At 40.0% G+C, this 144,179-nt stretch overlaps 1 pseudogene; it reads right to left on the reverse strand.

The window, feature by feature from the left end:
- Positions 1 to 15,029: 15,029 nt before the first annotated feature.
- LOC131830109 (large ribosomal subunit protein eL31-like) lies at positions 15,030 to 110,363 on the reverse strand (annotated as a pseudogene).
- Between the last annotated feature and the right edge of the window lie 33,816 nt (positions 110,364 to 144,179).

Consider the following 144,179-nt stretch of genomic DNA (forward strand, 5'->3'; position numbering starts at 1 on the left):
AAGGCAACAAAAGCAAAAATAAACAAGTGAGACTGCATCAAACTAAAAAGTTTCTGCATAACAAAGGAAACCATCAACAAAATGAAAAGGTAGTCTACAGAATGGAAGAAAATATTTGCAAATCATATATTTGAAAAGGAGTTAAATTTCACTACCATTTAAAAGCCTTTCGTGATTTAAATTGCTCTAATCCTAGCAAAAGTATTTACTTTTACTTACTTTCAATATATGCTGCATTGTGAAAAGATTCAAAGGCATATATTTTTTCCAAAGGAAGCCTTCTACTCTCTCAAACTACATATCTGTCAAGTTATGGGATATGTTCGCAATGATTTTTCTTTTAGAAAGAGACGTTTCTACATACAATTTTGCACATAGGAAGCTGCCAACTACCAAACAAAGAGATTTTGCTATTGCTCACTTTTATACCATTTATTAATTATCTGATATTTGTAAAGAATATGTAAGACTCTCTGATGCCTTTGTTGACCTCTCAATGGTTATTCATGAACAGGGAGTAGTCAGGGGCAAAATAGTCTTAAGTTCAAGACACGAGCTGTTGTCAGGTCAATGAGGGAAGAGTAAAATTCTTCAAGGGCTACTGTAGGGTTACAGGGGTGTATTCCTTTAAGAAGATTAATGTATAAAAAAAGACTAATTTACATCATAAATTAGATTAATAGTTGCTCAAATAATCAAAATCCAGGTATGAGTGTGTTTCCTAAGACAGCTCAGGCTACCCTATTATTAGTATTAGTCAGCTCAGGCTACCCTAACAAAACACTATAGGCTAGGTAGCAAAAACAATAGAAATTATTTTCCAAAACCAGTATTATAGGTGTGCATGCATGTAGTAGAAATTGTCACATTCTCTTATCATTTACATTGGATTTAATAACATTTTTAAATGTTAGGCCCACATCAAGAACTGACCAATTCCAGTATGGAGTGTTGTAAGCCTCCAAAAGAGGCAACAACATTTGATTACTAAGGTGGTTTTTTGAAGTGGAAGTAAGAGTAAATTACTATCATAATTGAAATAATTTATTCATCAGAATCTAAAGAATTTAAGTTATGTGTAAGAAACTCTACATAGGGTAAAGATAGGGTGGTAGTGATATAGAGGTACATACTTGGGTCTTTCTCAAAAAAAAATTTTTTTTCTGCTAAACAATCTACACTCAGGAAGTCATAGATGGAGTCTATATCTAAAGTTGATATTCCTATAGAAACATTTTTTTTTTCAGGTCGGGAAACTAATAATGCCTTGACAGGGACGACTTTATCCCTGCCCTAATTCAATTCCAAGTCTAACTCAGAAGTGACTTAAACCCTATATTTGTAAAAAGTGTTTGGCTGTTGGGAGGGAGACAAACCATAAGTGACCCTTAATCTCACAAAACAAACTGAGGGTTGCTGGGGGGAGGGGGTTTGGGAGAAGGGGGTGGGATTATGGACATTGGGGAGGGTATGTGCTTTGGCGAGTGCTGTGAAGTGTGTAAACCTGGTGATTCACAGACCTGTACCCCTGGGGATAAAAATATATGTTTATAAAAAATAAAAAATTAAAAAAAAAAGTGTTTGGCTGTGTGTTTTCCCTTCTACACCAGAAGACTCTTACCTCTGAGATCACAAAATATTCTATGCATGTCCCCACCAAAGTACTTCTATTTATTTAACTGCCTGCCTGACACCTCCTGCCAGATAATGTCTTTGATGATAAAAACTGTATCTTATTGTTCTTTGTTATGGTGATAGGGGTCAAGATGTTGAGATAGTCCTTGGATTAGTCCCAACATATGTGATTTTCTGAAGTTATACAGTGGAGTTCAAAATTGGCATGCATTTGATGCCATGAGCACAAGGTTAAAGGAGATAGACATGCAAAGGACTGACTTCTTCATTGAGACAAGGGTTTAACACTAGCTAATTCAGCACCCTGGATAGTGCCATGGTGGCTTCTAATAATATTTGACATAAGCTTTCATCTGTAAAAAAACCCACAATGAATGATCTTCTGAAGTTCCATGATTGGCAAGCATATGTTTATAATGAACTTTTTTCTAATGGTTCTTTGTATCTGTCTTCACCACTCTCCCCACCATGTTACATTACCAGCTTTTAGTAATTATCTTAGTCAGAAACAAAGTTCACCTCTTATTGCCCACTCCATTAGGATAGCCACACCCTTGAAAGGATACAACTAATTGACTGAATGGTCTTTTACCTTTCATAGAACCTTTTTGCCCCCTTTATGAGCTTAGATATTGCTAATTTAGGAGTATAGACTTCATTCCTTAAAAGATATGAAATGGATAGGAAAAGACTATTTGACAGAATTTCCATAATGGAGTTAGTTCATGAATGATCCCTTCTATATGTTTCACAGAAATGATAGTAATTGTTATTTTAATCCTTTGTGCTGTTACACTTCTTTGGGGTTTCTGAATTTTTAAAATAAATAACCCCAGTTTTTTTTTTCTCACTTCAAAACATCTACTGTCTTTATAGATATTCCTCCCAGTTCCTTTCAGCTTTATACTACAGCTTTATTTCTGGTAAATCATAACTGAGACATAGTAAATACATCATTAGGTAAGCAACTTGAGCTGAAAATTGGCTATATTTGAAAAATGCTGATGTATGGGATTTGGAGGTCTTACCTTACCTGACAGATGGCAAAAGAAAATTAAAGAAAATAGTCACAGCAGATCCCTTCCTCCACACTTCAGTGCTTTGTTAAATAAGAATAAACCTATTTAATTAATATTGATTTAACACTGACTGTCCTTGAGATATATTACCCTTTGACACATTTTTACCTTCAAAACTGCCAAAATTGCAAAATGCATAATAACAAAATTCAAATCCATTTTTAAGCTCAGAGTTATTGTGGTTTGTTATCACCAATTCCCAGCTACTCCAGGAAGGAGCTACGTGTCTTAGCAAGTGGCAATGTCTTTATTTATGACCTCCAGTGATTAGTTAGGTTTGCCACACATTTCTCAGAACATGGCCTAGGTCACCCAGGAGTAGGACTCTAGGGCAGGATAAAAGGTTCTGGCAAATTTGGCTTATGATCTTGGCATTTGTTAGAACATGACAACCTCACTTTGATAGAAATATTAGGTAATTATTTCTTTCTAAGTAAATAATACAAAGGAGACATTTATCAGCTAGAAGAAGAGGAAACATTTATTACTCTTGACACCTTCTATCTGGTCATTTGAATAATGGGTAAATAACCAGAAACCCTTGTTTACCTATGGCTTTTTTACTTGAAAATTTGCTTACTCAATTCTCACTCTTTTATTTCATCCAAACTTCAGAATAGGCCTGAGTATGGTCCCTTCCAATAAAGCCCTATCTTCTGTGAGGGGAGATAGATACATCATTAGATTCGGAAGTTCCTCTGAGATTCCCACCCCACTTACAGTCTCAGAACAATAGGTCAATCATTCTACATATAAGTTATACTCAACTATCTTAAGTAACCGTGACCCTCCTTTGTGTCATGGTGCATATCACAATATTTTTCCTAATGCTGACTCACCCCCCCCCCCCCTATAAGTGAATGACAAGAAAGGAGGCCAAATATCCATTGAACTTTTCAAGTAGACACTGATTGGAAAAGGAGATTGACCATTTTTGCTCTCATCACCATGTAAGTCATTTCCCCTTGGAAGTCCTCTGTCCAGATATGAGGAAAAGCATTTGCAGTTTTCAGAACAGCATGATCAGAGTTTCTCTTCCTGGGGCAATGTGAAGCCAAAAGTTAGAGCCTTAGAAGTGAAAATCTCAGCTACCTTCTCTTTGAATTTTCTGCTACTTTTATCTCTGTAATAATGGAATGGATTTGTAAATAATGACAGAAAACAGAAAAGCCTGGGACTAGGGCAAGCCATCATTCCATCTAGCTTAAAGGAAAATGCGTGGTCACTCAGACTGGTGTGATATTCTTGGTAGGGTTGAGGCTAAATGGTTGGACATGAAAAGGGGTCAAGATAAAATCAGTTGACAGAACAAAATGATTCTGAGTTGAAGTACAAAAGTCAGGGCTGGTAAAAATGAAAAGGCCCTCTCTGGAGCAACTTGCACTAAAAGCATCAGGGATAATTCCACTAATTGTTACTGCTGTGAGAATGGGATTTTATAGAAACTGGTGCCTTATTTTCCTTTTTGGTAGTTTTGCTCCTCTTCTCTGTTTTGTTCATAGAGTGAGCCATAGGCCCTTTCTCTTGATCATAACCCTATTCTCCCTCTAGACTTAGCATGTGTGGCTACAACTTATTTCCACACTCCCATGAAGTATATTGTCACAGAGAATCAATGGTTTTGTTGTGTTGGGGGCAGAAAAATAATGTTAAATATGCCTCTTTCTGAAAAAACTGTAAATTACTCTAGCATCTGAAGAGTCATACTCCCATTTCATTCTCTATGATAGCTCACCTGTTTGGCACCCTCCTCTAGGAACACAGGGAGCCACACCTCAGAAAAGGCTTCTTCTAATGCAGAGATCACAACAAAGGTTTTAGTGGAGTCTCCCACATGTGCATTGTCATTGTCTTCAATCCTAAAAAAGGTAATTGTTATAATTCCATATGTGGGTATCTTTGAGGAGTCCCTTGGGCACATACACCATCCATTCTGAAACCTCTGACTCTCCCCAAATCTTTCCAATAAAAAAAATTATGTTTGGGGAAAAATAGAAATAATAAGTTATGACTGTTAACTATCATTATCAAGTAAATCACCTCAAGATATATGCGCTTCCTTTTTTCTAGAAGATGTTTGATATTATTTCTACAAATATAACATGTCACACTTGCAAAATTCACACTTGAAACATCTGCATAAAGGTGTGACAATACCTTAATACTTCTATAAAAGAACAGAAAGAAGGAGCTACACCTTGACTCTGCCTCAAGTGAATCTTGGAGTTTTGACTTTACATCATTGCTGCCAATCATTTCTGCTCTGGAGGAAACTATTAAAGGAGTTAGAAAAATCCCACTGTTAAAACTTTCCATGGTTATAGTCAAATTTTTCATTTGACTGCTCCTAAATGATAAATACTTGAAACAAAATAACCTTGCAAAATATAGGGAGAACTGAAACTGATGGGGGTTTTCAGAAATGGTAGTAATATTGGTTAGATTGGAAAATGCAAAGGCAATCATATGAATTCTTAACTAAACTCTAATCTCTTGCTCTCTTAAGACCACCTCTTTGGTCATTGCATACAAAGAAAAATTATACCAACACTAAAAATTGGAGCCATCCTGATTTTGGCAAATACCTAAAACAAGAAATCAGTTCTAAGCCTGAAAGAACCATGGGCTTGGCATTCTGGAACCCAAAGATGAACTTCACATTTCTCCACCTATTTGCCAATCTGCAAATATCTTAGCCTTCTGGTACTTTCTACATACACATTGTCATAATTTCCCCTTGTGTAACAAAAAAATAATGGTCCAGTAAGAGACACCTATATGTGAACAATGCTCAGATGAGCTCAAGCATCTCCTGAGCATTCTGTTAACCATCCCTGTATTCATATTGATTTATGGGCCTCGGGTCCATCATTTCCTCACCATTAGCCATCATTAGACCATTATGACTCCCCATAGTCCCTCAGCTTACTGCTTCCAGGGAGGTGGTGTAATCTTGCCCAGCTGTGTTGAGCTCATTTTCAATACCACTAATTTTCTGACAGAATCTATGAGTAATATTACATTTCATGCTGTTCCAATAAAAACGTTTGCTCCTTGACAGGGAGCTTGTTGGAGAAACTGTCGCAAGTCCCTAAGGGGGCAAAGGTGACTGAGGGACTTTGTCATGAGAAAAATTGAATACCTGCCTCGGCTGACACAGCAGATCAAAACAAAGAAAAAAGGAATGAGGTAATCAGGTCATGACCCAAAGACTTTTAGACATTTATTCATTTACCCAACAATATATTTTGAGCACCTACAATGTGCCAGACACTGTGCAAATAGAATTGTCATGTCTGTTGGATACAATCCCTTGGAGCCAGAAGGTCTGGGATCTGCTCCATGTTTCCACTTTACTGAGCTGTGCAACCTAATAAAAATTGCTTAACTTTGTGAGGTCCCTGGCTTCTAATCTTCTAATCTACCTAACAGACATTTGTTTCCTAATATCTCTTTGTAATAATTTATGCAATATAATCTACATAATAATCATGTAGGTCTTAATTTTTTTATAGAAATTCATGGAGAATGGCATTATAATTGGAGGCATTTGGAAAAATGTGTGTGTGTGTATATATATATGTATCCATATCTATAGAGAGAGAAGAAAAGGAATGGACTCTTAAGAGGAGGATATTTTCCTATGCACACACTCATCTATTCACTGTAGCAGAAAGGCAGGCCCTCACAGCATTCAGCTAACACATAAGTGTCACCTCCACATTGCCATACTCATAAACCAAACACAAAAGTCAGCTGGACACCAGGCAGAATAATGGAAGCACCCAGTTCTCTAGGGCATAATTTTAAGACTTATGCTCAGGTGATTGAGACATCAGGAAATGTGCCTGAAGTATTGCCTCCAGAGGAAGGCACTGTCAATCACAGAAATCTCAGACCATCCCATCAGTTTCTATTTACATCACTGAGAAAATCTGAATATGCTGATGCTTCACTGAAGTAACATTCCCCATCTCTGCATTAGCCTCCAATATGTTGTTATTGCTGCTCTGAGGCTTTGAACTCCATTTATATGAAAATTGCTGGAACCTTAGATAAAGTAACCATGGTGGTTACTTAGTATATTCCATACAGGTTGCCCTGCATTCCTTTTTAGACCCCATTAGCTGTGTCTCAAGGTAGAAATGGGATGTCTAGACCTCTAATTCCTCAATCCTCAAATGACCACCATGAGGGAATCTACTCTCAGTAACTACCTAGAATATGCACCATGAAATGCCCTCTGACCAGGGCTCTGTTTCCAAGTGCCCAATCTGTTCTCCCATCATGGTTCTAGAACTATATGGCCTTCACTGCCTCTAGTTCATGTCCTGGCCAAAAAGCTCTCCAAGGAGCTTGCTTAATGCTCCCTTTTCCCTGAACCCCACTCTGGTTATTTCTTGAAGTTGGTTGTGGGTTCCTCTTGAGAGGGAGGCATTTCCAGGCCCATTTCATAGGACCAAAGAATATCCTTGATAAAGAGTAAATCAAAAACATTTGCAGAATGAGTTGATCTAAAAATTAAGAGAGGAATAGTGGAGCCATCTTCCACCAAAGCCCCTCTGTGGACTTATGAACTCCATCCTGTTCCTGAGACCATGTTAGAACTCTCTTAAGAACGAAGGCTAAAAGATGGATGAAATACAATGAAGAATGAAAGGCAAAATGGGTGAAGGTGGTCAAATGTGTGAATTCCAGTTATAACATAAACAAGTCCTAGGAATATTAGTACGGTGTGGTGGCTACAGTTAACAATACTTCATTGTATATTGGAAAGTTGTTAAAAGAGTAGATCATCAAAGTTCTCATCATAAGAAAAAAATGTTTGTCACTATGTGTGGTGATGGATGTTAACTAAACTTATGAGGTAATCATTTTGCAATATAGAAATATATCAAATTACTATGTTGTATACAAAAAACATACAATGTCATATGTCAGCTATACCTCAGTTTGAAAAAAAAAAAACAACAAAAACAGAACAAAAATTGCAGGTGATGGTATTTTGAGTATCCGCTTAAAATTTCCTACTATTATCCATCTACCTGTGTCTCACCTCAGTCTCACACTCTTGCAAAGGAGCGGACTAATGAGCTAATGATCCTTTCTCGCCAGGGGATAATTAGAATTTAAAACTAAGACAATTCAGATTGCTTTGGAACACTCCTTGTAGGGCAGGAGGTCTGTGAGCAGTATTTTTGGTAACAGGCCCACCTGCTGGGCCATCACAGCTGGTATGGCTAGAGGGGCCCATCTCAATTGTTGAGGGCAAGTAAAGCCAAGGTAGAATTGCTTACATATTATCTTGTTCTGCCCAATACTCCTGCCACCCTGTTCTGTACTTCCAATACACACATCCCTGTTCTCCTGACAAGATTCACATGGTTTTAAAAATAATTTACAGAGAGGGGAGTCTGAATGGCTCAGTGGGTTAAAGCCTCTGCCTTCAGCTCAGGTCATGATCCCGGGGTCCTGGGATCCAGCCCCACATCAGGCTCTGCTCAGCAGGGAGCCTACTTCCCCATCTCTCTCTGCCCTCCTCTCTGCCTACTTGTGATCTCTGTCTGTCAAATAAATAAAAAAAAGAAAAAATCTACAAAGATTTTATGAAGTTCAGGAATGTTCCCTCTATCCCTATACTTTGAAGCGTTTTAATCAAGAACGGATGCTGGATTTTGTCAAATGCTTTTTTGCATCAATTTAGAGGGCCATGTGGTTCTTCTCTCTTCTCTTATTGATTTGTTCTGATTGATTTGTGAATGTTGAACCATCCTTGTAACCAGGGATGAATCCCACCTGGTCACAGTGGATAATCTTTTTAATGTGCTGTTGGATCCTGTTTGCTAGGATCTTGTTGAGAATCTTAGCATCCATATTCATCAGGGATATGGTCTGAAATTCTCTTTACTGGTGGGGTCTTTGCCTGGTTTGGGTATCAGGGTAATGCTGGCTTCATAAAAAGAGTTTGGAAGTTTTCCTTCTGCTTCAATTTTTTGAAACAGCTTCAGGAGAATAGGCGTTATTTCTTCTTTGAAAGTTTGGTAGAATTCCCCAGGGAATCTACCAGGTCCTGGGATCTTGTTTTTTGGGAGGTTTTTGATCACTGCTTCAATATTGTTACTAGATATCGGTCTATTCAGATTGTCAACTTCTTCCTAGTTCAATTTTGGGAGTTCATAGATTTCCAGGAATGCATCCGTTTCATCTAGGTTGCTTAACTTATTGGCATATAACTGTTGATAATAACTCCTGATGATTGTTTTTACTTCCTTGGTGTTAGTTGTGATCTCTCCCTTTTCATTCATAATTTTATTAATTTGAGCTTTCTCTCCTTTCTTTTGAATTAGTGTGGCCAATGGTTTATTGATCTTATTGATTCTTTCAAAAAACCAGCATCTAGTTTCATTGACACATTCTGCTGTATCTCTGGTTTCTACTTGATTGATCTCAGCTCTAATATTGATTATTTCCCTTCCTATGTGTGGAGTTGGTTTAATTTGTTGTAGATTCTCTAGTTCTTTAAGGTGTAGAGACAGCTGGTGTATTCTGGATTTTCCAATTTTTTTGAGGGAGGCTTGGATGGCTGTGTATTTCCCCCTTAGGACCGCCTTTGCTGTATCCCAGAGGTTTTGGACCAAAGTGTCTTCATTCTCATTGGTTTCCATGAATTGTTTAGGTTCTTCTTTGATCTCCTGGTTGATCCAAGCTTTCTTAAGCAAGGTGGTCTTTAGGTTCCAGGTGTTTGAGTTCCTTCAAAACTTTTCCTCGTGATTGAGCTCCAGTTTCAAAGCATTGTGATCTGAGAATATGCAGGGAATAATCTCAGCTTCAAAGTATAGGGATAGAGGGAACACTCCTGAACTTCATAAAATCTATCTATGAAAGACCCACATCAAATATCATCCTCAATGGGAAAGAGCTCACAGTCTTCCCATTGAAATCAGGAACACTACAAGGATGCCCATTCTCACCACTCTTGTTAGACATAGTATTAGAAGTCCTAGCAACAGCAATCAGACAACAAAGAGAAATAAAAGGTATCCAAATTGGCAATAAAGAAGTCAAACTCTCTCTCTTTGCAGATGACATGATACTGTATATGGAAAACCCAAAAGACTTCATCCCTAAACTCCAAGAACTCATACAGCAATTTAGTACGTGGCAGGATACAAAGTCAATGTACAGAAATCAGTGGCTTTCTTATACACTAACAATGAAAATACAGAAAGGGAAATTAGAGAATTGATTCCATTTACTATAGCACCAAGAACCATAAAATACCCAGGAATAAACCTAACCAAAGAGGTAAAGGATCTGTACTTGAGGAACTACAGAACACTCATGAAAGAAATTGAAGAAGACACAAAAAGATGGAAGACCATTCCATGCTCTTGGGTTGGAAGAATAAATATTGTTAAAATGTCTATACTGCCTAGAGCAATCTATACTTTTAATGCCATTCCGATCAAAATTCCACTGGTATTTTTCAAACAGCTGGAGCAAATTATCCTAAAATTTGTATGGAATCAGAAGAGACCCCAAATTGCTAAGGAAAGGTTGAAAAACAAAAATAAAACTGGCAGCATCATGTTACCTGATTTCAAGCTTTACTACAAAGCTGTGATCACCAAGACAGCATGGTACTGGCATAAAAACAGACACATAGACCAGTGGAACAGAGTAGAGAGCCCAGATATGGACCCTCAACTCTATAGTAAAATAATCTTCAACAAAGCAGGAAAAAACATACAGTGGAAAAAAGACAGTCTCTTCAATAAATGGTGCTGGGAAAACTGGACAGCTATATGTAAAAGAAAGAAGCTCAAGCATTCTCTTACACCATACACAAAGGTAAAATCAAAATGGATAAAAGACCTCAACGTGATACAGGAATCCATCAGAATCCTAGAGGAGAACATAGGCAGTAACCTCTTCGATATCAGCCACAGCAACTTCTTTCAAGATATGTCTCCAAAGGCAAAGGAAACAAAAGAGAAAATGAACTTTTGGGACTTCATCAAGATCAAAAGCTTCTGCACAGCAAAGGAAACAGTCAACGGAGCAAAGAGGCAACCCACGGAATGGGAGAAGATATTTGCAAATGACAGTACAGACAGAAGGTTGATATCCAGGATCTATAAAGAACTTCTCAAACTCAACACACACAAAACAGATCATCATATCAAAAAATGGGCAGAAGATATGAACAGACACTTCTCCAATGAAGACATACAAATGGCTATCAGACACATGAAAAAATGTTCATCCTCCTTAGCCATCAGGGAGATTCAAATTAAAACCACATCTGAGGGTTTTGAAGGGGCGGGGGGTGGGAGGTCGGGGTACCAGATGGTGGGTATTATAGAGGGCACGGATTGCATGGAGCACTGGGTGTGGTGAAAAAATAATGAATACTGTTATGCTGAAAATGAAAAAATAAAAAAAATTAAAAATTAAAAAAAAACATATTGAGATACCACCTTATGCCAATTAGAATGGCTAAAATTAGCAAGACAGGAAACAATGTGGAGAAAGGGGAACCCTCTTACATTGTTGGTGGGAATGCAAGTTGGTGTAGCCACTTTGGAGAACAGTATCGAGATTCCTCAAGAAATTAAAAATAGAGCTTCCCTATGACCCTGCAATTGCACTACTGGGTATTTAGATGTAGTGAAAAGAAGGGCCATCTATACCCCAATGTTTATAGCAGCAATGGTCATGGTCATCAAACTGTGGAAAGAACCAAGATGCCCTTCAACGGACGAATGGATAAGGAAGATGTAGTCCATATACACTATAGAGTGTTATGCTTTCATCAGAAAGGATGAATACCGAACTTTTGTAGCAACATGGACGGGACTGGAAGAGATTATGATGAGCGAAACAAGTCAAGCAGAGAGAGTCAATTATCATATGGTTTCACTTATTTGTGGAGCATAAGAAATAACATGGAGGACATTGGGAGATGGAGAGGAAAAGGGAGTTGAGGGAAAATGGAAGGGAGGTGAACCATGAGAGACTATGGACTCTGAAAAACAATCTGAGGGTTTTGAAGGGGCAGGGTTGTGGAAGGTTGGGGGAGCCAGGTGGTGGGTATTAAGGAGGGCATGTATTGCATGGAGCACTGGGTGTGGTACAAAAACAATGAATTCTGTTACGCTGAAAAGAAATTTTTAAAAAATCTACAAAGAAATAGTCTGAATTTGCTGAGTTCTTGCTTGATCATGTTTTGCCGTTATTAACTTCTTCCCATGATTAAGCACTGTACACTCACCTCTCAGCCCTCCAGCACTCCCACTAGCATCCCAGCACCCCCAGATCTACCAGTTCCTTCCATTTCTCCAGGCCTACAGTGACCTCAACAGCATATACAAGGTGTGCCAGTCTTTCCTGGGAACCAGTAATGATGTGGATTCTCAATTTCCTTGATTCCATGACCTCATGATGCCAGTCTGATGTTCTTCATGGCCATAATATTGACCGAGAGAGTGTTTATGAAAGAAATAATAAGTTTAAACCTCCATGTTATGTTCATTCTCCACATGTTGGTGAGGACAAAAGAATAAGCTAATTACAATCTTGTCAGGAATGGAACTCCATAGACAAAGAAAAAAGCTTTAGTTAGCCAATAGACTGCTTGCCATCATTGATTTATGGCAATGCCTCTCTAAATTTAGTTTGAATAAAAATTATCTGGGGAGGGGTACTGGGGTGGCTCAGTCGGTTGAATATCCAACTCTTAGTATCGGCTCAGGTCATGATCTCAGGGTCATCAGATCAAGCCCTGCATCCTAATTTGTGCTGGGCTTAGAACTTGCTTGGGATTCTCTCTTTCTCTCCTTCTTCCCCAACCCCATGCTAGCTCTCTCTTTCTCTCTGTCTCTCTCTATCTCAAAAAAAAAAAAAATTTAATCTGGGGATTTTCTTATAAATGATGAGTCTATACTCTCAGAACTTCTGAGCCTTGATGGTCCCCGAACAGGGGTATATCAGAAATTTCTGAAGGACACGCTCTGTGGACAACACTTTATAAAATATTGGATTACAGTTAGGGGGAAAGTTTGACTTTATGATTTTCCTATTCAACTGATACTGGTTTGGGGTTCTCTTCTTTTGTACTGCCTTTATGTGGTATTGGTATCAGGATAATATTACCTTCATAAAATATATGGGAAAGTATTCTCTCTTTTTCTATTTTATGGGATAGAGTATGTAGTATTGGTGTTAATGATCTTTTAAATATTTTCCAGTGAAGATATCTAGCACTACAGATTTCTTTTGGGGGAACTTAAAATTCAATTCCATTGGGGTGTCTGGGTGGCTCAGTCAGTTAAACATCAAATTCTTGGTTTCAGCTCAGGTCATGATATTGTGGTGGTGGGATCAAGCCCTGCATTAGGTGTCTGGGCTTGGTGATGATTGCAGAGTCTGCTTCAGCTTCTTTCTCCCTTCCCCTCTGTTTTTCCCACATCCCTGCTTATTTGTGCACTCTCTCCTGCTCAAATAAATAAATACTTCAAAAAAAATTCAATTCCCTTAATAGTCATAGGATTATTCAAATTATCTATTTCATATTGGGTGAAATGTGGACATTTGTGTTTTCCTAAGAATTGGTCTATTTCATTTTAAGTTAGCACATAATGCATGTAAGTTGTTCATGGTATGCCTGTATATGTTAGTTTTCTATGACTCTGTGGCAACTGACCACAAACTTGTTTGCTTGAAACAACAGAGATTGATTTTTTTCATACTTCTGGAGAAAATTAATTCAACACCAGTTTTACTTGACCAAAATAAATTCTCACCTGGCCCATGTTCTGACAGTTCTAGGGAACAATCCATTCCTTATCTTCTATCTTCTGATGACATTCCCTGACATGAAGCCGCATCACTCCCTCCCCACCTGTGGTCACATTGTCTACTCCTCTTCTATGTGTATCTAATCCCCCTCTGCTCCTCTCTTTAATAAAATACATGCAACAGCATTTAGAGCCCATCTGGATAATCCAAGATAATTCTCCTTCTCAGTCATTAATTTAATCACATCTGCAAAGAACTTTTCCACAAATAAGGTAATATTTACAGATCCTAAGGATGAGGACATGATATTTTTGAGGCTACCATTCATCCCACCACACCTTATTATCCTTTTGATACCTCCATGGTCTGTAATAATATCCCTCGTTTCCTCCTTGATATTGGTAATTTGTGTCCCTTTTCTCTCAATTGTTCAATCTGTCTCTGTCAGTCTTATACATGTTTGTCAATTGTATTCAGTTTTTCAAAGAACCAGCTCTGTTGTATCTACTATTTTCAGTTTCATTGATTTATCCCTCTACACTATTTTTCCTTCTTATTACTTGCTTTAGGTTTATTTTCCTACTCAAGAACTCTAGGTTCTTGAGATGAGAATTTCAATTATTAATTAGAGATTTCCTATTTTCTTATATGTGCATCCAGTGTTATAAAGTTCGCTCTCATTATTGCTTTATCTGTATTTTATAAGTTTTGTACTTTTGTTTTTATAGTTCAATATACTTTTTAATTTTCTTTGAGATGTCTTCTTTGATCCATTGAGTATTTAAAAGTTTATTTTTTAGTTTCCAAATACTTGGTAATGTTCCCTTTATCTTTCTGACATTGATTTCTAGTTTGATTCTATTGTAGTCAAGGAGCACACTCTGTATGATTTCAGTTCTTTTCAATTCGCTAAGGTTTGTTTGATGGCCAATGACAATTCTTTTTTTTTTTTTTTTAAAGATTTTATTTATTTATTTGTCAGGGATAGAGGGAGAGAGAGCGAGCGAGCACAGGCAGACAGAGAGGCAGGCTGAGGCAGAGGGAGAAGCAGGCTCCCTGCCAAGCAAGGAGCCTGATGTGGGACTCAATCCTAGGATGCTGGGATCATGACCTGAGCTGAAGGCAGCTGCTTAACCAACTGAGCCACCCAGGCGTCCCTGGCCAATGACAATTCTACCTCGTATGTATTCCAGGAACACTTGGAAGAATGTACAATCGGTTGTTGTTGGGTGTAGTGTTCAATGACTGTCAGTTAGATCTATTGTTAACAATGTCATTGAGTTCTTCCAAGCCCTTGCTGATATTCTGTTTTATCAATTGTTGAGAGAAGGAAACTGAAGTCTCCAACTGTAACTGTGGATTTGCTTGTTTCTACTTTCCGTTCTACCTTGCTTCATAGAATTTGCTATTCTATAGCTTGGTGTATAATATTTAAGACTATTATGTCTCTTGGTATATTGGCACATTATTTTATTTATTTTTTTCAGTTTTATACCTTTATTTGACAATCACCAATTAGTTCTGATCCATAGTAGCTGTCTGTAGATTTTTTAAAGTGGTGACAGAAACATAGGTAACCAATGTACAGGGCTTGTTTGGTGAATCCTCATCCTCAGTACCTTTCCTGGACAACTGCACACAGAGATGGTATGGAACTTTCCTTATTCCTTTGGCCCAGGCAGCTTTGTTCAGCCTGGCATCAATGCACCTATCTGAAGTTCCCATCTCCTTCATGACAAATTTCTAGATCTCTTTGAGAACTCAAGGGGCACACTTCTAGAAACTCACCCCATGCATGTACTTGCAAATATTAACAGTGTGTTCTCTTTTAACTACCTCATTGGTGGCAGAATGGCCCTTCTCACCATGCTTCTTTTTTTTAATTTATTTTTGGCATAACAGTATTCATTATTTTTGTACCACACCCAGTGCTCCTGCAATCCATGCCCTTTATAATACCCACCACCTGGTACCCCAACCTCCCACCCACCCATCAATTCAAACCCTTCAGATTGTTTTTTTTAGAGTCCATAGTCTCTCATGGTTCTTTATGGAAGCCATTCTGCCAGGCCCTGGTTGGAAAGAAAGAGGGCACATCATTTTAAAACACCCTTCGCAGTCTCTGGTAATATTTTTTTGCCTTGAACTGTACTTTATCTGGTATAATATAGCCACTTCTGCTTTCTTTCGATTTGTTTGTATGATATATCCTTTTCCATCCTCCTATTTTCAACCTGCCTATATCACAGTATTTGAAGTGAGCTTCTTGTAGACAGTATACGGTTGAGTCATGTTTTTAATCCACTGTACAAAATTATATTTTAATTGGTGTATTCAAATAATTTGCATTTAATGTAATTATTGCTTTATTGGGACTTAAGTCTACTATTTTATTTTTGTTTTATATTGTCTCTACTTTTTATGTCTGTTTTCTTCTGTGGTCACCTGAACATTTTTAGAGTTCTATTTTGATTTGTCTGTAGTGGGTTTGAGTGTATATTCTGTTCAGTTTCTTTTAGTGATATTCTAGGTAATACTAGTATTACTAATATTACTCTAGTACATATATATGTGGAGATATATACATATATGGGTGTATGTATATATACATAGATGTATATATATATATTTGGATGAGTGGCTATTGAACCCAAGTTCTAACTCCTCAGTCTCCTTCCTGGGTTGCCTTCCCTTCTTATGTGTTGGCTCAATGGATCTTGTCATTGGAGTGTTAGCTAAGCTGTGATAGTCCTCCCACGCATTCCCTCACACACACCATTGAACAACCATTCTTTACTGAGGATTGTACACATCTCTCCCTTAGATGTTCCACTTCTTTAAAAGTACAATTTGAAGCATTTTTTAAAAATTTATTTCTTTATTTGAGAGAGAGAGAGAGGAAGAAGCAGGCTCCCTGTTGAGCAGGGAGCCAATGTGGGGCTTGATCCCAGGAGCCTAGAATCATGACCTGAGCCAAAGGCAGATCCTTAACCAATTAAGCCACCCAGGCACCCCCAATTTGAAGCATTTTAATTTTAGTTCCTTCATGAATCTGATTCTATCAGATTTGACATTTTCATAGGAACCAGTCTCACTCCTCAGTGAAAGGAAAGTCTCCTTATTTTGAGGTTGCAGTAAACTTGCTGTCTCCTTAGGAGTCCTCTCAGCTCTTTGCTTCTGCATTTGCCTCTGACTTACCAAACTGAAAAGAACTACAAGTAAGCCACAATTGCATACATATTAACTTGGTTAACCTTGAAGTAAAAATAGAACCAAAATGCATGACTAATTCTGGTGAGTCAATAAATGGAAAGCCAGGTAGGAAGTAGAGTGGGAGAATATGAGAGCTGGTGGTTTAGAGGGAAAAGAGGTTTCAGGTGACATATGAATTCTAGAAATGCAACTCAGTGTACAGAGGGATTGCTTCAAATCATGTTAGAGGTCATTTCATTTCTAAACCAATACCTTTTCACAATTTGACTATTCATCTTGACTTGAGCATAGACAATATTTGGAAAGGCAAATTTCAGAGCAATGTGATTTAATTGTTCGTCAGATTAGGCCAGTCTCCAAAATGTCATTTGCTGCTTTCTCCTGCCAACTAGAGCTAGATACATACTCAGAGGACTTTAACGTCAGGGCCCAGGAAGATTGGCACCTCCCAAGATCTGAAGTGGCTCAAAGGGGATTTTCTCCTGGACACATAAACTTCATTAGGTAACCTGCCTCTCAGTAGTCTCAAATACAGATACCATGTGGGGTGTTTGCCTTTCTGCTTCTTTTCACCTTGGCCTCAATGAAAATCAAAGCTATAAATAAATAAAGGTTTGCGTCGAATTTCAACAGCATTTCTAGAGAAATCTTTGAGAGTTTATTTGACACTGGCTGTATTTATAAAATAGGCTGTTTGGGTTTTCATTTTTTTCTTCTTCTTCTCCTGGTTAGTTTCCAGGTAATCTTAGATTTAAGCGTTGGTCTAGGGACCTAACACCACCTCTGCTCTTCATGTATAAATCGCAGCCATAGGATCCCTCACCCTTCTGTTCCTCCTGCCTTGTAATGAGCTAAGAATGGGAAACAGATGTAATTTTGAGACTCTTTCATGCTGTGACACTTCAGCTGAAAATGACATCCAGAAAAAGGTTGTGTTCTGATCATAATAAATGTGTTACAAAAGGAAGATGAAGCTACAGTCTCATGTATTGTCTGTTAAGTATATGACATAACTTTTCTCTACAATTATTTGCCTTCATTTTAATGTTTCTCTTTCATTAGCTCTCCTGGGCAAAGAAAGCTGGAACACTTAAAGCCAAGTTAATGCAAAATGTTTAAGCAATGTTGCTAGGAGCCAGTGTCCTGAGGATATTGATGGAGTCATTACCACCGAGTATTCCTCTGGCTCTGATGCAGCAGATTTGACTTTGAGCATTTATAAGAAGCAAGTTTTGGATATGACCCCTTCCACCTGATAGGCTAGAGGCCAAGAGTTATAGTACCAGCCTTGTAATAAAGTAAACTAGAGTAAATGTAAACATGTTAACATATGAATAAAAGAGGAAGAGAGATGATAGATAGATAGACAGACAGGCTGAAGTTAGATCCAATATATTCAAGTAGCAAGTATCTTGTCAGTAGGCTCAAATCTTGCAGAGTATGCAAAATACAGGGCCATAGTGATAAATAAATAATGAAAGATTGAGCTAAATTTGCAGACCTAAAAACAGGTAAGTTTTCATGCTTATCTCGACCAGTTTAGCAAGAACCCATAGAAGAAATTGTTTCAGGATTTGCTTGCAAGCATTGTAATAACAGGGAGGATGTGTTTGGGATAAGCTGCCAAGTCCGAGGAACATTACATAAATTCATTTATGAGATGTCAAAGGGTTGGGTTGAATTGTGGTTTAAGAGACATGCGGGATTAGGTAAAGATCAAACTATGGATTGTGAAGGTACAGGACTCAATAGTTATCCAAACAATATGGTTAAAAATTTTGAAAAACAAACAAACAAAGAGGTTACTTTATGTCAGAAGATGCTTTTGAGACAGAGCTTATCTAGCTCATGCCAATTAGTATGACTAAGTCTGGCTATGTCCAGAGCCCATCCTTCACGGAATGAAGGCACAGAAAGCCTAGACTCTGGTTTACTGAGTTATTTGTGTTCTGACAAGCCTAGCTGGACTTGTTTAGAAGACCAGGATCAGAATCAAGGACTCCCCAAATGCAGGAAATAAGCATTTGTGTATCATTCAAGTCATTCATGGCCAGTTCGGAATCTTTTAGAAGCACAATGGTGAAGACAAAGGACTTTGGGTCCAAAGTCTAGATTCTAATCTCATTTCTGTGATTATCAGATGTGTGCCCTTGGAAAAATCATTCCATATGTATGTCTCAATATCTGAACCTAGGAAATGTTGAGTTTGTTCTATATTAGGATTTCATACAGTCTTCCAAAACCCATTTGTTCAGTGGCCCATGATAGATCACACTCAAAGATAGCCACAATTTCTTCCTCCATTCCATGTGCCCTTTTGTGGTGTGAGTGTCTGTTCTCCCATCAAGTGTGGACATTAATTCATGTGTCCCTTGAATATTGCCTGGTTTTGTGACTTGCTTTGTTTAATATGATACATCAGAAGTAATGTTGTTTGACTCAAAGTCTAGGCCTTTAGAAGCCTTGTAGTTTCTGTTGTTTGTTCTATTAGAACACTTCCCTGAGTCCACTTTGTAGGGAAGACTTGAGGGGGATAAAAAACCATATGGAGGGCCAGGCCATCTTGTACCTGCCAACACAGAAATCCACAGAACTGTGAAAGATAATCCATCATTTTATTTTATTTTAAAGATTTTATTTATTTATTTGACAGAAAGAGATCACAAGTAGGCAGAGAGGCAGGCAGAGAGAAAGGAGGAAACAGGCTCCCTGCTGAGCAGAGAGCCCGACGTGGGCCTTGATCCTAGGACACTGAGATCATGACCTGAGCAGAAGGCAGAGGCTTTAACCCACTGAGCCACCTAGGCACCCCTAATCCATCATTTTAATGAAGCCGCTAAATTTTGGGGGGACTCACGATGCAGCAGTAGATAACTGAAGTGGTATTCAACAGAAATGTGATTTTTACTATCAAATAAATTTGGGTGAAGAGCAACTTAACAATGTCAATAGGTTTCTCAAACTGGAATGTCAGAGCTTTGACTATGCTAACATTGATTTAAAATGCCAAATTGTGAAAGAGATTTGTATGCTGTGTCTTCCAGACTTATTTAATCACAGAATATTGTTTTTCCTAGAAAACTGTTTAATCACTTGTGAATCAGTTTGAGAAACGCTGATGTAGTTGAATTCCAAAGGCCGTGCCAGCTGTAGCATTCAAAAAATCTGCAAATGAAGCAAGGAGTGTTTTGGTCACTATTTCTTCTTGATTATCTTGATGACAAGAAAACTCATTCTCTAGTTGGTTGCTACCAAATTTCATTATTCACTTCCACTGAAACCATTTTTTAATCAATTAACAGAAGAAAGCAGTATCGGAATTATTAATGAGCAATTAAATAGAGATTAAAGAGCTATTAACCTGCAGCTCAGTGGTGGAGACTCGGCTGTCAGGTGGTGTGGGAGCCTGATGGATGTAGACCCATGAGAGACTGTCACAATGATGAAACAAGCAAAGAACAGGCTAATAGATTTATCTATTTCTTCTTGGCAGATTGTAATAGGATATGAAATTGTCCTGCTGATCTACGGATCTATAGAAAGCCCTTCATAAAAAGAATGTGAATAGAACAAGATGAAGTATACTCTCTATACTCCATGTGCTCACAGACTAGTCACATGATCAAAGTGTGTGCACGGGATGCTTGTGTGACATCCGAGATTTGTGTGACAGCGGGTATGGGTGAGTGTGTTTGAAAGGACTGTCTTTCATGCTGATTATATGTGGCCTGTCTGTGTATATTTATGTTGATCAGAGTGTTCCTGACTTAGTCTATACATATTTGTGTGGATATTTTTCTATGTATTTTCTTGCATATTCATGTGGTTTTATCTGTGGAGGCAAACATACATGCACACACAAATGATAGGACAGGATGTGATTGATAATGATCCACTGTTCTCTGTGTAACTAAAGGACATAATCCAAGGTGATGGAGATAAATCAGAGGGCAGGAAAGGGGGCCATCATGGTACAGCGATTTATTAAGGCTAGTATACTGCTTAAGTGGCTCCACTGAAGGGAAGCTTTGCCTTTGTCTGGAGGCGAGTGAACTGGCTCCCTGTCTTGGCCAGTTCATCCCCTGTCACGGTGAGGAAGATCACATACAACAGATAGAAATGGACCAATAAGAAAACACAAGCCTAGGAATCAAATCAGCAAATTCAATCAATTCCTGGCCCTGACTGTTCCAATATCTCCTTTGAAATAGAAAGCTGAGAAGTATAAATAAAGCTTTTTAAAAATGGCTTAAATGGGAAAGGGAAATTCCTCAATTTTCTCCATACTTAGTATTTGCCCCACGCAAATTATCACTCATTTGTGGTTTCTTGTTTTATTTTGTTTTTGATAAATCAACCCAATCCAAACTCATTTGGGATCCTATCACTCAGTAATTTCTAAACTCTGGAATTGATAGTATGGCAAGGAGGCTCTCACTCTTAAGTAGTTTGTGGCATTTATTGAGTAATGTCAAGCCCTCCGTTTGCATTTTACATGCATTGCCTCATTTAATCTTCATAACAGCTGAATTAGTAGTGTTATTATGCCCACTACACAGAGGAAATACATAGGGTATAGTGAAGTTTAGAACCTGGGCCATGCAGCCACATATCCAAGCAGATTTCAACTCACAGCTATTGTGTATTGACCCCAAAACCCATGTTTGTGATAACTGTACCATATTGGTTCCTTTAAAGGGAAAATTGCCCAAGCTCTTTATCTACCATCTCTGACCTATTGGGCTTGGAACATGAGCATGGAAGAACCTTAGTTTGGTTGATGTAGCTGATGAAAAATCTCCAGGCTTCCTTCCATTATTCCTGTTCGCCAAGAACAATTTTGCCCAAGACACACACGTGGACACAAGGAGAGGTGGTCTTCCTGGCTTGAATGGTTCCCTGAACTCTGTTTCAAGGCCCTCTACCAGAGAAGGAGGATACATTTTGCTTTGGGAACAATGACTGGATAGGTCTGGGAAAGAGCACCTGGGAGCAGGTCTAGGTTCTACCCCAAAACAAAAGTGTGAGTCCTCTGGTAGTTAGGAAAGTCAGTCACAACAATGACAATGATTGCATTTTAACAATAACAACAACAAAAAAATCCCAGAATATATTCCTTATGGATCAACAATGTCCATGTCTTCCAGTGTGGGAAAAGATCAGCTGCTATGATCTGAGGAACTTGGAACAAGTATTACCATGTTTACCTGAGAACTTTTACCTTGTCAAGTAGACAGGTAAATAGGTTAGGAAAGCTCCAAGAACACCATGGGATTATTAAAAATTCATTTCTGCAGAAAGTTTAGAATTAATCCTTGACTGCCCTCTTCCTTTTGATTACAAATAGTGATGCGGGGTGCTGGCTGGCTCTCTTGATAGAACATGTGACTCTTGTTCTCAGGATCATGAGATTAAGCACCACATGTGGCATAGAGTTGACTTCAAATAAAATTTAGAAGTTTTTTTTTAAAGTGATTATATAATAAAATTTTCATGATTTTGTGGTCCTGAGTTCTCAAATTTCCTTCACATGAAACTGACAGTCTGTAGCCAAATGGTGGAAGTACACTACTGAGCTAACTTTCAAGAGAAGAAAGAAAGGTGACAGCATGTTATCAAACACCTATTTCATGCCAATTACTATGATGCCATCTCTGCACATGTTACCTTACTTAATGCTCATAAAAGACCTAGGTGGTAGATATGAACATGTCTATTTTTTTTTTTCAGTAGGCTCCACACCCAGCATGAAGCCCAATGCAGGACTTGAACTCACAACCCTAAGATCAAGACCTGAGCTGAGATCAAGAGTCTGATGCTTAACTGAGCCACCTAGGCACCCCTGATCTTCTCTATTTTATAATTGAAGTTGCAAGATATTAAGAAAACTTCCTAATGTCTTGTGGTTGCTAAGAGGCAAAACCTGACACCAACATCAGTGTATTCCTCCTTTTCCTCAGTCTACATTTGCCTAAACTAGGTCATTGTTATTATTTAAATAAATGTTTTATAAAGAGGAGATTTCCCCCAAACATGTACATGTCCACTACCTCACTACCAAGGGGAAGCTTTGAAACTGATAGAAGAAAACATGACATGCTCAGGAACATAGAGTTAGTCTATGTTCAGTGGGGTAGGAATTTTTGTGGGATAAGTGAAGTATCCAAAACAGAACCAGACTGCAGAAAATCCTCCCTTCATTGTAAGGATAGGTCTTGTCTTCTGCATCTAGCTAGTAAGATGAGATTCATGACTACCTTCAGCTGTTGTCTTCGTATAAACAAGAGGGGAGGCAGGAAGGAGCTTCAGAGAAAGTCTGAAGTCTATGCAGCAAGACTCTGAAGCATGCCTTCAACTGTGGATCTTGGACTGAGACAACAGCTACCTCCTGTTTGACCACATGATGGCTGATCAGGTCATGAAAGTAGAAGCCATGGGGTACTGGGAATTAGAGCTCCTGCTGGAAATCAAGACTGTTTCTGACATTTTCCCATACATACATCCTGCACCCATGGTGGGGAAGAGTCAGGACAGTGATCAAGTATTCAGACATCTAGAATGTATAAAGAAGATGTGGTATATATATATACAATGGAATACCATACAGCCATCAAAAAACCACAAAGTCTTGCCATTTGCAATGACATGGATGGAACTAGAGGGTTTAATGCTGAGTGAAACAAGTCAATCAGAGAAAGACAATTATTGTATGATCTCTCTGATATGAGGAATTTGAGAGGCAGGGTGGGGTGTCATGGGGAGAAGGGAGAGAAAAAAAAGAAACAAGATAGGATCAGGAGGGAGACAAACAATAAGAGACTCTTAATCTCAGGAAACAAACTGAGGATTGCTAGAAGGGGAGGAGGACCTGAGGGATAGGGTGTCTGGGTGATGGACATTGGGAAGGGTGTGTGTTACAAGGAGTGCTATGAATTATGTAAGACTGATGCATCACAGACCTGTACCACTGAAGCAAATAATACATTAAATGTTAATAAAAAGTTTTTTTAAAGTATTCAGACATCTAGATTCTGGCATTCTTTCTCACTACAGATTTATAATCTTGCTTTATATGGGAGGAAATTGAGGGTTCTGAGAGATAAGTCACATGAAACCAGGAAGTGATTGCACCAGCATTGCACCCAGTCTGAAGCTAAAGTCCATTATCTTTCTTTGTACCCCCTCCATTTCAGTCTAGGAAGCTATTTGAGAAGGGTCAGGCACTAGGTTACCATTACTATTCCAGGACATGAATTGAGTTGTTATGTTCTGGGCTGACACTGTGTTTGCATGGCAGGATACAAAATTAAGTCTTGTCCCTGCCCTCCAGTAGCTCCTGATCTAGTGGGAAAGACTTACTAGAGTAAAAAGCAAACCACAAGAAGAGGTATAACAAAGGCTATTATAGCAGAGATTCACAAGCATGAAAAACATTGAGTTTATATTCTCCTGGGAAGCTTAAAAGAACACTTTATTGTGAAAGCTGTTCTCTGAAGGAAGGGCCATTTCAAGAAACAGCACTGTGTAGGACCTTTCAAGCAGTGAGAATAATATGAACAATGACAAGGGTCTGGAAGCCTCGAGGACATACTCAGGAATAAGCAAGCTTTGTTGGGGTGGGAAGGTCACTGTAGCAGAGGGGAGCTGAAGCAAAAAATATCACTGAATTTGAAATCCATATTAACTGATAATAGACATGCTTACATTCCAAGTAGTCCTGCAGTACATACCTTTCTTAGGACTATACTATTTGCATAATAGGGAGACCCAGAAATTCCCTGAAAAAGGACCTATAGGAACCTCTCTGGTAGCCACATAAACAGTAAAGAGAGCAGGTGGAGACCCAGAGCCTGGGAGTTCAGGCAGAAGTGTTCACTTCCGTGAGGGTGAGAATGATGGGTCTGCTGCTCATTATCTTGCTCTGATCTTTGTTTTTCTGCCACTTTGTGAGACACAGGCCCCAAGTCCCCGTGTGTGCCTTTCACAGGCAATGGTCCACAGCTGGGAGGTAGTGATTTTGCTAAACATCCAGATTAAATATTTAGGGCAGGATTACCAGAGAATGTGTCAGAGTTTAAAATATAGAGTTGCACAAAGATATCTCTATGTACTCCAAGTCACAGTGAGGAATCAAAGAGAGCTGCCAAGATAATAGCTGTGACAAAGCAGAGGGGGATGATTCTCCCCTCCCTCTGAATCTAAAGAGAGAATCCAGATCACAGAATTCATTTTGCAGAAAGGAAAACCAACCATTGGGACAGTGGCCAACTAGGGACATAACCTGGAAAGAGTTCACATAAGTTCAGGTACTGGCATTCCTACTAGGAATGGATCTTCTTTGGATCCCAGCAGACAGGCGGTCTTCAAATCAGACACCCCAAGTGTCTCCCAGTCTTGTCTGTGCCTATGTATTGGCTGAGTCTGGACTCCTGCCATGAACATTTGTCCAAATCCCCTTGTCCTGTTGGTGCTCACTCTTCTCACCATCCCTCCACCCCACAGGAAGGGCAGGTCTGGGTCCATCTGCCCCTGACAGAGGCAGATTTAGTGGAGGCATGTCTCTACAACTTCTTACCTATTACCCCATACTCCAGGGTCCTGATATTTTGCCATACCTACCAGGTTAGACTCCTCGCTCACCCTACAACTTACGCCAGCCCAGCGGATTCTAAGTTTTAAAACATAATGTATGTTAGCCTATAGTCTTTCTTACTACATTTTGATATACCTTAGGATTTCATCCTACTCCTGACCCCACTTGACTTTGTATCATCCCACCCTACCCTTCTTCAACCTGAAGTCATTTGGAGGCAGTGTGATCTTGGGTAAGTTAACAAACTGTTCTCTGTCCCAGTTTCTTATCTGTAAGTGTGGATAAATGATGACTCCTTCAGAGCACTGTCAGGACAATAATATCAAGCCTATGAAAGGGCTGGGTACAATGGCTGACCTAACACGGACCATCATCAGATAATGGGGAGTACCATGGAGAACAGCGCTTCTGGGGGAGGGGATCAGAATGTTTGGATGAGAGTGGAAAATACGGGGGCTTTTTTTTTTTTTTTTTTTTTTTTCAGGATTGATCTCCCTGCAAAATACTTAGCTTCAAAACTCTGGGGCATCACCCACTTCAGAGACTGTATAGCCCAAGGTGGCCCAAGCCAGCTTTGAAGCTCACCCAACTCTGGATGGAGGGTGATGGTCTCTTCTCCAGTTGCCTTTCACCCTTCTTGATGCTACCTAATTCTGGAGTGGAAAAATGCTAAAAGGAAGGATAGGAACTGTGCTCCCAAACACAAGTATCTTAATAATTTAGGCTGTCATGTGTTAAGTGTCACCTGCCCCTTCTATCAGGATGCCCTGCACTTGCTTCCTCATGGGATTTTCTTTTTTTTTTTTTTTTTTAAGATTTTATTTATTTATTTGACAGAGAGAGATATACAAAAAGAGAGGAAACACAAGTAGGGAGAGTGGGAGGGGGAGAAGCAGGCTTCCCGTGGAGCAGGGAACCTGATGCGGGGCTCAATCCCAGGACCCGGGATCATGACCTGAGCCAAAGGCAGACGCTTAACAACTGAGCCACCCAGTCATCCTATCCTCATGGGATTTTCACTGCTGCAATATTTTCTGCATCCCTGCAGCACTATGATCTCCAGACAAGCCGGGTGCCTGTTGTTTTCCTCTCTCGCACCATATGGGAGAAAGTCTGGCACAAAGTAGGGCTCCCTGATCCCTTGCAGATATGAATGCATGACTGAATTAAAGCAAATGGTCCAAGGGACTCCAGAGGCAGGAGACTCAAAAAAGATGTAAGGCAGAATAACTACAAAGGCAGTCTATACTTCCTGCTATCTTACCTCCAAGTTTCCAGAGAGCTGGTTAAGATTTAGAGTAGACAAGTTTTTTTCAGTATTTCCACAAGAAAACTCCAAGATCTTATTCTTGCCCTTCCACAGTACCTGGGGAGCAACTCTGGTCTTGCCCAAATATCTCAGCTCTCCGTCTGACCATTCCTCTGCTCTGTGTGAGTCTTAGCAAGATAATTTAACCTCAGCCTCATTCCTATGAAATGCAGCTAAGAGCACTCCTGTGAGTGGCCCTATAGCCCTTGGGGGGTGAAATTACATGAGGCGTACTCTGCAGATGATGATAGGGACAGATAACAAGGAATACTAAGAGGACAGCACACACTGTATTATTCTCCATCTGCCTGAATTAATTTTTAATAAGGCAAACAATGAATGTTTGAGTTTCCTCCTAAAATATTTTGACTAGCAATTCCATGAGTGGGAAGGTTTTAACCAGGCTGTCTCCAAAATAGTAAGTAAAGAAAACAAAGTGAAACATTCTAATTTTTGAGAAAATTAAATCACAACATGGCTGATATCAAGCAATGTTAAAAAATAACATGTAAGAAGAGAGGTAAATTTGATTCCCACCCTTGTACTGTGAGGATCCTACTCTACAACCCTAGGATTTGGCCCCATTTGACAATCTGGGGTGCCTTGTACCCTGTTAGAGGAAGCAATATCTTCCATCAATATCTTCCCATAGCAAGACCAAGTATCTAAAACCAGAAGGTTCTGAATACATTGGGTCTTAGCCTGACTTTCTCCCTCACCAGCTGACCTGCACTGAAGTTCTTCATTCCAAAAAAGTCCTCAAATTCATCAACAGTCCTGTTTCTTCTTCTCTGCTCATTCCTGTCTTTTCCTTTTGCTTCACTGCATAAGGTATAAGACATAGCCTTTTCTTTACCTCAAGCCTAGGGCTTAGAGAATCTGAGGACCCCTGAGGGTTCTGATGACTGGACGGAACACACTGCTTTTGATGGTCATGTTTCCTTTCCTGTAGCTTGAAGGGCCTTGCTTGTGCTACATGGGGCTCAATGCATTCCATGCTCTTCCTAAGCAAAGCAGGATATTGTCCTTTAAAGTTCTTTTGTTCTATGTTTGAAGGTTTCAGTTCACATATCTATATAGAGGCAAAGAGGCTGATCTTACAGTTAATCTTTTGTCCTCAACTATTCTATGAGAATTAAAATATTAAAATGCCAACTCTTAGGGCAGTCTGTATAAAAACACCACATAAAAATATATGTTTATAAAAAATAAAAAATTAAAACAAAAACAAAAACAAAAAAACACCACATAACTGTAAGCTTCTGCTCCCCCAACAAATTTTGTGTTTCCATGTGCAATCTGGGAACCCTGACACTGCCAAGTAGACAGTCCCAGTCCAGCATGCTGAAAAACAACAGATATGTGACCCAATGGTCCCCACACTCACCCAATAAACAGCTAACCACCGGAAATGAGCATGAGAGCATCCTAGACCAGCCAATCTTCTGCAATCTAAGCAAACCCAATAAACATCTGGGAAGCCCAACGGAGACCAACAGAAGTGTTCATTCATAGATCTGTGATCAGTAAAAACATGTTGTTTGAAGCCACTAAGTGCTTGGGTTGCAGGGTTGTTATGCAGTAACAGGTAACCAATGCACTAAAATCTGTGATCATGTCATTTCCTCTCCTGCATCTTTGCCTCGGTTAATGAGAGAATTTGTGAGTACGTTAACTCCAGCCCAGTAGAGTCTGGGAGAGTGGATCAGCAAGTTCAGAGAGAACAGCTTTGCAGCACAGATAGTACTATCACACAGATTTGTTTTTGTTTTTTGTTTTTTTGGTCACTATCTCTGCCTCCAATACTTTTTGAGGTTGTTATGAATACAACACAATCTTTTTTTTTTCCATTTTCTGAATAAACATGATTGTTTATATATTTTTTCTCAACTATAATTTCAGCATCAGGAAATATAATAGCCAGGCTGCACAAGAATAATCACAAAGGCTACTTGGAGGATATAGAGAAGTACCTAAGTTCTGAAAATGGGTTAGACATAGATATTGAAAGGAAATTTCCTGTCCAGGGAAGGAAGAATTGGGGAGGAAAAGGTATTGATTGATTCACCCAACATGATTGATCACTGCCCAGGGTCAAGTCCTATTCTAAGATGAATATAGATAAATCAGTGAACAAAACAGACAAAAGTCCTACAGCCAGGGAGGTAGGGAGTAAATAAGTAAAAAATTGTCAGATGGTGATAGGAGCTGAAGTAAAAGAAAAAGAGGGATTTCTAGGGTTTGGAGATTGGGTCACAATTTTAAATAGGCTGGTTAGAGAAGGTCCCACTCAGATGACATTTGATTTATGTTCTAAAGGAGACAAGATTATAAGTTTTGCAGATATACAGGGAAATAGTATCCCAGCCAGAGGAAAGAGCAAGTGCACAGGTCCTGAGGGATAAGCACATCTAAGGTTTTCAGGGGAAAATAAGGAAGTGAGTGCAGCTCAGAGAGGCTGATCAGGGTTAGCAGGGTAGAAGGCTGCTAGTTGCAACCCCGATACGGATAATCATACAGTCCTTGCTTTCCAGGAGCTCTGATTCAAGTTCCCAGACCTGCAGCCCAGGTCCCTCAGGGCATCCTGCTTTTCCTTACCTTTCCTTGTCCATTAGTCCCCCTCAGAGGATAAACTGTTGGCCGATTCATGGGCCAACATCCTTGGAACTTCGACAAGATAGTATGGTCCTGGGTCCAATGACACTACCAGATCTTCTTCTCTTCCTGTCATGATTAGAGCTCCTGGTAATAAGGTTGGTAGTTTTCTAGACCCTCTGCACACACTATTTCCTCTAGCAAGCACGATACTAAGACTCCCTCTGCATGCAAGAGGACATGGCTAGACATCTGGGGAATCTAAACCCCTGGATGAGCCCTGTACCCATGACAAAGGGACTTGGCACACATACATGCCACCTTCCTTGCTTTGTGCATAGGACAGGTTAGAGGCACATTCTACACTGTCCCCAGCAGTCCCAGCAAGACTGAGCCCCAACTGCCAACAGTGGTAACCTACTTACGAACATACCCTCCACTGACTTCCTGCTCTTCCTTATCTCATTTTTTACTCCCTTCCTGGTGTGTCCTGGCACAAATATTCACACTCAAGACCTTGTCCCAAGCATCACACACTCCCCTTCACTGAGTGACGGAGCAAGAGTGCTATTAGGATGAGTACCAACATTTGCAGGCCCCTCAGCAGGGGCTGGATCCTTAAGCATGCAGGGACTCTGTGACAAACAAGCTGATTTTTGCCCTTTCCAAGCCTGGATTTATTGACAAATGCCTAAAACTCTGCTTGAAACAAAATGTTTTTTAACTCGGTTGTAAACAAACTAATCCTCAAACAAAGCATTCCCTCTGTTTCCTCTCTCCTCAACCCCCAGCACAATTTGTTCAGGATCCTTGGTTGACCTTTTAATTGTATTTCAGTGGTGGATGGAGGGGAAAATAAATAAATAAATAAAACCCCTCCCATCTGCATTCATACAAGCAAATGGTTACAGCTTAGGACAGCGTCTGTGATCAAGACAGGGACAGGGCTCTACCAGCTGCCTAGATAAGCCAGTGACCTTTCCAACCCAGCAGATGCCCAACCTCTGCTCCCCAAGCACAGAGCTTTTAGGGAATCCCTTTGGCTGGCTTAATTGGGGGGTTACTCGCATCTGTTCATCCGGCTTAAGAAAGAGAAAGAAACAGGAGAAAGACAGCTTAGACAAGCAATGGACTCAGCATAGTCCCTGTCCTGATTTCCGGAACCTTGGGAGTGGCTCCCTATAGAATCACATTTCTTCTTCATCCTTGTCTCTCTGTACTCTTTCCCTGGTGTTAATGCTGAATTTCTCCTTATATTGTAGCACGTACAGTCAAAATAAAGGTAGATCATAATGACTGTGCTGGCAAAGAATGTGTGTCCTGTTTTCTAATGTGTCCTGGGTGCCTTGCACGAGATCTGCACACAGTAGGCATTTAAACACTAAGTACAGAATAACTAAACAAGCAAACACATAGTCTCAGGGAAGGAGTTTCAGTACAAAAAATGTATACATTTGTAGTGCCAAAACAAATTGTGGTTATAATGTCTTCTGTTATTAGAGTTAAACGAACAGCAGACACACGTGCACATGGCATGCACACACACACACCAGTTCCTGGTGCATGAAACACATAGCGATGTTCCAGATTCTGAAAGAAGGTATAGGCAGTATGTCACAGGGATATTGTGGCTCAGCCTCCTTTTTCAGCTGATTCTCCAAAGCTGTAAACAAGTTCCTAGCACTTAAAACCTATGTTAAAATCATTTTTCCTTTTTGCTAACTTGTTAAGCCCCATTTGTCTCCGATTTGCCGACTCAGTGATTGCTCCAGCCCTCTCTCACACAGTTTTCTCACCTATAAAAGTAGTTATAATACCCGCCTGAAGAGGTTCTTCTAAGACGATTAAGTGAATTATTTCAGGAAAAATACAGAGAACAGTATGTGGTGCATGGTAAACTCTAAAAACCGTTAGCGACTGAGTTTATCTGACTCCCGAACAATGGTAGCGTGAACGAGATGACAGGAACCTTTGTCCATTCTAAATCCCATCAAATTCTTTACACCTTCCCAAAAATGTCATTTCTCAGTCGTAGGTGTGAGTAAAACTGGTGACAACTTTACCACATTTCAGAGAAACCAAACTAATAAGCATCTCTCCTCCTCTCTCTGGCCTATCCTCATGTTACCAGCACCACCTTGGCAGTTCCTGGCTCAGAAATAAACTCTCCAAGAGTAAGACAGAAGGAAAAGCAGGCCCTGGCAGCAGCCTCCTTTGCTGTCCCTTGTGGGTCTGACAGACCCCCGCCCTCATGCCTGTAGCAGAAAGCTGCTCCGAGGGCCAGCCCCTCAGACTTACCCTTGGGCGTCAGAGGTCCTCAGAGGGCAGGCTCCAACCTCCAAACCTTGGGCTGGGAGGGCAGATCTCTGTGAAGGAAGAGAGCTATAGGTGAATAGACGTAAGGAAGGAGGCCCAAGTGCCAGGACTCCCGCATCCCCATTCTTGAGGGTGCCTCTCCTTCAGGTTCAACACGAACCAAAAGAGCCCACTCAGCCCCTCCCAGGAGATATGAATACTTTAGTCCTGGCTTTGGGGAAACAGGTAGATGGATGGGAAATGGAGAGACGGAATGAAGAGTGTTTTAACTCTGGAACTCCCCTTTTGTGACCTGATTATCTGATGGGCTATGCTCTAACCGAAGCTTCACTCACAACCCATACCAGGAGAGTGTGGTTAAAAGCAGTCTTTTCTCTGCCATGATCTGCTGTGACTTTCTGTGACAGTTCCCCTAGAGAGAGTTGGAGAGAGAGGAAAAATGTCAGGGAGAAAGACGGATAGACAGAGACACATAGAGAAAGACAGAGAAAGAGAAACATAATCAGACATGTTAGCAAGGCAGTTTGCCAAATTAAACATAGAATTAGCTACTTTGGAATTCATGAATTTAAGATTTAAATATAAACAAAATCCAAACAGAACAAAATTTGATTAAAACCAATTCCAGAGGGCAGTCTTGGCATTAGCCTCTTGGACTGATAATTAGGAGGACTAGAGAGTGTAGCGGCCCATGATACAGTTTGGTAGAAAACTGTGATGGACAAATCCTCACTAATGTCTGTGTATCCATTTCCCTGGGCTGCCGAAACCACGCCATGAACTGGGAGACTTCATCAACAGAAGGGCATTGTCAAAGTTCTGAAGGCTGGAAATCATAGATCAAAGTATCAACAGAGCTGATTCCTTCGAAGGACTGTGACGGAAAACCTGTTGCCTGCCTCTCTTCCTGCTTCTGGGGCTTTGCTGGCAAGTGTTGGTATTCCTTGGCTCCTGGGGCATCACCACGACCTCTGCCTCCACCTTCACGTTCATTTCCCCCATGTGCATGTCCATGTCTGTGTCCAAATTCCCCTTCTAATGAGGATACCAGTGATACTGGATTAGAACCTGCCTTCATGACCTCATTTTTTTTTTAAGATTTTTTTTTTAATTTGTTTATTTGACAGAGATCACAGGTAGGCAGAGAGGCAGGCAAAAAGAGAGGAGGAAGCAGGCTCCCAGGGAGCCCGATGTGGGGCTCGATCCCAGGACCCTGGGATCATGACCCGAGCTGAAGGCAGAGGCTTTAACCCACTGAGCCACCCAGGTGCTCCTTCATGACCTCATTTTAGCCTGACCATCTGCAATGACCCTATTTCCAAATATGGTCCCATTCACAGGCCCTGAGACTTAGGACTTCAGCATCTTTTTGGTGGTCACAATTCAACCCATAAGAAGCTGAAGGCCTTCCATTCCTATCTTTCAAGACAAACAACTTCCTCAAGTGTGTAGAACTTTGGTTCCTGTAGTTTTTGTCTCCTTTAAGTCAGGCACAATTAGTGCTGACAGTAATTTATTTTATGATGGAGTATTGCAAATCGAGCAAAATTTTGGGATGATTTTTTTGCAGAACAGAGTGCTCCAGTCTGGGTCAACTTGGAAACTTAATAAACTTTTCTGGTATCATTGATACTAGCTTCCTATGGCCACTGTAACAAATTACCATGAATTTGGTGGCTTAAAACAACATAAACCTATTCTCTTACAGTTCAGAAGACCAGAGTTGTGAAAGGGGTTTCACTGGGCTGAAATCAGAGTGCTGGCAGGGCCATGTTCCCTCTAGACCATCTAGGGGAGAATCTGCTTCCTCGCCTTCCATAGCTTCTGTTGGTCGCCCATATTCTTTGGCTAACCTTCCTCCATCTGCAAATTTCTTTGCTCCAGACCCTGCTCCCATCATCACATTGCCTCCTCTTCTGTAGTAAGTAATTACATATCCACTTTTGCCTCCCTTTCCTAAGGACACTTAGAATTACATTTAGGACACACCCAGATAATCCAGGACAACTTCCCATTTTAAAAGCCTTAATTTAATCACAGCTCTAAAGTCCTTTTGCCAAATGAGATAACATCCACAGGTTCCTGGGATAAGGATCTAAATATATATGGGGAATACTCTTTAGTTTACCACACCAATCATCCTAGAACAACTCATCCTAGCCCACCTCGTTTCCACAACCATAAACCTTTCCCATAAAAGAACATTAGTTTTCCTGGGAATTTCCTCAAACTTCAGTTTTCTTCTTAGATGCAGTTCCCTCTATTCAACACCATATCAAAGCAGAGTCTTATTTCCAGCACAGGGGCGCCCCACTGATCAGAGCATGGAGAGATCTGAACTGTAAGAATATTTGTAACTGTTATTAACCTTCAATTCTGCAGACACACTGTAATTTCTCATGCATTATCTTTTTTATGAAATCTGCACTACAAGTTTTCTGTAGGATGCTAAGAAAGCAGCAGAATCTTTTTGGCAAATCAAATAATTTCAAGTATTGTAAATTAGGGATGTTTAGTACCTCTTCTTTTAAATTTACTCAATAATTTTAAGCGATTTTTTTACATGAACTCGGAGTATCCTCTGTCAAAGTGAATATAAGGATAAATGTGTCACATCTGCCACTTGTAGAGATAAGATTATTGTTCAGCAAATATTCTCTCTTACATCCCCTATTCCAGCTTCTGTGGGGAAAGTCTACTTTCTACCACTGATGTAAGACTTAACCATGTTGTCTATTTCCAGTAAAGATATGGGCAGAAATGACAGAGTATCCATTCTGAGTTTAACTCTTTAAATGCTTGTTGCAAATTCCCCAGGATGTGGTGGCACAGCATTTTATAGCAGTATTGGGCAAACATGGCCACTGTTTCTTTTAATCACTATAAACAAACAGAAGCTTTCAAAAGCAATTGACCCAGGAATGCCTTGGTGGCTCAGTAGGTTAATCCCAGGGTCCGCATGGAGGCCAGCATTGCATCTGGGCTCCTTGCTCAGCAAGAAGCCTGATTCTCTCTCTGCCTGCCACTCCCCAGGCTTGTGCTCTCTTATTCTTTCTGACAAACAAATAAAATCTTAACAAATAAAAAAAGCAATTGACCCTGGTAGTTAACCTTTAATTAATGTATGGGTAAGAAATATAATATCAAAACATCTACTTTAATTTCAATCAGCATATTTATTATTTCTCAAATTATGTTTATTTTTATTAATATGAGTTATTCTTAAGCTATCAAAGAAACAGCAGTATGTGAAATTATACATACAATGTGATCTCAATTATGTAAAAAAAATCCATAGAAAAAATAATAGTGAATTATTTGGGGTAAAGTTTATTATCTGAGTACTCTGTTATTCATCAGATATGATTTATACTACAGAGCTTGTATAGTTATTATGTATTACTTGATATCATGTTTGTGATGTAGCTGAAATAACATGAACAATTCTTGTGCTTGAGAAAAAGAATCCAGATATTCATTTAGGAAACTGAACCACGGATAAAATTGTGAAGTTATGATAAGGATTATGATGAGGAGCAAAGAGATATGTGACCATGAAGGATATTAATTTTGAATGAGTATTTGAGGTTAAGTTTTTCATGTCTTTCTCTGCAAAATGTTAGTTAAGTAGGAACATTGTGGTTTTATTTTTTTTAATCAAGTGTTATATTTTTTCCTTTTCAGCTGAAAGATGATGGTGTGTGATATGTTTTCAAATAATAGAAATAAGAGCTTCAGACATATTGTCCTCACAAAATGTACTATGACTTGGCTCATATTTTTAAATAACTGAGTTTTTTTTAACATTTATTATGTTACACCTACAGAAAGTAAAAGAGCTGATTTTTCAATTGTGATTAATTACATGAGTTTTACCTTTTCCTACTTAAAAGCAAGGAGAGAAATATTCCCACTTATTCATACAGAGAAGATCAAGGCTCTGAAGTGGTCATGGCATGTATTTTTCAAATTCAGAAAAGAGGGTTTATATTTTCTAAATCTTTAGGAGCAGGGGACCATTAAGAGAGTAGGGAGATAAATTGTGTCAAGGTACAACTTCCTAAAATTATCTTGGAATATGATAATTTTCATTTATTAAGGCATCTAGGTACTCATTCAGCAAGACTGAGTTATACCACACATTGTTTTAAATAGGGAAGTCCAATAGATTAAGAAGATGTGGTATGTGTATAGATTTTTCCTTGTTACATTGATAGGGTCATTTCAGCAGGACATTGGAAGTGGGAGAGAGAAAAAGTGTGAGCTGTGGTCATACTATTGACCATCATCTTAGAGAATCAATGAAATGAACATTCAATCAAAGAAGCCAAAAAATGTAAAGCCTTAAAAGTGAAACAAAGGGTATAGGAGGAAACATTGCAGTTGATACATAATATTGGTTTTTAATTTGACAAGACCAACAAAATACATGAAGGCAAACAAGTCTGATCAAGGAAAAATAAAAGGAAATAGAAGTATGTATTTTTGGAATAATAAAATAGGTATTTTCTCAGATATGGAGAAAAGATTAATTCCATGCTATTTAAAATATTTAATAACATTTTTAAAAATTGGAAAACATTTCCATTTATTAAACTAGCATAACCCTGATAACAAAATTTGTCAAATAAAGCACTTAGAAATTATCTACAGACCAATCATTCCATTAAATTTACAGACACATAAAATGATTAAAATTGTAGGCTTGGGAGATAAATAGATGTATAGGCAAATACTTGCTGTATTTTAAAGAAATATTTTGTGACTTGGATACTTAACTATTCTATACCCTTTCTGTAAAGTAGGATTACAACACCTATCTTAAGAATAACTGTGAGGTTTGTACAATTTAACTATTTTAGAATTTTATTTGCCAATTACATCCCCAATAAAGCTGAAAAAAATCAAAGAAAAGAGTAACCATTAGGATTAAGAAGTGATGTAAATAAGTTAAAAAATACAGTATACATTCAGTTTATGGCTGATAATACATGCTAATGCATGGTGATGATAATGATAGTTGTGGTGGTGGTAGAGTTGCTGAGACTCTAAAATAGAGGAAACTGAATCCTGGCATGTGTTATAAAATAAATAAAAAAACATACATGGTTTATTCTGGGAATGTAAAAGGAGTTCAAAATTAGAAATATATTTATTTAATTCACCATATTATAGGTAAAAGCAGAAAAAACTGCATGAACATTTCAATAAATGTTAGAAAACATTAGATATATTTCAGCATTCCCTTATAATTTTTAAATCTAAAAAAAAATTCAGAATAGAAAGCTACTTATTTAGTATGATATAAAAATAGCTATCTGAAGTCAAGAGAAAATATTGCCTATATCTTGAAACATATTCATTAAAATCAGAAAAAAAGGAAGAAACCTAGCATCACCGTAATTATTTTGTATTTTCTAAAACTTCTACTTAACATCACAAAGAAAAATAATCTACTAGTAAAATGAAAGGGTCAAAATCATCATGGTTTTCAAATATGATGGCTTGTCTAGAAGAAACTAAAAATAGCAGATTGAGAGGTATTGGAATAAATAAGGATATTACATTAGTACATATTTAGATATATGCACAAAGATATATGTTCAAGAGACTCATTGTAAAATTTAACAAGTAGCAAAATTAGATATTCAACCTAAAAGCTTATTAATAAAGGACTGGCTAAATAAAACACAGCCATACCATACCATTAAGGTTAGCATGCCCTAAAAATAATGGTGCAGAACTAATATTGCCAAAATGACTTGCTTTTTCAGAATTTCTAGATGATTTTCCAAAAGGATGTATATATTACTTTTAGAATCATAAAATCAAAACTTAGCTATTTATTTTTTACTAATTTTGGCTAAAACAAAGGAAAGCATATCGTCTCATTAAAGGGTAAATTTATTAAATCATTCTGAGGGCAGCTTCGTCTACATTTACTAAAAGTCTTTAAAATGTCCACACTTAAAAAGATAATTGAATCTCTAAGAAATTTTCTTAAGAAAACAATAAGAGATATCTAAAAATGCACTTCAGAGATGTTGAGTATCTACTGAGTGAAAATTTCAAAGTCCTGAGACTAGCTCACGTTCACCGAGCTCTTACTCCTAGGGGGCGCTGTGCCAGACACAGCTGGGCAGGGTCTCATCGCTTGGGGCGCCTGATAGGTAGAAGTAGAGGCCTTGGGGGATCATGAGGGTTCTTGTCCGCCAAACAGACTCTTGTTCACACTGGTAGATTTCAGGGCAGGAGAGCTAATGAGGGGGCAGTCTCAGACTCAGTGAGTCACTACTAGAAAGATGATTTGTGGGTGTGTTGCCTTATACCATCTATCCCTTATCCTCACTTTACAACAATGCAGAAGAAAAGTGGTCCCTGAGGCTACTCTGCAGAGTGGGCCGGAAATGCCAGGACAATCAGATGGCCCCTCCTCCTTGTTAGACTCACCCAGTTTGGAGGCAGGAGCATTTAATTTACAAGTACATATACAGATTGTCTTTCTTTTACTTAGACTGGGAATACTGGAACTTTAATTTGCAAGCATTTGCTGTCTTTGTTTTGTGGTTCCTTGGTGAGCAAGGCTATCTATCACTCTGACGTGGGAGGGGTCACGGTGGAATGACAGCCAAGACACTTGATGAGGGTGGAGGGCAGGATGGAGGGTAGGCATATGATTATGACTTGAAATATTATCCTGCGGCACAACCATCATTTTATCTTCACAAAAACCCTAGAGAGACAGTAGATGGTTTTCTTTTCTTAAAAACAGTATTTAGATAGGGCAGACTTCATTTCCGTTTTGTAGACCGGGAAAATGAAGCTTAAAGAAGTCAAGACCCTTGTCTGGAGTCACACAGTAAGTAATAGACCCAGGATTTCAAACTCAGACTGACAAATCTCAAGGATTTTTTTTTTTTAAGATTTTATTTACGTATTTATGTATTTATTTAGAAAGCATGTACACAAGTCGGGGGAGGGACAGAGGAGAAGGAGAGAACCCTAAGCAGACTCCAGGTGGCAGAGGCCCGCTCGATCTCACCACCTGGAGATAAGCACTCCATGTGACCTGGAGATCACCACCCAAGCCAGACTCAAGAGTGGGTTGCTCAACCAACCAAGCCCCCCAGATGCTGCTCAAAACCCACGAATTTTTTTTTTATAAACATATATTTTTATCCCCAGGGGTACAGGACTGTGAATCACCAGGTTTACACACTTCACAGCACTCACCAAAGCACATACCCTCCCCAATGTCCATAATCCCACCCTCTTCTCCCAAACCCCCTCCCCCCAGCTGGTGCAGCCACTCTGGAAAACAGCATGGAGGTTCCTCAAAATGTTGAAAATACAACTGCCCTAAAACCCACGAATTTAACCGCTAATCCATACTGAAAGAACATAAAGGTCAAAAAATAGTTTGTTTTGTGAGATTAAGAGTCACTTATGGTTTGTCTCCCTCCCAATCCCATCTTGTTTCATTTATTCTTCTCGTACCCACTTAAGCCTCCATGTTGCATCACCACTTCCTCATATCAGGGAGATCATATGATAGTTGTCTTTCTCTGCTTGACTTATTTTGCTAAGCATGATACGCTCTAGTTCCATCCATGTTGTCGCAAATGGCAAGATTTCATTTCTTTTGATGGCTGCATAGTATTCCATTGTGTATATATACCACATCTTCTTGATCCATTCATCTGTTGATGGACATCTAGGTTCTTTCCATAGTTTGGCTATTGTGGACATTGCTGCTATAAACATTCGGGTGCACGTGCCCCTTTGGATCACTATGTTTGTATCTTTAGGGTAAATACCCAATAGTGCAATTGCTGGGTCACAGAATGGGAGAAGATATTTGCAAACGACATATCAGATAAAGGACTAGTGTCCAGAATCTATAAAGAACTTAGCAAACTCAACACCCAAAGAACAAATAATCCAATCAAGAAATGGGCAGAGGACATGAACAGACATTTCTGCAAAGAAGACATCCAGATGGCCAACAGACACATGAAAAAGTGCTCCATATCACTCGGCATCAGGGAAATACAAATCAAAACCACAATGCGATATCACCTCACACCAGTCAGAATGGCTAAAATCAACAAGTCAGGAAATGACAGATGCTGGCGAGGATGCGGAGAAAGGGGAACCCTCCTACACTGTTGGTGGGAATGCAAGCTGGTGCAGCCACTCTGGAAAACAGCATGGAGGTTCCTCAAAATGTTGAAAATAGAACTGCCCTAAAACCCACGAATTTAACCGCTAATCCATACTGAAAGAACATAAAGGTCAAAAAATAGGTAGTTGGACATATACTTTATAATAAATTTATTTAGATGATTAAATCTCACCTAGCCATCACAGATAACTGCTTGGAAGATAATTTAATTGCATAGGGATATGTCATAATGAATAAAATTAAAAATTAGATCAATATTTTTAAAAAATAAATTGCAACATATAAACACTGAAAAATATTGGAAACACACTGTGAAATTTAATACTAGTGGGATTATAGGTGATTTTTATTTTTTCTACTATATTTATTAAATTTCTACAATACACATTAATATTTGTATAACTGGAAGACAATAACAAAAGAACTACCCACATTACTTCTGTGCTAGCCACTATAAAAATGTCAGTTCGAGGCAGAGTAAAGAATTCGACCTTTCACTTCAGAGCATGCATCTTCAAATGCTAAATAACAGAGCTGCAGAAATAGTATCAGAATGACTGTAAGTGAGATCCTAAAGAAACTTTAGAGACCACTGCATTCAGCCTCTTCACTGTGCAGATGAGGACACACAGGTAAGTGTGGAAGAAAGTCAGCATCGTCATTCCAATAAATCACCGTCTTAAAAAATTAAGAATAGACATTAATTCCTTAAAAGGTTTTCTATATCTCACCCTCTGAAAAAAATCAATGCCTTATAAAAACGTTATCTTTAGACTCTGCCCTGAGTGCAAAATTTAACTATCACAGAAGAAATGGGTGTTTTGCAGCATTCACTTTCCCTTTAAAAGCTACAGAGATTAAAAACAAAAACAAAATTATCTCACAGCCCCTCTGTCAATGCTGTGCTGTTCTTGCTTGCACAAGTGGAGAAGAAAAAGACTCCTCAGAGGACATTTTCCTTCTTTCATGCATGTGTGTGCATGTTGTTTCTGATTATGAAAACATTAGTTATCCATTATAGAAAACATGGAAAATGCTGAAAATTATACAGAAAATCCTAGTCATGTATTTTGTATTGCCTCTCCAAAACAACATAGTTCCAGATTTCTCTCTTCTCTTTCCCCTTTTCTCTTTCTCTTCTCTTTTCTCTTTCAATAGTCTGGTTTTTGTTTTGGTGTTGGTTTTTACTCAGTTGTTAGCCTGCTGAAAAAGAAACCAGTCTCTGAACATGTGCCCAAGTCTGACAGCTCTGGTTAGCATCCTACTCATCCAGACAGGATTTCATAGGAGCAGAGGTGATACCACTTGTTCAGAAACATTCACTCCCTCACCCCAACCACAACCACTAGAGGAGTAAGAACTTCCAGTCCCTGATATGCAGCTGAGCACGTGACTGGCTTTGACCAATGAGGTGTTAGTAGAGGTGATGCAAACAGAAACTAGAAAGGTGCCCTCTGTGGATAGGCTTGTCCTCTCCCACAAAGGACAGAGACGCAGAATTGCCCCCAACAGAAACACACCTGAGAGAGTCAAGGATGGTTGCTTTAAGCCACTAAACACTGGTATTCAGGAACCACACACAGAAAAGCACCTCAAGGCAGAGTGCCTGCTCCAGATGCTAACCAATGTCCCTAATGGTGGACAACTTCCTGTCAGGAAGAAAATGTTCCTCTCTTAGAGTCACCATGACTTCTCTTGAATGGGTGGTACTCATCTCAATAAACAAAACACCCCCTGCCAGAGTGGACTAAGAGCTATCTTCTTTCACCAGTCATATTCCTCTTTACCCTGGGGCACCATGGTGGGTCTAAGAAAGTTTAGTTCTTCATAGAGATATCTTTTTTCAATCTGACTTTCCTTGGGTCATTTATCCCTTTTACTGAGACAGTTCATAATGCATCTTCAGCTGTTTACTCTGCTTTGATATATAACTGTCTCGTGTGTCCACTTAAAGAAGTGCACCTGAATTCCAACAAGCAAAACTGGTGTGAAGGAAAAGTTGGAGCAGTGCCTGCGGGCCCTGAAGGAAAAGGAGTCTGGTGAATGGACATGGAGGAGAGGACAGCAGGCTGAGCCCCTAGTGCCCTTGGGAAGGAAGGGACAGCCCAATGGACACAACCTTAGCAGTGGGTGTTACCTCAGAGGGTCCAGGCTCTGGTGGACTCTCAGCCTCTATGAGCCTGTGCATGGACATTTGGTGTTCATTTGTTTTAAACTTTCCAGACTGTCTACCCATTTCTTTTGGTTAATGCACCCCAATCTCTCTTAGGAAATGATCCGCCTGCCCTATTGCATTTAATCTTGGTGGGATTGAACAAAGTCTGACCAAGTGTTGAGCCAGTGATCCCAACTCGGACAGTTGGCCATTCCTGCTTAAGATGTCGAATCTTGTCCACAGTGACCCCAAGAAAGATAACTCTAAGACATGATTCATCTTGAATTACTGGGACATTGTTCATTAATTCCCATTTCCTAGACTTTGGTAGCTATGTATGCCATTATCCTTCCAAAAGGCTAAGGTAGAGCTTTTTCTCCTTCAACTCAGAATATTCTAATCAATTCCCTGTTTTTTGTCATTAGTCCTCCAGTTTCTGGTGTTTCCCATCAAAGACATTTAACCAACATAGCACAGATTTGCAAAAGGCCCAGGCTGATACCTGCATTGGAATGACCCCATTGCATTTTGCTTTTTTTTTTTTTTTTTTCCAATTTCCATCATGGAAAAAAAAATTATCCTGTGTTTTTATGATCATATATTCTTGTCATAAACATTGTGAATAATTCACAAGAGGTAAAAATAAGAATGTAATCTTTGGAAAATCCCCCTTGACATCATGAGTACCACTAACAGGGCTTTGGCCGCCTCTTCACATGTCTCTTTATGCAGCTCTGTGTAAGTGACCGTGAATGGGACCATGTTGTATGTGCTGTTTCTATGGTGAAAAACATCTGAAAGCAGTCTTTTTGTTTGTTTTTGCTTATCTCTCCTTTTTCTCTCATCTACCACTGCCAATATAACCCAGCTGATATCTTTTATAGCTTTCCCTCTATTTAGATAATCATGTCCATATATATTATATGGACCACCACATACAGATAGGTTTTCTGTTGTTTTAGAAAATAGGATCACATTACTGCATTCTGCTTTTCTCACTTCACCCTTCAGAGTTGAAATCTCTCCAAGTTAAGTTATTTCCACAGTCAGTGAACATTCAATTTTGTGAACCAGCCAACATTTATTCAACCATTCCCATACTGATAGGCATTATTTTTTTGTAGTTTTTGTTTGGTTACTAGATTAATGAAGCAATATACATTGCTTTGAAAATTAGGAGAAAAGGGTGAAAGAAATTATTTTTCATCATTTATAAAATCATTTTAATAGTAGAAGAAAAGGATAAAAATTGTGTCTGCTGATATCACGATTATATGCTTGGAAAATTCAGAAGACTTCAGCAAAAAGAAAAGGAAAAAAAAGAAATTACTAAGGGTAATTAATCAGGTGACTAAGTATAAGCCTGATATACAGTCAATAGTGTCTTTCTATGTTAGGCATATATGAAGGAAAGTAATTCAAAATAGTCATCAAATGAAATAGGTTTCTTAGGAAAAATTTGACAATAAAAAGCATTTTATCTATAATACAAAAACTATTAGATCATAAAGGACATAAAGTACTATAGGAATAAATGAAAATTTATATTTTGGATGTAAGACCTAATATGATTTAAAACATGGTTTATCCCTTAATTAACATAAAATATATAATAACTGTATTTGGTTCAATTCCAATTTTTGTTGTTGCTCTTTTGAAACATGATAAAATGATATTTGAGATAACATGGGGAGAAAAGCCTAATACTATTTAAGAAATGCGTAAAGAGGACTAATGAGAGGGACTCTGCTTTGAAGATGTCAGAAGGCATTATAAAGTTGATGTACACAAGGCAAGACACTGACATATGTTCCTAATCCTCTTGCTAAGCATAGCTGAAAATTGTGGACATTATATACAAAACAAACACAAGATGACTCTGAAAGTTGGGGAAAAGAAGCCAGATGGATTAGGGATCTCAGGATCCAATGAGTAATGGAGTGGAGTTCTCTACATTCCCTTTTTGTTTCACATACTTCAGACTTCAAGTTGAAGGAACCAGCAACCTCAAAATTCCTAGAAGTCCCAAAAGGCACAGACAATCCCCACCAAGCCTGCATTTTCTAGCCAAAGGATCAGGAAAGGGGAAGTCAGGCAAAGGAAGAAGGTATCAGATAACTACTGCTCAACTCCCACCAAACGGTAAAGAAAAAAAAAAACAAAAAAACCTAGCCCTCACCAAGGAAGGTAGAGAGTCTAGATTTCCACACTTGCCAGATTATACAGGAGATGCCCTTAGCCCCCATGACCACCACCACCACCACAGTTATTAGAAAAGGCTAAGTAGAAAGCTAGCAGCAATCCCCCAAATCCCACCTGTGGTGTCAGTGGAGATCTTGTGGGTAGCCTGGACTTGGACCCCTCAACTGGCAATAAAGAAAAATCATTTTCACTTCCAGGGTAGGCCAAGTGGAGGGTCAAGACTCTTACCACTTTTGCCTGTGATGTCTGTGAAGGACATGTAGGGAACATTCAGGAGGCATGCCTATCCTTGCAGCCAGGATGAAATGATCCAAGGCTAGTGAGAAACCAGAACCTAAGCCTCACATGGCAGTCATGCAGCATCCCACCACCCCCACCTTGGGTGCTGAAAAAGGCTGAGTGGAAAACTTGGACTTCCACCTCAACCTGGCAGCAACTATGCAACACACTCCCTTCCACTACTGGAGCAAAGTCAGACAAACCCAACCTAAAGCAGTTAGTTCAACTAAGATGAAGGGTCTCAACATAATACTCAGTATGTCCAGGTTTCATCTGAAAATCATGTGTCATATCAAGAACCAGAACATTCCAAAGTGAATGAAAAAAGACAATCAATACCAAGAGGGCAGAGGTATTAAAATTATACAAAGATAGTGAAACAGCCATCATAAAATGCTTCAGAGAGAGGTGCCTGAGTGTCTTAGACAGCTGAGCATCTGACTCTTGATTTTGGCACAGGGCATGATCTCGGGGTCATGGGACTGAGCCCCATGTCTGGCTCTGCTCTCAGTGTAGAGTCTGCTTAAGATTCTTTCTCTTGTTCTGCCTCTTTCCCCACTCATGCTCACTCTCACTCTCTCTCTCTCTCAGATAAACAAATATCTCTCAGATAAATAAATATTTAAAAAAAATAAAATGCTTCAGTGAGCAATTATGAACAAGCTTCAGAGAAAATGAAGGAAACAAAAAGTCTTAGAGAAGAAATAGAAGATATAAAGAATCACTAACTAGAAATATGGAACAGAAAAATACAGTCACTGAAATTAAAAACTCAACAATGGGCTCAACAGAATAGAGCGATCAGGGACAACAATTGGTGAACTGCAATGGAAGATAGAACAGTAAAGCTTACCCAGTCTGAACAAAGAGAGAAAATGACTGAAATTTAAAAAACAAGCAGAACCACAGGGACCTGTGGGACTATTAAAAAAAAAAAAATCTAACATTCCTGTTATCTTAATCCCTGAAGGAAAGAGGAGGGCAGTCCTGAAAAAAATACTAGAAAAAATAATGGCTGAAAAACTCCTAAATTTGGTAAAAGACATAGAACTACAGATTCTGGAACCTGAGAAAACCCCAAATAGAATAAACTTAAAAATCCACAGCAAGACACATCATAGTCAAATGCCTGAAAACTGAAGATGAAGAAAACAACTTGAAAGCAGCAAGAGATACAACACCTTACCTATAGGGACACATCAACTCCAGTGACAGTGGATTTATCAACAGAAACTCTGGAGGCTACAGAAAGTGGCACACTTATTCAAGTGCAGAGATAAAGGAAGAATCACAAGCTCCTATACCCACTGAAAATATCTTTCTGGAATGCAGAGAAAATCATGATATTCACCAATGAAGGAAAATTAGGAGAATTTGTTACCAGCAGACCTAATAAGAGAATGGCTAAAGGAATTCTCTGAACGGAAACGAAACGATAAAATAAGGAATATTGATGACAAAGAAAAAATAGGACATGGTAAGCAAAAAATGCAGATAAATTCATGATGCTTGACCATCGAAGCAAAAATTATTACACTCTCTGACATGGCTCTAAATGTGAATAGAAAAAATGTTTAAAGACAATTTACATTATAAAGAAGGGAAGAATAAAAAGTCATAAAAAAGATAAAGTGTTTCAATTTTATTCCAATTGGTAAAATGATGAAACAAGTAAATTACAATGGATAGATAGATAGATAGATAGATAGATATAACTAGAGCAACCACGGAAGGAGATATACAAAGACATATACTCAGAATTTCTATAAATGAAAATAGAATGCTAAAATCTATTAATGAAATCCACAAGAAGTCAAACACATGAGAGGTTGTCCAACATTGTCAGCCATTAGAGAAATGCAAATTAAACTCATGGTATGTCATTAGACACTAACAGAAGGACTAAAATAGAGGGAGAGGCAAGATGGTGGAGAAATAGACATTAGATCCCAGAAGTTCAGATAGATAGGTATCAAACCATTCCAAACTCAACAGGAGATACAAACTCAACAGGAGCTAAAAAAGAAGAAGAGCAGCAATTCTAGGAGCAGAAAATTGACCACTTTCTGGGAGGTAGGACATGTGGAGAAGTGAATCCAAAGTGACAGGAAGACAGACCATGGGGGGAGGGGCCAGCTCCCAGCAAGTGGCAGAGCAGTCTGGCAAAAAAATTACAATGTTTAGAAGTCTGCTCCACTGAGGGACATTGCTCCAGAAGCTAAGCAGGGGTGGAACCCTCACGGGGACAGTGTGGTCTTGGGTCCTGTGGGGTCACAGAAACATTGGGGGTGTCTGAGTGTGGCAGGGCTACCAGGTATCAGAGCAGGGAAGCCGAATACTGACACAGAGCCAAAGAGTGAGCTTTCAGATCTGGGTTACCTTAAACCATGATCCAAGGCACAGTCACACCACTGCTGTCCACTGCAGGGACCCCACAAATGGCAGATCCAGGGAGATTCACCTTCCTCCTGTGGGTCGAGTGGCACAGCAAGAATCTGCTGGGTTTGGAGATTCCAAAGGGGGCCATGTGCCATAGAAACACTCGGTCCCAGGATGGGTGAGCACGGAGTGTGGCCGGAGACTAGGGAGACAGGAGCTATTGACTGCTTATCTGTGAGGGCAGACTGAGGAGTGGGTCCCTGAACTCTTGGATCCTCCAGTCCAGAGATTAGGAAGCCACCATTTTCATTTCTGTCCTCCAAAGCAGAACAGAAAGCATTCAGGGAACAAAAGCTCCAAGAGCAAACCTGACGAGATTACTTAGTCCGGTCCCTGGTAAGGATGGTGCAATTCCTCCTTAGGCAAAAACATTTGAAAATTAAGGCAACAGGCCTCTCCTGCAGAAGAGCAGCAAGAACATCCAGCCAAGACCAGGCTCACTGATAAAGGAGAACAGCAGAATTCCAGAGATAGGGGAAAGCAACACATAAACTTCATAGCTTTTCCCCCATGATTCTTAAGTCTTGCAAAGTTAATTTTTTTATTGTATTTTTTTTCTTATTCTATTTTTAAAATTTTTCCTTTCCTCTTTTAAAGTTTTAACTAGTTTATCTTAATACCTTTCTAAAAAAACTTTTTAAACCTTCATTGTTATAGTCATATTTTATCCCTTCATTGTATTTAATCTTATTTTTTGTATACATACAGTTTTTTTTTTCTAAAAAATTTTGGGATACAATTTCTTCTAATAGATCAAAATATATCCTAATCTAGCACATGGCTTTATTCTAGTCTCCAGCCTGAGCACATTCCCTACTCTTTTTTTGTGTGTTTTGTTTTTCTAACCAACTTATCTTATCAATTCCTTTTTTAGATTTTTTAAAAAAGATTTTCTTTACAGTCATATTCCATCCCTTCATTGTGTTTACTCTTACTTTTGTATATATCTAAGATTTTCATTCTTTAAAATTTTGGGAGGTAGTTTCTTCTAAGAGACCAAAATATACCCCAAATCAAGTGGGTGGCTCTGTTCTATTCACCAGTATATATAGATATATATAATTATATATAATTTTTTTTTACTTATTTTTCCCCCATTTTTCTCCCTTCAGTTTTGGATCTCTTCTGATTTGGTTTGTGTACATTTTTCTGGGGTCTTTGCCACCCTTTTAGTATTTTATTCTCTCATTCATATATTCTTATCTGGATAAAATGACAAGGCAGATAAACTCACCACAAAAAAAAAAAAAAAAAAAAGAACAAGAGGCAGTACTGACAGCTAGGGACCTAATCAATGCAGACACTGGTAATATGTCAGAACTAGAGCTCAGAATAACAACTCTCAAGGTGTTAGCTAGGCTCAAAAAAGGCATGGAATATAGAGAAATCCTTTCTGGAGAAATAAAAGAACTAAAATCTAACCAAGCTGAAATTTAAAAAAGTTATTAATTATGTGCAATAAAAAATGGAGACTCTTACTGCCAGGATTAATGAGGCAGAAGAGAAAATTAGTGATATAGAAGACCAAATGATGGAGAATAAAGAAGCTGAGGAAAAGAGAGACAAATAACTACTGGACCACGAGGGGAGTGTTCAAGAGATAAGGGATACCATAAGATGAAAAAGTATTAGAATAGTGATTCCAGAAGAAGAAGAAAGAGAGAGAGAGGGGCAGAAGATATATGGGAATGAATTATAATAGGGAATTTCCTTAATATTGCAAAAGGAACAAGCATCAAAATCCAGGAGGCACAGAGAATCCCCCTCAAGATCAATAAAAATAGGTCCACACCACATCATCTGATAGTAAAACCTACAAGTCTCAGTGACAAACTGAGATACCTGAAAGCAGCTTGGGATAAGAAGTCTGTAACATATAATGATAGAAATATTAGATTGCATCAGACTTATCACAGAGACCCGGCAGCCCAGAAAGAACTGGCATGATATATTCAGAGTACTAAATGAGAAAAATATTTAGCCAAGAATGCTATATCCAGTTAGGCTATCATTGAAAATAGTAGGAGAGGTAATAAGTTTCCAGGACAAACAGAAATTAAAAGAATTTGCAAACACCAAACCTGCCCTACAGAAAATATTGAAAGGGGTCCTCTAAGCAAAGAGAGAGCCTAAAAGTGGTAGACCAGAAAGGAACAGAGACAATATACAGTAACAGTCACCTTACAGGCAATACAAAGGCACTAAATTCATATCTTTCAATAGTTACCCTGAATGTAAATGGGCTTAATGCCCCAATCAAAAGGCACAGGGTATCAGAATGGATTAAAAAAAATCATTACGCTTAGTGAAATAAGTCAATCAGAGAAAGACAATTATCATATGATCTCCCTGATATGAGGAAGTTGAGAGGCAACGTGGGGGTTTCGGGGCTAGGAAAAGAATAAATGAAACAAGATGGGATAGGGAGGGAGACAAACCAAAAGAGACTCTTAATCTCACAAAACAAACTGAGGGTTGCTTGGGGAGGGGTCTAGGGAGAGGGTGGCGAGGTTATGGACACTGGGGAAGGTATGTGCTATGATGAGGGCTGTGAAGTGTATAAACCTGGTGATTCACAGACATGTACCCCTGGGGCTAATAATATATTATATGTTAATTTAAAAAAAATGAAAAACAAAAAACCAAAACCCATTGATATGCTGTCTACAAGAAACTCATTTTAGACCCCCAAAGACCTCCAAATTTAAAGTGAGGGGGCGGAAAACAATTTAACATGCCAATGGACATCAAAAGAAAGCTGGGGTGGGAATCCTTATATCAGATAAATTAGATTTTAAGCCAAAGACTATAAGACAAGAGGAAGGACAGAATATCATACTTAAAGGGTCTGTCCAACAAGAAGATCTAACAATTTTAAATGTCTATGCCCCTAATATGGGAACAGCCAATATTATAAACTGATTAATAACAAAATCAAAGAAACACATCAACAATAATAAATAATAGCAGGGGATTTAATACCCATCTCACTGAAATGGACAGATCATCCAAACAAAAGATCATCAAGGATAAAAAGGCCTTAAATGACACACTGGACCAGATGGACATCACAGATATATTCAGAACATTCCATCCCAAAGCAACAAAATACACATTCTTCTCTAATGCACATGGAACATTCTTCAGAATAAATCACATCCTGGGTCACAAATCAGGTCTCAACTGGTACCAAAAGATTGGGATTGGTCCTTGCATATTTTCAGACCACAATGCTTTGAAGCTAGAACTCAACCACAAGAGGAAATTTGGAAAGAACCCCAATACATGGAGGCTAAAGAGCATCCTACTAAAGAATGAATGGGTCAACCAGGGAATTAAAGAAGAATTGAAAAAATTCATGGAAACAAATGATAATGAAAACACAACTGTTCAAAATCACTGGGACACAGCAAAGGCAGTCCTGAGAAGAAAGTATATAGTGATACAAGTTTTTCTCAAGAAACAAGAGAGGTCTCAAGTACACAACCTAATCCTACCCCTAAAGAAGCTGGAGAAAGAACATCAAAGAATGCCTAAACCCATCAGGAGAAGAGAAATCTTAAAAAGCAGAGCAGACATCAATGAAACAGAAGCCAAAAGAAGAGTAAAACAGATCAATGAAACTAGGAGATGATTCTCTGAAAGAATTAACAAAGTTGATATACCTCTGGCCAGACTTATCAAAATAAAAGAGAAAGAACCCAAATAAATAAAATCATGAATGAAAGAGGAGAGATCACAACCAACACCAAAGAAATACAAACAATTATAAGAACATATTATGAGCAACTATATGCCAACAAATTTGATGATCTGGAAGAAATGGATGCATTCCTAGAGACTTATAAATTACCAAAACTGAACCAGGAAGAAATAGAAAACCTGAACAGACCAATAACCAGTAAGGAGATTGAAGCAGTCATCAAAAATCTCCCAACAAACAAGAGCCCAGTACCACATGGCTTCCCAGGGGTATTCTACCAAACATTTAAAGAAGAATTAATACCTATTCTCCTGAAAGTGTTCCAAAAAATAGAAATGGAAGGAAAATTTTCAAGTTCATTTTATGAGGCCAGCATTACCTTGATCCCCAAACCAGACAAAGAACGCATCAAAAAGGAGAATTACAGACCAATATCCTAGATGAACACAGATATGAAAATTCTCACCAAAATACTAGGCAAATGATCCAACAGTACATAGAAAGGATTATTCACCACAACCAAGTGGGATTTATTCCTAGGCTGCAAGGTTAGTTCAACATCCACAAAACAATCAATATGATAGAATACGTTAATAAAAGAAAGAACAAGACCATATGACACTCTCAATAGATGCTGAAAAAACATTTGACAAAGTACAGCATCCTTTCCTGATCAAAACTCTTCAAAGTTTAGGGATAAAAGATACATACCTCATTATCATCAAAGCCATCTATGAAAAACCCACAGTGAATATCATTCTCAATGGGGAAAAACTGAGAGCTTTCCCCCTAAGATCAGGAACAAGGCAGGGATGTCCACAATGAGCACTGCTATTCAACATAGTACTGGACCTTCTAGCCTCAGCATCAGACAACAAAAAGAAATTAAAGGCATCCAACTCAGCAAAGGAGAAGTCAAAATCTCACTCTTTGCAAATGATATGATACTTTCTGTGGAAAACCCAAAAGACTCCACTCCAAATCTCCTAGAACTTGTACAGGAATTCAGTAAAGTGTCAGGATATAAAATCAATGCACAGAAATCAGTTGCATTTCTATACACCAACAGCAAGACAAAAGAAAGAGAAATTAAGGAGTCAATCCCATTTACAATTACACCCTAAACCATAAGATACCTAGGAATCAACCTAACCAAAGACGCAAAGAATCTGTACTCAGAAAACTGTAAAGTACTCATGAAAGAAATTGAGGAACACACAAAGAAATGGAAAAAAGTTCCATGCTCATGGTTTGGAAGAACAAATATTGTGAAAATGTCTATGCTACCTAAAGCAATCCTCATATTTAATGCAATCCCTATCAAAATACTATCAATTTTTTTTCAAAGAAATGGAACAAATAATCCTAAAATTATTATGGAACCAGAAAAGACCCCAAATAGCCAGACGAATGTTGAGAAAGAAAGCCAAAGTTGGTGGCATCACAATTCCAGATTTCAAGCTCTATTACAAAGCTGTCATCATCAAAACAGTATCATACTGGCACAAAAACAGACACATAGATCAATGGAACAGAATAGAGAGCCCAGAAATAGACCCTCAACTCTATGGTCAACTAATCTTCGACAAAGCAGGAAAGAATGTCCAATGGAAAAAAGACAGCCTCTTCAACAAATGGTGCTGGGAAAATTGGACAGCCACATGCAGAAGAATGAAACTGGACCATTTCTTTATACCACACACAAAAATAGACTCAAAATGGATGAAAGACCTCAATGTGAGACAAGAATCCATCAAAATTCTTGAGGAGAACACAGGCAGCAACCTCTTTGACTTCAGCCACAGCAACTTCTTCCTAGAAATATTGCCAAAGACAAGGGAAACGAGGGCTAAAATAAACTATTGGGATTTCATCAAGATCAAAAGCTTTTTCACAGCACAGGAAACAGTCAACAAAATGAAAATACCCCTGCAGAATGGGAGAAGATATTTGCAAATGACATATCAGATAAAGGGCTACTATCCAAAACCTATAAAGAACCTATCAAACTCAACACCCAAAGAACATATAATCCAATCAAGAAATGGGCAGAAGACATGAACAGACCTTTCTCCAAAGAAGACATCCAGATGGCCAACAGACACATGAAAAAGTTCTCCACATCACTTGCCATCAGGGAAATACAAATCAAAACCACAATGAGATACCACCTCACACCAATCAGAATGGCTAAAATTAACAAGTCAGGAAATGACAGATGTTGGAGAGGGTGCAACCTCCTACACTGTTGGTGGGAATGCAAGCTGGTTCATCCACTCTTTAAAACAGTATGGAGGTTCCTCAAAAAGTTGAAAATAGTGCTACCCTATGACCCAGCAATCATACTACTGAGTATTTACCCTAAAGATACAAATGTAGTGATCCAAAGGGGCATGTGCACCTGAATGTTTATAGCAGCAATGTCTACAATAGCCAAACTATGTAAAGAACCTAGATGTCCGTCAACAGATGAATGGATAAAAAAGATGTGATACACACACACACACACACACACACACACACACACAATGGAATACTATGCAGCCATTAAAAGAAATGAAGTCTTGCCATTTGAAACAATGTGGAGGGAACTAGAGGGTATTACACTGAGTGAAATAAGTCAATCAGAGAAAGTCAATTATCATATGATCTCCCTAATATGAGGAATTTCAGAAGCAAGTGGGGGATTTGGGGGGTACGGAAGGAAAAAAATGAAACAAGATGGGACTGGGGAGACAAACCATAAGAAACTCTTAATCTCAAGAAACATACTGAGGGTTGCTGTGGGGAGGGGAGGTGTGGAGAGGGTGGTTGGGTTATGGACATTGGGGAGGGTACGTGATATGGTGAGTGCTGTGAACTGTGTAAGCCTCATGATTCACAAACCTGTACTCCTGAGGCAAATTATACAATATATATTAATAAAAATAATTAATTTTAAAAACGGGCTAAAATTAAAAAAAAAAAATTTGACAACACCAAATGCTGATGAGGATATGAAAAAACCGTACAACTCATGTAAGAATGTTAAAAATGGTACACACACTCAGGAATACAGTTTGGGAGTTTAAAAAATAAAGACGCAGCTACTGTACAACTTGGCAATCATGCTTTTGGGCATTTATCCCAAAGAAAATGAAAACCCAAAGAAAACAAAGCCTATGCAAGAATGTTTATGGCAGGGGCGCCTGGGTGGCTCAGTGGGTTAAAGCACCTGCTTTTGGCTCAGGTCATGATTCCGGGATTGTGAGATCGAGCCCCACATCAGGCTCTCTGCTCAGCAGGGAGCCTGCTTCCCTTCCTCTCTCTCTGCCTACCTTTCTGCCTACTTGTGATCTCTGTTGAATGGATAAATAAAATATTTAAAAAACAAAAACAAACAAACAAACAAACAAAAACAAAGAATGTTTATGGCAGCTTTATTTGTTAGAGCCCCAGTCTGAAACCACTCTAGTCCCTCAAAGGGTGAACTGTTAAACTATAGTACATCCATACCACCAATGCTACACAGCAACAAAAATGAATAAACTCCTCTTAGGCAAGAACCTGGATAAGTCTCCAGGGAAGTATGCTGAATTAAAAAACAATCCCCAAAGGTTCAATACTGCATGATTCCACCCATGAAACAATCTTGAAATAACACAGTTAAACAAATGGAGAACAGATTAGTGGTGGCCATGGGTTAAAGAAGAGGTTGGATTGAGAAGAAGGGGGTGTGGTTATAAAAGAACCACAGTGGGGCACCTGGGTGGTCCCCTTGGTTGAACATCTGACTCTTGGTTAGGACTCAGAGTCCTGAGATCAGTCCTTGTCCTGCTTCACAGACAGGGTGGCGTCTGCTTGAGATTTTCTTTCTCCCTCTACCCCTCCCACTCATGTGCTCTCCCTCTCTCAAAGAAATAAATAAATCTAAGAAAGAAAAAAAACCTAAAAGGCCATATGGTTTTATGGTCTTCCCCTATGAATTTACCTGTTCTCTAGGATTGACAAGGCCCTATGAAAATATGATGATCCCAGGGGCTTGAATGCAGAGGAGGGCAATTTCCCAAACAAAGTGAGTACAGGATAGATAATAAAACAAATCTCTTCCCTTTTACTAATAACCTTTGCTCTAAAAAATATATATTTTTGGATATCTTTTATTTCTCTTTGTTGTCTGATTGCTGTTGCTAGGACTTCTAATACTATGTTGAACAAGAGTGGTGAAAGTGGGCATCCTTGTCTTGTTCCTGATCTCAACAGGAAGGCTGCAAGCTTTTTCCCATTGAGGATGATATTTGCTGTGGGTCTTTTATATATAGATTTGATGAAGTTCAGGAAGAAGTCAAACTCTCTCTCTTTGCAGATGACATGATTCTTTATATAGAAAACCCAAAAGACTCCACCTCCAAACTACTAGAACTCATACAGCAATTCAGCAACGTAGCAGGATAGAAAGTCAATGTACAGAAATCAGTGGCTTTCTTATACACTAACAATGAAAATACAGAAAGGGAAATTAGAGCATTGATTCCTTTTACTATAGCACCAAGAACCATAAGATACCTGGGAATAAACCTAACCAAAGAGGTAAAGGATCTGTACTTGAGGAACTACAGAACACTCATGAAAGAAATTGAAGAAGACACAAAAAGATGGAAGACCATTCCATGCTCTTGGATCAGAAGAATAAACATTGTTAAAATGTCTATAATGTCTAGAGCAATCTATACTTTTAATGCCATTCTGATCAAAATTCCACCGGTATTCTTCAAAGAGCTGGAGCAAATAATCCAAAGATTTGTATGGAATCAGAAGAGACCCCGAATTGCTAAGGAAATGTTGAAAAAACAAAAATAAAACTAGGGGCATCACGTTACCTGATTTCAAGCTTTATTACAAAGCTGTGATCACCAAGACAGCATGGTACTGGCATAAAAACAGACACATAGACCTGTGGAACAGAGTAGAGAGCCCAGATATGGACCTTCAACTCTATGGTCAAATAATCTTCGACAAAACAGGAAAAAATATATTGTTGAAATAAGACACTCTCTTCAATAAATGGTGCTGGGAAAACTGGACAGCTATATGTAGAAGAATGAAACTCGACCATTCTCTTACACCATACACAAAGATAAATTCAAAATGGATAAAAGACCTCAACATGAGACAGGAATCCATCAGAATCCTAGAGGAGAACATAGGCAGTAACCTCTTCGATATCAGCCACAACAACTTCTTTCAAGATATGTCTCCAAAGGCAAAAGAAACAAAAGCGAAAATAAACTTTTGGGACTTCATCAAAATCAAAGGTTTCTGCACAGCAAAGGAAACAGTCAAGAAAACAAAGAGGCAACCCACGGAATGGGAGAAGATATTTGCAAATGACAGTACAGACAAAAGGTTGATATCCAGGATCTACAATGAACTCCTCAAACTCAACACACACAAAACAAACAATCATATCAAAAAATGGGCAGAAGATATGAACAGACACTTCTCCAATCAAGACATACAAATGGCTATCAGACACATGAAAAAATGTTCATCATCAATAGCCATCAGGGAGATTCAAATTAAAACCACATTGAGATATCACCTTACAGCAGTTAGAATGGCCAAAATTAACAAGACAGGAAACAACATGTGTTGGAGGGGATGTGGAGAAAGGGGAACTCTCTTCCACTGTTGGTGGGAATGCAAGTTGGTGCAGCCTCTTTGGAGAACAGTGTGGAGATTCCTCAAGAAATTAAAAATAGAACTTCCCTATGGCCCTGCAATTGCACTACTAGGTATTTACCCCAAAGATACAGATGTCGTGAAAAGAAGGGCCATCTGTACCCCAATGTTTATAGCAGCAATGGCCATGGTCGCCAAACTGTGGAAAGAGCCAAGATGCCCTTCAATGGACGAAAGGATAAGGAAGATGTGGTCCATATACACTATGGAGTATTATGCCTCCATCAGAAAGGATGAATACCCAACTTTTGTAGCAACATGGACTGGACTGGAAGAGATTATGCTGAATGAAATAAGTAAAGCAAAGAGAGTCAATTATCACATGGTTTCAATTATTTGTGGAGCATAACAAATAGCATGGAGGACATGGGGAGTTAGAGAGGAGAAGGGAGTTGGGGGAAATTGGAAGGGTAGGTAAACCATGAGAGACTATGGACTCTGAAAAACAATCTGAGGGGTTTGAAGTGGTAGGGGGGTAGGAAGTTGGGGTACCAGGTGGTGGGTATTATAGAGGGCATTGATTGCATGGATCACTGGGTGTGGTGAAAAAATAATGAATTCTGTTATGCTGAAAATTAAAAAAAAAAAAAAAATATATATATATATATATTGTATTATTACCATATAATGTATTATTTGTTTCAAGGGTACATGTCTGTGGCTCATCAGTCTTACACAATACACAGCACTTCACTAACACCCTTTTCCTCTTACTTTCCTCATCACTGGGTACAGTCTGATCTTTTGGGGTTTGTTTTTAATACTATCCATGTGATCAGAAATCTAAGGTACTACACTGTTGTTATAATTCACATTTTCCTGATTACTAGTAAAGTTGGTTTTTTTCTTTTTCAAATGTTTATCAGCCATTTGTAGTTCTTTTGCCTGAATAAGTTCATCTTTTACCTTTTATTCTGTCAAGGTCTACTTTTTACTGATTTATAAGAACTCATTATATATAAGAAATATTAATCCTATGCACAATATTGGTATGGCAAGCATTTTCCTTAAAATAATTAACTTTGTTTTCAGTAATTTTTGTTGTTCAACTAATCTCAATTAGATGTAGTCAAATATGTAGATATTTATCCTTGCAGCTTTTGGTAAGTACCAAAAAAGGGTTTAGACCAAAAAAGCCTTGCTACCACCAAATCATTAAGATATTTTATAGGTTTTGTTTATTCTGTGTAGATTTTTATTCAGTCCTTTTATTCTTTATACATATAATTAAATAACCTCTGAGGCTGGGATACAACTTTATTTGGCCTTCAAAAAATGGTCTAATCTCATTTATTTTAGAATAGTCCATCATTATTCACTAATTAAAATGCCATGATCTTCCAAAACCAATATCTCATATATCTAAGAGTCTCTTTTATATTGTCAGTTTATCTTTCTGTTCCTAGGCCAGTACTCTTTAAGTCTTAGAGCTTTAGGGGTCATTATAATTTGGACAACAGCCAAGCACATTCTGTATTTAATGTCTTCCAGGCATTTACTCCTGCTTTTTCATTTCCCTGTACTGTTAAAACCTGTATTTCCAAGTCCTATCCATCTTTAATGTGCAAATCAAATGCTGCCTTCCTGAGAAAACAGTTTCAGAGCCCAGGGTCAGTGGAAGATACTTGCTTCCTGAGTGAATTAAGCAACTCACTTTACCTCCTTTTTTTTTTGTTGTTGTTGTTGTTTATTTGTCATTTTGTTTTTATTTTACCTTCATGAAATAGGAAACATAAAAGCAACTACATTAAACACACTGGTTGCAAAAATCAATTAAGAGAATATATTTAAATTGTTTTGCACAATGCAGGGCACATGATAAGTACTCAACAAATACTGACTCCTCATAATATTACTGCTACTATTTCTCATAGCAGTATTATTTCTTTAGTTATGGTTAATCTCTGTACTTCTGTACCCATAATACTTAGTGCTTCTGTTTGCACACTAATTATATTCTGCCTTAAGCTATTTTCCTTTTTGAAATTGTCTTCCTCTCACACTAGACTTTAAGCCTTGTCTTTGCCTGAAGACAGATTAAGTTCTTTATCACCTCGCACAGGTTTTAATATAAACAGTAGCTTAATAAATGGTAAAGTAAACTACACTGATGATATGGTTAGGTAATGACTATTTTATTCATCTTGGGAAAATATGCTTAACGATCATAATAAATATAATTCATTTCCTCGCTAGGCCACTGCTCTGAACACAACCCTGTCTTCTAGGTTCCTGAGCTGAAAGTCAGACTGCAATTGAGGGAGGGTGGGGTAGCTCTGTGGGAAGAAGGTTTAGGGAGATGGATGGAATTGAAATTTTGTTCTCTGAGGTAGGCTCCAACTCTTCATAGAAGAAATGCCTTCTTCTGAGGAAAAGGATGTGAGGGCCATCCAGTATCCTTATTGTCCCCAAACTTTGTGACAGCAAAAGGGCATGCTGCCTGCAAAAGGGGCCTGGAGTCTTTGAGAGACAAAACAGGAGCTGGGCTCAATTCTAGGGTGGTCCCAAAGCTGGCCTGATCTCAGATCATTCCTGAATCCAGGGCTCATGGAGCTTCAGCTCAAGGACAGAAATAGACACAGCAGGAAGAAAAGGAGATGACGCAAGGAGGAGAAGGAAAGGAAGCAAGGGTGAAATGGAATGACAAGCAGAGTGAGGACGATGATCAGACCAGGAAGGAAGTGGAGTCAAACCCTCAGATCCTCTCAGCTCAGACCTCCCAATTAGCCCAAGGACTCACTCTCTGTATGCTGCCAGGCTAAGTAGCAATTGTGATGAGCACAGGATGTTACACACAAGTAATGAATCATAGAACACTACATCAAAAACTAATGATGTATTATACATTGGCTAATTGAACATAATAATAAAAAATTAAAAATAAAATAAAGAGGGCACCTGGGTGGCTCAGTGGGTTAAGCCTCTCCCTTCCCCTCAGGTCATGATTTCAGGGTCCTGGGATCGAGTCCTGCATCTGGCTCTCTGCTTGGCAGGGAGCCTGTTTCCTCTTCTCTCTCTTCCTGCCTCTCTGCCTACTTGTGATCTCTGTCTGCCAAATAAATAAAAAAAACTCTTTAAAAGATAAAATAAAATAAAATAATAGCACATCATCAATGGCACCAAAAAAAAAGAAGAAAGAAAGAAAGAAACAAAGAAAGAAAGAGGTGACACACATGATGCCTGCTATCTCCCTCTGAATCATGCCTACTCTTGGGGCTTTTCCCTTTGATTCCAGCTGCTATCAAAAGCCTAGGCATAAGCAAAAAATAATTGCATCCCAGTTATGATACTGATTGGCTGAAATGAGCATCTTTTAGTTATCCTTTTTTTTTTTTTTTTTTTTTTTTTAAATTTTCACTAGCATTTAGTGAGCAGCAACTTGGACCTGATGTGGGACTAGGGTCAGGGAGGATTGCAAGCTGATACAAAAACCCGTTGGTGTCTCCCAGATTGAACAACACATGGGTGGCCAGGGGGTATTAGGGATAACTTGTAAGAACCCAAAAGTTATTTTAAAACATGGATATATTTGGGCGCCTGGGTGGCTCAGTGGGTTAAGCCGCTGCCTTCGGCTCAGGTCATGATCTCAGGGTCCTGGGATCGAGTTCCACATTGGGCTCTCTGCTCAGCAGGGGGCCTGCTTCTCTTCCTCTCTATCTGCCTGCCTCTGTCTACTTGTGTTCTCTGTCTGTCAAATAAATAAATAAAATTTAAAAAAAAAACATGGATATATTTAATTAGTATATACTTAATAGAAAATTATGATCATTATAGTCAATAGACAAAAGACAGATTGGGAAACTACTTATAACACAGATATGTGATAAAGGGTTAATACCTATAAAATGATAAAACTTAACTGGAATTTACAATAGGAGACAAATATCCAATAGAAACATAAATACAAAATAAAATGGGATGCCTTGGTGGCTCAGTCAGTTAAGCACGCAACTCTTGGTTTCGGCTCAGGTCATGATCTCATGGGTTGTGGGATCAAGTCCACCATCAGGCTCCCTGCTCAGAGCGGGAGTCTACTTGTCCCCTTTCTCCCTCTGGCCCTCCTCCCCACTTATGCATTCTCTCTGTCTAAAATAAATAGATCTTAAAAAACAAAAAGACATGAAGAACAAATTTGCAGAAGAGAAAATGTGGACAATCAATAACCATGTCAGGATATGCCACTGCTCTAGGAATAAAGGAAAGACAAGCTAAAGTAACGATCTCTCCCCATGTTCATCTGGGCTTGAGCAATCACAGGCCAAGTGCAGAGGAACTTGGGTTTATGTTGTCAGGAGAGCTCTTTTCAAGGCCCTGGACTTCTGTCCTATTTGCTCCCGCCTTAGTGAAAGATCTGGTCAAGTCTTAGCTTTCAACTGAGATGGGCAGATTGGGCAGGGAGTGGAGATTGGCCTCTGGGAACTAGATGTAGGTCTTTGCCCATCCCTCCCCACTGCAGAATTCAGGGGCCACCTCACTCTCTGCCTCAGTGAGTCTGAGGTACAGGCTAGCAAGGGGAGGTCCCTCATACCCGATTCCTGTAAAGCAGTGTGCTGTGGGTTGCCTTGACGGTTCCAGGCAGAGAATGTGGAACTACAGCCAGTGGGACACGATCTGGCTGGAGCTGCATTTTCTTTTTCTTTTCTTTTTTTTTTTTAAGATTTTATTTATTTTTTAATTTTATTCATTTATTCATTCATTTATTTATTTATTTATTCATTCATTCATTTTATTCATTCATTATTTATTTATTTGTTTGTTTATTTGACAGACAGAGATCACAAGTAGGCAGAGAGGCAGACAGAGAAAGAAGAGGAAACAGGCTCCCTGCTGAGCAGAGAGCCCAATGTGGGGCTTGATCCCAGGACCCTTTGATCATGACCTGAGCCGAAGGCAGAGGCTTTGACCCACTGAGCCACCCAGGCGCCCCTGGAGCTGCATTTTCATGCAGTGTGGAAGAGGCAGTCAGGGTCATCACACACCCTAACATTATCCTCTTTCCCACATCCTACTTCCTCTAACTATCTGAGCTTAGGGACAAGATTTTCCAACACTGAAAGGTGGCAGGTCATTTTACTCCCAGCCCATTTGGGTTGCAGGTTTCAGACAGAGTCTCTCTCAGTCCTCCCTACCTGAGGTCTCTCTCTTTCTCCTCAGGCCACAATCACAGCAGGTGCCTCATTTTATTGGAGGGTCTTGTGGTAGCTGGTCTCCAAATAGGCCTATCAAATAATCCATATGGCTAGGTCTTGTTACCCTTATGGGGTCCTCTCCCTTAGAACCTGGGCTGTCTGTTTGGTTCTCTCTTAACAGTCTATGGTGCAAGTGACTCTTCAAGACTTCCAAGGCTTCATTATAAGCAGTCTTTCAAGTTACACCCGGGTCTCTTTGAATGTTCAGAATATTATCTCTTTAAAGTGAGCAGTCATGCTTTGAGAAGCTCAAGCCACATGAAGAAATCATATGAAGGCACTCTGGTCAACGGCCAAGCTGAGTTTGCAGAAAGCAACCAGCATTTGTCTTCAGCCCCATAAGTGAGCTATCTGCACGTTTGACCCAACAAACCTTCAGATGACTTCAGACCCTCAGCCTGCAGCTTGACAGAGCCTAAGCAAGAACCACTAGGCTGAGTCCAGATGACCCACAGAACCATGGCGGATCATAATAAATATGTGTTTTAAGCCACTGAACTTTGGAATGGCATGTGACATACAGTAGACAACCAGAACAAACCTTACTAAATCCCACAAAAAGTGGGAAAATTAAATTCAAGTTCCCTAATGCTACAACTGTGAAAAGATGAGGGCTCTGAATCACAACAAAAACATGACAATTCAACCAGTTAACTCAGGACTGCACAACAAGATGTGCCTGTACCACTTCCTGAAATAGAGGGCTTCCCCTTCATGACCCTTCTTAATCCATCAAGTTGGTCAACTCCATGTCAGCACGAACATTTGCAAGTCCTCTTTCTTGGTACCAAAAACGTGTTTGGTCCTTCCAGTTGAGAGGAAAAGACTCATTACAAAATAGTTTATGCAATAGAGAAACTTACTGGTTCCCATCAACCTAAAAGGGGAAGACTTGGATATTTCTGGCTCCAGGAAGAATGTGATACTGGACTCACAAGATAGCCCCTCTGCTTCCTCTGCATCCATTTCCTCTTCAGTCTCTAGACTGAGCTCTCAGTGGCTTCAGACTTACCCTCATGTCTCAGCAGTTGTTAAGTGTCACATAATAACAAATATTATGCCAAGATTTAGATTCTGGCCTCTCCATTTACTAACTGTGTGGTCTTCAGCAAGATCAAAGAAACTCTGGCTTTAATGTCCTTTCTATAAAATGGGGACAATAAGGGCTGCTATCCCACAGGACTGTTGTAAGTATCAAACAAGCAACTCTACATAAAGAACTTAGAGCTATGTCCTAAGTGAGGCCCTTACAAGTGTTTGTGGTGGTGATGCTAAGATTAGTGGTATAGTAGCAGCAGTGGCAGCAGCCATACTCTCTCCTACTATCCAAGTACAGTAGAGAAAAGAGAATCTATTCTCTAGCATTCCATGAGGTTCCTTGGCTCCCTTTGGGTTTCCTGAATGTGTGAGAGGTCCCGCAAGTGGGATACACTGATTGATTCAGTGCACTCAGAGCCACACCTGAAGCCAGGAGGAAGTGAGTCCTACAAGTTTGAGAAATAAGAGCTCTGCCAGGAAGGAAAAGAAGGTGATGGATTCAGAGAGGCCACAGACATCTCCTAGTTAGGGAAGCTCTCAGTACTCGGGCCTCACTGTCATATTGCTGAGCCCACCTTGGGAATGCCTCACCATCTTCCCCCAAAAGGCCATTCATGAAAAGGCTGAGCTGAATCTATCTGATTTGGCACAACAGACACTTCTTGGCATCTCACTGTGTATAGACTATGCTCTTAGCAGAGATGAGACATGGATGCAGTGGCAGGGAAAACTATCCCTCTGCTTTCCTCTCACTGACTCCTCCCTACACCCAAACTTTGCCATACCCATGTAGACTGTGGGACAGGACCCTGCCTTCTGAGGTTTCTGCTAGGACCACACACATCCCCTGTGTAGGACCTTCTTCCTGGGGTGTGAAAGGAGCATGTCTAAATCCTAAATTCTTCAAGTGCCAGACTTCAGGTCCTTCCATCTACAGAATCCATTCTCCTAGTGTATTTGTCCAGGTGGATTTGTATTTTTTAGAGCAAAACCGGTTCAAGCAATCTGTAGTCCATAAATCCCCTCCCTACAGTCTAAGAAGAAAACACCACAGTACAAATGATACATGTTGTTTCTTGGTCTCAATAAAACATTTGTCTCTCTTGTGTGTAATTAATTGTTAATTGAAAGTATGATGAATTATAGCGGCCTATAATTAATTTAGTAAGAGACTTTGGTGAAATATGACTCTGAGCCTTTCTCCAGACCTATTTTCATTTTAGAAAGCAGAGGCAGAATTGGATTCTGTATGAATTCTTCTGTGGCCTGCTGTGTTTTAAACATGACGGATTGGTAGTGTGGGTTGGGTGGGGGGGGGGGAGGCATAGATGGTAGCATAAGAAAAGGATGGTCTCACTGGAGACAGCATCTGGTGTTTGGGTTATCCGTCTCTCCGCACAAGGGTGAGTGGCTTCTCAGTTCTGAAGGATGAAGTCATCCATTTGGGAAGCCACATAGGCCCTGGGAAGGAGCTGGGAACTCCCCTCAAGCCTCAAGCTGTGGGCAGAAACCTTCAGCTGGATTATCTTTAGGTTAGAGAGAGAAGTGTTCCATGAGGGCAAGGGCAATCTGATCTTTTCTGGATATAATCTTGGGCAAGAAGGTAGTCTGGTCCAGAGTGTGGTATCTGAAGGGGCTCTACTTTGGTCCAAATGGTTTGCAGAGGGCAGAAGAAACACCCCTGAGGACAAAGACCCTACTGTCTGGGACTGACCCCTGAGGCCCTCTGACTTGATTTTATAACATCTCACAGAGGCCCTGCAGAGGGATGATCACTCAGGATTCCTACAACATCCTGGCTAGTAGCAGCTTACCTCTGCCTGGACTACCTCTGGTGACCCTGAGCAACCTACCATCACCCCCTTGCAGCCTACTTTACCCTCAGAACTTCCAGACAGGGAGCTGTGCCAAGGACCAGGGAGAAAATGGACTATTTTTCACCACAGTTTATCAATAGCAGTGTAATTAAAATGTCCTTTGATTTTTTGAGCTATCAATATCTTTTGTTTCTCCCCATGTTGCCTGCATGTTAATTAGGTCCTTAATTTATGGAGTTTCTGGTCTGGTCAGTTCCATTGTCCCTGGCTCACTGTCCATTCTCATGCAGGCCCTTCTCTATCTGAGACCCTTTCCAGGCCTCACACTCATCCCCTCCAACATCAACACATTTGCAGCCAGCACTCTTGCCTCTTCTTCCTCATCCTCTTCTCTTCTGCCCTATCCTCACTTCCCTGCCTCACAGCCTCTTACCCCGCTCCACTCCCCATCCTTATACTTATAAAGTATACTTATGCCTCATACCCTTCTTCATCCTTACATCTGCTTTCTATGGAAAACTCACCCCCCACTCAGATTCCATCATATCACTGCACCTGGAGAGATTTTACTCCTTCTCTGTCTAAATATAGATCCTTTACAACCTGTCCCACCCAGAGCGTTCTCTACCTAAATGTCTAAAACCTGGAGACTGATTCCTGCCCTTTCATCAGGGGACCATGCAAAGAAACAAGGAGCATGGATACCTCTGGGGCTGGGGAAAGCCGGAATGATTCCTGGACTCCTAGGTCCATTTTTCCAGCTGACTCTTGGGATATTCAGGAGCCACAGAAGGATACATATGTCATCCTTTGGTATCATTACAGTCCCCAGAACAGCCCTGGATGATGAAGAATGAACTAGATGATCCATGTTGCTAGAGAACAAGCCTGAGGATTCTTTGTTTTGTCTTATTTTGAAGAGAAACGCACTCTGTGCCTTTACTGTCTTCCTAAGCAGAGAATCATTCCAAACATCAATAATCACAGTTCACATAAAGCACAAAAAGTCTATTTCCACCAAGCAAACGTCAGACATGAGAGGAGAGTATGAGTGAGAAAAATTTGAGCCAGGTGGCTTGAAATAAGGAGACATTATGAGCAGCCTTGAAGAATTCTGGCTTAAAATGATGGCTGGGAGCAGCTCCCAGCACAGCCTCCTCCAACCTCTCTCTAAAATACAGATCAGAACACAGAGAAAACATGAAAACACAACATGGCAAACGAGGCTGTGCAGACCAGTGCGAGACTGAAGAGAATGAACTATAATGTTGCTGGAGATAAAGCGGGCCTGGGAAAATCCTACTAAGATGTGCATCAAAGGAAAACCCCACTTTTATGTTATAAAAGAAAGGCCACCTTCAAAACTGTAGCAAGAAAATGAGCGCCTTCTCTCCTGTTTGTTGTCTGATTCAGAGACCTGAGTACATCCAGAAAACTGGGAAACAAACCAAGTCTTTCCACAGAAAATGGTGCTCTGTAAAGTAGGCTGAGCACCAATCCAATTTCCCTTCACCCCGACAGGTATTTTTAACATAGAGGTAAAAAAAAAAAAATTCAAATTGCAAGAAAATATTGAAGCAAAACTGTAGCAACAGGAAACTGATGTTGCCAGGGTATTCTGGGAAACATGGTACCCACAAGTGAAGTGTTGTTAATACAAACTGGGATGCAAAAGACACTAGAGTCAAAGCCTGCTAAAATCCGAGTCCTCATTGCCTTGTCATGTCTCGTCCTGGGGGTTTGAGAAAGGAATCCCTTTGGCAGAAAAAAAAGAAAGATTACGTAAAACTATTGACATCAGCACCTCAACCTCATTCTAGCTGTAGAAGTAAGATGGGGATGGAGGGCCCTGCTCCACTACCAAGTGCAAGCCACTTGCCCAGCCAGTTAGACACCTCTGTTCTACAAAGATTGCTACCATGAAATGTCATGTGAAAGATACTCAGAAGATAAAGGAATTATAAGGGAATGTTATAATTCTTGGGATTCACTCTCGCCTCTCTCTCTGGCAGACTCTGCTCCTGGGAATGCGGTACTTATGACTTGTGCTGGCCACCCCCCCAGCATGAATGCACCTCGAGCCAATCCTCTCCTCATTCCTGGTATGGCGGAATGTGTGGAATTTGTCTCTGACCTGCCCCAGCTATGAGATGTGGGTTGTTGGGCAAACCAAGGGGAATGACACTGTATGAACCAGCGAGGAGAAAAGGTGTGAGGATGAAAATGTGAGCCCAAGCATGGTGGCTGAGCCCGTATGTAAGTTGCAGAGTCGGATGGCTGCTCTGGCCTTAACCTCAATACAACTTAGGTGGAATTGTCCAGGCAATAAGCAAGAAAGGTTAAAACAGCCTGAAATAAGACAATAAATGAAACAGTTGTAATATAAGGGCTATCATTTTTTAAAGGGCCTCACTACTGAGATCCTAACTAATTCTGTAACCCTGTTCCTGCAGCAGCCCTAAGGGAGATCATGCAAGATCAGCAATGATCTCATTAGCAAGTCATGGTACAGAGCCCAAACCCTCCCAAGTCTGGGGGCAGGCATTAGCCCCTACAGCCAGGACAAGAACACATGGCCCCAAAGGAGGAATGGTGTGGCGGGCAGCAGGGATAAAGGGGCTCAGATCCTGGAGAGACTACACGGCTCTTGAGTAGAGTGTCTTTCTGCCTGGAAGCCAACAGGAGGGCTGAGAGGAAAAGAAGCAAGGAGCTTGGAATATTATCTTTACTGCGGTATTTAGAGTTAGCCTATGCTGTCACACTTCCTCCCCAAATAGTAGGCCCACAGGAGTCTGAACTGCAGTGAGATGAGTTCTTTCTTCTACAGATGAATGAGAGGAGCTTCAGCACCCAGGATCCTTGGAGGTAGAAATCCATTTTGATCCTTTGGTCCAGAATCATAAAACCCCATCTCCATCTCATTGGACACATAAGAAAGTAGGGGTGCAAGAAAGCAAAAGAGCCTCACTTCGAGATAGCTGTGCATGAGACCCCAGCCTCCGTCACCTCTGCTGCCACATCCCTGGGCTTGAGTGCCCTCTGTTTTAAGGCCTGGTCACAGGGATTTTTAAAACTGTCCCCAGTATCATGGAGGTTAATCTGATGCAATAGTTTTCAACCCTGATTAAATGCCAGAATCACCTGGAGAGCTGGTTAAAAAAAAAGAAATTCCCAATCCAACTAAATTAGGGTCTCTGTGGTAGGGACCCAGGTATCCGTGTTTTCATAAAGCTCTGTATATGCAGCTGGCCTTGAGAGAGAGTCCCCTGGAGCTATCCTTTCCTACTCTGCCCTTGAGGTCTTCTAGACTGTGCCCTACAGACCTTTCTTAAGGCCACTCTTACCTAAGAAAATGTTCTCAAGAGGAAGATTTTGCATTTGGGGATCTAAGCACTAGTTAACCTGTAGTCCCTTATGTTTCATGATTACTTCATGATATTGTCCCACATTCTTGTTCCATGCTCTTTTTTCTAGGTTAACACGATCCATTCTATCATCCTATGCCATTACAAATTTTGCCAAAAAGTAGAGCCTGAATGAAACATACATGCACACACACTACATAGCCATTTACTCTATTTTGCCTCAATTTTCTTGGGAGAGCAACCAAGAGCTGCTAGGGAAATGTGGAAGTAAAGAAGCTTAGGCAATCTGAGGAAATTGGAGATATGACAAAATAAACTAGGAATGTGTAGGTTGTAATTTACCAAACTGTCAAAAAGTCCTTAAAGAACAATTTAAACTGTAGTTAACAGGACCTACAACTACATACTAGAAAGTCTAGGTGGGTTTGTTTTGTTTTGTTTTGTTTCTGTCTTTTAAATAACTTCATCTGTTTAATGCTACAGTTTCCCTTGCAGTGTTCCTGGCCCCCGCTTCAGGAGCATTTGAGTCACTTACAGGGAGGCCAATAAATCTCAGATTAATTTCAGTTTGCTCTTCCTGCCTGTCCAGGTCTGTCCAGAGATGTGGTTGGCAGAATCAACACCCTGAAGCCATCCACATCCTAATTCCTGGAACCTGTGAATATGTCCCCTTAAATGACAAAGGGACTTTGTAATTGAGATGAAGGTAAGGATCTTGAGATGGGAAGATTATCCTGGATTATCTGGGCAGGCTGACTCTAATGTCATGAGTCCTTAAAAGTGGCGGAGGAAGGAGAGAAGAGGGAAGTCAGTTGCAATGTGAGAAAGACGTGATGAATTCTGAGAAGGAGGAATCGGGCCACAAGCCAAAGAATGCAGTGGCCTCTCGAAGCTGAGAATGGTCCACCATTTACAGCTAGCAAGAAAACAGGGCCTGAGGCCTACAACAGCAAGACACATATTCAATTCTGCCAAAAACCTGGGTAAGAAAGAAAATGGATCCTTCTCCAACACCTCCAGAAACTAACTCCTTCCTGTCAACACATTTACTCAAGCCCAAGGAGAACTGTGCTAGGCTTCTAATGTTGGGAACTGTAAGGCACTAACTGCATCGTTAAGCAGCTAAACTGGGGGCAGTGTGTTACAGCAGCAGTAGAAAACTAACCCAAAAGGGAAAGCTAGGCGGGGTTGTAGTGTGGCAGACGCACAGACTGGAATGTCAGCAAAGTTAAGGTCAAATTCAAGAAAGTCACTTTTTACATTTACAACTCACATTGCCATTTCTTCTCCCACCTTCTCCATTTCTTACCTTTAAGGAGGTAGAATGTTTTTGTTGGTTAAAAAAATAAATTGCTTAGACTTTTACCAAAGCCAAGTCGAAGAAGTTATCATCAACTAATAATGTTGATTGGGTGAGAAAACATCCCAATCTTTACCTTCAGTCTTATTTCTCTTCCCTGAAAATACTAATAAGGGCAAATGGGCAGGTCTGGGCTTAGGCAGTGGCCCAGTCACTTGGGGGAGAGAGTTTGTGCCAACATACCTATGGGAACTGCACAGGGAATTCTTTGGAATTTGGAGTAGATTATCAGTAAGCCCACCCTTAAAACTGAAGGAAGAGGAAAAGACCAATGTTTGCTTATCAATTACCACACTTGTTCTGCAAAGGTCCAGGGACTATGTTAAGTGTCTTATGTATGTCATCTTATTTAATTTTATAGTAATAAAAACTGAGAAACTGAGGCTCAGGAATATCCAGCAACTTTCAAAAGCCACACATAAGATTTGCATCTTTCCAAAGTGGGTCAAGGGGAAATTAACCAAGTATTAGATTAAAGTCAAACAACAAACCAACCTTCTACCTGATGAGTATCCAGAAACCTCTATTCTGAATTTATGTACACAAACACCTATCTGGGGTATAATTTTACCTGGCTGAGCAGACAATCAGCCACTGGCATCTCTTCAAGTTCATCATTACCGCTAAATGAGTAATACTCTTCAGTGGCACCTACCACAGTAGGTCAAGGGGAGGCTAGGTAACTTACCTCTATTATTCCTCATTCTTGCAATAATTGCATTAGGTAGGTAATGTCTCCATATTCCAGAAGAGGAGACTGAATTTAAGAAAGGAAAGGTAGTAGGGGTGCCTGGGTGGCTTGGGGGGGTTAAAGCTTCTGTCTTCATCTCAGTTCATGATCCCAGGGTCCTGGGATCGAGCCCCACATTGGACTCTGCTCAGCAGGGAGCCTGCTTCCCCCTCTCTCTCTGCCTGCCTCTCTGCCTACTTGTGATCTGTGTCTGTCAAATAAATAAGCAAAATCTTAAAAAAAGAAAAAAAAAAAAAAAGGAAAGGTAGTTTCCTGAAGTCAACAAGCCAATAAATAGCAAGGCAGAGTTTTGAACTTTGTCAGTCTGAGCCAAGATCACCTTATCTTCAGCCTTCCACAAGACCAGGCCCCTGTGAATTGGACCAGTGAGAACTTCCTTTTCTGAACCTCTCAGTTGTGGGAGTACTGACAGAGTCAACAGCTTCTGCCTACATTTGCCCTCTGCCTTGAGGACACCCACCAAGGTTCAGCCATCATGTGAAGGCCCACTTGAAATTATCAGGCAATCACCATTTCCTACATCTCCGCTTCCACCAGATAGAAACAAAAGTTATGTCCTTGAAATTTCTACAGAGAGCTATGGAGAAAAAAGCAAAAGGACCAATCCATTAGGTGATGATAGCAGTCCTTGTGTCAACCAAGCTTCACTGATGGAAGCTACAGATTTAGTTGATGCAAACTTTAGCATCATAATCTCAGCCTTCCTCGGATGTGCTGCAGGTGTTTGCCTTCTTTGACTACAAGGGAAATGTTATATGCCTGCATAAAACATGCAGCATTCTGTTTCCAGAACCAAGAGTTCTCTGCCAAATACTAAGATCCCGCTAATTGATACACTGTGGTTTTTGGCCAGCCAGTGTCTTATTTCCATAATGTCAGTTGGTGGTTTAGTACATTTTATTTTTTTTTATGGTTTGCTTGCCCTGTTCACTCTGGGTGTAGAGCCAAGTCAGTCACCAGAGGATTCAGTGTGAATTGTTGGCCACCGAGCAGTGGCCTGCAGCTTCTGTGTCGATTTCAGATGGAGAGAGGTCAATTATTTTATGGTATTAATTTGCATTATATTTGCCTTTACTGTTTCAAAAGAGAGAGGGAAAAGCAATCTATAAAAACACAGTTGTATCCAACCTGTGAGAAAACTTCTAAGCAGCAACACTTTAGTGGAAGAACAGGAGAAGAAGATGCCTTGTAAGAGAATGGAGTCCTCTAGAAAGTCAGGTGGCTCAGTGGCCAGTTACCAGTGACAGTAATATGTTATGCTGGGTTCTAGAAAATTGGGATATTCTTGGTAGATTCATTTGTTCATCTTATATAATATCTCTTAGTAATATTTCTAAGAAGTTCATTGTCCATGGACAGGCATAATGTGAACCTAAGACACTGCACATTGATGACCTCATAGGTCTGGGGATCTTTGTTCAAGTTACCTAAGTGAGATACTCAAGGTCAGTCCTTTCTGAAGGACACAGGGTCACCAAATATCAGAACCATTACCCATGTTGAGTTAACATGTATCAAATGTTATCCTGAATATGATAAGATCAAGGGAATTCATGAAAGTTCCAGTCCTCTCAAAAATTAGTGCTTATCAGCAAGGCAATCAACATGATGATCTAAGCTCTGAGTGTACAAATATATCTATATTATCAACATGATTCAGCAGGGAAAGCCATAGCCAATGAAATTGCCACTTTTGGTTAAATTGAGCATATTTTGCAGTGTGTTAGTTTTTTTGTATGATAACCTTGGCTTGTCCTAACAGTTTAGAAAATAAATCTTCATTATACTTTCTGAAGATCAGACACCCATCTGTCAGTTCATTACAGTGGTTGTAGAGAAACATTTGGAAGGGACGATTTAACAAAATGTAATTCTTGGCTAGAGGGAACTCCCCAACTGCAGAAAAACAGAATGCATTGCATCTTGGAAAACACAGAAGTTGGAAGGAACTCAGAACATTGCTAGAAAGGAAACCAACCTGGAAAATCCTCCTTACACTCAGAATAGCATTGGTAAGTCATTATATACTGAAGAATAGTGGACAGCTGCCAAACATAGAGGGACAATAGCTAGAGATGTAGGACGTTCAGAAGTGTGTTGACAGTGATCTTCAATTCATATGGGGCAGTTGAGAAAAGATAAATTATACTGGGTATTGGAAAATAACAGCCAGAGTTAGAGAGAGAATGGAAGGTCTGTCCTTTCCCAGAACCCAAATTGTTGAGGACAGGCAAGGACTTGGGCTCAGGGGCTCCTGTACCCAGAAAAGTGAAAATCATTTTACTAGACATATACTGCTTTTGCCTCTCCAATACCCATTCTCTCTGCTTCTGAAAAGAGTGCCCCATGTTTTCTTTTATAAAATCATCCTTTCCCTTGCCTTTGCATTATATATTGGGTTGTGATGATCTCATTTAAGGTCCAAGGATGAGCATGGCATCCTTATAGTTATGATATCAAAGTCAGAGGTGAAGGAGTATGGTAAACCATGGTCAGGCGTGATCATGGAAAGACCCTAAGTATATGAATAGAAACTAGACTCTGCCAAAGGAAAAAGAAGGCTGCTGGAAGTGCTAATATAGCAAGCATTTGAAGGTCTTGATACTATAGTGATACTTGGTATCACTTGATACTATAATGATACTTGGATCATTGCTTGGTAAGTAACATAATTCTTGCCTTGGATCACAGTAGAAGTTGCTTCTGGGTCCTGAAGTGTCTGGGTGAGTAAAAAGCATGTGGTCCTCTGACCTAGTGGACACCTCCTCCCTAGAAGTTGCTAAGACTTTGGGCCTGACTATGAGTAAAACAGGAACCTCACCCACAGACTCACATCCTCCTCTTACTTATATGTGTGATTTTTGTTCATCTTACTTGATGCTTTGGAGGCAAAGCAAAGTAAAGCATACTTGAACTGAGTCCAAATCAACATTTCTGCCAGTCCTTGAACCCAAGCCAAATATTGTGGCTGAACCTAGCACCATCCAACCATGACATGTTAGAATCAATCAGAGTTGACCCATGTCTGCATCTACATGGATGTCGATAACAACAACTTGGCCTACCTGGAAGACTGCTACAGCTTTGTAGAAATCTTAAATGAGTACCTCCACAGTGTGAGTGCTGGTGTTCAACTTCTGCAAGGTTTACATAGTTGTAGATGAGATGACCACAGCTGGTGAGATCTGAAAGGCCAGCCAGATGCTGGTGGTGATGCAGCTGCTGAGGCTTCCATCTCTGTAGTGAGGACATGTGAGCCTCTCCTGGCCCCCAGCCCACCCCAGATTCCCCTGCTTCCTTCCTCTTTCCAGGCTTGGGACCCACCACCAAAAGCCCGCTCCCACAGCTGCCCAAGAGGCAGGGATCCAGCTGGGCACAGGCCACAAGACAGAAGCCTGCACCAAACCACCTCTGGGTCACTGTTGTGGGCAGAGACCACCTTATGTGTACTGAGTAACCAAACCCTTGTGCTGTGATTCTATCCGCAGAGCCCTCAGGAAACCTGTGGTCCCCACAAAAAAAAAAAAAAAAAAAAAAAAAAAAAAAAAAAAAAAAAGATGAGTTTTGGATGTTGAGTTAAGTGAAAGAGAGAGGAAGATCCCTATTTCTGTCATTCTTACAACTGCAACGAGACCACGCTAAACCTGCTGGGAGAAACTTTGCCACCATAATATGAGATCCTGACAAAGAATGAGAAAGTAAAGAATGTCAGATGGTGAGAAATCAGATCCTGATGACATTGTTTGATCCTTTACCTAAACCCCTCACTTAGATTAACATTTACTTTTTGCTTAAGTTAGTTTGGGTTTAGATTATTTTGATTTTCAACCCCCCCCAAAAAAAACCCCTAATTTATTGTGATATGTGGGCAATATTTTGAAGTATTTTCTTGACAACATCAGAGATTAAGTTTCCCAACAACATCAGTTAGGTAGGTACCTACTCTTTCTCATCTCTAAGTCTGTTCCTCATCCCTTCTGTGAGTCTAAAGCTGGGAGCCTAAAACTACACTTCCCAGGATCCCTTGCCTGTGGTCTTCCTTGTAGCTTTGACTAATGGGAGGCAGGGATAGGAGACTAGAAAAGAGATGGAGGGAAGAAGGGATTCTTCCTGCTCTAGTCGCTATCAGTGGTGCCTTCAGCAGCTGAGCTGCTCCCTCTTGATCGTTGGAGCCCTGGAGAAGAGTAACTCACCATAAGTTTGCACACCAGCAGCATGGCAACCCCCTGCACAGCTCAAGTACCAGTCTCACAGGGACCCCTCTCCAAGCTACTAGGACAGTTCTGGTGTTCTCACTACTTCTATTTTGTTTCCCTAGGCCTAAACTTCTGAGATAAAAGTATGCTTTCATATCACCAGATATTAGTAGGGGAGCATGGTGGACAGTATTACTGTGGTTATACATAATTGTTACAACCTCATAACCAATTTAAACCTTCTTTATAAAATGTAGTTTTCTGTTTTTCCCTTTCAGACACTGACTAATACATCAATTATCTCTGCCAAAGTAAGAGATACAGGGAACACTTTGAAGATCTCCAATAAAACCATGAATGTTAATAGGTACCTGGTTATTCTAGGGAGAGGCCAGTTGGCCAGCTCCTGTCCTGGGAATTAGTCCCCAGCATGGTAATTCCCTGGAGATATTCCCCCTAAGGAATATGGCTGCCTCTGAGTGAAAGCATGCTTATCCATAATTAAAGCATATATTTATTCCACCCCAACTCCAAGTGACTGGAAATACTTTGCTTTGCCTTATTCTCCCAAACATAGAAAAAGAATTGTGCAGCATACAGCTGGTGATGTTGTGCAAATTCCAACTTAACCTACTATTCTGGTCATCTACTGCCATAACAACCTACTCTAAAATTTAGTGGCATAAGACAATGACTATTTTACTATGCTCTCAGAGTCTGTGGGTAAGATATTTGGATCAGAAAGAACAGTCTCTGCTCCATAATGTCTGGGGTCCTGCTGGGAAGGCATGAATGGGTGGAATTGATTCAGAGGTCTGGAAGGTTGGCTCAAAGTACCAACCTGTGACCTCTCTATCACAGCAGCCTATGAGTATTTGAAATCATTACATGGTAACTTCGGGCTTCAAGAGTGAATGATCTAGAAAATGAGGCAGAAGCTTCATGGCCATCATGACCTAGCCTCAGAAGTAACTCAGAATATCTTCTGCCAGACTTTCTTGGTTGAAGCATCCAGAAGACCATCCAGATTCTAGGCAAGGGTTGTATATACCCATCTCTCAAAGAACACACAGCCCAGTCTTTAAACCACCCACCATGCTCTTGGAAAACAGTATGCAAAGTTATTCCTTCTTTCTTAAATGTCATGTTTTATTGTATCATCAGCATTGTGCAGGCTTTGCACTACCTGTGGCTCCTGGGTTCACTGGGATAACCTAAGGAAGATAAAGAACTATTTGCCTCATAAAGTCTTGGGTAGTTTCACTGATCAGGCAGGACACTCTGTAAATATAGCTGTAGGCAGTGTGACATTTCAACCCTATGTGTAAAACTATTTTTACAAATGGTGATACTTAAGCTGTGTTTCCATGTTGCATCATCTTTTAAAATATCTTCCAAGGTTAGCTCCCAACAACCCCCAAATGATGCACATCCCACAGTACAGAGCAGGGTCATCAGTAGATGAGGTAGGTGGAATGACCCAAGAAAAGCAACCCCCATCATTGATTAAAAGGCTTCGGTCCAAGGGAGTCCTGTGACATCATAATAACCTACAGGGGACTCCTTGTAACCTACAGAAGACTCCTTGTAACCAACAGTTTTAGAAAAATAAAATCCACAGACAGATTCCCAGTGTATCCGGGAATTCCTTCTGAGGGCATCCCTCAGATTCAATTATGTCCTTCACAATGTCCAGCAGCCACACATTAGAGATTCAAATAAACATAAGCTTCTATGAACCCACACATTAAATAAAGGGTCAGGAAAGAATCCTAGGACTAACTATCTAGCTCTGTTTGCATCACAAATGGAGCCTCTAAGAGTGCTCTAAAATAAAAGAGGCTGTGGATTATCACTATGTGGAACCGCCAATAGATAACAAAATGTGGGCTGTTCAAAGACTGTCCGCCAGGAAAACGGGGTGAGTATAAAGGCCAAAGCAGTTTGGAATATCTGCTGACTTTGGATTTGTTCTTATTAAAGAATGCTCTTAATGCTATTACTGATCCCAGGTTTAATTTAATATCTTCTCTTTAAGCCCTTCTGACATGGCCATTATGAAATTTTGATTGATTACCTTCTGATCTTACCTTTATTTCTAAAATCTGGTTATCTTCAGATCACAATCACGGCCACTGCCTAAATACAGTGATCAAAATTCAAACTTCCTCAAGGTTATGTAGCATATATGGAATTACAAGTTGACACCAAACTATTAAAATTTTCAAGAGCACAACAAACAGTTCATCTGACTTAACCCACTGCCCCCCATTTCCTTAATCTGTTGCAATGAATGCCCTTAATCTTTTTCTTTTCTTCCCACCTTCCCTAACTCTCCCCTCTCAGAACCCCTCTACACCACGTCTGGAGGAGGCTAGACAGCACCAGAACCAGATGGAGAACACCTGGAGTCCAAGAGATCTCAGCCAGAGATGCTCAGCAAGCACTTGGAGGTGAGTTGGCAGAGCCAGACATGGTGGAGAAGGAAAAAATAAAAATAAAAACTAAAACAGAATAGCTCTGTGCTAAGATAATGTTTTGTTTATCATGTTTTTCCTCCAAGGAGTACAAATACCTTGCCCACAAGAACATACTGCCATTCCTGATAAATTGCCAGAAATACTCTCTGCAAGACTCAGAAAGCAAGGTCTCTATTTGTTTCTACGGAAACCTCAGCTTGACACGAGGTACCTCATTGTACAGCAATCTACAGACACTAACAAGACCTGACTCATGAATTAGGAGTGGGAAAAAAGAGAAAGGCTTGTTAGAACTACAAAGAGAAATTAGAAATATAACTCTCTATTCCTAGGCCCTAAAAAGGCACATTGCCTGGCACATGGCGAGTATGGAGTTCTCGGTCATGGACTGAATAATTTCTCTTCCTCACCTCAGTACCAACACATCCATCATGTCTGCGGAAGCACTCACTCTTCTGGGCTAGAATCCAGGCTTCTCCCTCCGTCCTTCCACAGAGAGACATCCCACCTCCGACACCTAGCAGGCCACACCCACCTCCAGCAGAACACCAACCAGAAAGCAAGAGGCTTGGTGAATGCTCCTTGTGATAGTCTTCTGCAGAGTCGACCAGAGCCAGTCTTGCCTATTCATAGGTGCTGCTGCTCTGTGTGCAGGTACCTTCCCCATCGCTTTTTTTTTTTCAATTAAGTTTATTTATTTTCAGCATAACAGTATTCATTATTCTTTCACCACACCCAGTGCTCCATGCAATCCGTGCCCTCTATAATACCCACCACCTGGTATCCCAACCTCCCACCCCCCACCACTTCAAACCCCTCAGATTGTTTTTCAGAGTCAATAGTCTCTCATGGTTCACCTCCCCTTCCAATTTCCCCCAACTCCCTTCTCCTCTCTAACTCCCCATGTCCTCCATGCTATTTGTTATGCTCCACAAATAAGTGGAGCATATATGATATGATATATGATAATTGACTATCTCTCCTTGACTTATTTCACTCAGCATAATCTCCATCGCTTTTACCTCTTCAGCTACTGTCTCTCTCTTCCTGTGACAGCCACCTCTGCTCAAGGTCCTTGTTGCCTTCCTTGAGGTTCCATCATCAAGAATGGTCTTCATCACACCCCTCTGCCCTGGGTCACTCTGCTCCAGGAGCCCAGACACTTCTAGCACTAGAAACATTACTTCTCCCCATCCAAGTGGACTGCAGCTACCTGCTTCACACCCAGCCTCACAATGATCCTGAGTGTGCACTCACCCACTATCCTTAAGCAAGAGAATTTGTTCCAACACAAGTTGGACCATTTTCCTTCCTTACCTCTCTGAGGCTGCTTTAACTTCTGCCCCCATGCCTAGACTAATTCCCTACATCCCGCATTAAAGACTAATTCCTTATTTACACTCCAAACACCTGTCAGTATAGTGAAAAGGCATCAGAGTTAACCTAAAATGAGAAGAACCCTCTTTGCAAAGAAACACAATGATGGAGCCTCCAGGGCAAGGGCTCAGTGAACAAACTCAGGATAACTAAGGAGGTTTGAACCCTGGATTTGACCATGCTGGGTAGGGAAGGTTGGTGAAAAGAGATTTTGGTGCAAAATTTGAATGCCAGCCTCTATCTTTATTGTAAAGGCCTCAATACATCAAAATCAGCTTTTTTAGGACTTAAAACAGTGCTTCTGGAGGTTTAATGTGCATCAGAATTACCTGAAGAGCTTGTTAAAACACAGGTTTTTGGGTCCCACCTCCAGGGTTTCTGATTGAATTTATACAGGGTAGGGGCTGAGAATTTCATCTCTAAGAAGTTTCCACAGGATTATACTCTGAGCACCACCCAGAAGAGAGTCTTGGCTTTGGAGAAAGAGGTCTTGCTCTTTGGATAAAGGGGAATCTGTAGGTTAGGAGGAGGAAAGAGAATGTAGAGCCCACCAGAAAAGAAGGCAAGGTACACTCAAACTCTTCTGGGGGAAAAAAAGACATCCGTCTTTCACAGCCTCTTCCATGGGTGAAAAGGAATGGGGTAGAGGAGTTGGCATGAATGCTCCCTCACTCTTCTCATCCCAGAGAGCATCCTAGAAGTCCTGGGAACCTAGCCATTGGAGCAAAGTCCTTGGCTATCCTCAGGGCCCAAAGCAGATACCATGGCTTAATAGCTTCTCATGGAAGGCATGGTGCCCCCAGCCCAGTGAAATGCATACCTTATGTTGGTTCCAAGCACTGTTGAGTTGAGGCTCAGATGCTGTGTTTTGTGTGAGTCACTTTCTCACAACACAAAGCATTCTCCTTAATGCTAGGATTCCATTAGGCTGCTCCTCTTCTTCTTCTAAGGGGAGAGGTGTCTCTTGGATGATCAGGAACTTTAAAATGCAGCCCTTGGGGCTCCTGGGTAGCTCAATGGGAAAAGCCTCTGCCTTTAGCTCAGGTCATGATTTCAGGGTCCTGGGATCGAGCCCCGCATCGGGCTCTCTGCTCAGTGGGGAACCTGCTTCCCACCCTCTCTCTGCCTGCCTCTCTGCCAACTTGTGATCTCTGTCAAATAAATAATAAAATCTTTTTTTAAAAAAATGCAGCCCTAAATATGGCCTGTCCCCAAGTCCTCTTGTGCTGTTAAGGACACCGAATCTGACAACAGGGGTATGGGTCTGTGGTGTGGTAGCCATGATAATGGACTCCGATACTCAGGGAAATATTAGGTGTAGTGAAAACAATGCTGTTGGTATTACAGAATTTGAGTTGTACTGCTAAGGGGATAATGGTACAAATGCATAAACTACAAAATGCAGGAGAACAGTGAAAGTCTGTGTTCAATGAAGTAAAAATCAACTAATAAAAATGGAAACACCACCTTCTATTACCCGTTCTCAAAGTTTTAGGAGCTCAGATTACTCTCATTTGTTTTCTTTAATTATTTGAAAGAAAACATGAGATGAGTCCAGTTTCCTTTGGTGCTTTTTCACTAAGCATCTGCAAGATACTGTGCCAGATGCTAAGGATCTGCAGAGGGAAGCAGCTGGTTCCTGCCCTCAAGCTGCTCACTGTCTGCTACCTAGACAGGACTGTGCCTCTAGCCTCAGGACTGCTAGGGAGGAATGCTGTGCTACCACCAAGCACATGCGCAGTGGAATCAGAAACACCAGGTGTTAACTCTGAATCTATAAGCTCACTGGCTACGTGACTCTGAATGATTTGATCAATGTCACTGAATCTCAATTTCCCCACCTTTAAAATAGGGATAATAATTCCTTCCTAACAGGTTGTTAAAGAATCGATCAGAAAATGCTTGTGCAGCACCAAACACCAGACATGACACAGAGCAAGTGAATAAGAGGCATTTTCTTTCTTGGCTCCTGTCCTCGAGGCTGCCTGCCTGAGACTGACATCAAAAAGAAGGAAGCTGGCAGATGCAAGCCCCAGTCCCCATCTACCGGTATCCTGAAAGCTTAATTGGGTGGAAAAGTAAGAGGGCTTTAGGGTTTCACTACCAAGTCATGCTGGATGTCGACACGATTCTAATCTGCACCTGTTTAGAGACTTGTGTCCCCGTTGGTTCCTTGTTCAGCTAAGTCCCTGTCTTATCCCAGTCTCCTCCTTATGTCTGAGATCCCATCTCAGTTTTCTACTTGGTCACCTGTGGTGTGCAAAAGTACTGACATGGCTGGTTCTTTTGTTTTTCTCTCTCTTTTTTTTTTACGATTTTATTTATTTATGTGACACAGAGAGACACAGCGAGAGAGGGAACACAAGCAGGGGGAGAGGAAGAAGGGAGAAACAGGGTTCCCATTGAGCAGGGAACCCAATGCGGGATCGGTCCCAGAATCCTGGGATTATGACCTGAGCTGAAGGCAGAAGTTTAACAACTGAGCCACCCAGGTGCCCCTTCTCTTCTTTTTTTTCCACATGAGTGCTGCCTCTGTGGCCCCAGTAAATGAGTTTTGATTCGCTGACTCACATGTGACTTATCAATTAATTTGCCCTCTAATCTAAATGGACATATTCCCAGACATTGGGAACCACCTGTTCTAGCTCAGCCTTAAAATTAAACAAGACTGGAGACCTCTTGGCTCTGGATCAGATGAAGAAGTTCAGGTGATGGGGCATGTGGATGAGCTGTAGGTAGACCAGAGCCCCTTGTGTAAGAATTAAATGAGTTCCTTTGGGTTTTGGTCCTAATCCCGACTCCAGAGAGCCTGATGTTTTCACTAGGAACCTGCCTTCTCTAGTGTAACTGGTCTATGCTGTGAAGGGTATCCTGAAGTTAAAAACAGAGATATCTTGTATACTGTATGCTTTAGGTTTCGATGGTAGACTTTGATAGCACCAAAGTGTCCAGACTCCCCCAAAACGTGCGCCATTCCTAGAATGTGAACTTAATGAGAAAGATTTAGTTTAAGTTGAGGTCAATTGCTTGTAAAAGTAGCAGGAATCATCCCTGTCTGGGCATGAGGGCTCGGTTTAAATCTCTCGCACAGAGCCAGGAGGTCCAGGTCCAAAGAAGAGTGGAGGTGGCCCTGGAAAAGTCTTCTCAAAAACATGAACCACTGAAAATGAGATTTCTTTTTTTTTTTTTAATTCTATGAAGAGACCTATCATCTCTTTGGAGATTCAAATGTCAAGGAGCAAGGTAGAGGTGAGGAAATCCATCAGAAGACCATTGCAAAACTCCAGAAAAAAGAAGATGATAGATCAGTCTATGAGGCACAAGCAGAGGTAAGGTAAAGCCACAGGAAATGTAGCTGCACTGATGACATAGTCAACAAAACTTGCTGTTGAGTTGGCTTTATTAGCAAGGAGAGGATTCAGTGAGATCAAGGATTTGGTCTGAGGGCTTTAAAGAAAGTGACTGCTTTTTTAATTGATATGAGAAAGTTTGAGGGAGAAGCATCTTCATTGATAACAGGAGCTAAGGTTTGAAAATACTAATTAGGAGTTACATGTTAAGTATCCAAACAGAGATGTACAAAAGGCAGCTGGATACAATGATCAAATCTGGAGTCTGGAAGAGAGGTCAGAATTGGAGACACAGATGCCTGAGCTGTCAGGCTGCAAAGATCATTTAAAGGCATTGGATTGGACGAGATTATAGTACATGAGTCTGAAGAGAAGTAACAGGGTCTCAAAGAACATGTCTCTATTCACACCACTTCTGACACTAAATATGTTGGTTTTCCACACAAAGCAGTTCTCTAACTCTCTGTACACACCCCCTGGCTGTCCTACAATTTAATTCACTTCTGACCCTGACCACCTGGAGTTCATGCAAACTTCACAGATTAAGGGTTCAGTGCCACAAACCTGTCTCCCACTCCCTAGGATACTCACACATATTGGGCACTAACACTTCTGTCCAAGTTGGTTATTAACTGAAGGTTCTCAGAATGCCCTCCTCAGATTTAATAATTTGCTATAATAGCACACAAAACCCAGGACAACACTTCACTTACCTGTGCCAGTTTGTTACAAAGAATACAAATGAATAGACCAATGAAGAGGTATATATAGGGTGTGATCTAGAAGGGCCACCAGCACAGGGGATTTTGTCCCCATGAAGTTGGATATGCCACTCTCCCAGCACATGGAGGCATTCACCAAGTCAGAAGCTCTCCAAGCTCGAGTTTAGGATTTTTTATGGAGGCATGACGACCTCCTTATTAACCCAATCTCCAGCCCACCCCCCCAGCTGGAGGTTGGAGGTGGGTTAAAAAGTTTTAAGCTTCTAATAATGGCTTGATGTTTCTGGTAACGAGCTCCCATTCTGAAGCTATGAAGAGCCCACCCAGAGTTGCCTTATTGGAATAAAGATGCTCCTGTCACCCAGGAAACTCCAAAAGATTTAGAAGCTTTGTGTAAGATCCTCCTAAAATATTTATTGCTCAAGAAATTACAAGGGTTTTAGATGCTCTGGATCAACTTTTAGGAGCTCTGTATTCCTTGGGCAGAGGCAAAAAATATATAAATATACACATACGTTTACATACACACACACACACACACACACACACACACGGTATGTCTGTGTGTGTATGTGTCCGTAGTGTATATGTATATACACTATGTCACAGGGTAAAATGACTGAGCTAAAGAGTATGCCAATATTTTGAGGCCTGAAAAAATGGAGCCCTTATGTGCTAAAATTGGTACAAAGGGCTGAGTATGAAGGACAGATTAGGTATTAGAGCTCCTTGAATCACAGCACAGACATGCCTCTGGATAATCAGACATGAGAATCCTACTGATGAAGTACAAGACCAGATAATCTAGCAAGAGTGTTTGTTTAGAGATGTCTAAGGCCACAAAGTCATGTCTAGTTATTACTAGTGGTAAGAGTCTACAGAATCGGGGCGCCTGGGTGGCTCAGTGGATTAAGCCGCTGCCTTCGGCTCAGGTCATGATCTCAGGGTCCTGGGATCGAGTGCCGCATCGGGCTCTCTGCTCAGCGGGGAGCCTGCTTCCCTCTCTCTCTCTCTGGCTGCCTCTCTGTCTACTTGTGATTTCTCTCTGTCAAATAAATAAATCTTAAAAAAAAAAAAAAAAGAGTCTACAGAATCACAAGGCTCTAAACCAAGGGTTCTTAAGCTCCTTGGTCTCAGGACCCCATTGAATTCTTCACATTTATTGTGGTTTTGATGAGTAGAGTCCCAGCTATCATTGTTTAATGTGTTAGAAATTAAAAATAAAAACATGAGCAAAAACTAAAAACGTAAGTATCAGAACAACAGATGTTATCACTTACCATGTAATGTCTAGAAAATACTATATGCCTGTGAAAGAATAAATGTGAAAAAGGAAAGTAACATCTTAGTGTTGTTCTAAAAATATGAAAATGTCTGTGACCCTGTGGACTCCAAAAAAGGCCTTAGAAAGCCTTGGGGATCCCCACGTTGCAAACCATGCATCTCAAATAGCAGAAATTGGGTGAGAGATATTTAAGAAACAGGCCAGAAATAATGTGGCTGATGACCTGTGAGGCTGGTAAGGGTAAGTCAGGGGTCTCACATGACACCCTGGTTGGGTCTGGAGACTATCTGTAAATGTTGTCTGTCACTGAGACAGGGCAGTGGTTTCCAAATGTGTACTGTGACGTTCTTAGAAGGCAGATAATTCAATCAAATAAGTGGCAGCCAGCACTTGTTAAATGAAATAGACTGAGTATAAAATGTCATTAATTATCTTATATACATGCATACATATGTATATGAATGCTAAGTTGTGAAACATTGCCCTTAATGTGAATGAAGTTTGAGAATTCTTGAGATAGGGAATACTGGAAGAAACAGCCTCCTGACTGGGGTCCTTGCCTCTAGACTTGCCCTCTATTCCATAATGACTTTTCAAACTGCCAATCTAGACATGACAATCCTTTATATGAAGTTTTCCCAATCCCCTTCTCCCACACTTAAGACAAAATCCAAACAGCCTAGTATTGTCCCACAAATGCCTTATTCTCAAGTCAAAACAAAACAAAACAAAATAAATCTTTCCAAATCTTTGGTGACTTTGGCCATTGCCACTATGAACGTACCCTCCATAATACCTGCCACCAGGCTCACCCAGCCTCCCACCCCCACCCCTTCAAAACCCTCAGACTGTTTTTCAGAGTCCACAGTCTCTCATGATGCCATTCAATGGACGAATGGATAAGGAAGATGTGGTCCATATATACTATGGAGTATTATGCCTCCATCAAAAAGGATGAATACTCAACTTTTGTATCAACATGGATGGGACTGGAAGAGATTATGCTGAGTGAAATGAGTCAAGCAGAGAGAGTCAATTATCATATGGTTTCACTCATTTGTGGAGCATAACAAATAACATGGAGGACATGGGGAGATGGAGAGATGGGAGTGGAGGGAAATTGGAAGGGGAGATGAACCATGAGAGACTATGGACTCTGAAAAACAACCTGAGGGTTCTGAAGGGGTGGGGGGTGGGAGGTTGGGGGAGCCAGGTGGTGGGTATTATGTAGGGCACGCATTGCATGGAGCACTGGGTGTGGTATAAAAAACAATGAATTTTGTTACACTGGAAAAAAATAAAACAAACAAACAAAAAAACCCAAATCTTTCAAATCCCAAAATATATCTTGATTTCTCTGGGGTCCATACTGAACTAAATCCTATTATGTCATCTCCTCTGCCTAGAATTTTAAACATTTAGACCCAACTTGTGTTCCAGGATCCAGCTCTCTCAGGCATGGTGAAACATGGCCAAATCCTCATCAACTGTTCCTCTTCCCAGGCACACAGGAAAATATTTCCAGGCTCTTTGGGATCTAGGTAGAGCATGTGATCAACTCTGGCCACCAGAGCATAGGTAGAAATCTATGTATGTCACTTCTAAGCCAAGTGCCCAAACTATTCTGTGCCATCCTCCATGTTTCCTCTCTTCCTTCTTCAAACCACAGATGGAGAGAACCTCTGGACCTTAGCAGATGCCATAACTGGTATAATGAGAACATCCCTAATCCCTAGATTTTATATGAGTCCAAAATAAAGTTTTATAGTTTTAAAATACTAAGATTGAGGGCTATGTGTTTTAACTACCCTGACTCATATACTGGTTTGACCCTTTAACAGTTACCAAATTTTCTTGTAATTTCCCAGGAATTAAATGGGGAAATAGATACCCCTCATTGTCTTAAATTCTGGTTACAGTCTATACTGTTTCCAGTCTCTCTGAACCTGTTCGTAGTCACCAATAGCCCCAGAAAACTGGAAATGGAGCAACGGAAGCTTCTGTTCCACCAGGGCTGGAGATGACAATGGAGCAAACTGCTCATTGTTGTATCATGCAGGGCATTCATCCTAGTTCACAGACTCATAGGAAACAAACATAGCTCATGGCAGGCCTTGTAACTCATGTCAAGAACTTGGAATTTGACACTGAATGAAATGGGGAGCCATTTAGGATTTTCAGCACCAAAATGGCATTATATGACTTAACATTTTAAAGATGTACCCAGGCTGCTGTGTTGAGAATAGAGTGTGTAGTGTGGGAAGAGTAAAGCAGGGAGGCCAGTATGGAAGGCATTGGGTAACTCACAATGAGATTTTAATGGGGATTTGGTCCAGAGAGTTACCAGTGCAGATGGTAAGAAGTGTCTGGATTCTGGAACTGTTTGGAAGGCGAAGCCAAATTTAATTTCTGTCGTGACTCACCTAAATGTCAAATCTTACTTCCTCTCTTCATCTATCCCCCCTGCCCAAATATAATAGCCTCAGAGCATTCCCCAAACACTCTATCTGAAATAGCCCTCTCATGCCTCCATCTTGAGTACCTGAGATCCCATTTGTAATGTATTTTGTTGATCTATTAATTGTTCATCTCTCCAAATAAAATGTTATTTTCTTTAGGACATGGACTTGTCTGCATCCTCATGTATACCCAAGAGTGCTAACCCAGAGCTGATACTCAAATATTTGTCAAATGTGTAAGTAAACTCATTCAATCAGTCTTGTTGGAGCTACAGCTCTTGCTCCTAACATATCAAGCAATAAATACAGGGGCCTCTTCTATAGAAAATTTGCTGTGATGCAGATCCTTCTCAGTGGTAAAAGAAAGGGATGACCTGGCCTAAAGCCTGGCCCCAATTTGCTCTATATGCCTATAGCCAGAATCTCACCAACAGACTCAGTCTCTCCCTATTTCTCATATATTTTCTTTTCCTCGTTCATCTGGCTCAAAACATCGAACAGATTTCCAGTTTTGATATATGACCTAGAAATTTTAGGACTGGAAACCATATTGTAGTACTATTACGTAAATCTTTTCATCATCAGCCAAGCATCTTAGAAATATTTGCCACTATCATCAATGGTATGAAAAATTAGCAAAAGCCTTTTACTCTAACCAAACACACCCCAGAATTCTGGATACTGTGGCTTTCATGGCAGAGAATTCCTGATTTATGAATGAATGATATGTTCTGGTACTCAACAGGACCACGGCTGTTGGCCTCACTGGCAACAGTTTCACTGAGAGTTGCAAGGGACACCCTGAGAAGTAAGAGACATATGGATCCACTCACAACTGGGAGTCCAATAGAGGAGTCTCCTTTATCTGTCATTCTTGTTCATTGTGTGTCACCACATCAGTCTCAACAAAAATCATCCTTTTCTGAGAATTATTGATGTTGAATGGACTGCTGAGCTGAGAGCCACAGAGATGACATCAGAGAGGAGCTAGGGAAGAAATGACTGCTTTTGTAAGTCTCATTTCACAGCTGGTGACTGAGGCAGTTTGAGCCACGAAGACCCTTGAAATGAATAATGCAGGTCATTAACAACCAACCTGGCCCTAAGGATCTGTCTGCCCCCCACCCAATTTCCTGCTTTCTGTCCTGCTCCTACAGACATAACCTCTTACAGACTACTTACATCAGAAGCAGGAGTATTTCTTGAGGACTTACTAAATGCCAGGTACTGATGTCATTTCTCTTATGCTTTTTAGTCCTATAAAACTCTTAGACTAACTATGAGAGAAAGACAATAATCATATGATCTCACTGATATGAGGAATTTGAGAAACAAGACAGAGGATCATAGGGGAGGGGAGGGGAAAAATGAAACAAGACAAAACCAAAGAGGGACAAAACTGTAAGAGACTCTTAATTTCAGGAAACAAACTGAGGGTTGCTAGAAAGGGAGGAGGGTTGGAGGGATGGGGCGGCTGGGTGATGGACATTGGAAGGGTATGTGCTATGATGAGTGCTGTGAATTGTGTAAGATTGATGAATCACAGACCTGTACCCCTGAAACAAATAACACATTATATGTTAATCTTAAAAAGTAATAAAAAATATTTTTAAAAAACTCATATACTAAGACTTTATTATCCCAATTCCATACATAAGGAAAGAAAGTTGCCCAGCCATAGAGGTAAGTAATAGAGCAGTACTGGATTGTTACTATCTAAAAGACCAGGATTTCAACAACTGTTCTAACTTACCTTCACCTTAATTATTCTTATAAACTAGTCCTCCAATTTCATTCTGGCACATTCTGTCTTCATTCTGGCACAGTGTCCCCTCTCAAAGCCAGGCCAAATTCCCAGCATTCCAATCATCTCACTGCCCTCCTCTTCCTTAGGAAGAAACATTCAGACTTTTTATCCTATACCTCTAATAACAGCGGGTTCCCAAGGCCCTTAAGAAATTTGTAATGAAAAACAAAGCCTCTCCCCTCTTCAGAATCATTTTTAAGTGTATAATCCAGGATTGATGGCTTCAGATACTATGTTATACAGCAGATTTCCAGAACTTATTCACTCTGGACAACTGAAACTTTATGCCTGTTGGACAACGACTCCCCATGTCCCACTTCTCATTCTTACCTACAATAATGTAAAGAGAGTGTGGGAGGAATGGGAGGAGGGCAGGAGAAGACTTCTGGAGGTGACAGGTATGTTTATTATCTCGACTGTAGTGATGTTTTCACAGGTTTATGCACCTATCTGAATTCCTCCAATCATACACGTTAAAAATGGAGAGTTTTGCTACAAAACTTTTGTAGCAACATGGATGGGACTGGAAGAGATTATGCTGAGTGAAATAAGTCAAGCAGAGAGAGTCAATTATCATATGGTTTCACTTATTTGTGGAGCATAACAAAAAGCATGGAGGACATGGGGAGTTAGAAGGGGGTTGGGGTAAATTGGCAGGGGAGGTGAATCATGAGAGACTATGGACTCTGAAACACAATCTGAGGGGTTTGAAGTGGCGGAGGATGAGAGGTCGGGGTACCAAGTGGTGGGTATTATAGAGGGCACGGATTGTATGGAGCACTGGGTGTGGTGAAAAAATAATGATACTGTTATGCTGAAAATAAATAAATTTTTAAAAATTATATAAAAAAATAAAAATGCAAAAAAAAAGGGAAAAAATTGAGAGTTCTGTACATCATTTATACTTAAATAAATCTGGTTTGTTTGTTTTTTTTGAAAAGACATTATAACTGTTTTTTTTTTTTTTTTTTTTCAAAAAGGAGAAAAACAAAGAATCTCACTTTGACTGACAGGGAGGAGATCTGGCCAGAGGGATCATCGGCCTGCCTCCGCACCAAAAGGACTGACGGAAGTGAGGGAAGGACAGAAGCTTCCAGGATTCAGGAAAGCAGGAGTTCCCACTACTGCTGCTGCTGCAGCTGCCAGCGCCTAGCTTGTCATGTGCATCCCCCTGAGGTTCCCCAAATGGCCTCATTCCAGGTGTACTTGATTTTGCACACCAGAGCAGATAAAGCCAAAGGCAATGTTTAAACAGAATTAGTTTTGTTACGGTATTGCTTTATTTTTTTAATTAAAAAAGGCAATCTAAGATGAAAGAAAATGCTCGCAAGCCACCTGCAATCCAACCCACTCTAACAAAACTATTTTCCTCTACCCTCCTTCAGACATATTTTGCATGGTTGGGATTGCAGTGAACTCAGGATGTTCAGTCTTTATTTTACTGTTGATCCCATCATAAACTTGTTTTTCAGTTTCAGAGTCCTCAAAATACCATCTTTGTGGTTTTATAAAATGGCATTAAGTCAGGGCAATATAATTTTTAAACAATTTTCCTGATGTGGGGTACTTAAGTTGATTCTCTTTAAAAATTTTTTTCTATAAAACTTTTTTTCTATAATTATGGTTTATACAGCAGAATGCTAGCAACATGCTGGACATTTTCCAAGTGTTCCAATTTGTTAATTCATTTGATCCTCACAACAACCTACAATTTAGTCTACAATACTTACTGCCCACAAAAAGACATGGAGGCACAGGGAAGTCGCATTACTTGCCCAAGGTCACTAGGTAGTTGAGTGGGGAAAGCTCACTCATGAGTCCAAGGGCTTCCCATTCCTCAGTGTAAGCACCAAACTGCCACCCACCTGTCTTTGCTGCAATGAATCTATCTGTGCAAATATAGAGGCTTTTCCTGGCAAATATTTCCTTAAAATAAATTCATAGGGTCAAGAAATATGAATACATTTATGGCTTTTACTAAATAGTTCCTCAATGCTATTCAAAAGAGTTCTTTCCACTTCAAACTCCACCAGCAATGAATGATCATGCCAGTAGGACCATACACTGGACAATTTCAAATTCTATTATAAATTTCATTTTGCTTCTTTAATAGCTGCATAATGATTTCTATAGGTATTTTACTTTAGCAATTCTTTGAATACTAAGAATGCTAGGCACTTTCCAATCACTTCTGTCCCAATTGTATATGTACTTTTGTTTGTTCATATCTCTTTCCTATTAAACCATTATCTTCTTCAGAATACTTGTGCATTTGAAAAAGAAGCTCTTAAACCCTTTATCTTTTTTCCTTAACCTGTCATATTTGATATAAACATTTTCTAAGTAGATAGTCCTTTTTCTCTCAATTTTATTGTGTTCCATTATACAGGGGTATTTTAAAAAAGAATCTATGTGTATATTAGATTCTGTTGCTCTATTAATTCTGAGATGAGATAACATGGCAACTCAGCAGCAAAGTGGCTTTTGATAGTCAAGATTCTTATTACAAAATAGAGATAATGTTGTATATTCCATAAGATAGCAAACAGGAAAAAAATGAAATGAAATTCTTGAAAACACCAGTATAAATCCATCTTATTTTCTATTACTGTGAAAAGATTTGAGAGGAGGGGTAGGTTTCACATCTTATTGATGGTGGTTGGAGGAAAAAGAATTCTCTTGAGTTTCATCTACTTTTTATTATGCCACTCTTTTTTTTTTCAATATAATAATAATAATAGTTGTTGATTGCTTTAGATTTTCTAGGTACTCATGTCACCAGCAAATCATCAGTTTAGCTTAGTTTATTTCCACATTTATGTCTCATTTCTTTTTCATGTCTTATTACAATACTTTCAAAATTTTCTGTCCTTTGTGGAAGGGTCGTGGAATGGTATTTTGAGATCTTGCCTTCCAACAGCTGTTTCCACTCCCTGTACTTCCCACCCCTTCAGCTGGCAGCAGCAATGCTTTGTTGAGGAAACTATCATAACATAAAAACAGTTAAGAGCTATCTGGGTTTCAAAAGCCTGAGTTTTGAGGATCTCAGTCCAATGTTTACATCGTAAAGAAAATATTTGGAACATTGATAGAGTCTCACCATTAAACTAGATTGATTCTCCAATCAGGAGAAAGGAAAGAAACACATCTGGCCCTTAAAAGGTGGTGATCCTTGAAGAGGGGAGTGACAGAAACTCAAAATTGGATGGCAAAATCCAAGAGCAAATTACTGAGTAGAGACAAGGGTACCCACATAAGCCTTAAATTTATCTGACTGGAGCCAACTGTTCTTTCTCCCAAACTCAGCACAGCCTGATTCCTGTTTGATGTTGGTCTACGTGCTTCCAAGCTACCCTTCTGCAGCCTCAGGTACTGTGGAAAGAAACTTCTCCTCAATATCAGGACTTTGACATTGGGCAAATTCAGGGACAGAAGAATAAGAAACACAAACATTAAGGTCTTCAGTCGTTTAAGTCAGAAGTGTGAGGGGCTGAGTTCTCCTGACTCAGGGTTAGTGAAAGAAGTCATCAGTCCAAGGGTGAGGTCACTCATCAGCTCTGTGCTCCTTTTCCCAGATCCTTGACTTATAACCATCTGAAGAAAAATTCTATATTCCCCAAAGAGGATTTTTATAGAGCATTTTTAGATCCTTTGGAATTTACAAACTCATCTCAAGTGATTTTCTAAAACATTCACTAGAATTATAATTGTATTTATTTTTTAAAAACTCCAGTCATGTGCTGGAACAGGGTTAGGTTCTAGGAGGAGGTGAAGAAGAACATGCACTTTGGTGCTCTGTCACACCCAGGCAATGTTTGGTTGTTACCCGCTACACCAACAGCCAAGCTATTAGGGCCATACACCCTACTCTCATGGGTACAAAGAAGTAGTGCCTATAGGAGGGAATGGGACCTCAGGTACAGATTGAGGCGCATGGCTTCATTGGAATTCCTCCCACAATAGTCCCCAAACAAGCTCCCTTTACTGCCTGAGATATTCAGGAGCTGTGGGTGGTGTAGGATTAAACAGTGAATAACTTTATTTACTATTCCTTGCCCATCGCCCTCACAGAGGGTTGGAATGGCTCCTCAGCTCACGGGGCCTCAGAGGTGCCTGTGGGTCTGAACTATGGGCTAGCCTGTGGTTTGGGGTTTGTTCTGCTTTCATTGTGAGCCGAACTTCCAACAATTCTTGTGCCCCGGGTGGTTACTATTGATTTATGCTGGCTTCAAAACTACAGACTGAGGCAGCAGAATGAATGCAAGCATAGTAGCATACTAATGTCAGGGCTGGGATACTTCCATCTTGAGGAATTGTGTTTTATGAGTGCAGACCTGGCAGGCTCCCAATTAAGTATTTGATGACAATTAGAAGATTCACTTGTAAGATTTCAGAGGTTTCTGGGTCCTTTCCATCACTTGGTTTCCCTTTGTTGTGGTCAAGTGGTAATTACTGAGCTCTGTTTCGATGCCCTGCCGGGCAGCCCTCTCCCCTCAGTCTGGGCTCTCTTCTGTCTTCCAGGGTCGTCCTTCCATTTTGCAACTGCAAAAATTGTGTATTTCCTTCACTGTCTGTATAACTTTTCCCCCAAAATATACCCATGAAGAGAAGGAAAGTCCCAATGTCCTCTTACTTCCTCCATGCCACAGCCTCTCATTTCTCTGAGCTTTTCACGGTGCTCTCCCCTCAACCTGTATGTACTCCACATCCTGCCCATCTGAGCATTCCCAGATGGCCTGGGTCATTCACCTGCTTGTGAGATCACCACTGGTGCTGTCCAGATAACTTGTTCTGAGAACCTCCTGTAACGCCTGTAAATCCCTTCCTCACAACCATTACAACACGCAAGTGCCATTGTTTTAAATGTACAAACACCTTCAGCACTAGGAGTCACCAGGAAGACATAATAAGAATTATTGATCCTAGATTGTTCTTACATGGTAAGCAGAAGAAGTCCTTGTCAGTCAAAACATTGTCATATGTCGGGGCACCTGGGTAGCTCAGTCAGTTTACTGGCTGCCTTCAGTTCAGGTCATGATTCCCTGCATCCTGGCATCAAGTCCTGCAACAGGATCCCTGCTCAGTGGGGAGTCTGCTTCTCCCTCTACCTCAGCTGATCCCCCTGCTTCAGCTCTCTTGTTCATGCTCTCTCTCTTTCAAACAAATAAATAAAATATTTTTAAAATAAATATGAATATGAAATTTCAGAACCAGAATTCAAATTCAAAATATGTGAAAAATATCTGATATTCAAAATATGAATTTCAGAACCAGAAAGACCTGACATTGGCCAGGTACCTAACTCTCTCCATCCACACTGTGTCATAGACCCTCCAATTCTGAAATTCATATATTCTGGAGTAATTATCCTAATTGCCCAACATTTAAAATATCTAGAACTAAAGATACTGTCAAACTAAGACCTGGTATCTAAATAACAAAATGGCAGGACATGCAAAATGATGCCGGAAGTGCAGCCAAGAAGTGATGTATCCTCTTCCTGAGGATTAATGCCTTTTAAACAGAATGGAAGAACTATTTTTAAAATCTTTTTTACAATAGAAAGCTTCATGCAGAACCTACTTAGATACTACAAAAAAATATTACAAGAAGAACATCTAGAAAAATATTTTTCCAAACTTTTTTTTATGATAGCTATGACATTACTTTCATAAAGCTATGACCCCCATGACCTTATCACTCATGTACTCTATTCCTTCTAGTACATTCTATTCTCCTCTATTTAATTCTTTAGGGGAATATTGGTTTTGAGTCCAGCCAAATGAAGTCTATACATAAGTTGTGCCAATATCAGTTTCCTGATTTTGATGATGTACTATGGTAATAGAAGAAGTTACCTTTGGGAGAAGCTGGGTGAAGGGTACGTGAGAAACTTTTGTAGCACTTTTGCAATGTATTGTTTGTCTTAAGTGAGTTTTAAAGAAGACTGAAAAATACATGGGTTGTGAGCATAGAATTGGCTTTTTAACCTGTTAACGAGTTCTATAATGAGCATAACCATTGGTCCTCCAAGGTAGTTTATACAAAATAAATCTATGTGTTCCTCATATTCAGGACTAACCAGTTTCATGAAATTGCATAAACAATAAAAATAAATTATAAATACCTTAGGATGAGAAATGTGGAAAATTACATGGGAAAAACAAATTTTCAAAAGTTCTCAAGACAGGGAAGTTTAGTATATACTAAATAACTTTTAATTGTTTGGTTAATGCAAGGACTTAATTTTGTTCTTACCATAAAACCCACCAGTTTTGAGGGGAACTTGATGAAATGATCCCAAAGTTCACCAAGGCAAATAAAGTAAAGATGAAGCCTAATGAAGTTCTCTAAAAAGAGTAGTGAATCAGAAGAGGCAGTGATGTGTTAAAGCTACATGTATCAGCTTGCAAGAGCATATTGTTAAATTTTCAAAAATTTTGTGATCTGACTGAGGTCATATTGGTAGCTTGGTCTCAATGGGAAAGTTAAATCCTTATGGGTGGCCATTTAGAAAGAAAATTATTGAAAACTTCCTGTCACCAAATACAACAAAAAATTTGGAGGAACAAAAAAGTAACTTACTAAATGTCACAATTACTTTAAAATGTATAGTAAAATTTAACATAATCAATTTTAATCAAATATTTGCCTCTGGGAGAATGTTCTGGATTTCAAATTAATGAAAAAAATAACAAAGGATAAAACATAGATATGCTGTTTAAAAACTTAGAAGCTCTGGTCAACTACATTGTAAAATAAAAAATAAAATAGAAAATAAATCAAATAAATATAAATAAGCAAATAAACTTGCAAGTTCTGGGTTTGACCTAAATTTACATATTAATAACTCATTTACAAATGCACAATTAAAAAGTAAATTTAGAAAAAACATTTGTAACAAATAACACAGCAAAGCTTAATAATCCTAATGTATAAATTACTTACACAGTAATAGATTAAGTAGAAGCACTAAAACTTCAATAGATAAATGGGGAAAAGCCATTAACAGAGAAGTCACAAGAGGCTAATGCAATGTCAATAACAAGCATGAACCCAGGGAGTCTGGTTAATCTTTAAAATGTACAAATTCTACACCTTTAAAATGTACCACTTGGAAAGGTACAGACAGAAATAATGAGGCTCAGCTCTCCGGCTGCACCACTATCTCTTCTTTTTCATCATCATCTCCTGACATTCGGTCATTCCCTATGGTTCCCCACAGCCACCTACTCCTTCTGCTCCTTCTCCGGCTCAGCTACTAACATCTATCATTCTCAAGTCTCCACAAAGATGTTCTACTCATTGAACATTATGGCTTTTTTGCTTCCTCAACCTCCTTATTTCTTCAAAACACTCTGCACATACCATTTCAGTCCACAACATTCCTAAATACACTCTGGTTTTCCTATAACAATGCCTCCTCTGAGGCCTCAAATGAAAAGGCCACAATCTCCGCTATGCTCACTCAACAGTTCCTCAGAGCCCCTGTGCCTTGCTTCCATCATGACATTCAACCCACTGACCCTCCACCTTCTCTCAATCCTCTGTCCCCATCTCCCTCTACTTCAACTTAGATTCCATAGCCCATCATTCTTTCTTAAACCCTCTAAACTCCCAAGCTCCTACTTTCTGCCATCAAGCTTCCAGGCAAACCCACAGGCATTAATGAGACTATCACTTTCTTCATGCCCATACAAAACTATGCTTGATTAGCAAAATCACACTGTAGGCAAGTAAACATTACTATAAACACATGATCACCACTACAACTCCCCAGTGACCCAATTATGTTTTTATGACCAGCTTTTAAAATATTTTAATTATACTTCACAAATATCCAACTTGTCTGTCTGCCTCACTCAACCAATGACTTTGCCTCTATCTTCTCTGAGATTATTTAAGTCAGCACACGATGACTCCTTCAAATTTCCAACATGAATTTCACAAAGTTATCTGCATGTAGACCTGTCCTCTCCTCCTACCCTCCTATTTTAAGAAAGTGCCCTTCCTCTTTTTTAAGACCAATTGCTAGATCAGCACCTGGACCCACTCCTACCTTGCCTCCTACCTTTGCCAAATCTTGCTTCATCAGCTACCTCCTTTTCTTTTTTTAATCAGACAAAATAGGTTTTATTTTTTTTTCTAATTTCAAGTTTTTATTTAAATTCTAGCTAGTTAACACACAATGTAATATTAATTTTAGGAGTAGAATTTAGTGATTCATCACTTCCATACAACACCCGGTGCTCATCACAAGTGCCCTCCCTAACCCCTATAACATCTCTGGCCCATACCCCTCCAGCATCTCTCAGTGTGTTTTCTATAGTGAAGAGTTTGTTTACGGTTTGTCTTTTCCCCCATGTTTCCTTTCTTAAATCCCCCATAAGAATGAAATCATATGGTATTTGTCTCTCTCTGACTTATTTTGCTTAGCATAATACACTCTAGTTCCACCCATGTTGTTGCAAATGACAAGATTTTATCTCTTTTTTATTGCTGAGTAATATTCCATCATATATATACATCTCACTTTCTTCTTGCCCCCCCCACACACTTACATACACACACAAACACACACACACACAATGTATTTATATATATATCACATATATATAATTTCATCTTCATCCATTCATCAGTTCATCAGTCAATGGACATTTGGGCTCTTTCCATGGTTTGGTATTGTTGATAAACATCAAGGTGCAATGTGCCCCTTTGAATCAGTATTTTTGTATTCTTTGGGTAAATACCTAGTAGTACAATTATTGGGTCATAGGGTAGTCCTATTTTTAACTGTTTGAGGAACCTCCATACTGTTTTCCAGAATGGCTGCACCAGTTTGCATTCCCACCAACAGTGTAAGAGGGTTTCCATTTCTCCACATTCTCACCGATATCTGTTGTTTCCCGTGTTGTTGATTTTACCAATTCAAACACATGTGAGGTAATATCTCACTGTGGCTTTGATTTTATTTCCCTGATGATAAGTGATGTTGAGCATCTTTTCATGTGTCTGTTAGCCATCTGGATCTCTTCTTTGGAAAAATGTCTATTCATATCTTCTGCCCATTTCTTAACTGGATTATTTGTTTTGGGGTGCCAGGTTTGATAAGTTCTTTATAGATTTTGTATACTAACCTTTCATCTGATACATCATTTGCAAATATCTTCTCCCATTCTCTAGGCTGTCTTCTAGTTTTATTGATTGTTTCCTTCCCTGTGCAGGATTTCTTGATGAATTCCTAATAGTTCATTTTTGTAAGTAAGAACCTTGTTACGACCAAAGTCAAAGAGGTTACTGCTTCATCAGTTACCTTTTACATCTCTGGCTATTATGTCTCCACCCTTTTCTAGCTTCTCCTATGCTATCTAATAATGAAACTTTGTAACACATTAGGGCTTTATTCCAGGCTCCTTTTTCATCTCATTCTACATTTTTCCTAAGCAATCTCATCAATTTCCATGATATGAAATACCATCTACACACTAATACATATCCCTACCACTCATGTACTAATGACTGCTAAGTTTATTCCACCCCAGACTTCTAATCTGGATTCCAGACACATATACACTCAGCTGACTCCATAACTTTTCTCTTTGGCATTCTCAGACCAAATTCAGCACCTTCAGAGCTGAAGTCAAATCTTTTCCCTCAACTTTGCTTTCCCCACTGCATTCCCCCTCATCACAACCATCTAATCCACTGCCCATACCAGTAATTTGAAAATAATATTCAATTTATGCTTCTTTTTTCTTTCACTCTCCAGAGATAATCAATCACCCACTCTACCTCCTAAATATTACATATATATATTATATATAAATATATAAGTGATATATATACACATATGTGTGTTTGTGTGTGTGTGTGTGTGTGTGTGTGTATCACTTCTGTCTGTATCTACAGCCACTTTAGCTCAACCTATCATTATCCCTGTCTTGACACACTTCAAAGAGTCTTCTCTCTCTGCTGTCTCCAAACCATTCGGTACACATTATAACTAGATTGTTCTCTTTAAAACACTAATGTGATAATGTTACTTCCATGCTAAAAATCAAGCCACCAGGTTCCCATAATTCTTAAGACAAGGCCCTGGTTCTCACGACTTCTTCAGCCCACTCTTGTCCTCATCTCCCTCCCTGCCTCACAGCACCCCCATCACAATGTCATTTTCCTGATATGTCTCAGCAAGACATTCTCCCCTTTCTTTCCAAGGGTTTGTCCATCTCTTTCCCTCCACCTGGAATGCCCTTCTGTGCAACTGCCCTTTGCCAGGTTATCCTTACTCATCTTTACATATCAGATGAAGTATAACTCTCTTAGGGAAGTCTTTTTGATTCCTCAAGACTAAGTCAGTTTGCCTTCTGAATCTCTCAGAGCGGCATCTGCTTCTCCTTTACATCATTCTCTATATACACAGTTAAGTGACTGTTTGACTCACCACTTGTTTCCTATTCATAGATTATAAGATCCATGAGAAGAAGAATTGGATCTATCATGTCCCCACTTGAACTCAGTGTCTAGGACAGTGGTTAGCCACCATGGTTTCCTTAAAATATGTGTTGTTTGAATTGGCATGTCCTTGCCTATAAAACTCAGGAATAATCTTACTAGGAATTCCAAATGCTGTCAAGGGCATTGAAATATTTTCTATCGTACACTGCTCTCAGGAATATAATTTGTCACAACCCTTTTAGAAAATAATTTTTAATGATGTATTCCAAGTGTTACTTTTGAACTAGCAATTCCACTCCAAAGAAATAAGCCAAAGCACAGGCACAAAAGCTTACACACAGATGTTTCTTGTCTCATTGTTTGTAATACTGAAAAATTATGAACAGCATAAATATCCAACAATAGTTAAGTAAATTAAGATTCAGCATCTAAGTAGCATTTTATTTCACTATTTTTAATTATGCATATAAAGAGTTTGCAGTAATTTGGGGCAATGCTTATTTTTTAAAACTTTAAGAAAACCAGTAGATAAAGTTATGTAGACAGCATGTATTCAACTGTGTAAAAAAAAAAAAAAAAGGCATAAACAGAAAAAAAGAGTAAAACTATAAAAAAATAATAAGAGCCATTGTTAGGACAATGATAATAATGTTAGCATCACTGTATCACCTTCCACTGTCTATTATCAGAAGTCCCTAGCACTTAGTGAGCACTCGCTGTTGCCAAGCTGTTGCCAAGCAATGCTGTGTTTTACACACACTGATTCATTGATGTTCACAACAACCTTATTACCTCAGTTAGGTTATAATTATCCCCATTTTTAAGATGAGGAAACTAAATCTCAGAAAGATTGAGAGACCTGCCTAGAATCACCCACAATGTCCAATGACCGAGTCTGAACATTTTAAAATAATGAAAAGAGTCCCCCATAGTAATCATCCCATTTCCTGGTGATAAGATTATAAGTGATATTTTCTGTGTTTTCCTACTTTCTGAATTGAATATGAATAACTTTAATAAACAAAAAGAAAAGTCTCATCTGAAAAGAATATGTTGTATATAATTTAAGTTGACCAAATTCTTAACAACTTTAGGATTAAGAAGAACCTGACCATATTCTTATTAACTATAGGATTGTCCTATATTTAGGACAATCTTCATGCTAAAACAATCTTGGAACCAGAAGTATAAACTATTTCAGAAGCCCACTGTATCACCTTCCACTGTCTATTATCAGAAGTCCCAAGACCACCTGGTTGTTTTAGAAAATTAACCCATGAGCATGACATGTAATCCAAAGTACAACCTGCCCCCATTCTGTTATGTACCCATCTTTACCAATGAACTGATCAGGTAAGATAGAGATCACATATTTTTTATCAAGTCATTCTCATGGAAGTATAGGACAATACAGGATCTGGAGCAATGACACTTATTCATCAATCCATGTGTTTTATTAACATATTAATAGATTTAAAATTCCTCCTCTTGCCAGCATTCCATGTTAGCAGGAAAATGAAGATCCATTCAAAGGATCTATGATAGCTGAGTCAATTTAAGGTACAGGAGTGTGGCCTTCTTTGCTTAAAGAGAGACTGTCCTTCCAGCTGATCTCTTTCTAACAGGTTTCCAGTGAATTTTTAATAGCTTGAGAATAAAACCCATCTGTATTGACAACCATATATATTGGCCATCTCTCCAAGAAAATTCTTCTACAGTTTTACCTTTACCTCAATGTCACCTTAATGAAATCATACAATATAAAGCCTTTTCAGATTGGCTCCTTGCACTTACCAAAAAGCATTTACGATCCACCCATCGAAGCTTGTGCATGGCTTGATAGTCCATTCCTTTTTAAGGCTGAATAGTATTCCACTGTATGGCTACTCTACTATCAGTCAGTCCTGAACTAGGCCAACACTGTATTCCCATCCCTGCCCTCACCACTAGCACTAAAACATTTGAAACTTTTTGTTTTGTTCATTCCAGAGGATCCTAATGCTATGGAAACCTGATTGTCTTCTGGCCACACTTTGTCACCACTTCTGGGCACAGATACAGCAATAGGAGAAGGGATCCTGAGCACCAGTGATCCAAGGTCATGACAGAGCTGTGCATTCCTATGCTTTATTGCTCAGAAACAATGTCCCTAATGCCCACTTGAGGAATATGATGATGGTTAAAGTTGGAGAAATTTTCCACCTGACTTTTATAACAGAAATGTTTTTTAAGCTTCTCCTCCTGTCTATGATACAATTCAAAATTCTACAGCATTAAGAGTATCAGGCATTAAGAAATATGATCAGGATCCAATATCCCCAGTGGCTTCCCACTTCAACAGGCAAATCTGAATGCAACTCAGGTAAGTACAGCTAGACCTGCAGCATAGCCTGCAAAGTCATGTGGTTGCCCTCTGTTCTCTTCCTCTTGAACATCTCTGCTCCTTCAAGCAGCCCTCCTGCATGTGTGTCTGTCTGTATTTCCAAGGCTCCAACTCTAGCACCAACTATACCTGACCTTACAGCTATGGTACCAATTACTATCTGACCCCCATAGGCTGTCTCAATTCCCAATGTCTGTGTATAGTAGAAACCATCTGAACTGTCTGTCCGGAGTTTGAACATGGACTGTGAACTACAAACCAGGGCATCAGCACCCATGTTTAGAATCCAGTCATGGCTGATTAGGACAAGGGAAGGCCCCAGACCCCAAGAGAACTAAACATGTTCTCTTTCTTGAGGATTTTGGAATGTAAATTAAGATCAAGGATTAGAAGGTGACACTGAATGATATCAAATGAAGCACTTTAGAGTAGGAGTGTTTTTCACATTGTATAACACAATATTTTTCATTAGATCATGAAAAAAATTAGTGAGTGATGACTACCACTTTTGACAAAAAAAACTAAATAGAATACAATATATTATATAAGAAAATATTATAGTGCATTGCACATAGTAAGGATACATATTATTTTGTGAAACATTTGTTTTAATTTTATATGTGCACATTCTAGGGCAAACATAAAATGTAGTTCTTCCTGTGGGGGTCATGGTTAAAAAGAGTAAAAAAGACCCTGATCTATAGGAAATGACCATAAACTCTAGATGCTACTTTCTCAAATCCTTGTAGTAAAACAGTTCTTTAGTGTAAGGCTAAAAGTTAATCTAGCTTGCTTTGGTTCTATTATAGACAAAAGTAACCTTAGCTAATACATCTGAAGCAAGATTCTGTTTGGCTGAGCTCCACTCCAGGGTCCACCCCTTACCCAAGCACCTCTGATGCTATAATGAAATTACATGATCTGTAGGGCTGCCCATTCCAGGTCATGAGTTAAGAAAGTTTCTCCAAGGAGGCATATGCATATACAGGAAGTGCCAGTGGTCTCATTGAACTATTCTCTAACCAAAAAGAGTAATCATTTGATGATGTGGAAGTGAGCAAAGGTTAGAGGAAAAGAACCAGCTTCTCCTAGAATATGTACATCTTAGGACATGCCTCACAAGATCTTTCTAGATTCCCCCTAAGGACCTGGCCTTAACTTCTGTTTTATATTTGAATTCCCTCTACATGGAGTAAATTGATATAAGAATGGGAATGCCTAGTGAAGTTATGGAATTGATAATAAATGGATTATTACTTAAGTCGAAAATCTCCCATCTCTGAAAATGACTTATAAATATATGTTTAGACCCCTGGGTTTATATCTGTGCCAGATATATGATCCTGTTTCCTTGGTCATAATACAGTGGTTCAGGGGTGAGCCACTGGTCATTAGTCCTTTTCTTTCCAAATTCTCAAACTGGAACTGAGAGATGCAGGTCACCAAGACAATGGCAGGAGATTGGGTGTTGTAAGCAACTGAGTTTCTCATGATTTGGACAGATCCAGTTTCTAATAGGAGAGAATAAATAAAGACATTCAGGGACAGACAGAGAGAGGACCCTAGCAACAAACAAGACTCGGGTTCTTGTTGACTTAGGGACTCGCTGTACTTCTGCTCTACCCACAATTATAGAAACAATACCCCGAGGGTCTCTCAGTGAATGTCACATCATACCTAAGCTCGGGAAGTCACCCTGTGCCACTTTGCACACAAAACATTACCATTGCTGCATCTGTCTCATTGCCTCTGAATTTGTTTAAGCCCTACAGGAAATAATCACTTTAAGGAACAAACTGACCCCCAAAATAAGTTTTACTACAAAATGGTATTTTCTTGGGAGATTCCACAAAGAGTTTTCCTAGAGACTCTTAGTAAGAAAGCTAATTCAAGTTGGGTCTCTGTCATTTCAGAAAAATCTTCTGATTATATTATAGTGACCTGTTCAATACCTTTCTAAAAACAAATCTGTACCAATGCTCAAAATCTCAGCAAGCCAGATATCAAAGGAAATGCAAACAATCAGCCGTACTAAGTGCCATGTAGTATGGTGGGCTGCTCCAGAACTCAGTTTTATTTTTTTTAATTTATTTTAATTTTTTTTCAGAGTTCCAAAATTCATTGTTTATGCACCACACCCAGTGCCCCATGAAATACATGCAGAACTCACTTTAAAATAAGGAAACTGAGGCACTCTCGGCTGAGCATTGACTCTTTTTTTTTTTTTTTTAAGATTTTATTCATTTATTTGACAGAGAGAGATCAGAAGTAGGCGGAGAGGGGAAAGCAGGCTCCCTGCCAAGCAGAGAGCCCGATGCAGGGCTCAATCTCAGTACCCTGAGATCGTGACCTGAGCCAAAGGCAGAGGCTTTAACCCACTGAGCCACCCAGGTGCCCCCTGAACATCGACTCTTGATTTTGACTCAAAGTCTTGAGACTGAGCCCCGTGTTGGGCTCTGGCTCTGTGAGAATCTCTACCTGAGATTCTCTCTCTCCCTCTGCCCCTCTCCTACACAAATAAATAATAAATCTTTAAAAAAAAAAAAAAAAAAAAAAAAGGAAACCGAGATCCTAAGGCAAGATTTTTGGGTCACTCAGATGCTAAATGGCTGAGGTGGGAGTAGAATGCAGATCTGTTTGAAATCGAAACACAGGGGGTTTTGCCCCCAGTCACTCCTGGATGTCTGCTGACAGGACAACCTTACCAAGGACAGTTCCTGGCTGCCTCACAAGCAGTTTGCCATGTCACTTAACTGAAAAGGTAAGGTAATGCTGGCTCACTCACATTATCTTCCGAGGGAAGACACCTTTTATCACAGTTGGTCTTGATTGGGCCCCAGGCTGCTGGAGCTGTTCATAATGACTCCCAGTTAGAACCATTACTGCATGATGAGGTGTTTAATTTATAATGTGAATCAGGGGCGCGTACTGAATAAACCAAGAAGTATTTACAAGGTTCTTTCCAAGCCTACAGTGCCTACCAGCTCTTCTTAGTCCCCATCCCGCCACCCCCCAGAGTACATGTTTCCGTGGAAACGGATGCCTGGTGCTCTGAAAAGGTAATTTCAGTTGTGACTGTATCAGTGGATGAAGCCCCTGATGCCTGTGGAGGCAGCAGCAGAAATGCCAGCCTCGGAGAGTTGCTCCTGGTGGGTTGTGAAGCCAGCCCTTGGGGTACAGTGGGGTCAGGAACTGGAGCCCTAAATGAAATGGGTGATGAACCAAATTCAACAGTATTGTGCCTCGATCCTTGAGAACAGTTGAGGGCATGCTCTTCCAGTCTCTGGTATGCAAGTATGGACTTGCATATCCTGAAACTTTTGATTATGGTTCCCATGGCACTTCCCTCCTCTTTTCCCCAGAAGTCTCAGTGCTGCATACACACTGTCTCCATATGCGCCATCCATTGGGCACAAGGCACAATCGCAGAAGGGACCATGAGCCTCATTCTCCCTAGTGTCCATCTCCCTATTCCCAGATTTCACTGCCACAGGACACTTCCTTCTCTGACAAAGAGTTTATGAGGTTTGGCCTCCAACAGACCTGGGCTCAAACTGCAGCTCTTCCATTTACTGATTGGGATAGAAAGCTGCTTGGAGGGACACTACAGCAGGGATAGGGGGTTGAAGACAGGAGGGAAGTGGCCCCACTGGAGCAAGGGCAATCACACCAAGCAGGGATATCTCCCTAAGAACTCTCTCCTGTCTCTCACTCTCTGGCACCTGTTGGCTCTTCTTTGTGTTGGAGCCATAATGCCAGGGACCCCTGGAACTGACCTCTCCCAGTGAACCATACTGATCTAGATGTCAATATCAGATCTCTGAGTCTTAGTTCCTTCCTGAAGTCTTACCAGAGGCTAGCCTTACAAATGGGGCATCATCCTTGTTCACACTCACCCTTATTCTTATACACCTAAATATTTGTTCTGCCAGCCTGCAAGGCTCAGTCTTAGGCAGACAAGGTCTCTTACTAGAGCTACTTACAAGCTTGAATGGGTTCTCAGTCTCTAAGTCCTAGACTGCATTCCAGATCCTCCTGGAACTGGAGCCAGCCTCAGAGAGTTTGAGGAAAGAGCATATATGTCATATGCTGGTAGGCAATTGTGGGGAAGGGACACAGACACAACCACCACTGGCAACTGAGACCTCCCACGGTAAGTTCCCAGACCTCCCTTTAATTTCTTGTACTACTTCTCTACCTTTCTCTTGGTTCTTACTCTTTCTTTGCTATGCTCTTTACTCTTCTTCTCACTCTTCTCCCTATCCCTCTTGTCATATGTCCTTTTGTCATCCTTGCCCATGCTGTCCCTATCCCTGTCACTTGCCCTTGCTCTGGCTTTGAATTTTTCTGACTCCTTCTATCTCCCACTTTTCCTTGTCTCCTGGCTAGGAAACAAGAAAACATCAATATTTGTGCTAATCAGTTACTTTTTGGAGCATGGTATTAAAAAAAGATAGAATAATCAGCATCTAAATTCTGGTTTTGAATTTATCAGAACCCGGGCAGAGACCTGCAGAGCCCCACCTGTTGGCTGAGTTCCCACCTATCCTTCATACCCAAGGAAAAAACCAAGTCATCTCCCATGAGCAGCCTGTAGTCCAGGGGACCACAGAGATCCCTGTGCTAAGGGAAGCTGGACAACCCCAGGCTCACAGCAGAGTGCCCTAGAGATGCTCGCTGTACTCCTGAGAGAGGTCCATCCTAGGAAGGCCAAGCCATGACAGCTCAGCCCACAGGAGGAGTCTCAGGCAACTGCCAGCCCCCTTGCCCCTTCATCGTATCCCCACTGCTTACCACTTAATGCCAGTCTTTCAGGCGCTGTCACAAAGCTATCACATTGTCCTTTTCCCATCCCAATTTTTTGCCAGCAAGATGGAGGGGATGGCTGGTTACCTCCCTGTGAGCCTGGCTAGACCTGTTTACAGCCTCATTCCCCAAAGGCTCCAAGGAGAGCTGTGATCTTAGAAGAGGCCTATGTAATTATCTATGTGGAACCACCTACATGGGGGTCCTTGACCATGGCTCTTGGCCTTCCCTCTCACATGTAATTTAAAAGGATATATTTTCTTTTCTCTGTTGAATTAAAGCTCAAGGAAATGACCTTCTGTCAGCACTGACCATAAGGAGCCCTTGGGGTAAAGGGAGCCCATTCCTGGATTTGAGTATTGCTAATGATTTCCTCTCAGCACCAGGGACAGCATCTAGGTACAGCTAGGCCCAGCCTGGGGCCAGCATTCTTCCAGCCTAGCTTGACTTCCCAAAGAGACCCTCCAGATCAGGAGCCATGTTAAAGGAGAAAGGCATGTGGTAAGAGCCATCAGACTTCTCCAATCACAGATGTGGAAATCCAGCTGGGAGGAACTGGGGGAAGTCCCGACAAACAGAGCCCTCCCCCAAGTCCCAGTTCTTAAACCTTGCACTCTGAGTTGCCACTCCAGATGACATATCCTGACAACCCTTAAGATAACTGTGGACAGGTGTACATACATTTATGTGCATGCATTTTTCTGTATTCCTGAGGGTAGTGTTTGGGCACGTGTTCACTTGCAGGGTTTTCTTTTGTTTTTTTGGTGGGTTTTTTTTGTTTTTCTTGGTGTGGTTATTTTTTTTATTTTTTTATTTTTTGGCAGGATTTCTAAGACTCAATTAGATGAAGGCTGCTATGAAGCACTCACCATAGGGCTTGTGTAATAATTTGTCTCCTTCCTCCTTCACTCTCTTTGATCTCTTCTTTAGAAGTTGGGAGAGGGTTGCTTTATAAACTCTTTTCTGTCTTATAATTGTTGTCATTATCTAAATTACCACAATGAGTTGAAATAAAAAGTATTTTACCTCCCTGTTTCCCAACACAGGAGGAGAGCAGCAGAACAGAAGTAATTGGAGAGTAGAAAAATTATTTCGTATTCAGTAAGATAGCTGTATCCACTCAAACCTTTTTTCCGCCTTTTTTTTAAGTTTCTATACAGAAAAAAAAAAGGGTTGTTTTATAGGATTTTATGTAGAAGGGAAATAATAGAAAAATTCTATAGAAATCATTGACAAGCTTATTTTGTTTGTTCCAAGAGGCAGGCAGTTTTCCTGTCAGATACCATAGAGAGTGAGTGCTTTGAATATACTCCTTTGGATATTGTGAGCAATTTTCAACAGCAACTATTTAAAATATTTATGAAAAAATTTGGAAGACGTTGTCTCCCCAAAAGTACGTAAGTATCAACATACCTATCTCTGGAGGGTGGGTCTAATACTAAAAAAATATAAAAATATAAGTAAATAAATAAATAAATACTTCAAAACAACTGACAGGCCTGCATTAAAACTATAAAGGAGATGAATAATAAAAAGTACTCCAAGAATATATAAGTGAAATTAAAACAAAAGGGTAGTTTCGCCTTTGTTACACACATCTTCTTTAGGTCAGTTTGGTAGTCAGAGAAGGCTAGTCATATCTATGAAATATAGTTATAATTTGACACTTAAGTCAAAACCAGAATTTAGACTCTGAGTCTTCTATCCTTTTTTAATACCATGCTCCAAAAAGTAACTGATTAGCACAAATATTGAGGTGCATTTATGATAAGGGTTGACCACATACCAGACACTGTGCCTTAATCGAATTCTCACAGAAACACTGGAGGTAGGTATCATAGCCCCATTTCATAGATGAGGAAACTGAGGTTTAATAATCTGTTCAAGGTAACAGAGTATGAAGCAGGGTTGGTGCTGGAACCCACGACCATCTGACCAAGAGTCTAAGCCATCAAATTACCTTGTATTGGGAATAGCACTGTAGCTACCTTCAGTGGATGAGTGGAAGGCAGGCTATCTCTCAGGCCCAGCCATGCATCTAAAGCCCCAGGCTCTGCTTCCTGGATTGATGAAACTGGCCCTTGAGACAGGGACTGTACATTATGGTCCTGAGAGAGGAATATGCCTGTTTGTTGTTTCTGTAATTCCCAGGACCTCCTTACTCCCCCCTTCCTATTCTTTCTGCCCTCCTCAGTTCTGCAGCACCACCTCTCAAGGCCTCCTGGAGCCAGGAGGAAGTCATCTAGTGAAGCCGCAGGTCGAGGGTAAATCTCAAATATTCACTCAGAGTTGTAGATGGAGGAAAACACAGCTGTAAACAGGGAGAATGGTGCTGCCTTTGGCAACTCAGAGGTTTGAGAAGGAAATGGAGAGAATGCTTTCTAATATAGTTTCTAATGCCTTGATTTCCTCCTGGAATTACAAAGAGGATGTTCATTCCAGAACAACACCCCAAGAGACCATTTTTGTTCAATTTTTTCAACTGACAGGTTGAAGGTGAAGCTCAGAGGCCAAGTGAACTCCTGCGGGGGCAGAGCAGGTAAACAGATCACAGGTGGTTACACAGGATGGATGGAGGTGGCAAAGCAGAGACACAGTGACGAAATGGAGACCTGCTCCCCAGCTGAGCACGTGATGCCACCAGCCAGCCCAGCCTCGTGGCCTCCGTGATGGTTAATGTGTCACCTTGATGGGGCCACAGCTTGCCCCAGTACCTGGTCAAATATTATATCTAGGTGTGTCTGTGAGTGCATTTCTGGAAGAGATTAGCATGTGAATTGGCAGACCCAGTAGAGCAGATGTCCCTCTCCAGTGTGCTCTGACATTATCCAACTTGTTGAGAGGTTGACTAGAACAGAAAGGCTAAGGAAGGTTGGATTCTCTCTCTGCCTAACCACGTGAGCTGGGACAGGGATTTTCTGCCCTCAGCACTATAGGTTCTCACTGGAATCTATACCTCAGGCCTCCGGCTCTCAAGCATTCAAACTACACATCAGTATTCCTGGCTCCCCAGCTCAGAGATGGCAGATCATAGGATTTCTGGGTCCCCATAATCACCTGAACCAATTCCTTACAATAAAATTTATTTCTTGAAATTAACCTCCTATTGGTTCTGTTTCTCTGGAGAGCCGTAATACAGGTACCTTCATTGTTTTACAACTCTCTCAGAGTATACATGAGAGACCACCTGGCACTGGTTTCAACAAAAAGGGAAGTTTATTGGAGACTCTCAGTGGTTTGACAACCTGAATTTAAAGAGGACTCCAGTAACCAAGTTTTGGGGAGACAATATTCTGGATCATTTCAGCCTGAGATATAGAACTAAGAACTCAAATATCACCAGGATTCCTTTTACCCATCCCTTACGCTTCTTGGAGCACGAGCTCTATTCTCTCCTTTACAGAACTGATTTCTGTGTAGAGCAAGGAACAGAGCTGCTGGCAGTTCCACATCTATACCAAAGCAGAAAAACAAAAACAAAAACAAAAACAGCCATTTCCAGAAGGATACCGGCTGGTCTATATGTCACATGCCCAGCCCTGTGTGTAAGGAGGTCGTTCTGTTCCAGAACAACACCCCAAGAGACCATTTTTGTTCAATTTTTTCAACTGACAGGTTGAAGGTGAAGCTCAGAGGCCAAGTGAACTCCTGCGGGGAGTCACTTGTATTTGGAATAGCAGGGAGTCACTTGTATTTGGAATAGCACTGTCGCTACCTTCAGTGGATGAGTGGAAGGCATCCCTCATTAGACCCACATCATAAGACTGAGAAAGAATCAATTACTCCCAAAACAGGGATGTTTGAACAGAAAGAGGCACTCTCTCTGTGCCATGTATTATGCAAATGGAGAAATGGAGCACCCAACAGTGACTGTAACTGGGTAGGGCCTTGACATAAACTTAGAAACTGCACATTGAACTTGTTCATGTCATAACCTTTCATAGAACAATCTGAAGATTTATTTGCAGGAAAAGTATGTGCATGTGCTGTCCAGAATTCCAAGGATAAATGTCCACACCAAAATCGTGAGTTGGTTTTCACATGAGCATTGAGACAAGAAATGAGGCCACAGTTGTCCTAGGATCAGTACTGGATGGGGGTAAAGTGTTAGGTATGAGGGGTAACTGAGAAATATACTTCTCAATTAAAAATTGTTGGAGTCCTAGAGCCAGAGTCGCCTCGGAAGTCAGTTTAAACCATCTATTTCCCAGATGAGAGAACTGCAGCCCAGACAGAGGGAGCAACTTACCACAAAATGCACAGATAAATATTTGGAAGGCTTAGGACTAGAAGTCAAAAATTCCAGAGCCCAGAACTGTGTTTTTTCCCTGAAGTTTCTCCCTATGAAGGTCCATTGCTCTGAACCACACAACTTCAGATGCCTTTCTTCCAATTCCCTGATATAGAACTGGGAGGAAAAATCAATAACCTCCTCCTCTCTCTAAATCTCCCTATAATTTCCCAAGGTCATAGGACACCGGCAGCAGCATGCTTATGGTAGGGATGGAGAAGGAGAGAAGGAGTAGCACTCTGCTGTTCCAACCCCAGAATGGTTGGGGATTCCTACCTTCCAAGGCAGCCCCTGGACAGTGACCAGTCACTTGTGCACCCAGCCCTGACCCCTCTGTGGCTGTCCTCTCACAGTGGAGGGAAAGAAGGTGGAGGCGGGAAAACATGTGGGAAGAATGGAAAAGAAGAAACAAATAGTAAGGGAAAATCAGGGAGATAGGAAAATCAAAGGTAACAATGAGTGAGAGATAAGGAGAACCCAGCAGGGAGTCTGCTCCTTTCTTTCCCTTTCCCTCTCCACCTCCACCTGATTGTGTGAGTTCTCGTTCTTAAATAAATAAATAAAATCTTTAAAAAAGAAGAGGAAGAAATAAGGACCATAGAGAGAATATGAGTTATAGAATCATGACTCTGCTGAGGATAAGGGCCTTTGTTTCTGACTGACCAGGAGGATAACCACCAATAGTCCTCTGCAGAAGGAAAATGAGCTGAGAGTGAATCTAGCCTACTTTCCTTCCATGGATCACCCAATTATAGCTGTTTACTAACACTTAGAGTGGCTCTACAGCCAGAAGCTGAGAGTGATACAAAGCCATTCCCCTACCATGCTTGCCCAGAGACCCTGAGCCTAACTAGAGAAAGCCTCATGCAGTAAATGGCCACTGACTGATGAGAATCATTCATCCAATATATATTTACCCTTCCAGTTGGCAACAACAACATTATCATCATCATCATTATTCCCCTCCTCCTTCATGAATTCCTCTTTCTCCTCCTCTTTCATTACGAACATCACCATCATCACCATCATCACCATCATCATCATCATCATCATCACCATCATCATCTTCAAAGCAGCTACTCTTTCTTGAGTGCCTACTATGTGCTTGGCACAGTATAAAGTCTACTGTGTATGCTGTATCTAATCTGGACAACAATTGTGTGAAGGAGGCCTATTTATATCCCAGTTTTGTACAACCAAGTCAAATAGCCACCTGGATGTCAGAATGAAGCCTCATACACATGGAGACTTTTCTATTCCAAAGACCCTAGAATGAGCTTTAAAAAAGGAACAAGGAACCTATAGCACTTTGTCCAGAACCCTCCACCACTGCAACACTCTACCCATTTCAAATGCAGGGACATTGATAAATATCAAAATGTTGAAAATAGAACTGCCCTATGACCCAGCAATTGCACTATTGGGTATTTACCCTAAAGATACAAATGTAGTGATCCAAAGGGGCACATGCACCCGAATGTTTATAGCAGCAATGTCCACAATAGCCAAACTATGGAAAGAACCTAGATGTCCATCAACAGATGAATGGATCAAGAAGATGTGGTATATATACACAATGGAATACTATGCAGCCATCAAAAGAAATGAAATCTTGCCATTTGCGACAACATGGATGGAACTAGAGCGTATCATGCTTAGCGAAATAAGTCAAGCAGAGAAAGACAACTATCATATGATCTCCCTGATATGAGGAAGTGGTGATGCAACATGGGGGCTTAAGTGGGTACGAGAAGAATAAATGAAACAAGATGGGATTGGGAGGGAGACAAACCATAAGTGACTCTTAATCTCACAAAACAAACTGAGGGTTGCTGGGGGGAGGGGGTTTGGGAGAAGGGGGTGGGATTATGGACATTGGGGAGGGTATGTGCTTGGGTGAGTGCTGTGAAGTGTGTAAACCTGGTGATTCACAGACCTGTACCCCTGGGGATAAAAATATATGTTTATAAAAAATAAAAAATTAATTTAAAAAAAGGGGGACACTTTGCCCAAAGGATTAATTGCCTTTTAGAAAAAGTCTGAATGAATCTAATTCTGTTGAGTATGTATATTCTTTGCACTGGGAGCCCACATGCTTTCCCAGACCCCAATTTACTTGTACCTTCATTCATTCAGTAAATATTTGCGGAGTGCCTGCTTTGTGTCTGACACTATTCTAGGTGTTTAGAATATATGTATGAACCAACACTAGACTTTAAGCTCAACAGAAAAGTTGAGCTTAAAGTCTAGTGAAGAGAGATCAAATACAAACAAATAAACAGATCAATATGCAATATAAACACACATAAGAATACTTGAACTAAATGTAGATGAACAAAAAAGTAAAAAGAGAGAAAGCAATGGAATATACTATTTCAGAAACTGTGGTCTCTGGAAGCTCTCTTAAGATGGGATATTTAAGAATCCTAAATGAAGTGAGCAGCTGAGCTATGAGTATATCTGAGAGAAGATCAATCCAGGCAGAGAAAAGAGCAAGTTCAAAGTCCCAGGGGCAGAAGAATCCTGTTTGTGTTCAAGGGACAGTAAGGAAGTCAGTGTTGCTGGAGAGAAGATGAGAGTCAAGAGGATGAGGAAGATCCAGCAAAGAGATAGTGAAAAAGCACCAATGAGGCAGGAGAGAGACAGAGAGTGCAATTTCTCAGAAACCAGAAGGAAAAAGGGTTTTGAGGAAAGAGGGATCAAAACTTTCTCCAATGATGTTAAATGCCCAGGTCCCATTCTTTTCACCTGAGCCTCTAAGAGTCCAGCTAAGCAGTCAGGTCATGTGATAGCCTAGGTGAGAAATGGAGTTCCTATAATCTAATGTCCTGACATCAGGCCTTTGAGTTTGACTCCAAAAAAATGTCAGTCTTGAAAAACTGCAGGACAAAATTCTTCAGGCCTTGTATATTTCTCTAGGGCATCCACTACTCCTAGAATAAGGAATGTGCCTGTATGCCACATTGTTAGTTAGAAATCACAGATCCTGTGGCCAGAGTGGACCTCAGCCCCAAGTGGCTTGGAATTTCAGAATATAAAAATGTCCCAATGTTATTTATGAATACTGTGGTTTGTTAAACAACATACATGTAATCAAAAAGTGGGCCAAGTCTAAAATCTGGAATATATTTCCTACCTCCACAGGCTTTCTCTATCCCTTCCAGGTCATGGACCCTACTCCAGGTCTATCACCTATAAGTAATGGGGTAGAGTTAACTGACTTCTACATGGATGTTAGGACCTAAGACTAGCTATAATATTATAAAGATAACTGTTATATTCCTCTTCCTGGTTTTAGCTCTTCCTTGAATAAGTTTCTTGGTTCTAAACTAACAAGAATAGGAGCTTCAATGAAAATTCTGAAGAATACAACTTATATAAATGACCTCATTTCATAATATTACCACCACTACAAAATCAATGCACAGAAATCAGTTGCATTTCTATATACTAACAATGTGACTGAAGAAAGAAAAATTAAGGAATGATCAATTTACAATTGCACCAAAAACCATAAGATACCTAGGAATAAACCTAACCAAAGAGATAGAAATTACAAACCAAAGAGATCTAGAAATTATAGAACACTTATAAGAGAAATTGAGGAAGACACAAAGAGATGGAAAAACATTCCATGCACATGGATCGGAAGAATAAATGTTTAAAAACATCTGTGCTGGGGCACCTGGGTGGCTCCATGGGTTAAAGCCTCTGCCTTCGGCTCAGGTCATGATCCCAGGGTCCTGGGATCAAGCCCCATGTGAGGCTCTCTGCTCAGTGGGGAATCTGCTTCCCCTTCTCTCTGTCTCTGCCTGCCTCTCTGCCCACTTGTGATCTCTGTCAAATAAATAAATAAAATCTTTTTTAAAAAATCTGACTGCCCATAGAAATCTACACATCTACAATGCAATCTGTATCAAAATACCATTGACATTTTTCACAGAGCTGGAACAAACAATCCTATAATTTGTATGGAACCAGAAATGATCCCTACAGCCAGGGGAATGTTGAAAAAGAAAACCAAAGCTGGGTGTATCACAGTGCCTGACTTCAAGCTCTATTACAAAGCTGTGATCATCAAGATAGCATGGTACTATTACAAAAACAGACACACAGATTAATTAAGCAGACTAGAAAGCCCAGAAATGGACCCTCAACTTTATGGTCAACTGATCTTCAACAAAGCAGGAAAGAATATCCAAAGGATACAGTCTTTTCAATAAACGAAGCTGGATAAATTCGACAGCCACATGCAGAAGAATGAAACTGGACCATTCTCCTAAACCATACACAAAAATAAACTCAAAATGGATGAAAGACCTAAATATGAGACAGGAATCCATCAAAATACTAGAAGACAACAAGGCAACAACCACTTCAACCTCAGCCGCAGCACCTTCTTGCAAGACACATCTCTAAAGGCAAGGGAAACAAAAGCACTGGATATTATAAGCAGCTAATGAGTCACTGAACACTACACCAAAAACTAATGATGTACTATATATTGGCTAACTGAATTTAAATTAAAAAAAAATAATAATTTTTAAAAAAGAAATATGACCACCACTTACAGAGGGTTTATGGGGGGAAGAGTGCACTTGCTTTACTGGAACCAACTAGACCAACCTCAAACTAAGACATGTGAGCTTGGCTGAGTACCTATCCTTAAGAGACCAAGACTCCCCTAACTGGCATCCTCCACGGACATCTAGGATGTGTTTCTTATTATAAATCAGAGCCAACTGCTTCATCTTTCTCTACCTCCAATGTCTCAAAAACTCCCAGTTTTCACCTACAACAACCAACTGGTAGAACTCAGCAGATTTTAAGTTCCCCTAAAAAGTCCAAACTAACAAAAGAATTTGTAAACTAGATAGATGCACCCTAGGCTATGCTGCAGGACAGAGAAGAGAAGGTTTACATGACAGATCCTACAACAAAAACCTTCAAAATCCCTGGGGGCATTTCTGTCCTCTCAAGTTTTGGACTTCCTAAACCTTGGGCCCATACCCTGGCCCACCCACACCACCCTGGCTTCTCTTCCTTTACTTCAAGCTCTTGTTTTTTCTATCTCATCCTTGTGTTCTGCATAACAGTGCAGCAACTGGCTTTGTTTTTTTAAGAGTTGTTTTTGGTTCACAGCTAAACTGCGGGTAAGGTACAGAGATTTGCTACATACCCTCTGTCCCCAACACATGCACAGCCTTCCTCATTATCAATATTTCCAACTTGATTGGTACAGTTGCTACAATCTATGAACTTAATTAACACATCATAACCACCCAAAGTCCATAGTTTAATTAGGAGTCAGTCATCATGTTGTACATTCTGTGGGTTTAGATAAATATCTAATGACATGTATCCATATAATTATAGTATCATGCAGAGTGCTTTCACTGCCTTAAGAATCCCCCATATTCTACCTATTCAATCCTTCCCTCAGCCCCCTCCCAAGCCCTGGCAACCACTGATATTTTTTCTGTCTCCATAGTTTTATCTTTCCCAAAATGTTATATAATTGGATTCATACTGTATGTGGCCTTTTCAGGTTGGTTTCCTTCACTTAATAATATGCATTTAAGTTCCTCCATGTCTTTTCATGGCTTGATAGCTCTTTTTTCTTTTTTTTTTAATATTTTATTTATTTATTTGACAGACAGAGATCACAAGTAGGCAGAGAGGCAGGTGGAGAGAGAGAGAGAGAGAGAGAGGAGGAAGCAGGCTCCCCGCTAGGAGAGAGCCCGATGCAGGGCTTGATCCCAGTACCCGGAGATCATGACCTAAGCTGAAGGCAGAGGCTTTAACCCACTGAGCCACCCAGGCACCCCACTTTTTTTTTTAAACACTAAATGACATTCCATTGTCTGGATATACCACAGTTTATCTATTCACTCACCTAATGAAAGACATCTTTGTTGCCTCTACATTTTAGCAATTAAGAATAAAGCTGCTAAAAATATCAATGCAGGTTTTTGCGTGGACATTAGTTTCAACCCCTTTGGACAAGTATCAAGGACTATAATTGCCAGATTAAATGGTAAGAGTATGTTTAGTTTGGGGGAGCCTCAGTGACACAGTTGGTTAAGCCACTGACTTGATTTTGGTTCTGGTAATGATCTTGGAGTCGTGGGATATAGCTCTGTGTGTGGCTCTGTGCTCAGCATGAGTCCCCTTGGGACTCTCTCCCTCTCCCTCTGCATCTCCAAGCTGTGTGCTCTCCTTCTCTCCCTCTCATTCTCTCTCTCTCTCTCACTCTTTTTTAAAAAAGTATGCTTAGTTTTTTAAGAAACTGCCAAACTGTCTTCCAAACTGGTTCGTGCCATTTTGCATGCCCACCCACCATGTATGAGAGTCCCCATTGCTAAATATCTTTACCAGCATTTCGTGTCAGTGTTCTGGATTGTGGCCATTGTAAAAGGTGTCTAGAGGTATCTCATCATTGTTTTAATTTGCATTTTCCTGATGACCTAGGATATACTTTCATAAGCTTGTTTGCCACCTGCATATCTTGTCAGGCAACCAGTGGGTTTTTTGGTTTTGGTTTTGGTTTGTTTTGTTTTATGTAACTTGAGCATGTTCTTGAGGAGCTATCTCCAGCTCCAGACACATAGGATGTCTTCTTTTCTCATTACAACCAAAGACCACTTCTTCCCTTCTGAATCTGTGTGTTCACCTAAGATCCACATCTGAACAGCATTGCCTTTATCTCCTCAGTCATAACCCAAGGACCTAGGAGACAATCATTATTTCCTACAATTGATAAGGTTATTTGTAACATAATCTTGCTCACTAACAAGAATAGCTACTATACATTGGGCACCAGCTATGTGCTAGGCACTCTGCTAGTCACTTACAGCCCATAATGTTTTGTCATCTTTACAAAAGCTGCAGCTTGTAACTTCTATCATTCCCACTTTATGGTTGAGGGATCTGAGGCCATACTGCTAATTAGAGGCAGAGCCCATTGTTCTGAGCACACTGTTTCTAGAAAAATAAGTATTGAAGGTTCATGCCCTTCCTTGTCTTTCAGTGGCCCAGAAGCACCCTGTTCACCCCTCAAAGAGATCAGGAAATATCTCTTGCTGTCCTGACATTCATAGGGACAGATCTCTTGGTTCTGGAAGGCAACATTTGCTACTTCAAAGCTCCTGGGTTCTGTGCTATGAAACAAGTTTCTCATTGTTATTTTCTGAGTCCATTTTTTTTAATTATAGACCAGAGGTACTGTGTGTTCCATGAACAATCATCTTACTGACATGTTATTCTGAAGCTTGATTTCATTCACCACGACACATGCTGGTTATGAAATATACAAGTAGAGTCGTAGTGAAGTGAGGCCGGGGAAGGATTAAATTGGAATCTGAACTAATACCAGCTAAGAGACCCTACCTCTACTTGATTATTATTATTATGTTTAATAAACAATCACTCAAGCTCCACGGAAAGGGAAACAATCAGAGACACAACAGGGGAGCAATAAAAGAAATGCTTTAAACCCTGAATAAAAACATGTTTGTTCAAATCCAGAACTGGTTTTTTTTTTTTTTTTTTTTTTTTTTTTTTTTTATTCAAAATGAAGGCAGCGAACTGTTGAACACCTTAGAGGTACAGAGAGGCATGAACGTGGAGCAAGAGTTTGCAGAGAGGAGGCAGGGGCCCCTTCTTCTCTTCCTCCCTGTAGAGTCCTGGCTCCAGAAAGTAAGACATTTGGGCTTCAAGGAGAAAGTTGGAGCATAGGTCCAACAGAATCACCACTGGATGAATTGAACTGATAGCTCTTTGTTGTCTCCCAAGTACTTTGAAATACTCTGATCCCCCATGAGGAAGATGAGCATAATCCACTCAGAACGAAAGAGATTTGCAGGACCACCTGAAAGAATGGATGTCACCTCAACTGAAGACAAGGCGGACATGGGTCCAGACCTCAAAGCAAAGCCTAGTGGAAGGAGAAGCCATTACTGTCAAATTACCAATATATCTGAGGAAAATTGTATGTGTGGAAAGAAGTTTGTTTGCACAAAACTTAGATAAAGAGAAATCATGAGCAACAATGTATTAACTTTCCTCAGTACAGCCTGGTAGACAGAGTACCCCTAGTGCGTGAGTCATCTTTGCTCACTGGAGAGATTGTTCTACTCTGTGTGTAAGTGACATTGAGGCAGACCTAACCAGACACCACCTGTGCTGTGACTTTGCAGTTTTCCAGCACATCCCAGAGGCAACTGTATTAACCAGGGTTCCACCAGAAGAGCACGGCACACTCCAACCAAGACAATTCGAAGAGGTGTGGGTAGGGTAAGGAAATCACAATTGATTACTAACATTGCTCCCCTGGGATTGAAAGGGCAAGGAAAGGGGGTACTCCCGAGAACTAAGAGGCAAAGAAAAGTGTGAATGCATATCTTTGGAAAGATTGTGATCACTGTGGGACACAGCCAGTCCCATGCAAACTTTAGGGAAGGAGCCAAAGAAATAACTACCCAGATCATACCCTACACCTTCTGATCACTCAATGGTGCTCCTTGTTGTACTACCCCAACCAGAAGCCAGTGGGAAAGAGAACACTTTAATATAATTCCTACAGATCATCTTCCTGGGGCAGAGAAGGCTGGAGAGAGAATTTAAAGGGACAAAGGTAAAGTGTCTACTCTAGTATCATAGCAGAGCAATCTAGCTCGTGCTGTAAAGTTAACATGAGGCTACACTTAAATTCTGGCCCTGCCATTTAGAGCTACATGACCATAAGCCAGTTACTTTACTTCTCCACCCTTCAGAGACTCAATCAGTGAAGTAACACTGTATTACTTCCCTGTGGGGTTGCTCTAGGATTAAAGGTTGTGATAGACATCTTGTCTGCCCTCTCTCTGTCTGTTCTGATTACTTCTTTGGCCTGGCCATGGTTAAGGCAGGAAACCCAGCCTAAGATAAATAACATGTTCAGGAACTCCTGTGTGGCTTAGTTGGTTATGCATCTGACTCTTGATTTCAGCTCAGGTTGTGATTTCAGGGTCATGGGACCAAGCCCCACATTGGGCTCTATGCTCAGCACTGCAAATTCTTGTCCCTCATCCCTCTCCATCTGCTTCTCCCCCTCTGTCCTCTCTCTCTCTAAAGTAAATAAATAAAATTGTGGGGGGGAACATGTTTGTACTCAGCACATGTTGGACATTAAGTAAATAGTTCTGAAGATGAGAGTGATGATCCCCAATTGCTCACAGAGTTCCCAGATACTTGCAAGGGTGTCATCTAGGAAGGAATATCCATCACAATACGAAGAAGTCTGGCTCTTCTTAGGGCTCAAACAGAGCCCTAGGAGTCGCATGAGGCCTGCCCCTCCTAGGGCCTGGCATGTGCTGCTAGTCCTCCATGCTCTGACATCTCCGCCAAAACTCATATTTGTGTAATTCTAGAAGAAAACACCTGTCTCTAGAGGAAATGAACCCTACTTCCCAAGAAGCCCCCCACCCAGCCAGCCCTATGGCTTTGGAATTCTCTCTGTTCCCTCAGCTGCCAAGACTGCAGGGTCTTGAGCTTTATCCACATGGGGCCTTAGAAAGAAGAGCCAGCAATGAAAAGTCTGAGTTATTCTGAGAGTAACTGATGGCTTTCCAAAAGCTTCCATTTGCTTTCCCACTATCCACAGAATTTTCCCACTGTCCCTATCTTTGAACAAGCCTGCACCTGGCATCTAACCACATGAAATGTCAGAACACAGACTTTTACTGAGGGTCCACTGTGTGCCATGCACTGGGCAAAGTGCTCTGTGTGATATATTTTATTTAATCCTTACAATGACCTGACTTACCCTGTGGTCAGTAGCACTGCCCCCATTTTACAGAGAAGCCAGGGAGGCTCAATAGAATTATGTTATTTGCTCAAATAATGAAGTGGAAAATATGGCATTTGAATCCAGCTCCATCTGACTCCAAGAGCAACACTCTTTCCCCTGTTTGGAGTAAGAATAGCAATGCAAATAACCATTTACGTTTTAATCTTATAATAAAGGATGCGGAAAGAGTAGGAAAGCAAAAATAACTCACAAAAGTATGTCCCATTTTTCTAACTTAGGTGTCTTCAATCCTCTTCTTATTTAGACTTCCATGAGGAAGGGCAGATAGAGTAGTCCAAACAACAAAGAGGGTGCAAGAAAGAGGCACCCAAGCTTTTGGGGCATCTTCAGTGTAGACCTGGAGATGTCGGGACTCAGGTCTCCTCTGTAGGAGTTGTGGGAACTCAAACACCAGAGGGGTAAGTACACCTACATTGTCTGAATGCAGCCCATACCCTGGTTTCCAGCAAGCAAAGGTTGGCAAAATGCATTAATGATAGAAATCCTCTGAACCCCTTTCTGTTTATTACTGAGAAGCTCAGTGTGACACTGTGAAAGGATTTCAATTGCTTTCTTTCTCTGGAGATGTATGCCATAGCCCACGTTTCTCCATTCTCATTTCTTCTCATAAATCACAGCAAGAACTGTGATTTGGAAACCACACATAGCATAAGCTGAATGTTTATGTGCCATCTCTTTGTTCATAAAACCTTCACTAATTACTAATGAGGTCAATAAATTTGCACAGCAACTCTTACAAAAAAAAAAAAAAAAAAAAAATTCCCGCTCACAGCTTCCAAGAAGAGTCAGACCTAGCGAGCATGTTCACCAACCACTGATGGCTCTGCGGATGCCCCTCCCCAGTTCTGCAACTATGTAGATGGGGAAGCCATCCCAATGTGTTTTCTTGGTGTTCCAGAACCGACTGTGGGCTTTGGGCCCCACCAATGTGACACCAAGTATTGTACTTTTAAAGAAAGGCATTCTGTAGGACTCTGGTGTGATCTCTGTGTCCAAGAAGTGGAAAATAAGATTTAAGTGTCGTGGTTTCCCCAAAACAACGAAGCACAAGTTTCCATTGACATTTCCAGAAATAGCTTCCTTTAAATATAACTATATAAACTTGTTTTGTTTTGCTTTTGAAGAGAGTGAACATACAAGTTGGGGGAGGGGCAAAGAGGGGGTCAGAGTGAGGGAAATCTTAAGCAGCTTTCACACTCATCTTGGAGCCCAGTGTGGGACTCAGTCTCACAACTCTGAGATCATGACCTGAGCCAAAATCAAGAGTCAGAGGCTTAACCGACTGAGTCACTCAGGTGGCCTTAACTATATAAACTTCTGATTTTATAATTCAGAGTAATTTTAACACCACACTTTTTTCATGATAAAGGTTTTATAATTCATTTTAGTATCAGAAAGGCCTAATGACAACATCTCTGCTCGCCCCTACTCTTCCTTTTCAGACAAACTAAGATCTTTTCTGTAAGCTCCCTCCCTCAAGGCATGACACAATGACTATTGAGGCTATGGGCTGAGCTAGACCGTGAGCTTGGGATCACACTGTCTCAGAATCTCCTTCTGAATCATACTTTACACTTTGGCATCATACCCTTGCCTCATGTTCAGGCTACCCCAAAAAAGACTGATAAAAAAAAACAAAAACCTGTCAGTATATTGAGAAAATAATAAGAGGAAGACACTGCCAATCCACCACTCAATATCTCCTACACAGAAAATGAAGTTGATTACTATATTTTTGTGCTTAGCGTGGGTACTAGGAATCTCAGAAATGAATATTCAACTCATCAATAGTGAATATTTAGGATTCTCCAGCTTCTACTTCTGGATTCCAACACTCACACCCACCACAACTGCCCAGCCACTGTGCCATGTCCTGATTTAAATTTTTCTGGTCCTGGGATTTATTTCTTTACAGCTCGCCAACTTTATTTTACATATTTTTGAAAGCTAACTCGTGTTTTGTGGCATCAAATAAATAAATATTGTCTAACGGGTATTTATATTGTTTTCCCTTTGTAACAAGAGCTGATTGAATTAGCTTCCCACTAACTTCTGTGTTCATTTCAACACTTCAAATAACTTAACATCAAGCACTTAGAATTAGACTCTGCTTTATATTGGAAAACAAAAATGCCTGAGTAGGTTAAGAAACTTATTGAAGAAAATCAATAAGCCTAGAGATTGTTCCATTATTACGGTTCCATTTAAAGCTCCAATTTCACCGCAGGGAGTGAAGGAGAGTCAGGGAGCTGAGGTGTTCTCATTCACAGCAAGGAGTCTCTCTGTTTGCCGGATTTCTCATTCTGTGCCACTGTCAGTTTTAGGGGATTACATAAAATTTGGGAAAGTATGACAGATGCCTGTCATTTTGAGACAGTTTTTGCAACCTCAGCCTTTCTGACTTTAGTTTTCTTAAAAATGATTGGCAGGTGAAAGTGGAGTTCTACCAACTCATATGCTCTAGGAATAATCCAACTCTCCAAATATTTCCCATGACTGAAGGGCTTATGGTTGCTGCAATATAGAAGATGCTACAACCCTTCTCTTGACTGGCAGCCTGGGGGTCCTGGCAACAGCACCCTGAACAACAGGCTGTAGGAACTTTTGGAGTACATGGCCAAGGAAGACATACCAAGTAATAGGAGTTTTCAAAAACAGTCCACATAGAAGGCGGGATGTGTATATCTTTGGGTCTGGCACTCAAAAGGAGGGATAGGATGGGTAACAGATTAGGCATCTCCATTTTAAAGGAAGTAAGTGTGATTCAACAAGATCCTCAGGTTTTCAGGTATGAGAGTATAAAGTAGAAAAACAGGCTAACCAAAGGTAAGCTGGAGATGAAAACCAAAAAATCTGAAGTACTCAGCCACGAAAAACTGGAAGGACATACCATGCTCTCAGATAGAAGCAATTAGTATCACAGAAATCTTTCTTAAATTAGTTAACAAATCTGATGGATTAGCAATCCAAAAAAATAGCATCAGGCTGTTTTCTGGAGTCACACTCATTAATGATCACATATATTTGGAAAAACAAGCATGCAAGAATAACCAGAAAAATCCTGAAAAGGAAGGGGGGGTTGGCAGAAATGTTGTGGTTAGCTCTTTCAGGTACTAAAATTAATTACAAAAACTTTTATCATTAAAACAATGCAGTACTAATGCACAAATAAATGTATGCCAAAGGACAACAGAAAATCTAGATACAGACCCAATTTTATATGAAAATTTAGCATACAAAGAATTCAGTATCTCAAATCAGTGGAGAAAAAAAAGACTAATAAATGCTAGCGAGATAATTAAATAATGACATAAGTAAGGTTGGGTCTATTCCTCATATTTTGTTCAAATATGTATTCTAAATGGATCAGGTAATTAAATGTAAATAAAATAAAATCTTACAGGTACTAAAAAAAGGGGTGATGGGACTGAATGCCTCCATAATCTGAGAGTAAGTGAAACCTTCCTACCTATGACTTAAAATCCAAATGCAGTAAGGGAAAGGATTTATAAGCTTGGTACTACAAAAACAGTAGTAAAGGCAAAAAATAACTATATGAAATTTCAAAAGCTGAATGGCAAATTGAGAGAAAAATTTGTAATTTATGACACCAAAGGTTAACATCCATACTATAAAAAGAGAAAAGGGGGCGCCTGAGTTGCTCAGTTGGTTAAGCATCTGCCTTCAGCTCAGGTCATGATCCTGGAGTCCTGGGATTGAGCCCAGGATTGAGCTCAGAATTGCCTGAGTCCCGGGATTGAGCCCTGCATCAGGCCCCAGGGAGTCTGCATCTCCCTCTGCCCCTCATCTTGCTCAGGTTCTCTCTCTCTCATCTGTCTTTCTCTCTCTTTCAAATAAATAAATAAATAACATCTCTAAAAAAAGAGAAAGAGAAAAAGACCAAGAAAAATCTCACAGAAAAATGGCAAGAGACTCAAAGAGCCATTTTAGAGAATAGAAATATCCCTTAAACACAGGAAAAGATGTTAAACCTTACCATTAATAAGAGATATGAAAATCAAAACTACACATATAAAATTTTTCAGATTGACAGAATTCCAAAAAGTGTGATAACATACTCTTATAAAGTCCATGAGGAAATAGTCACTTTTATCAATTGTTGGTGGGAATACTGAATGAAAAAGCCTATGTGGAGGGTAATTTGGCAGTATCTAGCACAATTTCACATACTTTTAACCTTTCATTTGGCAATCCAAATTCTAGGAGTCTATTGGGATGATACAATGGCAAAAGAAAAGAAAAGACAATTTCATATAACTGCAAAGATATTCAATCAACAAAAGCCTAGAAATTACCCAAATGTCCTCCACTTACAGGAGAGATACTGAATAGATTATGGTGCACTTACACAGTATATGAAAAAAATATATATATACATATATATTCTGAAAAAATGCAATGCAGACAAAAGTATTTCTAGCATATGATTATTCTTCTAAGGAGATAATGCGATATAGATAAAGAACTATTTGCTTTTATTTTTTAAATGGAAGGATAAATAAATAAACAAACAAAAATGTAATCGTTATTTGTAAGACTGAATGTAGAAACAGAAGGGCGAAGGTGAAAGAGAGAAAGTGTGCTTTTCGCATCTACAGCTCTGCTGGTGGAATTCTGTAAAATTTTTACATGATTATGAAACACAATTAAATTTTAAAAATTTAAAAATAAAAAGATGAATAAAACAAAGGGACACAGCTCTATGGTGGCATACCACTATCATGGGATAACACAAAGAAAGTACTTCTCGTGATTTCAAAACAAAGTACTTTGAGTAGATGCAAAATAAACACAGTTGTGTAAAATCCTGTGGTCCTGAATTTGGATGGAAGTATCAACATGAACCCAAGATGATTTCAACTTTAAAATAGTTGAAATAGTTTTATATATAAATAAAAATAGTTTTATATATAAATAAAATAGTTTTATATATAAAAAGGACTAGAAATAAAGATGAACCCTGCAGGAATGAATACCCTTTGTGCCCCGACTGTGGTCTCAAAATACAAATTTCCATTAAAAGGAAACAGGACTCCTTCACTCCAGGTCTAGAGCAAGAAACATATAAGACACACCGAACATCTCTTCATACCTGAAACCAAGGAATATCTTAAAATTAATTGAGAGCTTGCCAAAACGACTGAGGAGTCACCTTGAAGAATTTCCCACGGGTCAAAATAGTACGATTTGAGCATCAAGAGAATATTAACACAATGGATTGAAACATTGAAAACATCAAGAGGATATTAACACAATGGATTGAAATGCTTCAAATATTCTTTTTTTTTTTTTTAAGATTTTATTTGTTCATTTGACAGAAAGAAAGAGAGAGAGCACAAGCAGGCAGATCAGCAGAGGCACAGGGAGAAGCAGGCTCCCCACTAAGAGGGAGCCCAATGTGTGGCTCGATCCCAGGACCCTGGGATCATGACTTAAGCTAAAGGCAGACAATTAACCAACTGAGCCACCCAGGTAATCCCACTTCAAATATTCTGAAGTCCATTCATTCAAAGTTACTCTGCAGGAAAAAAATTCCTTGATTGGTCAATTTGGGGGGATACTAGGTAACTGACTCATTATTTTGAAAACTGGTAAATGAAGAAAAATAATCACATACTTATTTAACCTTTCCTACATAAAATCTATCTCTGGGTAAAAAAAATAGTTGATGAGGGGAAGCTCCTCTTTAAAGAAATGTTCTAGCCAGTAAACAAAGAAGGATATAATTGTAAAATTCGATTCAGAGCATCTAGGTGGCTCAGTCGGTTAAGCATCCAACTCTTGATTTTTGGCCCAGGTTCATGATCTTAGGGTTGTGAGATTAAGCCTTGCCTTGGGCTCCATGCTCAGCAAGGAGTCTAGAGATTCTCTCTCTCTCCTTTCCTCTCCCTCAGCCCCTCCTTGTACTCACATCTCCCCCAAAATAAATAACTTTTTTTTAAAAAGCACTATTTTACAAAACCCTAATGAAATGATAGATGTAGGGAATGATCATCAACAGCTGTTAACACCATAAAGGAGAGTCAATGTCCTATTACATGGTAATTGACAGAAATATCACTTTTGAATCAGTCTCACCAAAAACAAATCAAAACTAAGTCTGATCAAGCCTCTAGATCTAACTAAAAATTTATAGGAAATACAGGGGACAAAGCACCATGTAATCAGCAAAATCCAGTTTTGTTTTTTAGAATATATGACACAGTTTTCTTAACAAACTGCATAGGGGAAACAGGAGGAAGGGAGCACCTCTGGATTAAAACAGGGGTCAGAAAGCTATGATCTAGAGGCCAAATGTGGTTACCACACTGTTTTTGTACATTTTTTTTTAGAACGTAGCCATGTCCATCCCTTATGAATTGTGTATGGCTGGTTTTGTGCAATAATATGATACTGGAGTTGAGTAGTTGTGACAGATCACGAGACCCACGAAGACAAATAATTACCACCCGGTCTTTTACATAAAAGCTTACCAATCCTCTATTTTATTTTTTTAAGATATTATTTATGTATTTATGTATCTATTTATTTAGAGGGGGGAGGGGCAGAGGTGGAAAGAGACTCTCAAGCAGACTCTCTGCTGAGTGCAGAGCCCAACATAGGGCTTGATCTCACCACCCTGAGACCATGACCTGAGCCAAAATCAAAAGTCAGATGCTTAACTGACTAAGCCACCCAGGTGCCCCTAATATTCTCTAATTAAAAACTTTTAAACGATGTATCACATAATTATAATACGTGGGCCATATTTTGATCATGATTCAAACAAAGAGTTTGAAAAATCTGAGGGGTTTGAAGTGGCGGGGGGTGGGTGGGAGGTCGGGATACCAGGTGGTGGGTATTATAGAGGGCACGGATTGCATGGAGCACTGGGTGTGGTGAAAAAATAATGATACTGTTATGCTGAAAATAAATAAATGAAAAAAAAGGATCAGAAAATGATAAGTTAAAGGACATTTGAGAGAGTCTGACTAGTAGGAATGGTAAAGGAATACCAGGTACCTGCATTAAGAGATCTGGGACTATGCTGCTGGGAAGCCAAGAAGAGATGCACCCCCCAAAATCCCAGTACCTTTGCTAAGTTGAACCCAAAGCATATCCAAAGGAAATGAAATCACCATCTCGAAGCAATACCTGCACCCCCATGTCATTTCAGCATTATTTGCAATAATCCCACCAATGCAGGAACAGATAAAGAAAATGTGTCTACACACACACACACACACACACACACACACACACACAGGAATATTGCTTAGCCGTAAAAAGGATGGAAATCCTGGCACATGTGACAATGTGAATGAAACCTGAGGGCTTTATGCTAGAGAAAGAGACAAACACTGTATGATCTCATTTATATGCAGAATTTACAAAATCTGAACCCATAAATACAGAGAACAGATTGGTGGTTGTGGGGGTGATAGCTAGGTGAAATGGGTGATGGTGGTCAAAAGACACAAACTTCCAGTTACAGAATAAATAAATTCTAGGGATATAATACACAACATGGTGACTAGAGCCAAAAGTACTTATATTGGCTATATAAGTACTTATATAAATATATTTGAAAGTTGCTAAGAGAGTAGAACTTAGAAGTTCTCATTTCAAGATAAAAATATAACTATGTGAGGTGATAGATGTTAACTAAAGTTACTGTGGAAATCATTTTGCAGTATATGCACAAATGAAGTCATGCTTTCCATCTTAAGCTTATACAAGGTCATATGCCAATTACATCTCAGTAAAGCTGGGGAGGAAAAGTAGAAGCCCAAAGTACATGAGCACTTCTTTCTAAGTACTCTCCTGGAGGGAAGAAATCCAGATTGCTCTTGTCAGGGCTTCAGCAGCTGAGAAAGGAGAGGGACAATCTGGCAACTGGAGAAAGGATCCAGCCCCAGAAGCCAGGACAGACCTACAGGAAGCTGACAGTGGGAATTACAGGCCCTGGAGCAGTTGTCTATTTCATGTGGTGCCAAAGCCTACCAATTAAAACTCAAACCAAAACAAAAAAACACAAAACACCTTAGGATTGCAGTCTTTGTAATCACTTCAAGTATCAAAAACTGGCTGCGTCAAAGTATCTGAGGTGGACAAAGACAGTCAACACTTAGCACGACAGCTTGCACACATAGTACGTTGGTGACTTTGAATTAGAAGCCCAAGAAAGTAAGAACTCCCGCCCACCTCAGAGTATAAACATTCTATTTGTCACCATTTGGGCAAAGACCTCATACCCTGAGGGAACCCTTAGTTAAACTTGTGGACTTCAAAATCACACAGAGGGGCCATCTAAACTTCAAGCTCCTTTCTCAAGGGGCTCCTGGTCTTTTTTTGTAGAAAACCCTGTGTTTGCAGACCAGCAAGATCCCAGAACACCCTCTGCCCTACAAAGCTGAAATAGAAAGCAATTTGCAACCGAATGGCTCTGCTTTGATGATTTGGGATCCCCCTTAACATTGCCTTTGATGGGTTTCTTTCTGTCAGTAGCTACAATATCACTTTCTCTAATTAACTCTGATGTTTCCTTTGAGCTTTTTTTCCTGAGAAGGAAAATCATGTTTAATTCAGAGGAGCTATCATTACCTTGATGAATGGAAAACAGCTCTAAGCCACAGGCTTAAAGATAAGCAATAAAATCAAAATGATTACATCCCCCTAGTATGGCCCTATTCAAGTCCTTCCTAAAGGTAGTTCCCTGGATCAGGGGTTGGGGGGCTAGGGTAGGAAGCATGAGGAGTAAGGGAAAGGTTAAGAAAGGCAATAGCTTTTAGACCAAAGTTTGGCCTGAGCTACAGCACCCAGCTAATAAAACAATTAGATAACCTGAAATATATTGCCTATAGAGGAAACTCAAGCCATACAGCTGCACATAAGATTTTTACTCACTAATCCTTTTTTTTAATTTTTATTAACATATAATTTATTATTTGCCCCAAGGGTACAGGTCTGTGAATCATCAGCCTTACACACTTCACAGCACTCACCACAGCACAAACCCTTCCCAATGTCCATAACCCAGCCACCCTCTGCCTACCTCCTAAGCCTGGCAACCCTTAGTTTGTTTTGTGATATTAAGAGTCTCTTATGGTTTGTTTCCCTCCTGATCCCAACTTGTTTCATTTTTTCCTTTCCTATCCCCTTACCCCCCACTTTGCCTCTCAACTTCATCATATCAGGGAGAGCACATGATAATTGACTTTCTCTGATTGACTTATTTCACTCAGCATAATACCCTCTAGTTCCACCCATGTCATTGCAAATAATAAGATTTCATTTCTTTTGATGGCTGCATAGTATTCCATTGTATATATGTATGTATGTGTATATATATTTATGTGTGTGTGTGTGTGTGTGTGTATACCACTTCTTTATCCATTCATCTGTTGATGGGTATCTAGGTTCTTCCCATAGTTTGGCTATTGTGGACATTGCTGCTATAAACTTCTGGGTGCACATGCCCCTTCAGATCACTATATTTGTACCTTTAGAGTAAATACCCAGTAGAGTGATTGCTGGGTCATAGGGTAGCTCTATTTTCAACTTTTTGAGGAACCTCCATACTTTTTTCCAGAGTGGCAGCATCAACTTGCATTTCCACCGAAAGTGTAGGAGGGTTCCCCTTTCTCCTTGCCAGCATCTGTCATTTCCTGACTTGTTAAATTTTAGCCATTCGGACTGGTGTGAGGTGGTATCTCATTCTACTTTTGATTTGTATTTCCCTGATGGTGAGTGATGTGGAGCACTTTTTCATGTGTCTTTTGGCTATCTGGATGTCTTCTCTGCAGAAATGTCTGTTCATGTCCTCTGCCCATTTCTTGATTGGATTATTTGGTTTTTAGGTGTTCAGTTTGATAAGTTCTTTATAGATTTTGGATACTAGCTCTTTAACCGATATGTCATTTGCAAATATCTTCTCCCATTCTGTCAATTGTCTTTTTAACCTTACTGGTCCTTACCCACGCTCTGTCCACCCATAGGTTGTTTTAAGAATATATTGATTAATGATCTAGTTTTCATAAGACCCTTCGCATCTTGTAAGAGCACAAGTAGTATTATTTCATTTTGCTCTGATTGAGTACCTCTTCCCAAACAATACCTGTTGAACTTCCACATACATATAACATGCCAACTCATTCAAGTGTTATACCCAACTCAAACCAAATTCATACTTACTTACGAATATTCCCAATTTTGATCATGCATGGAGGGGTTAGGAGAGTGGATAATCTCAAAAGCAGATCACAAAGAATCATCTGCATTTGGTTTTAAAAACTGGAAGGGGAAAAAGGTTTTCTCACCCAGAGTTCCTTGCCTCATCTCTTAGGCAAGAATTATAATCTATTGGAATAATCTGAACATGCCAACTGCCTAGTAGAGACAGACTAAGCTTCCACTGGAGTAGCCACAGATGACCTAGGGAGGGTTTAACCAACACACCATTGAATTAGAAATTTCTTCACTTTGGTCTGTTGCAGTTCAAGGTCCACATCTCAAAATCAAATGTTGTTCTTTCATTGACCAAGCCAAAACTATCATAGGAGTTTTGACAGCGCTGGAGATGTGAGTACATTCTCAAGATCAGATTCCTGCCAGCCTTTCCCTGGGCCTGAGCCAGGCCTGTCTCAATTGGCATGAAGGGCTTGATACATACATCCCTTGGGGAGATGGCACTCTTGCTCTACAGAATAAATAGGCCATCAGAAATGTATAATGATATGGATGTTTAAAGATAAGCCTTTTCTCTTTAGTATTCTTTCCACCATGATCAAGTCTTCCATTTGAAACTAGACCAGTACTTCATGGACTGGCCCCCTATTGCTCAATCCTTGCATCTCTCCATTCTTCAAATTAGAAATGACTGTTCACTGTCCTGCACTGGGAGACTCAGCCACACATACACTCCCCAGACCCACCCGACCCCAGAACCCATGGTTTAGGAAACTGCATCATCACTTCGCTACTAGCCCCACTTCCAGCTCCAAAATCCTCTGTTCATGTGTGAACTTATCAGCTCAGGATAAAATGAGACCATCTCCTCTCCATTTCTACATCCTTTATGCCATTTTGCTGCTTGAGATCAAATCAGTGCATAAGCAGCCCCTTCAAATTGCTAACCTGTAATGAGCTGTGATCAGCCTCACATTCTTTCCCAGGAAGGGCTGACAAGAAAGCTCTCTCACATTCTGTACTTGAAGAGCCGCCTGTTGTCAACATTTAACACTATAAAAATGTTTATTTAATGTTCTCAATTTGATTAACATTCAACCTCATTTAGCATATTATGTGAGAGGGGCTCCACGAGGCACTGTTTTTCTCTACTCTTTTTAAACACTTGGAGATAAGTAAAATAGTCTTATGACACAAGTAAGAAAATCAAGATCAATTTTAGTCAGCTTTGAGCTAGATCACTCTCTAACTTATTCTTCAGTCATGGAAGCATGAACCCAAGTCTCTCAAATAAGCACTGCACAGAGCTGCCTGTCACTGCTGCACTGGAGAATTCCAGGAGTTCCACTGTGGTCATAGGCCGATCTCCCTCAGTTCATAGCTCCCCAGCAGCTCGTCCCCAGCAGCTCGTGATAGGTCATGTTGGGCCAGCTGGTTTGGGTCCAAGCCAGATATTTCTCCAGGACCTTAATCCTTTGACTTCTCCGTTTTTAGCTATCCATTTTGTTTCATCTTTTAGTTGGATGGAGTGAGTCCTCATGAGTACTTTATGAAATTATATATATGTGGAAACTTTTGTTAATCTTTCATATCTAAAAATGTCTTTCTGCTATGTTCCCTCTTGATAGAGAACTTGGTTTGGCTTGAAATTCTTGGGTAAAATGTTTCTTTCTTCAATCTTTGCAGAAATTGCTCATAATTTGGCTCTCATTGATGTATAAGAGAATCTAGGTAGCCTAAGCCTTCTTTCTTTGTGGGTGGGAACCTACTGTAATTTATTGGCCAGATACTAATCATATTTTTTTTATCCTTTAAAAATGTGCCTATATATGTTTTTTTCCACGGAGTTTCTATTTATGGGTGTTTTTTTCCACTGACTACTTTTGAGAACTGGTGATGCTTTTACATGTAGTTTTTTGTTTTGTTTTGTTTTTTTTCTTTGCTTCAGGAAACTTTCCATTATGGCTTTGATTATCACTTCTCTTACACTTGCTCTTTTAGAAAATTATTTATTTAACTGGCTACTCCTCATTTTCTGACCTCCCTGTGTAGGATTGTAGAATACCAACAGATAGGCTATGCAGACAGCCTTTGACTTGTTTTCTGCTTGAAGAGATGGTAAGTCTGTCTCCCTGAACTACAACTTGGGGGCCAGACTAATGGATACAACCTTTGTTCAACTTTAGTCCTCATTTACCAAAAGCTTCTTGTCTATTATAAGTTTGTTTTATTACATAGATTTCTTCTATTTTTCAGATAATCTAAACAAATTGTAGGGCTCTTCACCTTCCAGGATACAAAGTGTTACCGTGGATGTCCCCATCACCACTTTTTATATAATTATCTTCTAAAATTTGCTTTCACCGGGTAGCTAAGGAACAGAGGACATTATCTGTCACAGATGGGTTTCATTTGGCCTTCCCAGTGCTTTAAAAAATGATAATACTGTTGAGCTATGAATACTATCTAAGTGGTCTACAGATTCAATGCAATCCCTATCAAAATTCAGACAATGTTTTTTGCAGAAGTAGAAGAATCCATCTTCCGATCCAAGAGCATGGAATGGTCTTCCATCTTTTTGTGTCTTCTTCAATTTCTTTCATGAGTGTTCTGTAGTTCCTCGAGTACAGATCCTTTATCTATTTTGTTAGGTTTATTCCGAGGTATCTTATGGTTCTTGGTGTTATAGTAAATGGAATCGATTCTCTAATTTCCCTTTCTGTATTTTCATTGTTAGTGTATAAGAAAGCCACTGATTTCTGCACATTGACTTTGTATCTTGCCACATTGCTGAATTGCTGTATGAGTTCTAGTAGTTTGGAGGTGGAGTCTTTTGGGTTTTCCATATAAAGAATCATGTCATCTGTGAAGAGAGAGAGTTTGACTTCTTCATTACCAATTTGGATACCTTTTATTGATCTTTGTTGTCTAATTGCTGTTACTAGGACTTCTAATACTATGTTGAACAAGAGTGGTGAAAGTGGGCATCCTTGTCTTGTTCCTGATCTCAACGGGAAGGCTGCAAGCTTTTTCCCATTGAGGATGATATTTGCTGTGGGTCTTTCATAGGTAGATTTGATGAGGTTCAGGAATGTTCCCTCTATCCCTATACTTTGAAGCATTTTAATCGGGAACGGATGCTGCATTTTGTCAAATGCTTTTTCTGCATCAATTGAGAGGACCATGTGGTTCTTCTCTCTTCTCATATTAATTTGTTGTGTCACATTGATTGATTTATGAATGTTGAACCATCCTTGTAGCCCAGGGATGAATCCCACCTGATCATGGTGGATAATCTTTTTAATGTGCTGTTGGATCCTGTTGGCTAGGGTCTTGTTGAGAATCTTAGCATCCATATTCATCAGTGATATTGGTCTAAAGTTCTCCTTTTTGGTAGGGTCTTTGCCTGGTTTGGGGATCAGGGTAATGCTGGCTTCATAGAAAGAGTCTGGAAGTTTTCCTTCTGCTTCAATTTTTTGAAACAGCTTCAGGAGAATAGGTGTTATTTCTTCTTTGAATGTTTGGTAGAATTCCACAGGGAATCCGTCAGGTCCTGCGCTCTTGGTTTTTGGGAGGTTTTTGATCACTGCTTCAATCTCGTTACTAGATATTGGTCTATTCAGGCTGTCGATTTCTTCCTGGTTCAATTTTAGTAGTTTATAGTTTTCCAGGAATGCATCCATTTCATCTAGGTTGCTAAGCTTATTGGCATATAACTGTTGATAATAATTTCTGATGATTGTTTCTACTTCCTTGATGTTCGTTGTGATCTCTCCCTTTTCATTCATAATTTTATGAATTTGGGCTTTCTCTCTTTTCTTTTGGATTAGTGTGGCCAATGGTTTATCGATCTTATTGATTCTTTCAAAAAACCAGCTTCTAGTTTCATTGATACGTTCTACTGTATCTCTGGTTTCTACCTCATTGATCTCAGCTCTAATCTTGATGATTTCCCTTCTTATGTGTGGAGTTGGTTTGATTTGTTGTTGATTCTCCAGTTCTTTAAGGTGTAGAGACAGCTGGTGTATTCCGGATTTTTCAATTTTTTTGAGGGAGGCTTGAATGGTTATGTATTTCCCCCTTAGGACTGCCTTTGCTGTATCCCATAGGTTTTGGACAGAAGTGTCTTCATTCTCATTGGTTTCCATGAATTGTTTCAGTTCTTCTTTGATCTCCTGGTTGATCCAAGAATTCTTAAGCAAGGTGGGCTTTAGCTTCCAGGTGTTTGAATTCCTTCTGAACTTTTCCTTGTGATTGAGCTCCAGTTTCAAAGCATTGTGATCTGAGAATATGCAGGGAATCATCTTAGTCTTTTGGTATCGGTTGAGTCCTGATTTGTGACCCAGTATGTGGTCTATTCTGGAGAAGGTTGTGTGTGCACTGAGAAGAATGAGTATTCTGTTGTTTTAGGGTGGAATGTTCTGTATATATCTATGAGGTCCATCTGGTCCAATGTGTCATTCAATGCTCTTGTTTCTTTATTGATTTTCTGCTTCGATGATCTATTTCTGAGAGAGGCATGTTAAGATCTCCTATGATTAGTGTATTCATATCAATATGACTCTTTATCTTGATTAACAGTTTTCTTAAGTAATTGGTTGCTCCCATATTTGGAGCATAGATATTTACAATTGTTAGATCATCTTGGTGGATAGTCCCTTTAAGGATTATGTAGTGTCCTTCTGTATCTCTGACTACAGTCTTTAGTTTGAAGTCTAATTTATCTGATATGAGAATCACTACCCCAGCCTTCTTTTGAGGACCATTGGCATGAAAGATGCTTCTTCATCCCTTCACTTTCAGTCTGTGTGTATCTTTAGGTTCAAAATGGGTCTCTTGTAGACAACATATGGATAGGTCCTGTCGTTTTATCCAATCTGCAACCCTGTGCCATTTTATGGGTGCATTTAGGCCATTAACATTGAGAGTGATTATTGATAGATATGTTTTTATTGACATCGAGTTACCTTTGAAGTCTTTCTTTCTGAATGTCTATACTGCCTAGAGCAATATATACTTAATGCCATTCCGATCAAAATTCCACCGGTATTCTTCAAAGAGCTGGAGCAAATAATCCAAAAATTTATATGGAATTAGAAGAGATTCCAAATCACTAAAGAAATGTTGAAAAACAAAAATAAAGGTGGGAGCATCACGTTACCTGATTTCAAGCTTTATTACAAAGCTGAGATCACCAAGACAGCATGGTACCGGCATAAAAACAGACACATAGGCCAGTGGAACAGAGTAGAGAGCCCAGATATGGACCCTCAACTCTATGGTCAAATAATCTTCGACAAAACAGGAAAAAATATACAGTGGAAAAAAGACAGTCTCTTCAATAAATGGTGCTGGGAAAACTGGAGAGCTATATGTAGAAGAATGAAACTTGACCATTCTCTTACACCATACACAAAGATAAACTCAAAATGGATAAAAGACCTCAACATGAGACAGGAATCCATCAGAATTCTAGAGGAGAACATAGGCAGTAATCTCTTCGATATCAGTCACAGCAACTTCTTTCAAGATATGTCTTCAAAGGCAAAGGAAACAAAAGCGAAAATAAACTTTTGGGACTTCATCAAAATCAAAAGCTTCTGCACAGCAAAGGAAACAGTCAAAAAAACAAAGAGGCAACCCACGGAATGGGAGAAGATATTTGCAAATGACAGTATGGACAAAAGGTTAATATCCAGGATCTATAATGAACTCCTCAAACTCAACACACACGAAACAGGCAAACATATCAAAAAATGGGCAGAAGATATGAACAGACACTTCTCCAATCAAGACATACAATGGCTATCAGACACATGAAAAAATGTTCATCATCACTAGCCATCAGGGAGATTCAAATTAAAACCACATTGAGATATCACCTTACAGCAGTTAGAATGGCCAAATTAACAAAACAGGAAACAACATGTGTTGGAGAGGATGTGGAGAAAGGGGAACCCTCTTCCACTGTTGGTGGGAATGCAAGTTGGTGCAGCCTCTTTGAGGAACAATGTGGAGATTCCTCAAGAAATTAAAAATAGAACTTCCCTATGGCCCTGCAATTGCACTCCAGAGGATTTACCCCAAAGATACAGATGTCATGAAAAGAAGGGCCATCTGTACCCCAATGTTTATAGCAGTAATGGCCACAGTCGCCAAACTATGGAAAGAACCAAGATGCCCTTCAACGGACGAATGGATAAGGAAGATGTGGTCCATATACACTATGGGGTATTATGCCTCCATCAGAAAGGATGAATACCCAACGTTTGTAGCAACATGGACCGGACTGGAAGAGATTATGCTGAGTGAAATAAGTCAAGCAGAGAGAGTCAATTATCATATGGTTTCACTTATTTGTGGAGCATAACAAATATCATGGAGGACAAGGGGTGTTAGAGAGGAGAAGGGAGTTGGGGTAATTTGGAAGGGGAGGTGAATCATGAGAGACTATGGACTCTGAAAAACAATCTGAGGGGTTTGAAGTGGCGGGGGTGTGGGAGGTTGGGGTACCAGGTGGTGGGTATTATAGAGGGCCCAGATTGCATGGAACACTGGGTGTGGTGAAAAAATAATGAATACTGTTTTTTCTGAAAATAAATAAATTAAATTTAAAAAAAAGAATCCATCTTAAACCTCAAATATCCAAACAATCTTGAAAAAGAATGAAGTTGGAATTCTTGCACTCTCTGATCTCAAAACTTACAACCAAGCTACAGTGATCAAAACAGTGTGATATTGGCATAAAGACAGACATGTACACTGATGAAATAAGATAGAGAACTTAGAAATAATCCTGTATATATGTCTGTATTATATATATTATATATATAATTTTGCTTAGTATAACATATAGTATAAATTTTAATATAGCTACATATATAGTATATATTATAAATATTATATATATAATATATATGCACAATATATATAGTCAAGTGATTTTTAACAAGAGTGCCAAGATCATTTAATGGGGAAAGAACAACAGTCTTTTCAACAAATGGTGATGGGAAAACTGGATATTCACATGCAGAGGAATGAAGTTGGACCCTTACCTTATACCATATGTCAACTCAAAAATCTAAGACCTAAGCATAAGAGTCAAAACTAAAAAACTCTTCAAAGAAAAATATAGAAATAAAGGTTCATTGCATTGGGGTGGGCACTAATTTCTCATATATGATGTCAAAAGCTCAAGAGATAAAAGGAGGTTAATTGGACTTCATCAAAATTAAAAACTATTGTGCATCCAGAAACACTATCAACAGTTGAAAAGGCAACCCATGAAACAGGAGGAAATATTTGCAATCCTACACGTGAAAAGGAATTGATATCTGGAATATGTCAAGAAGTCCTACAACTCAACAACTAATGACAAATAATTAAATTTAAAAAATGAAGGAAGGGATAGCCATTTCACCAAAGATCTAAAGATGGTGAATAAGCACAGGAAGAGGTCAATATCACTAATCATTGGGATTTTGATTAGGTTTTATTTGCAAATCAAAACACAAATATATAACATTTCACACACATACTCACACACATATACACCCATAGGGTGGCTATTGTCAAAAAACAAAACAAAACAAACAAACAAAAAACAGAAAATACCAAATGTTAGTGAGGATGTAGATAAACTGGAACCCTTATGCACCACTTGTGGGAATGTAAAATGGTGGGGCCACTGTGGAAAACAATATGGCAATTCTTTAAAGACTAAATAAAGCTATTCAACAATCCAGTAATTCCACCTCAGGGTATATCCTTAAGAGAATAAAGTGGGGACTTGAATGAATAGTTCTACACCAATGTTCATAGCAGCATTATTCACAGTGGCCAAAAGGTGGAAACAACCTAAATATCTATCGATGGATGAAAGAACACACAATGTGTGTTCATTGTGTGTTCACACAATGCAATAGTACTCAGTGCAATATTACTCAGCCTTTAAAAGGAAGGAAATTCTAACATGTGCTACAATTTGGGTGAACTTTGAGGACATACTAAGCAAGAGAAGCCAGTCACACTTACATGAGAGTCCACTTACATGAGAAATCTAGAGTAGACAAACTCATAGAAACAAGAAAGTTGGCAGGGGTTAGAGGTAAAGGGAAAACAGAAATTGTTATTTAATGGGTACAGCATTTTAGTTTTGCAAGATGAAAAAGTTCTGGAGATTGCTTATATAAGAATGTCAATATATTTAACACAACTGAACCATACACTTAAAAATGGTAGATAGTAAATTTTGTTATGTGTATTCTACCACAAATAACATTTTTTAAATAATTTTAAAAAGGAATTAAATGCTGCTGGATGCTACAGCATGGTTGATTAGATCCTATACGTAGTGGAGTAAGTCAGACATTAAAAAGAAAATACTGTATGATTCCACTTACATGCATTTCCTAGAGCAGTCAAATTAATAGACACAAAAAGTAGAATCCTGGTTGTCAGGCACTACAGGAGACGGGGGAAGGGGCTATAGAGGAGGGGGATTTTTTGCCGATGGGTAGAGTTTCAGTTGAGAATGAAGAAGTTCTGGAAATGCATGGTGGTGATAGTTGCACAACAATGGAAATATACTTAATGTCACTATACACTTGAAAATAGCTAAAATGGTAAATTTTTTTGTTATATATGGTTTATAATAAAGAGAAAAAGGATTTGAATATATTGTTAACATTTGATAATCAAAAGATTTAACATAAAGTAAAAGAAGAGACAATCTGATAATCATGTGCTTATATTCAAAGACAGTTACAACTAGAAATGAGCAATAGTTTTCAGACTAAGACTAGGATCACAAATTTTCAGCTCACTCCACTTCCTAGTTCCCCCAACCCCTGACAGCCCTCAGCATATTGTCTGCCTGGACCCTGAAGCCATTTGAGTTTATGGCCCCTCATATAGAAAGATATAAGGAGGAGGCAATCATTTTTGATTCCACGTGGAGTCAGCCTCCTTGCAGAAAATTGATGGTGACTATTATGATGTTTTCAACTTTTGTCAAACCCCAGGGTAAGAGTCAGGAGGCAGTATAGAGTCTTCTTATCTTTACCAAGCAATTACATCCTGAGGCCAACTTGAATGGGACTTTTTCCAAACCACTTTCTTCACTTTGTAGTAAGGGGAAATTCCCATCAGATCCCGCCTCCCTGTTAGAAGTTGGTGTGTGTGTGTGTGTGTGTGTGTGTACGTACACATGCGTGTGTGTCTATGAGTTTGTATGTCTGCAACTGATATCTTGGAAGTATTTCTTCCTGTAAGTTTCAGTCCATTTTGTCTGTCAATTGAGGATATATAGATCCTATTTTTGGCACCCAATATTTTCTATCCCTTGTAGTTTTATGTCATAGGTAATATTTATAAGTAGTCCTATTAGACATTTATTCACTTTTGCGTTAGTCTTGAACAAGACAGGAAAGAAATAAAAATGGTGGGCCAGTTTCTCAGAGGTTTCCCTCCATATTGGTGTCAATTATTTAATGAATAGCCTTTGGATACCACCGGGTCACCATTCATAATGCAAGTAACCAGGGCCTAAGTCGATTCTTATTTCTCCAAATTGTCCTTAAAGACCACATCAAATGGTCCCAGTTTTCTGATTTATTAGTGTTATATTCCTATCAAAGACAGGGCTTTAAAAAAAGTATTAACCTCAAAAAATTCCTTCCATATATGCTATGGCAAGTCTGGGAAAAGGGCAAAAATTGTATGTAGTTGTAGCCGATGGAGTTTAAGGAGAAAAGAACAGAGTTGGGGACAGCAAGAAATAGGGTCAAGCCATGTAGATGTTCTCCATTTACTCCATTTTCCAAATAAGAAATTCGTCTTAGGAATGATAAAACTATATATACTTTAAAAACCTTTTCAACAATTTTTTCAGATGTTAAACAAAATCAGCAATTTAGGATGTATAAGTAACTATGAATAATACTTTTAGCTTAAGCATTAGAGCCATCTCTGGGTGGGTGCAGGATTTATTAAACAATAGTATCTCATGTATCTTACTACCAAATATCTGGCCTTATCAGATACCACCATCTATTCAAGAAAGCCAGACTGAATCTTACCATGGCAACCTCTTTGCCATTCATTCTCTACTGCTGCTGGAGAGCCCCAGTGCCTTTGAACCCCTGGTAACCCTGGCAGCAGCCAGAGTGAACAATACATTTGTTCCCCATCCTGGCAGAGGAGCACAGAAAAAGAAAGTAGATAGAGCCAGGAAAGTGTCTCAGCTGAGGAAGGGTCTGACATCTTATTCTTCAAAACTCAGAGGCCCACAGCATCAACATTATCCCCAGACTAGAGAAGCTGAAAAAACCTGCTCAGATTAGGTCTTATGTCAAACAGCAAACTAGAGATGAAACTAGAGAGCATGGTCACAGCCCTCCATGGGAGTGGCAGCAGCAGAAAGCATCCAGACCTCACTTGGGTTGACTGGTGGCCACAGTGGACCACATGAACTTAGCTGGAGTGAAGAATTCCGTGGAATCGAGATCTCAGTGGTTCTCTCAAGGGGGAAATGGCCAAAGCCAGCACATGACTCATGGGTATACACATGCTCACGCATGTTTGGACCAGACAGAACATGGACTTGGGTCTGAAACCACACTATTGGCTATTAAGAGTGATGTTATCGGCCCTATTCTGGCAGAAATATATGTCCTGCCCAAATCAGAAAAATCTGCACAGTGCTTAATAAAGGGTCTACTGACAAGGGTGTGTGCAGCATGTAGGGAATGACTGAGGGAAACAGAATCTTGAGTTAGTAGAGGTACTCCCTTTAGGTCTGTAGGAACCAGGGGAAGGAACAGGCACAGCAACCCAGAGACGGAGAGTACACCATGCTGAAGGCCCAGTGGTAAGGCTGAGCCTTGGGGCTAGAGGCAGGTCCTGCCATGCAAGGAGGGAGCTGGGAAATATGGGTCTCTCCTCACTCTTGCCAGTGCTCCATGTAGGCCCAGCTCAAGGACCAGGGGTCATGGTGCAGCCAGTGCAGCCTCCCTGGTCAAGAGCAGGGTAGACGTGGACCAAGAGAGGATCATGGGGAGCAAAGATAAGCTTGTTAGCCCAGGAAAGGACAGCTGCTCCTTTGCCGTGAATACAAAGAGAAGCAAAAGACGTAAGCCAGGACTCACAGAGTAGTCCTAGACTCCAAACACTGAGAGAATAGTTTTACATAATTCCTAACAACTTCTATTTTGTGCCAGATATTTTTTTAGATACTTTGCACATTTTATTTCTTTTAATCTTCACAAACTTGACATAAATATTACTATTGGCACACTACAAACGAAGAAACTAGAACTCAGAGATGCCAAGTAAGTGAGGAGGGAAAACTGGAGTTAAACCTGAATTGGTTGGACCCAGGGTTTTTCTGCTGAACCATGTGGTAGGCCATCATTGCGCAGGAATGTGAATCATCAGTGTCAAGGGGACCCTCAGCAGCAAGGTCAGTGTGGCCTCTTAATCAAATGGAGACCATGAACTCTGTTCAGAGGCAGGGGGGCATCCTGGCTTTGGTGAGCTGGTTCTCATCAGCAGGTCTGGCTAGAGTGTGGCCAGCAGGAGTTGGAAGCTACAAACAGTTGGGTAGGAGGTGATGTCCTTGGATGCACTAATTACAGAACAAATCTTTCTAAGCCACTTTCTAGACATAAGAGAGACTTTATGCCACTTTCACCTTGAAAAAATTGAACATGTTGCCATATTATCATGATATCTCCAGCTCATCTTGGTCAACGTCTTACCAAGGTCACCCTGAATGGGCATGGTTGAAAGCTGGACTCTTCTCATAGTTTGAATAAAAGATATTATTTTTAATAAAATAATTAATAATAAAATAGTTTAATAAATAAATTTATTGAACACCTACTACATGCTGGACAGTGTTATACACCATCAAGATACAGTGGTTGAAAGACACAGTCCCCTCCCAAACAGAAGTCAGAATTTAGCTATTGAACTAGTCAAAAACATTTCAAATGCAAGTATTACTTGCAAGTATTGCTTGCATTTGCAAGTATTACTTGCATTACATACTTCAAATGCAAGTATAAGGCTATAAACAGGATATCACAATAGACAGTAACTAGAAGGCAAGGTGGCTACTTGACACAGATATAAGGAAAGACCTCTGCATAGAAGTGATGCTTATGCTAACATCTGATGGATGGTCAGGGTCAGCCATGCATGGTCCACTGGCAGAGAGAGCATATCAGCCCAGTGGAGAGAGAACACAGCAAGCTAAAAGGAGAACAGGACTCAGAAAGGACAGAGAAGTGGAGTTCAAATCACATGGGCTTTTAGTGGTCTTTTTGGTTCTGTTAATGGAAATCCAACAGATTTTACATGAGGGAGTAACATGCTATCATTTATAATTTTTAAAGCTCACTGAGGCTCCTGTGTGAGGATTGAGTTGAAAGGGATGAAAAACCCAAGGAGGAAGAGCTCCTGGAAAGCTACTGCCACGGTCCACGTGCAGAGCAATTTGCATCACAGCTGAGCCCATGTTTGCTGGGGGAAGGTGAAGAGTCTGAGTACATGTTGGAGGTTAAACCTCAAGAATTTTGTTGGGCTGGGTGTGGAGAAAGGGACGACATGGAGGCAGAAACCCAGAATGATACCTGGCTTTCTTGTTTGAATGACTGATGGGTGGTGGTGACAATGAGAAGGGGAAGGCTGGAGGGAACCAAGTCTGGAGCTGTAAGAATTCCTTGTTGCCTGCATTGAGTTTGCAATTGCATTGGGGGCATTCAATTAAAGTCATCAAACATGCACGTGGATATATACAAGTCTGGAGTTCAAGGGGAAGCTGGAGTCCTGTGATTTTACCTGATATAGAAAGCATGAGACCAGATAAGACTGCATTAAGAAGGGGCGCCTGGGTGGCTCAGTGGGTTAAGCCGCTGCCTTCGGCTCAGGTCATGATCTCAGGGTCCTGGGATCGAGTCCCACATCGGGCTCTCTGCTCAGTGGGGAGCCTGCTTCCCTCTCGCTCTCTGCCTGCCTCTCTACCTACTTGTGATCTCTCTCTGTCAAATAAATAAATAAATAAAATCTTTAAAAAAAAGACTGCATTAAGAAGGAATGGAAGCAGGTTGAGGAAACAAGCCAACTACTGAACTCTGAGTTTCTCTCTAAAGTCTAAAGACATGGAAGGAGTAAGAGTCACAAGCTAGGTCTTCACGGATTCAAATCTACCGTCTGATACTTTGCTCTGTGATGCTGGCACTAGAACCCTGAAAACAAAATTCCTTCTTTGCAGGCTGGCTTCCCTGTCGAGTCTGCCAGTAGGAGACACTGGAAGGAAACCCAAAAGCTGAAGAAAGCAGACAGTCTTATTCCCTCTTGTTCCCTGTGTACTTGCTGATTTTATCAGTGTTGACTCCCCACAGCCCTTCCCCCTAGACAGCCACAGATGGTTCCAGACTCCAGAGAAGCTGGTCCTCTCTGCAGGGTCATGCTGTAAACCACAGCATTCCCTCTCCGCCCGGCCTCTACACCCCTGTCTGAGCCCAGCTCTGTCTCAGCTCTTCCCAGAGCTCTGTAAGTGTTATCACTGTCCAGATGGGAACTGCCCCAACGCTTCTGCCCCAGCTCTGCCTGGAGGCTTCTCTGATATTCTAGTTCTGGTAACCCCAGCCTCTCCCTCTGTCTCCCTGCCCTTAAGACCTAAAGCACTTCCTGCAGGTACAGCTTCTGTCCTCTCTCATCCTTTTGCTGCACTCTCACCCTCATGCGGCCAGTTTTCTGTATTAAATTCTCTTCACAGAAATGCCTAGTATGGGTTCTGCTTTCTAGGATTGAGAAAGAGAGCCAGCAAAGTGCCCTGAAGAGGTAAGGAAACAAGAAATAGGGGAGTGTGGCTTAGAAGCCAAAATAAGACATAGTCTCAAGAAATGAAAGTAATTAGGAAGGAGATACCTGGCTCAGAGGTGGAAAAAGAGGAAAAAAAATCATTTGGATTTAACTGTGGTTTGTTGAAGGCCTTCACTATAGTGTTTAATGGGCTCATTTTCTAGGTGAGGACCAAGAACATGACACTGACTTACTCTAGGTGCCTTAAGAATTGGGATAACACGAAGTTTTGCCTTAGCTTTGGAATAGCTATTTGTTTAATTTTTTTTCTTTTCAATACTTAAAACAAATTTGACTGAGTCATTCATTTCAAAGATTTCATTATTCAAATATTTGATACATTTAAATAATGTAAGATATAAACATAAATACCCACAAAGTCACCACCTGTTCTAGAATGTTCTGTGTTATTGAAGTTTTCTGTGTGAAAATCTGCACTTATAGCCTTCTCTCTCCCACCTAAAGGTAACTCTATTCCTGAATTTTTTAAATTTATTATTCCTTTGCTTTTCCAAATAGCTCTCATACATACAAAGTTACCCCACTGTTTTTTGCCCTTATTTAATTTTTTAATTTACAAAACTGTTATTCAAAATAAGTTGTTAAACTTTTTTTCTCTTCCTTTTTTTGGAGCTCCATCTATGTAATACATTTAATTCTCACTGATGTATTTTATAGTATAATATTTCTTTGTATAATTATAACACTATTTTTTGCCATTTTCCTCTCAATGGCCATTTATTTACAGCTTTCTGATACTACAAATAATACAACTATATAGCATTATTGTTCATGACTTCTTTTCCACGTGCACAAGGATGTCCCAGTGTTGTAGAGAATGTCCAGGGCATAGGAAAATGTTTGTTTTCAGCTTTGCTACCCAATGCCAAATTGTTTGCCAAAGTAATTCT

The sequence above is a fragment of the Mustela lutreola genome, chromosome 4, assembly GCF_030435805.1.
Source record: "Mustela lutreola isolate mMusLut2 chromosome 4, mMusLut2.pri, whole genome shotgun sequence".
In the NCBI taxonomy this organism is placed as follows: domain Eukaryota; kingdom Metazoa; phylum Chordata; class Mammalia; order Carnivora; family Mustelidae; genus Mustela; species Mustela lutreola.